Source organism: Pan troglodytes, chromosome X (genome assembly GCF_028858775.2).
Source record: "Pan troglodytes isolate AG18354 chromosome X, NHGRI_mPanTro3-v2.0_pri, whole genome shotgun sequence".
Classification (NCBI taxonomy): domain Eukaryota; kingdom Metazoa; phylum Chordata; class Mammalia; order Primates; family Hominidae; genus Pan; species Pan troglodytes.
Genome location: NC_072421.2, coordinates 63,802,429 through 63,946,607, shown reverse-complemented (window position 1 = coordinate 63,946,607; position 144,179 = coordinate 63,802,429). Strand labels below are relative to the sequence as shown.

Genomic DNA, 144,179 nt, shown 5'->3' with positions numbered 1-144,179 from the left:
CTGGACCACAGAAAAACAGGAGCTTGTTCATTGGAGAGTGAATATGAGTGCTCCAGGCAATCCAACTGTGCTCTGGAGAATTTCAGCTTGGATATGGTGGTATGGAGAGACAAGAGACATGAATGTTTTTTAAAAATGTCAGATTAGCTGTTTATGAAAAGTGCTTCAAATAATTCCTACAGCCCTATGGAACTAGGATTAAAAGTAGATCTATTGAGGGTCTATTCTTTAACAAATGTTAGCACAGTATACAGGACCTGAAATAGTGAAGTCTTGAGAGAGATTTGTTCAGTATATAAGCAGATAATATATTAATGCTTAACACAATGGAAACATTTCCACTACTGAAAGACAGACAAAAATTGAGTGATGAATATATGAAGTCAGAAATTCACCATTACTAGAGGTATGTGAGCCAAGGCTGTGTGTATAATTGCCACAGTGTTGCAGGGCAGATGCAAATATTGGATGGGAGTTGGACTAGAGGGCCTTTAAGGCTCCTTTCAATTGTGAAATTCTATAAGTGTGTGAATGTCTCTGTAATGGTGAGCTATAACAGGCACTTTCAAGGTTATTTGGTTCAGAATGTTCTTACGCATGTTGCCTAAACTCTCCGGGTACGTATCCAAAATATCTGCCTGTAAGTTGGGTTTAGTCTATAATGATGCTGAATCATCATGGTAATAGATTTTTGCCTTTCTATCAAATGGACATCTTGGGTCCTTGAAACTGATCTGCATTTTTCCTCCTCTAAGATTTTGTTCACCTGTTGCTCTCTTTGCCTTGAATAATTGCCTCAGTACTTCCTCATAGACTTCTACAATATCTCAGCAACTAAAGATCCTTAGGGGAAATTTACCCCCAAGATTTTTTGTTGCTCAGATATACACTGGTGGTGCTCAGAAAGGTCTCTTGACTACTAACCCAGTGCTATTGCAGTTCTACTGTATTATGTTCTGGGGTTAAAAATCTTAATGATTCATAAGAAAACCAAATAACTCAAGAATATAAGGAGATGCTCTACCTGATGCATTATAATTTGCACTTAAAACTACATTTATTTTTTACACATCTTATTGACAGGTGCTAAAATGAATGAGAATCCTCTTTATGTACTGAAGTGGAGCAATCTCCAAGCTATATAAATGGAAAAAAGGTTATAGGATATCTTGTATAGTGAGTATACTGTCATTTATATTAAGAAAAAGGGGGGAGAGGCATAAAGATATAAATACATATACATGTATAAATGTTTGCTTGTATATTTGAGGTAGCAGATAAACAAGACTCGTTTTCATGACCCTGCTGATCAAAACAGGTTGTAGCAAATAAATTGGCTAAAACCAGCTAGGACTAGGAATTATAATACATTTTCATAAGACACTCCCACTGGCACTATGCCAGTTTACAAATGCCATGGCAACAACCCAGAATTTACCTTATATTGTTCCAGGAAATTCCCGTCCTTTTTCTAGAAAATTTGTCAATAGCCTGCTCCTTATTTAATATATAATTAGGAGTAGGTATGAATATAGCTAACCGGCACTCCACAAGTGCTACGCTCCCTATGGCATAGCCCTGCTCTGTGTATGGAGAAGCCATCTTGCTGTACACTGTTGGTCTAATAAACTTGCTTTCTTTCACTGTCAGCTCACTCTTGGATACTTTCCTGAGTGAAGCCAACAATAGACATATTGTTGTCTATTTTTCTAAATGTCTTTCCAAATTTATAATATAAATATGATGCAAGTGAACCTTAAAACTGGGGCTCAGACCAAGGGGATTATCTTTTTAGAATTTTAGAATGTAGTACAGGTAAAACCCAACTACTACATTACTATTATAGGACAATTCTACATTTCTGTCCACATATTCAAAAAATATTTAAGCAGTACCTTTCGGTGGAGGCAAAATTACCACTTGGACAATTAAAGGAATTGATTTTGTCTACTTTGGATAAAGCAGTTGATTTCTTAAGTAATTATAAAATATCATTTGGTTTGGAATGTTAAGTAAGCAAATAGAAAATATGTTGTGAAACAAAAAAGATTGACAGGGAGAGAAAGAGGAGTTGGGTGGAGTTGGTGAAAATTAGGAGCATTCTGCTCCCATCATCTAATCTTGAACTTAACTGCAAAGCCAAGATTACCACACCACTGAGAATTGTTGTTACTTGGTGTGTGAACCTTTAAAGTTACAAACCTTGACATAAAGCTGAAAGAAAATGACCACATATATCAACATAAAACAAACTTTCCTGTCTCTTAATCAGTTATTCCCCCCACCCCAAGGTAGAAAAAAATCAATGGAATAGCCATGAGCTTGCTCTCTGGTTGTGGAGGTCAATGGAACTCTGAGTAGTAGATTTGCTAGACATGGCTGGTTGCTACAATGTTCCCAGCAAGTGTAAATGCATCACCACTTCTACCTCCAGACCTTTTCTTATGTCATTTCCCCATTTCTACCAGTGGAGGCCCCTCCCTTCTCCTATCTTATCTGAATTTTCATCATCCTTTAAGGCTGAACTGAAAACTCCTTCATTCCTGGAAGATTTTTATAACAACCTCCTGATTTTGTCCAACTCTAACCACCTCCAGTCCTTACTGTCTGCATTAAGCACTTGATTCTTCTTTCCAGGTGGCATTGTCAGCATCTTAGATTTGCAGACATATTGTATTCCCAAGAAATAAGACAAAGTCACTTGTTAGGGACTATATGTTCCTCCTTGTGGTGAATAAGAAGAGTAGAGACAGTCTGTGTCCTACTCCTAGCCTGGGTATGGAGTGCAGCAGAATTAAGTTAATTCCCAAATAATTAGAAGTTCAAGAACAACAGGAACCATAAGAGAGACAGATAAGACATTGAAGCTTCAGAGGGTACTCTTGCATCAGTAGGTCTAAACACTACAAAATGCCACTTTGCAAGATATTCAGAGCCTTTTAGTGGAGTTATGATCATCATAATGGAAGTAATGTAATGAATGGAGGTGGGGCTTGAAACCAATTAATTAATTCAACAAATATTTATTAAGCCCATATCACGTTCTTGGCACAATTCTCAGCACTAGGGATATATCAATGACCAAAAAGAAGAGACATTGACCCTGTGCTAACAGAACTTACATTCTAGTGGAGGGAAACAGACAATAAACAAGTAAACAAATATAGTAACAGGATTCTATCAGAAGTGATGCAAAATGCTATAAATAATATGACATATGGTAAACGTGATAAGGAGTGGGCTGGTGGTCCAAGAGCTACTTTGGATAATGCTATGGACTGAATGTTCATGTCCCCCCAAAAATTCATGCGTTTAAGCCCTAACCTGCAATTTGATGGTACTTGAAAATAGGACATTTGGGATGCAATTAAGGTTAGATTAAGTCATCAGAGAAAAATCTTAGTACAATGGAGTAAAAGTCCTTGTAACAAGAGACATAAGAGAACTTGCTCTTGTTCTTTCTTTGTGTGAACTCAGAGGAAAGGTAATGTAAACACATGGCAAGAAAGCATCCATCCATCTACAAACTAGTATAGGACCTTCACCAAAAGCCAACCATGCTGGCACCTTGGTCTTCAGCTTCCCAGCCTCCAGATCTGTGAGAAATAAATTTCTGTTCTGCATATCACCCAATATGTGGCATTTTGTTATTTTCAGCCCCAGAAGACTATTACAGATAGAAGGTCAAAGAAGGTTCCTACATGAAGGTGATTTTTGAGCTGATATCTGAAGTGTTCAGAAAAAGCCATGTGAATATTGAGTGAAGACCATTCCAGAAAAAAAGGAGCAAATAATTCAAGAAAAAGGATGTCATGATCTTGGTATGTTAGAGGAATAAAAAGGGCAATGAGACTTAAGAAGAGTGAAGGGAGGAGAGGTAAGAGATAAAGTTGGAGAGATTGACATATATCAGGTCATACAGGGTAATGTAGGCCATGAGAACAAACTCAGTGGAAAGTCACTGGAGCATCTTAAGCAGTAAGATAATATAACCTTATGAAAAGTTTAAGATGACTTTTTGCTACTGTGAAATGGTGACAAAAACAGAAACAAAAGGCAAGATAGATTTATTGCAGTAGTCCAAATGAGAAATAATTGCAGCAGTGCCAGAGATTCAGAGAAGTCTCTGAATATAGGTATGCTTCAGAAATGACCAACTTTAAGTAAGAATGGCAGATTAAATGCCAGAATGGCCCCGAGGTTGCTCGTCTAAGAAACTGAGTGCATGATGGAGACTTCACTGAGATGGGTAATACTGATAGAGGAACACATGTTCTGGTCCTGTTGAGTTTGAGATATCTATTAGAAATTTAAATAAAGATATCAAATAGAGAGTTGCATATAGAAATCTTAGAGTTCATTGGAAAAAATATTTTCTATCCTCTACCATATGTTCTGCTGCTCACTCTATAACCTACATCTCCTCTAGTTTCTCCACAGTAAAGAAAAAATAAAAACCTAGGCCAGGCATGGTGGCTCATGCCTGTAATTCCAGCATTTTGGGGGGCCAAAGTTGGTGGATCACTTGAGCCCAGGAGTTTGAAAACAGCCTAGGAAACATGGCAAAACCCTGTTGTTAGCCAGGCATGGTGGTGCGCACCTGTAGTCCCAGCTATTCAGGAGGCTAAAGTGATAGAATGACCTGAGCCCCAAAATTTGAGTCTGCTGTTAGCTATGATTGTGCCACTGAACTCCAGCTTGGGTGACAGAGGGAGAACCTGTCTCATAAATAAATAAGTAAATGAATAAACATAAATAAAAAATAAAATATACTGTCTAGTCACCAGTATTTCCTAGAATTTGATACTGGCTCAAGTCTCAAAACTAAGACCAAAAGGCAGTGGCCTTCCAAAAAAAAAATGGTGAAGCTGACTTGCTAGTAATAACACTAAGTGCCTGAAAGTACTTATAATACTGCATACCTAATACACTTAGCAGCAGGAAAGCCTTTGGCCTATCATTAATCGGGTGGAGGTGGGGAGGTAACAAAAACTGAGTACAAGACTTGAGCCAGTTCTCATACCTGGACACTCATATCCTTCGGTACGTGGATAATTTACTTTTAGCCGCCTGTTCAGGAACCTTGTGCCATCAAGCCACCCAAGCGCTCTTAAACTTCCTTGCCACCTGTGGCTACAAGGTTTCCAAACCAAAGGCTCAGCTCTGCTCACAGCAGGTTAAATACTTAGGGTTAAAATTATCCAAAGGCACTAGGGCCCTCAGTGAGGAACGTATGCAGTCTATTCTGGCTTATGCTCATCCCAAAATCCTAAAGCAACTAAGAGGGTTCCTTGGCATAACAGGCTTCTGCCGAATATGGATTCCCAAGTATGGTGAAATAACCAGGCCATTATATATACTAATTAAGGAAACTCAGAAAGCCAATGCCCATTTAGTAAGATGGACAGCTGAAGCAGAAGCAGCTTTCCAGGCCTTAAAGAAGGCCCTAACCCAAGCCCCATTGTTAAGCTTGCCAACAGGGCAAGACTTTTCTTTATATGTCACACACAAAAAAAAAAAAAAAAACAGGAATAGCTCTAGGAGTCCTTACACAGGTCCGACGGACCAGCTTGCAACCCATGGCATACCTGAGTAAGAAAATTGATATAGTGGCAAAATGTTGGCCTCATTATTTACATGTAGTGGTGGCAGTAGCAGTCTTAGTATCTGAAGCAGTTAAAATAATACAGGGAAGAGATTTTACTGTGTGGACATCTCATGAGGTAAAACAGCATACTCACTGCCAAAGGAGACTTGTGGCTGTCAGACAACCATTTGCTTAAATATCAGGCTCTATTACTTGAAGGGCCATTGCTGCGACTGCACACTTGTGCAACTCTTAACCCAGCCACATTTCTTCCAGACAATGAAGAAAAGATAGAACATAACTGCCAACAGGTGATTGCTCAAACCTACGCTGCTCGAGGGGACCTTCTAGAGGTTCCCGTGACTGATCCCTACCTCAACTTGTATACTGATGGAAGTTCCTTTGTAGAAAAAGGACTTCAAAAAGTGGGGTATGCAGTGGTCAGTGATAATAGAATACTTGAAAGTAATCCCCACACTCCAGGAACTAGCACTCAACTGGCAGAACTAATAGCCCTCACTCAGGCACTAGAATTAGGAGAAGGAAAAAGGGTAAATATATATACAGACTCTAAGTATGTCTACCTAGTCCTCCATGCCCATGCAGCAATATGGAGAGAAAGGGAATGCCTAACTTCCAAGGGAACACCTATCAAACATCAGGAAGCCATTAGGAGATTATTATTGGCTGTACAGAAACCTAAAGAGGTGGCAGTCTTACACTGCTGGGGTCATCAGAAAGGAAAGGAAAGAGAAACAGAAGGGAACCGCCGAGCGGATATTGAAGCCAAAAGAGCCGCAAGGCAGGACCCTCCATTAGAAACGCTTCTAGAAGGACCCCTAGTATAGGGTAATCCCCTCCAGGAAACCAAGCCCCAGCACTCAGCAGGAGAAATAGAATGGGGAACCTCTCAAGGACACAGTTTCCTCCCCTCAGGATGGCTAGCCACTGAAGAAAGAAAAATACTTTTGCCTACAGCTAACCAATGGAAATTACTTAAAACCCTTCACCAAACCTTTCCCTTAGGCATTGATAGTACCCATCAGATGGCCAAATCATTATTTACTGGACAAGGCCTTTTCAAAACCATCAAGCACATAGTCAGGGCCTGTGAAGTGTGCCAAAGAAATAATCCCCTGTACTGCAGGCCATACATTTCAATCCCTGTATCTTTAACCTCTTTGTTAATTTTGTCTCTTCCAGAATTGAAGCTGTAAAACTACAAATTGTTCTTTAAATGGAGCCTCAGTTGCAGTCCATGACTAAGATCTACTGCAGACCCCTGGACTGGCCTGCTAGCCCATGCTCTGATGTTGATGACATCAAAGGCACCCTTCCGCAGGAAATCTCAACTGCACGACCCCTGCTACACCCCAGTTCAGCAGGAAGCAATTAAAGTGGTCATCAGCCAATCTCCCCAAAAGCAGTTGGGTTTTCCTGTTGAGGGGGGTACTGAGAGATAGGACTAGCTGGATATCCTAGCTGGGAAGGTGACCGCATTCACCTTTAAACATGGGGCTTGCAACTTAGCTCACACCTGACCAACCAGGTAGTAAAGAGAGCTCACTAAAATGCTAATTAGGAAAAAACAGGAGGTAAAGAAATAGCCAATCATCTATTGCCTGAGAGCACAGGGGGAGGGACAATGACTGGGATATAAACCCAGGCATTCAAGCCGCAAAAAAAAAAACAAACAAACAAACAACAACAAAAAAAAACACCTGAGTACACTCTGGGCATTCCAGTCAATTGGATGTTATAATGTGCATGTAACAAGCAGGTCCTTAGGTCAGTTATCAGTATGAATATGAATAATAAAGCATGGGTGAGGTATCTCCTCTGGAATCAGTTTCTGCTTAGGAAACATAACATCAGCTTCTACTTTATGTATCTGTGAAAGATAGAGATATGGGAAAATATATGTAGAGAGTTGGGATGGAAAAATTTCAACTATGATTAATACAAAGGTGAATACATACTCATTCTTAACTCTTTCTCACTATATAGAGGCTAAAAACCTTAATACCTGCTTTCTAAGTCTCCTTTGTGGCTAGAAGTACTATATGATATAGGTCTTGCCAAATAGACCTAAGGGAAAGGGTGCTGGGAATTCTAGGAAAGCTTATATATTTGCTTATTTTAAAAAGACAGATGAAGAGCAAGACAGTGGAATAGAAGGCTCCATCAATCGTCCCTCTCCCAAAGACACAAATTTAACAACTGTCTGCACAGAAAAAAAACACCTTCATAAGAATCAAAAATTAGCTAAGCATGCATAGTACCTGGTTTTAACTTTATATCACTGAAAGAGACATTGAAGAGATAGAAAAAACAGTTCTGAATTACTAACGCCATCCCTTCTCCATCCCTGACAGTGGCAGCCTGGTGCAGAGAGCTTTTCTGGGTGCTGGGGTAGGGAGAACACAGAAATTGTGAGGCACTGAACTCAATGTTATCCTGTTAGAACAGAAAGGAAAACCAGACCAAACTCAGTTGATGCCCACCCACGGAGGGCATTTAAAGAATCCCTAGCCAGAGGGGACTCTCCAATCCCAGAGGTCTAAACATGAGTTCTGGTAAACCTCGCCACTGAGGGCTACAGTGCTCTGTGTCTCCAAGTAAATTTAAAAGGCAGCCTAGGCGATAAGGACAGCAAATCTTAGGTGAGTCCTAGCACTGAATTAGTACCAGAGAAAGTGGACTGAAGGGGCATACAACATACTGAGGCACCAGCTGGGGCAGCCAAGGGAGTGCTGGCATCACCCCTCCCTTAAATCCAGGCTGCACAGCTCATGGCTCCAAAAGAAACCTCTTCCTTCTGCTTGAGTAGAGGAGAGGGGAAAATGAACAGATCTTTGTCTTATGTTTTGGATACCAGATCAGATCAGCCACAGCAAGATAAGTTACTGGTCAGAGTCATGAGGCCTCTGTTCCAGGCCCTAGTTCCTGGAAAACATTTCTAGACATGCCTTGGGCCAGAAAAGAACCCACTGACTTGAAGGGAAGGACCCAGTTCTGGCAGTACTTATCATCTACTAACTGAAGAACTCTCCCATACTGAATAAAGAGCAGTGATATTCAGTTACTACATCAAGGGCTTTGGTTGAGCATCTGTGACTTGCTGGCTTCAAGTGAGACTCAGCACATTACCAGCTGTGGTGGCTATGGGTTAAAACTCCTTCTGCTTGGGAAAAGCAGAGGAAAATGTAAAGGGGACTTTGTCTTGCACCTTAGGTACCAGCACAGACACAGATTGGTAGAACAGCAAGTGGGCTCTTGGGATCCCTGATTCGAGGACTTGACTCCTGAATGGCATTTCTAGACCTGCCCTTGGCCAGAGGGGAGCCCACTTCCTTGAATGGTGAGTCTCAGGCAAGGCAGCATTCACCACAAACTGACTTAAGAGCCCTTGGGCCTTAAGGGAACATCTGAGATAATCTGGCAGTACTCTTCTTGGCCTGGGGTTGCAGTAGCTACAGGGTGAGGGTCATCTGTCTTTGGAAAGGGGAGGGAAGAGTGGAAAGGTCTGCATCTTGTGGTTTTAGTGCCAGCTAAGCCACAGTAAAACACCAGGTATACTTCTAAGGTGTTTGACTCTACTCCCTCACTCATGGATGGTACCTATTGACCTACTCAGGGCCTGAGGGAACTTATCATCCTGAAAGGAAGAACACAGGCCAGACTGGCTTTGCCATGGGTGGCTGTGGAACCCCAGGGGATAGAGTGAACACAGGCAGTTGCCAGTGAGTGATTACAGTGGGCCTTGGGCAAGACCGAGGACTGTGCTGGCTTCAGGTCTGTCTCAGGCCTGAATTCACAGAGAATTCAAAACAGCTGCGATAGGAAACTAAGAAATTCAAGATAACACAGGAATTTTATCAAATAAATTTAACAAAGAGATTGAAATAATTAAAAAGCATCAAGCAGAAATTCTGGAGCTGAAAGATGCAATTGGCATACTGAAGAATGTGTCAGAGTCCTTTAATAGCAGAATTGATAAGGCAGAAGAAACAATTAGTGAGCTCAACAAAAGGCTATTTGAAAATACACAGTAAGAGGAGACAAAAGAAAAAGAATAAAAAACAATGATGCACCCCTACAGGATCTAGCAAATAGCTTCAAAGGGGCAAATCTAAGAGTTATCGGACTAAAAAAGTATGTAGAGAAACAGATAGAGATAAAAAGTTTATTCAGAAAGTAATAGGAGAGAAATTCCCAAACCTAGATAAAAATATCAATATACAAACACAAGATGGTTATAGAACACCAAGCAGATTGAATACAATGAAGACTACTTCAAGGCATTTAGTCATCAAAATCTCAAAGGTCAAGAATAAAATCCTAAAAGCTGCAAGAGAAGAGAAACAAACAGCATACAATGGAGCTCCAATACACTGAACAGCAGACTTTTCAGTGGAAACCTTACAGGCTAGGAGATAGGTCCATGACATGTTTAAAGTGCTGATTGAAAAAAACTTTTACCTTAGAATAGTAGATCTGGCAAAAATATCCTTCAAACGTGCAGGACAAATAAAGGCTTTCCCAGACAAACAAAAGCTGAGGGATTTCATCAATACCAGACCTGTTTTATAAGAAACTCTCAAGGGATTACTTTAATCAGAAAGAAAGGGGCATTAAGGAGCAGTAAGTAAGCACCTACTGGTACAAAACTTACTGGTAATGGTAAATAAACAGAAAAACACAAAACATCATAACAGCGTAACTGTGGTCTGTAAACTACTCTTAAGTAGAAATACTAAACAATGAATTAATAAAGATAATAACTACAACAACTTTTTGGGACACAGATAGTACAATAAGATATAAACAGAACCAACAAAATGTTGAAAAGTAGGGGGATAAAGTTAAGGATTCAAGTCTTTATTAGTTTTCTTCTTGCTTGTTTTTATATGCAAACAGTATTAAAATATCAACTTAAAATATTGGGTTATAAGATAATATTTTCAAGCCTCCCGGTAACCTCAACCCAAAAAGCATACAACAGATGCACACACACAAAAAAGAAAGAAACTAAGTCATGTCATGAGAGAAAAATGACCAATAAAGGAGTGCAGGAAGGAAAGAAAGAAGGAAGGAAAAGAAGACCACAAAACAACTAGAAAACAAATAACAAAATGACATAACCAAGTCCTTACTTATCAATAACAACATAATGATAAAGTGGTCCATTCAGCAAAAGGATACAACAACTTTAAATATCTATGCACCCAACACCAGAGCACCCAGATATATAAATAAACAAAGAAACATTGGACTTAATCTGCACTACGGACCAAATGGATGTAATAAATATTTACAAAACATATCATCCAATGGCTGCAGAATATACATCCTTTTTCTCAGCACACAGATTATTTTCAAAAATAGACCATATGTTAGGTCACAAAACAATTATTAAAACATACAAAAACAATTGAAATAACATCAAGCATATTCTCTGACCACAATGGAATAAAACTAGAAAATAATAAGAAGAGGAATTTTGGAAATTATACAAATACATGGAAATTAAACCATGTGCTCCTGAATGACCAGTGGGTCAATGAAGAAATTAAAAATAAAAGTGAAACATTTATTGACAGAAATGATAATGGAAACACAACATATCAAAGCCAATGGGATATAGCTAAAGCAGTACACAGAGGGAAGTTTATAGCTATAAGCCTACATCAAAGAAGAGGAAAATCTTTCAGTAAACAATCTAATGATGCATCTTAAGGAACTAGAAAAGCAAAAAAAAAAATCAAATTAGTTCTAAAACAAGAAATAATAAAGAGAGCAGTAATACATAAAATTCATATTAAAAAATGCAAAGGACCAATTCAACAAAAAGTTGTGTTTTTAAAAAGTTAAACCAAACTGACAAACTTTTAGCCAGACTAAGAAAAAAGAGAAGATCCAAATAAATAAAATTAGAAATGAAAAGGATACATAACAACTGATATGGCAGAAATTCAAAGGAACATTAGTAGCTACTATGTGGAACTAAATGCCAATAACTTGGAAAATCTAGATGAATTTGACAAATTCCTAGACACATACAACCTACCAGGATGGAACCAGGGAGAAATTTAAAACCTGAACAGACCAATAACAAGTAATGAGATCAAAGTCATAATAAAAAGTCTCTCCATAAAGGAGAGCCTGGGAGTTGATGGCTTCACTCCTGAACTCTACCAAGCATATCAAAAGAATTAATCCCCATCCTACTCAAACTTTCACAAAAAATAAAGGAGGAGGGAGGACTTCCAAACTCATTCTAAGAGGCTGGTATTACCCTGATACCAAAGTGAAAAAAAGACACATGAAAAAAGGAAAACTACGTACGAGTATCTGCTGAGTATTGATGCAAACATTCTCAACAAAATATTAGCCAACCAAACCCTAGAAGAAAACCTAGGCATTACCATTCAGGACATAGGCATGGGCAAGGACTTCATGTCTAAAACACCAAAAGCAATGGCAACAAAAGCCAAAATAGACAAATGCGATCTAATTAAACTAAAGAGCTTCTGCACAGCAAAAGAAACTACCATCAGAGTGAACAGGCAACCTACAGAATGGGAGAAAATTTTCACAACCTACTCACCTGACAAAGGGCTAATATCCAGAATCTACAATGAACTCAAACAAATTTACAAGAAAAAAACAAACAACCCCATCAAAAAGTGGGCAAAGGACACGAACAGACACTTCTCAAAAGAAGACATTTATGCAGCCAAAAAACACATGAAAAAATGTTCATCATCACTGGCCATCAGAGAAATGCAAATCAAAACCACAATGAGATACCATCTCACACCAGTTAGAATGGTGATCATTAAAAAATCAGGAAACAACAGGTGCTGGAGAGGATGTGGAGAAATAGGAACACTTTTACACTGTTGGTGGGACTGTAAACTAGTTCAACCATTGTGGAAGTCAGTGTGGTGATTCCTCAGGGATCTAGAACTAGAAATACCATTTGACCCAGCCATACCAAAGGACTATAAATCATGCTGCTATAAAGACACATGTACACGTATGCTTATTGTGGCACTATTCACAATAGCAAGGACTTGGAACCAACCCAAATGTCCAATAATGATAGACTGGATTGAGAAAATGTGGCACATATACACCATGGAATACTATGCAGCCATAAAAAAAGGATGAGCTCATGTCCTTTGTAGGGACATGGATGAAATTGGAAATCATCATTCTCAGTAAACTATTGCAAGAACAAAAAACCAAACACTGCATATTCTCACTCATAGGTGGGAATTGAACAATGAGAACACATGGACACAGGAAGGGGAACATCACACTCTGGGGACTGCTGTGGGGTAGGGGGAGGGGGGAGGGATAGCATTAGGAGATATACCTAATGCTAAATGACAAGTTAATGGATGCAGCACACCAGCATGGCACATGTATACATATGTAACTAACCCGCACATTGTGCACATGTACCCTAAAACTTAAAGTATAATAGTAATAAATAAAATAAAAAAAATACTAGCCAACCAAATTCAACAGTACATAAAAAATATCATTCATCATGACCAAATGGGATTCATCCCTGACATGCAAGGATGGTTCAAAATATGCAAATTAACCAATGTGATACATCATATCAACAGAATGATAGATTAAATAACATGAAACATACCTCAACATAATAAAAGCCATATGTCACAGTTCCATGGCTAGTATTATACTGAATGGGAGAAAACTGAAAGCCTTTCCTCTAAGATTGGGAACATGACATGGACACCCACTTTCACTCCTGCTCTTTAACATAGTACTGGAAATCCTAGCTAGAGAAATCAGACAAGAGAAAGAAATAAAAGACATCCAAATTGGAATTTAAAAAGTCAAATTATCCTCATTTGCAGATAATAAAATTTTATATTTGGAAAAACCTAAATATTCCACAAAAAACTATTAGAACTGATAAACAGATTCAATAAAGTTTCAGAATAAAAAATCAACATACAAAAACAGTAGTATATCTATATGCCTACAGTGATTAATCTGAAAAACAAATTTTTTAAACTCCACTTATAATAGCCACAAATAAAATTACATATCTAGGAATTAACCAAATAACTAGAAGATTTTTATAATAAAAACTATAAAATGCTGATGAAAGAAATTCAAGAGGACACCAAAAATGGAAAACTATTCCATGTTCATAAATTGAAAAAAAAAATCAGTATTCTTAAAATTGTCATACTACCCAAAGCAATCTACAGATTCAATGTAATCTCTATTGAAATACCGATGACATCCTAGGCAGAAATAGGAAAAAAAATTCTAACGTTTATATGAAACCACAAAAGACGTAGAATAGCCAAAGCTATCCTAAACAAAAAGAACCGAACTGAAAGAATCACATTACCTGACTTCAAATTGTACTACAGAGCTATGGTAAACAAAACAACATGGTACTGGGAAAAAAAAAAAAAAGACATATAAATAGAATAGAACAGAGAACCCAGAAACAAATCTACATACCCACAGTGAACTCATTTTTGACAAATGTGCCAAGAACATACACTGGGAAAAAGACTGTCTCTTCAAGAAATGGTGCTGGGAATACTGGATATTTCTTATGTGGAAGAATAAAGCTACTCCCCTCTCACCATATATAAAAATGAAATCGAAATGGAGTAAAAACTTAAATCCAAGACCTCAAACTACAAAACTACTATAAGAAAGCATTGGAGGAAATCTTCAGGATATTGGTCTGGGCAAAATTTTTCGAGCAATACCCCATAAACACAGGCAGCCAAAGCAAAAATGGACAAATGGGATCACATCAAGTTAACAAGCTTCTGTATAACAAAGAAAACAATCAACAAAGTGAAGAGACATCCCACAAAATTGAAGAAAATATTTGCAAACTACCCATCTGAAAAGGGATTAACAATCGGAATACATAAGGAGTTCAAAGAATTTTATAGAAAGAAATCTAATAATTTGATCAAAAAATGGGCAAAAGATCTGAATAGATATTTTACAAAAGAAGTAATACAGATAACAAACAGGCATATAAAAAGATGCTGAACATCATCGATCATCAGGGAAACATAAATCAAAAAGACAGTGAGCTATTATCTCACTCCAGTTAAAATAGCTTATATCAAAAAGACAGGCAATAACAAATGCTGGCAAGGATGTGGACAACAGGGAACACTTGTATATTGTTGGTGGGAATGTAAATTAGCATAAGCACTATGGAGAACAGTTTGGAGGTTCCTCAAAAAAAACCAAAATATTTACCTACCACACAAGTCAGCAATCTCACTTCTGGGTATATATGCAAAAGAAAGGAAATCAACATATTGAAGATATATCTGCCCTTCTTTTTTTATTGCAACGTCATTTACAATAGCTAATATATGGAAGCAACCTAAGTGTCCATTAACAGATGAATGGATGAAGAAAATGTGGTACATATACACAATGAAGTACTATTCAGTCATTTAAAAGAGTGAGATCCACTTATTTTCAACAAAATGGATGGAACCAAAGATCATTACGTTGAGTGAAATAAGCCAGGCACGGAAAGACCAACATAGTATGTTCTCACTTATTTCTGTGATCTAAAAATCAAAATAATTTAACTCATGGACATAGAGAGCAGAAGGATTGTTACCAGAGGCTAGAAAGGGTAGTGAGAAGCTGAGTGGGGTGATGGGGATGGTTAATGGGTACAAAAAACAATGAGAAAGAATAAACAAGACCTACTGTTTGATAGCACAACAGGGTGAATATAGTCAATAATAACTTAATTGTATATTTTAAAACAACTTAAAGGGTATAATTCCATTGTTCGTAACTCAATGGATAAATGCTTGAGAGGATGGATATGCCATTCTTCATAATATGCTTATTTCACATTGCATGCCAGTATTACAACATCTCATGTATCCCATAAAAATATACACCTACTATGTACTCACAAAAAAAAGACTTAAAATTAAAAAAAACAAATGTGTGAGCACTGCCTCTTCCTCCTTCTTCTTGCCTTAAATACAGTTATGATGGTTGCAGCAACAGTAATCATTTTGTGTTTTTGAGGAAGATACCATAAGTATCTCAGTTACCTCAGCCCTGAAATGATTGAGTTACTGAACCACAGCAACCACTTTATATTTCTTGATATGTGAGAAAATAAAAAACTTCCTTTTTTTAAGCCACTATGGTTGGGTTTCTCGTACTTACAGCCAAATGCAACCCTAAGTTAAACTACTAGTTAGTGTGGGGTAGGAATTTATTACAGGTGTGACTGAATATGTCTCATGTTCTTGATCAGTATCCTATGCCATCTGCCCCACTGGGCACAATTTGTAAACAGCTCACAATACAATAGACTAAGTGATATGTAATGTGGTACAGGTTCTTTGTGGCATGGAAGTGTGGAAGCTCAGGTCACTGAAAGCTGGTGTAATTAGGAAGGGCCTCTTCCAAGGATGGAGAGCTGCTACAGAGACAGAAGGATAAAAAGAGGGCATTCTATGTGGAAGAACGTGCATTAAAAATTGGCATTACTTTTGCTCCTGTCCTCTGGTAACCATCCTTCTGCTCTCTATGACCATGAGTTTAATTATTTTTAATTTTAGATCACAGAAATAAGTGAAAACATACTATGTTTGCCTTTCTGTGCCTGGCTTATTTCAGAAAGGTGCAATGTCTAGCTTCTGTCCTCAGACCAAGATTCCTTCCTAGGTTCCATTTGTTTCCCAAAAGAGTCATTATCCCTTGACTCCATAAAACCGGGCATCTGACTTTTACCTCACAATTATTTATAAATAACATCCCATTCAACGTTAAAGTAACATAAGTGGTAGGTCTGTTATATTCCCTGGGGCAGAGGGCTCTGGAGATGTGGCAGCCCCATCAGCACTGTTCAGATTATCTTGATAGAGATCAAAATCCTGTGTATAGGCAGGCCACAGAAGAGATCAAGGAGAGCTATGGAAACAGTTGCTGTAGAGTCTCTAAAAATCTTCATAGTAAACTTGGAGCAAAAATTCCTTAAACTTCCCACTCTGCCTCCACTGCAATGAAATTGTTGGGCCTAGCCTCACTTCTTTATGATTCTCAGTTTCAGCACCCACACAACCATCCCCATAACGTCATGCCACTCTGGCTCAATCTCAGCTTGTAGATTCAGACTCCAGACATTTGGTCCCTACTATAGGACTTGTCATGGGAGGGAATTAAGAAGGAATGAGGGCCGGGCATGGTGGCTCACGCCTGTAATCCCAGCACTTTGGGAGGCTGAAGTGGGTGGATCACAAGGTCAGGAGTTCAAGACCAGCTTGGCCAACATGGTGAAACCCCATCTCTACTAAAAATACAAAAATTAGCTGGGCATGGTGGCATGTGCCTGTAATCCCAGCTACTCAGGAGGCTGAGGCAAGAGAATTGCTTGAACAGGGACCTGGGAGGTGGAGGTTGCTGTGAGCCGAGATCGTGCCACTGCACTCCAGCCTGGGCTACAGAGGGAAACTGTCTCAAAAAAAAAAAAAAAAAAAAAAAAAAAAAGAAGGAATGAGACAATGGGAACCAAACAAAGTTTTGTTGCCACTTGTCTTTCATTTTTTGAGTTACATCACCTTAGGTTATTGCATTATCCCACCAAGCTTTACTTTTCAAAGTGGAAAATATTTCTAAGTCAGATTATGCCTTCATTTGCTAAAAGTCATTAATTCTAAACTGTGAATTAGTACTGTGAAAGCAATGATAAATGCTCTGAACGAATAAGAATTCTGATGAGAAGAGGGAAGAATACATTTGAAACATGAGACATTATTCTAGGGGAGCATCATCTAGGGCCATTATCGAAAAATTAAGCATGATAATTTTGAGAGAGAGTAGGGAGGATATCAGGGCTTTTCCCATTTTTAAAACTTGGTTGCTTGGTTTTTTATTGTTGGATTTTAAGAGTTTATTGTATACTTTATTTGCGGAAGTTTTTGTTTTTTTAATTTTTTACGAAATCTGAAATGAACAAATTTGTAAATTTTTAATTATATTTATTTTTAGAGACCGGGTCTTATTCTGTTACCCAGGCTGGAGTGTGGTCGCACAATCATAGCTCACTGCAGCTTCAACCTCCTAGGCTCAAGTGATCCTCCCACCTCAGCCTCCCGAGTAGTTAGGGTGACAGGCACATGCTATCATGTCTGGTTAATGTTATATATGTATATTTATATTTATTATATATAAAATAAATATAAACATATATACATATATACATATAATATGTATACACACATATATACATATATACATATATGTGTATATACATAAACACATATATGTGCATACACATATATACACACATATGTATACACATATATATACACACATACGTATACACATATACGTGTACACATATATATACACATATACATGTACACATATATACACATACACGTGTACACATATATACACATATACGTGTACACATATATACACATATACGTGTACACATATACACATATATGTGTATATACATATACATATATGCACATATACACATATATGTGTATATACATATACATATATGCACATATACACATATATGTGTATATACATATACATATATGCACATATATACGTATATACACACATATATGTGTGTATATACGTATATGCATACACGGACACACACATACACACATATATACATATATACATATATACACACATATATACGTATATATGTGTATATATATACACACATATATACGTATATATGTGTATATATATACACACATATATACGTATATATGTGTGTATATATATATACACACACACATACACACACACACATATATGAGATGGGAGTCTCTCTAGGTTGCCCAGGCTGGTCTTGAACTCCTGTTCTCAAGCAATCCTCCGACCTTGGCCTCCCAAAATGCTGAGATTACAGATGTGAGTTGCCATGCCTGGCCTCTTTTTTTTATTTTAGATAACAGTCTTTTATCAGATATGCCTTTTGTGAATATTTTCTCCAATTTTGTAGCTCGACTTATTTATTGACAGTCTTTATTTTAACCATTTAGGAAGAGGCACTATTTACACGTTGTAAGTAGCAAATGTTACACTTGAAAATTATATTAAAATCTTTTTCTATAGCCTGGGAGTTACAGTTTGGTCCTATTTCTATGTTAGTTTAAATGAGACATAGATTTTCTCATTCCTCATTTATAAGAAATCTTGCAGGGTCATCAGATGATTTCATGGGAAGAACTATTTCAGTATTATTAACCTAGGACAGCTGCTGAAACAGCCCCTTGGAACTCCCAAAATTGAGTTTGGAGGCACTTTCACAAGGCGTAGTAGCAACTTCTGAATTTTCGGTGTCATTAAATATAACACTCACAAGGACCAATTCCTGACACAGGATTGTGGCTTCCTTTTAAGTTTTGGAGGAAGAGGAACATTTTCTACTCACCTTGCTGAGATTTCTCTTGACTACCAGTTAGGAACCGGTAGGTTTCAAGGTCAACTATGGGATTCCATTAGCACTTGGTGAGGAATAATTGTGAACATCAAAATGTACAATGTGGAAAGTGAAAGGCCAGAGGAAGATTATTATAATGTAGACTAAGGGCAAGCAGAATTTTGCTTCCTCAGTCCTTCACTAAGGGGCCCTTGTTTGATCCCTCACCTTAGATTTGAATCCTTCTGAGGTGCTTGTTCCTGACCTCAGCATTCCTCCCCCTGCTTCTTTTGTGTCCAGGGGCAGGGTTTGTTATGCAGCATTTAAGGTATAGTTGGGCCTCATTCAATAACCATTCCTGCTGCCTATGAATTAGGGATTCTAGCATTCCTGCAACTCCTTGTATAATTGATTTATCCCCAGAAATGTCCTCAAAGGTCCCCAGCCTGTCTGTCACGTTGTGGCTACTCCTTCCTAACTGAGGCTGATTGACTCTTGGGTGACCTATGTTTTGGCAGGATAAGGTTACTTATTCTTTGCCGGTAAAAGACCCCTCACATTCTTCCTCACTGGCCAAGGTGAAGTTTAAGGCCATGTGGTTCTGATGTCCAAAGTCTTGAATGATCTCCAGTTGATACATTCAATTTGGTTGGTACTGACTTGTCCTAAATGGAATCTAGGCCCTGAGTCCTTAGAGTTTGCAGTCCCCTGGAGTGGTTGTGGTCTCTGCCTGTCTTTGCTTTGGTTATACCATGGGGTCATATTGAAAGATGTGGCATGAAGCGGGAGTGGGCCACCAAGACTGATGATCTATTGGCATATACAGACACAAACTTAACAGTTAAATATTAAAGTATATCCGATATGAGTGGTAAACTAGCACTGCCATTAGCTTACCCAAGTGGGTCCTCTCCAGGCTTTCCCATGATCAGGAGCTATAGGATTCATCCCTGGTTTGGCAGGCATTCTTCAGGATGGTGCACAGCCTCTAGCCAGGGCCTTGTTAAGTATTTTCAACATTGTTCTACATTCAACATTGTGTTCAACATAGTATTGCCTTTACTCCTTTGTCAAAGATCAGTTGACTATACTTATGTGGATCTATTTGTGGCCTCTCTAGCCTGCTGAATTATCTATTTATTTACTCTTTCACCAAGATCACACTGTCTTGATTATTACAATTTTATAATAAGTCTTGAAGTCAAGTGGTGTCAATCTTCTGATTTTGTTCTTTTCTTTTAATATTTTGTTAGCTATTCTGTCCTTTGTCTTTCCATATAAACTATAAAATAAATTTGTTGATATCCACAAAATAACTTGATGGGATTTTAATTGGAATTGTATTGAGTCTATATATCAACTTGGAAAAAGTAACATCTTGACAATATTAAGCCTTCCTATCAACTCTTCATTATTTAGTTCTTTGATTTCTTTCATCAGTTTTGTAGTTTTCCTAATATAGATCTTCTACTTATATTTTTTAGTTTTATACCTAAGCATTTTCTTTTAGGGCATGCTAATGAAAACAGTAATGTGTTTTTAATTCAAAATTTTACTTGTTACTGCTGGTATATAAGAATATGATTTACTTTTGTGTATTAACCTTGTATCCTGCCACCTTGCTATAATTGCCTTCTAGTTCCAGGAGTTTTATTATCTATTCTTTCAAATTTTTTGCACAGACAATCATGTCATTTGTGAACAAAGACTTTTATTTCTTCTTTCCCAATCTGTATAAATTTTCTTTCATTGTCCAGTCTTATTGCATTGGCTAGGACTGTCAGTACAATGTTGAAAAGGAGTGATGAGAGGAGATATCCTTGCCTTCTTCCTGATCTTAGTGGGAAAGTTTTTAGTTCATCATTAAGGGCAACGTTAACTGTAGGTTGTTGTAGATGTTCTTATCAAATTAAGGAAGTTCCTGTATATTCTTAATTTGCTGAGAGTTTTTTATCATGAATGGGTGCTGGAAGTTTTCAAATGCTTTTTTCTTCATCTATTTGTATGATCATGTGATTATTCTTCTTAGTGTGTAGATAAAATTGATTACACTAATTGATTGTTAAACCTTGAACCAGCTTTGCATACATGGAATAAATCCCCCTTCATCAAGGTGTATAATTTTTTAATACATGTTTAGATTTGATTGGCTAATATTTTGCTGAGAATTTTTACATTTATGGTCATGCGAGATAGTAGCCTGTAGTTATTTTTTTCTGCAATGTCTTTGCTTTTTGTACTACAGTAATGCTGCCTGGCCATATAGAATGAGTTAAAAAAAATTCCTTCTTCTGAAAGAGATTATAGAGAATTGGTGTGATTTCTTCCTTAAATATTGATAGACTTCACCAAGTAAATCCACTGGGGTCTAGTGCTTTCTTTTTAAAAATATCATTAATTATTGATTCATCTTCTCTAATAAATATGGGAGTATTCAGATTATTTCTTCTTGTGTGAATTTTGGCAGATTGTGTCTTTAAGAAATGGGTCAATTTCATCTAGGTTTTAATTTATGGACATATAGTTGCTCATAGTATCCATGTGTTTTCCTTTCAAGTCTTCAGAAACTGCAGTAATGACTCCTCTTGAATTTTTGACATTAGTAATTTTCATTTTTTCTTATTTTTTAGTTGGCTTGTCTATTGATATCTTCAAATCATCTACTTTTGGTTTTGTTGATTTTCTCTATTGATTTTCTACTTTTAGTTTCATTACATTCTGCTCCAATTTTTATTATTTTCTTATGTTTATTCTTGATTTAATTTGCTCTTCTGTTTCTAGTTTCCTAAATTAGGAAATTAGATTATTAATTCTAAATCTTTCTCCTTTTCTAATATACTTATTCAGTGCTATAAATTTTCCTCTAAATACTGCTTTAGCTGCATCTCACCAAGCAATACATTTATATGTAACACTTAGAAGCAATATACTGTAGTGGAAAGGGCACTCAACAGTGCCAGCAGACCACCATTTAAGTCCCACCCTGACTTTATGGCCTAATAAAGACTCCTATTCTCCTCTACTCTTAGTTTCCTCATCTGTAAGAATAGAATTTGTTAGAAATTATAGAACAGCTCAAAGCCCTGAGTTGTAAATGATAAATACTGCCCTTTTTTAGATACTTTAAATCACTGTGAAATGGAATGGTAATTAATACTCTATGGAGGGGACAAGGCTTGACCTTTTCTAATGTAAGCAATTTAGTTCTACAAATTCCCTATTTAGTACTGGTATGGCTGCAACCCACAAATTTTGTTATGTTGTATTTTCACTTTCAACCAGTTCTATGTATTTCTTTAATTTCCTTTAAGAATTTGTTTATCCATGGATTATTAAGAAATGTATTTTTAAATTTCTGAGTGTTAAAGATTTTTCCTTTGTCTTTTGGTTAGTGATTTCTAGCTTGGTTCTATTGTGATTGGAGAACACACGCTGTATGATTTCAATTCTTTCAAATTTGCTGATGTTTGTTGTATGGTCCAAGATATGGTATATCCTGATGAATGTTCCATGGTTGTTTGAAAATGTGTATTCTGCTATTCTTGGTAGAGTATTTTATATATATCAGTTAGATCCTGTTGATTGATGGTATTGTTCAAACCTTCTCTGTCCTCATTTATACATATTTTTGCTTTATGTTTCTGTTTTTTTCTTTCCTTCATAATGTTTCAGAATTTTTTACTTTTATTATGTATTTTGTGTTTCAAGAATTTTCTTTTAGCCATTCTTTAAAAGTATGTCTGATATTAAAAATGTATCTTAAATTTTCTTAGTCTGAGAATGTCTTTATTTCTCCTTCATTCTTGATGTATAGTTTCACTGGATATAGACAATATTTTTTATTCATCACTTAAAAAACGGAATACAGGCTGGGTGTGATGGCTCATGCCTGTAATCACAACACTTTGGGAGGCCGAGGTAGGTGGATGACCTGAAGTTAGGAGTTCGAGACCAGCATGACTAACAAGATGAAACCCTGTTTCCACTAAAAATACAAAAAATTAGCCGGGTGTGGTGGTGGGTGCAGGTAATCTCAGCTGCTCAGGAGGCTGAGGCAGGAGAATTGCTTGAACCTGGGAGTTGGAGGTTGCAGTGAACCAAGATTGCACCATTGCACTCCAGCCTCGGTGACAGAGCAAGACTCTGTCAAAAAAAAAAAAAAAAAAAAAGGGCATGCTACTTCCCTCTAGCCTCTAGAACTTCAGATAAATGCCCATTGTTATTCAAATTGATGTTCCACTATACGTAATATGTTGTTTCTCTTTGGATCTTTTAAAGATTTGTTTTGGTCTTTAGTTTTTGGAATTTAAGTATGTTGTGTCTTGGCACAGACTGCTTTGGGATTATCATATTTGGGTAAAACTCAGCTTCTTAAATCTGTAGGAGCATAACTTTTCCTAAATTTGGTAAGTTTTCAACCATTATATCTTCAAATACTCTTTAAATCTCATCCATTTCTTCTCTTCTGAGACTCCTATAATATGAATTATGGATGTACTGTAATATTTATATAAGCCCCTGGGACACTGTTCATTCAGTCTATTTTCTCTGCTGTTTGGATTTCGTAAATTTTGTTGACTTGGTCTCAAGTTCACTAATCCTATCTTCTGTTATCTCCATTCTACTGTTCAGCCCATCCATCTAGTAAGTTTTTTAAATTTCAGTTATAGTTTCCAGATCTGTTTTTTCACTTGTTTTCTTTTTCTAATGTCTGTTGCTTTGTTGAGATTTTATATTTTTCATTTTATATGGTTTGGCTCTGTATTCTCACCCAAATCTCATCTTGAAATGTAATCCCCATAATCTCCATATGTTGAAGGCAGGACCTGGTGGGAGGTTATTAGATAATGGGGAAGTTTTTCCCATGTTGTTCTTGTGATAGTGAGTTCTCACAGTTTTCATAAGATCTGATGATTTTATAAGTGTTTGACAGCGCCTCTTAAACATGCTGACTCTTGCCTGCCACTGTGTAAGTTGTGCCTGCTTTCCCTTCCACCATGATTGTTAGTTTCCTAGGCTTCCTCAGCCATGTGGAACTGTGAGTCAATTAAACTTCTTTTCTTTATAAATTACCAAATCTCAGGTAGTTCTTTATAGCAGTGTGAGAATGAACTAATACAGGATATTGGTAGTAAGAGTGGAGCACCGCTATAAAGATAACCTAAAAATGTGGAAGCGACTTTGAAACTAGATAATAAGCAGATACTGGAACAGTTTGGAGGCCTCAGAAGAAGACAGAAAAATGTGGGAAAGCTTGGAACTTCCTAGAGACTTGTTGAATGGTTTTGACCAGAATGTTGATAATGATGTGGACAATGAAGTCCAGGCTGAGATGGTCTCAGATGGAAATGAGGAACTTATTGGGAACTAGAGTAAAGATCACTCTTACTATGCTTTAGCAAAGAGACTGGTGGGCATTTTTCCCCTGCTGTAGAGTTCTGTGGAACTTTGAACTTGAGAAAGATGATCCGAAATTGGAAGTTATGTTTAAAAGGGAAGAGAAGTACAAAAGTTTGAAAAATTTGCAGCCTGACAATGTGATGAAAAGAAAAACTTATTTTCTGGGGAGAAATACAAGCTGGCTGCAGAAATTTGCATTATTAACAAGGACCCAAATGTTATTTACCAAGACAATGGGGAAAATGTCTCAAGGGCATGTCAGAGATCTTGGCAGCAGCCTCACCCATCACAGGCCTAGAGGCTTAGGAGAAAAAATTGGGTTTTATGGGCTGGGCCCAGGGCCCCAGACCCTACTCCTGAGTGCAGCCTTAGGACTTGCTGCCCTGCATTTTAGCCACTCTAGTTCCAGCTGTGGGTAAAAGAGGTCCAGGTACAGCTCCAGGCTTTGCTTCAGAGGGTGCAAGCCCCAAACCTTGGCAGCTTCCATGTGGCATTGGGAGTGTGGATGCACAGAAGTCAAGAATTGAGGTTTGAGAACATCTGCCTGGATTTCAGAGGATGTATGGAAATGGCTAGATGTACAGGCAAGTCTGCTGCAGGGCCAGAGCCCTGATGAAGAACCTCTGCTAGGATAGTAGAAAAGGGAAATGTGGGGTTGGAGCCCCCACACAGAGTCCCCACTGTGGCACTGCCTAGTAAATCTGCAAGAAGAGGACCACCATCCTCGAGACCCCAGAATGGTAGATCCACCAACAGCTCACACTGTGAACCTGGAAAATCTGCAGGCACTCAACCCCAGCCAATGAGAGCAGCCACAGGGGTTAAACCCTGCAAGGCCACAGAGGAAGAGATGCCCAAGGTGTTGGGAACCCATGTTTTGTTTGCATTTGGATGTAATAGCTGCCCTGTTAGATATTGGACTTGCATGGGGCCTGTAGCACCTTCGTTTTGGCCAATTTCTCCTATTTGGAATGAGTGAATTTATCCAATGCCTGTACCCCCATTGTATCTTGGAAAAAGCTAACTTTTTTTTTTTTTTATTTTACAGGCTCATAGGTGGAAAAGACTTTCCTTGTCTCAGATGAGACTTTGGAATGTAAACTTTTAGGTTAATGATGGAAGGAGTTAAGACTGAGGGACTGTTGGGAAAGCATAATTGGTTTTGAAATGTAAAAAGGACATGAGATCTGGAAGAGCCAGGGGTGAAATAATATGGTTTGGCTATGAGTCCCCACTCAAACCTCATCTCCAATTGTAATCCCCATAATCTCCATGTGTTGAGGGCAGGACCTGGTGGGAGTTGGTTGGATCATGGGGGAAGTTTTCTCCATGCTGTTCTCATGATAGTGAGTGAATTCTCATGAGATCTGATGGCTTTATAAGTGCATGACAGTTCCTCCTACATACTCTCACCTGCCACCATGTAACATGTGCCTGCTTCCCCTTCCATCATGATTGTAATTTTCCTAAGGCCTCCCCAGCCACGTGGAACTATAAGTGATATGATTTGGCTCTTTTTCCCCACCCAAATCTCATCTTGAATTGTTCTCCCATAATTCCCACATGTTGTGGGAAGCACCCAGTGGGAGATAATTGAATTATGGGGGCAGGTTCCCCCATACTGTTCTCATGGTTGTGAATAAGTCTCACAGGATCTGATGGTTTTATCAGGGGTTTCCGCTTTTGCATCTTCTTCATTCTCTCTTTGCCTGCCACCATCCACACGGAATGTAACTTGCTCCTCCTTGCCTTCTGCCATGATTCTCAGGCCTCCCCAACCATGTGGAACTGTAAATCCTTTAAACCTCTTTCATTCATAAATAGCCCAGTCTTGGGCTTGTCTTTATTAGCAGTGTGAAAATGGACTAATACAGTGAGTCAATTCAACCTCTTTTCTTTATAAATTACCCAGTCTTGGGCAGTTCTTTATAGCAGTGTGAAAACAGACTAATACATCATTTGCTTCAGGAGCATTTATAATTGCTCATGGAAGCATTCTTATGATGGCTGCTGCTTTAAAATAATTTTTGGGTAATTCCCACACGTCATTTATATCAGTATTTGTGTCTATTGATTGACTTTTCTGAGTCAAGTTGTAATTTTCCTTGTTCTTCATATGATAAAATTCTGGGCTATATAGAAATTCTCTATTTTAGCAGGCAGTCACTCTGTTTACGTTTAGCAAACAGGTTGTGGCATAATTTTGAGTTCCAATAACAAAATAATTTTCAGAGATTTTTATGTGCTGTATTATTTTGCCTGGATTCTCTGGTGTCATGAGGGCTCTTATTGATCTCTGCCAGAGCCAGTTGGTGTCTCTGGACAGTGAGAAGGATTCTCTAGCTTGAAGGATCAAAGAGTGCTTTCTGGATTGGGCACCTTGCTGGGATGCGATCCCCCCTTGCAAGTGCTGCCTTGTGTCTATTTGGGGGACTGGAGTCACTGGCTAGTGGAGAGGAAGAGCAGCTCCCCTGACTACTTAGTGTTAACAAAGCTTCTCAGTGTCTCCTGCCACTGCTGCCAGGCCCACCTGGAATTGTCAGTAGGACTCTCCTTCAACCTCAGGCTGCATTTTGCTACATTGGGAGAGGCTGGGCCTATATCAACTTCAATTTCTGGGTTGAGGCTTATATGATGTCAAGTTTCTGTATTGCTCTTCCAGGTCTGTGTCCCTAGTCAGTCTGCCTTTCTCTTTTTAACATTTGAATTCTTTCATTGTTGTCTCTCTCACAATTTCCAGTGTCTTTTCATCTTAAAGGAGAGACAAGTCTATGACATTTTGTCCAAAATAGAAGCCTAATTTATTTGCAAAATATTACTTTTCTATGTGAAGAATAAATTGGATGGAGCTAGAGAGAATGTGAGAAAATTAAGCAGAAGACTACTATAATAGTTGAGGTAACATATCATTGTGGGAATTTTTAATTTTTAGCTTTCATGGGTACATAGTAAGTGTGTATATTTATGGAGTACATGAGTGGTTTTGATGCATGCATTTAATGTGTAATAATCACATCGTAGAGGATGGGGTATCCATCTCCTCAAGAATGTATGTTTTGTATTACAAACAATATATTTATGCTCTTTCATTTATTTTTAAATGTACAGTTATATTATTATTGACTATAGTCACCCTGTTTGGCTATTAAATAGGTTTATGCATTTTAAACTTTTTTTTTTTTTTTTACCCATTAACTGTATCTATCTCCCTGCTCCCTACTCTTCTTGGCCTCTGGTAATCATCCTACTCTCTATATCCAAGAGTTCAACTGTTTTGCTTTGTAGATCCTAAAAATAATGAGAACATGTGAAGTTTGTCTTTATGTGTCTGGCTTATTTTGCTTAACATAATGACCTCCAGTTCCATCCACATTGTTGCAAATGACAGGGTCTCATTCTTTTATGGCTGAATAGTACTCTATTGCGTATACTTACCACATTTTCTTCTTCATTCATCTGCTGATGGACATTTAGAGTGCTTTCAAATCTTGGCTGTTAACAGTGCTGCAACAAACATGGAAGTGCAGGTAGCTCTTCAATATACTAATTTATATTCTTTTGGGTATACACCCAGAAGTGAGATTGCTGGATGCTATTGTACCTAAATTTTTAGTTTTTTTTTTCTTTTTATTTTAGGCTTGGGGGGGTACTTGTGAAGGTTTGTTACATATGCAAACACGTGTCACCAGAATTTTTCGTACATATTATTTTATCACCCAAGTATTAAGCCCAGTACCCAATAGTTACCTTTTCTGCTTTTCCTTCTCCCACCCTCCCTCATCAAATAGACCCCAGTGTCTGTCGTTTCCTTGTGTTCATAAGTTCTTATCATTTAGCTCCCACTTATAAATGAGAACACATGGTATTTGGTTTTCTGTTCCTGCCTTAGTTTGCTAAAAATGGTAGCCTCTAGCTCCATCCATGTTCCCCAGAAGACATGATCTTGTTCTTATTTATGGCTGAATAGTATTCCATGGTGTATGTGTACCACATTTTCTTTATCCAATCTGTCATTGATGGGCATTTATGTTCATTGCAGGTCATTGCTATTATAAATAGTGCTGCAGTAAACCTTCACATGCATGTGTCTTTATGGTAGAATGATTGATATTCCTCTGGGTATATAGCCAGTAATGGAATTTCTGGGTTTTACGGTAGTTCTGCTTTAAGCTTTTTGAAGAATCACCATCAGGTGATTCACTATACACTGTTGGTGGGAGTGTAAACATACTGTTTTCTACTATGGTTGAACTAATTTACACTCCCACAGTGTATAAGTGTTCCCATTTCTCCACCACCTCACCACCATCTGTTGTTTTTTGACTTTTTAATAGTAGCCATCTGACTGATGTGAGATGGCATCTCATTGTGGTTTGATTTAAGTACCTCTAATGACCAGTGATACTAAAATTTTTTATATGCTTGCTGGCCACATGTATGTCTTCTTTGGAAAAGTGCCAGTACAAGTCTTTTACCTTCTTTTTAATGGTGCTTTCTCTTGTAAAGTTAAGTTCATATAGATGCTGGATGTTAGACCTTTGTCAGGTGCAGAATTTGCAAATAATTTCTGTAGGCTGTCTGTTTACTCTGTTGATAGTTTCTTTTGCTGTGCTCTTTAGTTTAATTATATCCCACTTGCCAATTTTTGCTTTTGTTGTGACAGGTTTTGGTTTCTTTGTCATGAAATCTTTGCCCATTCTTATGTCCAGAATAATATTGCTGAGGTTGCCATCCAAGGTTTTTATAGGGAAGGGGTCAGCTTCAGTCTTCTGCATATGGCTAGCCAGCTATCACAGCACCATTTATTGAATAGGGAGTCGTTTCCCCATTGCTTGTTTTTGTAAGCTTTGTTGAAGATTAGATGGTCATAGATGTGTGACCTTATTTCTGGGCTCACTATTCTGTTATATTGATTTCTGTTCCTGTTTTTATACCAGTACCATGCTGTTTTGGTTACTGTAGCCTTGTAGTATAGTTTGAAGTAGAGTAACATGAGGCCTCCAGCTTTGTTCTTTTTGCTTAGAACTGCCTTGGCTAGTCAGGCTCTTTTTTGGTTTCATATGAATTTCAAAACAGTTTTTTTCTAGTTATGTAAATAATGTCTATGGTAGTTTCATAGAAACAGCATTAAATCTGTAAATTGCTTTGGGAACTATGACCATTTTAATAATATTTATTTATTTACTCTTCCTATTCATGAGCATGGGATTTTTTTTTCCATTTGTTTGTGTCTTCTCTGATTTCATTGATCAGTGTTTTGTAATTCTCATTGTAGAGGACTTTCACCTCCCTGGTCAGCTGTATTCCTAGGTATTTCATTCTTTTTGTGGCAATTGTGAATAAGATTGTTTTTCCGATTTGGCTCTTGGTTTGGCTGTTGCTGGTGTATAGGAATGCTAGTAATTTTTGTACATTAATTTTGTATCCTGCAACTTTGCTAAAGTTGTTAATCAGCTGGAGGAGCTTTTGGGCTGAGACTATGAGATTTTCTAGATACAGAATCATGTCATCTGCAAATAGATACACTTTGACTTTCTCTCTTCCAATATGGATGCCCTTTATTTTATTCCCTTGCCCGACTGCTCTGGCTTCGGCTTCCACTATGTTGAATAGAAGTGGTGAGAGAGCGCATCCATATCTTATGCTGGTTTTAAGGGAAAATATTTCCAGCTTTTGCCTATTTGCTGTAATACTGGCAGCGCATTTGTCAAAGATGGCTTTTATTACTTTGAGATATGTTCCTTCAATACCTAATTTATTGAGAGTTTTTAATATGAAAGGGTATTGAGATTTATCAAAAGCCTTTTCAGCATCTATTGACATAATCATGTGGTTTTTGTCTTCAGTTCTGTTTATGTGATGAATCACATTTATTGATTTGCTTATGTTGAACCAATCTTACATCCTGGGATGAAGCCTACTTGATCATGTGGATTGGCTTTGTGATGTGATGCTGAATTTGGTTTGCAAGTATTTTGTTGACAATATTTGCATTGATGATCATCAAGAATATTGGCCTGAAATTTTTTTTTGTCTCAGTCAGGTTTTGTTATCAAAATGATACTGCTCTCATAAAATGAGTTTGGGAAGTGTCCCTTCTTCTCAATTTTTAGAAATAGTTTTTGTAGAAATGATACCATCGTTTTTGCAGAATTTGGCTGTGAATCTGTCAGGTTTCAGGCTTTTTTTTTTTTTTGGTGGGTAGACTATTCATTACTGATTCAATTTTGGAGCTCAAGATTAATCTGTTCAGGGAATCAGTTTTTTCCTGGCTCAGTTTTGTGAGGATGTAAGTATCCAGAAATTTATCCATCTCTTCTAGGTTTTCTAGTTTGTGTGCGTAGATGTTTTTGTAGTAGTTTTTGAGTGTTGCTTTTATTTCAGTGCAATCAATAGTAACATTCCCTTTATCATTTCTGTGTTTGTTTGGATCTTCTCTGTTTTATTATTATTCTAGCTAGTGTCCTGTTTTATTAATTTTTTCAAAAAACAACTCCTGGATTCATTGATCTTTTGGATGGCTTTTCGTGTCTTGATTTTGTTCAGTTCAGCTCTAATTTTTTGTTATTGTTTCTCATCTTCTGCTAGCTTTGGGGTTTATTTGTTCTTGCTTGTGCAGTTTTGAGGTTACATTCTTGAGATCTAACTTTTGGTGTGGATATTTAATGCTCTGAATTTCCCTCTTAACACTGCCTTAGCTGTGTCTCAGTGATTGTGGTATGTTTTATCTCATTATTTTAAAAGATCTTCTTGATTTCTGCCTTTATTTCATTATGTACCCCAAAATCATTCAGGAGCATGTTGTTTAATTTCCATTTAATTTCATGGTTTTGAGAAACTTTCATAGTGTTGACTTCTATTGTTATTGTGTTGTGGTTTGAGACTGTGTTTGGTATGAATTTGATTTTTTTTATATTTGCTGATAATTGCTTTATGTCTAATTTTGTGGTTGATTTTAGAGTATGTGCCATGTGGTGATGAGAAGAATGTATATTCTGTTGCTTGGGATGGAGGGTTCTGTAAAGGTCTATCAGATCCATTTGGTCCAATGTTGAGTTTAGATCCTGAATATCTTTATTTTTTACCTCATGATCTAATACTGTCAGTGGAGTGTTGAAACCTCTCAGTATTATTGTGTGGGGATCTATGTCTCTTTGAAGGTCTCTAAGAACTTTCTTTATGAATCTGCATGCTTATGTGTTGAGTGCATATATATTTAGGATAGTTACTTCTTGTTATTGAATTGGACCCTTTACCATTATGTAATGCCCTTCTTTGCCTTTTTTTTTTTATTCTTGTTGGTTTGAAATCTCCTTTGTCTGAATTAAGGATTGCAACACTTGCTCTTTTTTTTTTCCACTTGCTTGGTATATTTTCCTCCATCCCTTTATTTTGAGCCTATGAGTGTCCTCACGTGTTAGATGGATCTCTTGAAGACAGCATACCATAGAGTCTTGCTTCTTTATCCAGCTTGCCACTCTGTGCCTTTTAAGTGAGGCATTTTGACCATTTACATGAAAGATTAGCATTGATATGTGTGGATTTGATCCCGCCATTGTGTTGTTAGCTGGTTATTATGTTGCCTTGTGTGTGCAGTTGCTATACATTAACACTGCTCTGTGTGTTTGAGTGTGTTTTTGTATTAGCTTGTATCAGTCTTTCCTTTCTATATTTAGTGCTCCTTTCAAGATCTCTTGTAAGACAGGTCTAGAGGTAATAAATTCCCTCAAGATTTGCTTGTCTGAAAAGGACATTGTTTCTCCTTCACTTAGGAAGCTTAGTTTGGCTGGATGTGAAATTCTTGGCTGAAGATATTTTTTTCTTTAAGAATGTTGAATGTAGGCCCCAAATGACTTCCGGCTTGTAGGGTTTCAGCTAGCAGGTCCTCTGTTAGCCTGATAGGGTTCCCTTTGTAGGTGACCTGCCCATTTCTCCTGACTTTAACATTCTTTCTTTCATTTCAACCTTAGAATTTCTGACAATTAAGTGTCCTGGAAATAATCTTGTGTAGAATCTTGCAGTTCTCCGTATTTTCTGAATTTGACTGTTGGCATCTCTAGCAAGGTTGGTAAAGTTTTCATGGATGATATTCTGAAATATGTTTTCCAAGTTGTTTGCTATCTCCCCCTCCCTTTTAAGGATGCCAATAATTTGTAGATTTGGCTTTTTTACATAATCCCATACTTCTCAGAAAGATGCAGGTCAGCAATAGCTCAGTGCAATCAGCCCAGTATGGGACCCCTGTGCTGTGGGCCCAAGCTAGGGGTTCTCTGGTCATGAGCAGTAGCTGTGTGTGGGGGACTCATGGGGGACAGACTTGCCTCCTCTCCTTGGGTCCACTGCAGCTTGTTGGAGGTGTGGATAGGGCACTTAGAGTCTTTGTTCCTTCATCAGTCTGTAAGTGACAAAAGCAATTCCACTGCAGAGGCAGTGGCAGAAAGGCTTTCAGTTGCTCCTGGAGGCTCTGTCCAGAGAGTTGCTGAGTTGTTACTGGCTCAGTAGCTCTGTCAGGAAGTGGCTGGAATCCCAGGTCTGGAGGACCTATCTGGTGAGGAGAAATGGGAACAGGCAGTTATGTAACACTCTGGCCACTTTCCCACAGGGCTGCTGCAGTATGCTTGGAAACTGCTCCAGCCCTGAGTTACCTCAGATTTTCCAGTACCTGGTATCACCAGTGAAGGCTGTAAAACAGCAAAGATGGCAGTCTGTTCCTCCCTCTGGGAGCTCTGCGTCAGGGAGATATGGGCCAGTTGCTGGTACAAACACACCTGTAGGAGGTGGCTGAAGATCCCAGTTGGGGGTTCCCACCCAGTGAGTTGGAACAGGATCCGTGACCCACTTTAAAAAGCAGTCTGGCCACGTATTGGTAGAGCAGCTGTGCTGTGCTGGGAATCTGCTTCAGCGCACCAGTTGCCTCAGACACTCTGAAGCCTGAAGGCTGGAAAGGATATGTCGCCCAGACAGAAAGGATAGTGGCCCACCCCTCCCTCTGAGAGCTCCATCCCAGGGAGGTTACAAATCTCTGTTTGCTGTAGAATGCCAACAGCAATGGTTGGAGGCCCCAGTTGGAAGTTCCCACCCAGTGAGGAGAAATGAGATCAGGCACCTGATTAAAGTAGCAGTCTGGCCACGTTTTGGTAGAGCAGCTGGGCTGTGTTGAGGGATCCCTTCTGCCACCCATCAGCTTGGACTCTACAAAGCCTGAAGGCTGGAATGACTAAGGCACCCAAACAGCAAAGATGGCAGTCCACCCCTCCTCCCAGGACCTCCTTCTTAGGGGGTGCAATGCAGTTACTGGAGGCTGGCTGAAATTCCAAGCCAGTGGATCTTATCTTGTGACGTGCCATGTGCCATGGAAGTTGGGACTGCAGGCTGTTGCTGCTCAGCCTTGTAAATTTAGCCTCTTTCCTATGGGTATGTATGGGGGTCTAACCTCCCACTTTGCCCAAGTTACAGCTATTTTTGCCAAAAAACCCAAATAGCTAAGGCTCCAGGGTCTCCAATCATACCTGAGCAGATGCCCTGCCAAGACTCCACATAGCCCTGCATGTTCAGACTGAAGGCTGCAGTGGAGTGGCTTCACCAGGTGATCTCCTGACCTAAGGGCTGTAAAGATACTTGGGAGAACCATGGTACCGTGGTTCGCCTGGCTCTGTGTTGCCCGCAGGTGAGCCACTGTTCTGTCTTGCTTTTCTTCATTCTCCATGGGTCAAGTGGTTTACTTGATTAGTCCCAATGTGAGTACCTGGATATTTCAGTTTAAAGTACCATATGTACTCACCCCTTCCCTTCCTCTCCATGAGAGATAGAGCCATACACACTAGCTGCTTCTAGTCAGCCGTCTTGGCCACTCCCTAATTTTTTTTTTGTAACGTCCAAACTGTTCTCTATAATGGTTGTACTAATTTACATTCCTACCAACAGTTTGTGAGGGTTCCCTTTTCTCCACATCCTTGCCAGCATGTTATTGCTTATCTTTGGATATAAGACATTTTAACTGGGGTGAGATGATATCTCATTGTAGTTTTGATTTGCATTTCTCTGATGATTGATGATGTTGAGCACCTTTTCATATGACTGTTTGCCATTTGTATGTCTTCTTTTGAGGCATGTCTATTCAAATATTTTGCCAATTTTTGATTAGATTACTAGATTTTTTCCTGTAGATTTGTTTGAGCTCCTTATATATTCTAGTTATTAATCCCTTGTCAGATGGGTAGTTTGCAAATATTTTCTCCCGTTCTGTTTGGTGTCTCTTCACTTTGTTGATTATTTCCTTTGCTTTGCAGTGGCTTTTTAACTTGATGTGATCTCATTTGTCCATTTTGGCTTTGGTTGCCTGTGCTTGTGGGGTATTCCTTGAGGTATTTCTGCCCAGACCAATGTCCTGGAGGTGTTCCCTAATTTTTTCTTGTCTTAAATTTAAGTATTTAATCCATTTTCATTTGATTTTTGTATATGGCGAGTGATAGTGGAACTAGTTTCATTCTTCCACATAGGGATATCCAGTTTCCCCAGCACCATTTATTGAAGAGACTTTCTTTTTCCCAGTGTGTGTTCTGGCACCTTTGTTGAAAATGAGTTCACCGTAGGTGTGTGGATTTATTTCTGAGTTCTCTATTCTTTTCCAATGGTCTATGTGACTACTTTTATTCCAGTACTGTGCTGTTTTTGTTACTATAACTCTGCAGTATAATTTGAAATCAGGTAATGTAATTCCCCCAGTTTTCTTTTTCCTCAGGATATCTGTGGGTATTCTGTGTCTTTTGTGGTTCTGTATGAATTTTAGGATTTTTTTTAAATTTCTGTGAGGAATGTCATTAGTATTTTGATAGGGATTGTACTGAATCTATAGATTGCTTTGGGTCAGATGGTTGTGTTTTAAACTTAGGTGGTAGCAATGGAGATGGAAACGAATAGCAATGGAGCTAGAAACAAATGAATAGGATAAATACATTTTGGAGGTAAAACCGAGACTCACTGATGTGTTGACACTGATAATTTCCAGCTTGAGCAACTGAATAGATGGCAGTCACTTGATTGTCAAAAATAGATACTTGTATCCCTACTTGGAGCAAACTTACCACAAAAATACATTTCTTTCTTAAATACATGGGCTCTGAGTTTCTATTCCTTGACCTGGAACAGGATTACAAAATAAGAAGAAATGCATTCCATCTTATCTACCTCTCCTAGTCTCTTAGAGTTATAACTGAGACCAAGCTAAGAACCTCCTAGTTGCATGTAAATTATAACCATTAATTGACTGGAATTCCTAGCATGTACTTGGTCTTCATTAACATTCATGTTAACTGCAGGCCAAAACAGTTCTGCTGCTGTTAAATCATTGATTCTGCAATGGCCTAAACACTAACTCTTGGATAACTAGCCATCTAAATCCCCCTTCCACCCACACTGTATTTCTGAGATTCTCAGTAAAGCTCTCCAGAAACCCATTGACCATGGAAAAACAAGAGGAATCATAGCCTCTGGATTGTGTTTTCTCCTCCACCAGCTCTGTGGGTTTCTACATTTTATCTTCAAGAGATTGCTACCTAGACAGACAGATGCTGGACAGACAGCAAAGTTGGCATCAATATGGGTAAGGTGGATGGAGATTAGTGGATGTTTCCATGATATATGAGGATGAAATAGGTATTTGGAGTCAAACAGATGAATACATGAATCCCTGCTCAACTTCTAGCTGAGGGATCTTGGATGAAGTTACTTAATGTCCATAAGCTTTTGTTCACTCAAATGTATAAATGGATAACATTACTCAAATGTAAAATGACTTGCCCTGAGGTAATCCAAATGCAATCAAGAATTAAAATGCTTTTTAAAGTGTAAAACAGTACATAGTTATCATCTTTTCTCTCCTTGATACCTCTTCTGTTCTCCACTTGCCATGTGGTACAATATTATGGATATTGCAGTGGGGTGGGCCATCTTACCCAATCTAAAATTTATCACTTATCTGTGCTCTCTAACCAATATTTGGCTCAAATTTGCATGTAACAAAGGAATATTGCTGTAAAATACCAGAAAGAATGACTCCATCCTATAAGGAAGCCCCCAAAGTTGCAGCTAGACCTTTCACACTACCACTGCCAAAAAGGCCCCATAAGATATGGTCCTACTTCCCCTGGCCCACTGGACAGGTTTGAGTCTCGTCTCAGACTTCTATTTCCCTCCGGCAAATTTTCTTGACACTCAGAAAATTTTTGTCATTTATGCGACAGCTCCTTTTCTAGGGTGGTACCCAGCACTCTTTGATGCTTCCTCTGGAACAGCTTCCTTGTCTCTAAAACAAAAACTTGTAGGTTCTACAAAGGCTAGACAAATACATACTATACTCACTCACCCCCTAAGTATTTTCTGTTTCAATCACAGTGACAGAAGCCACAGAGACTGTCAAAAATCACCAAATTCAGTCTTTCAGTGTTCTAACAAGTATTTTAATGGATAGGGTTTGCTGTCTAAAACATGAAGAGGTAACTCAACATTCCTTTCAGTGCCACAGTTTAAGAACTTGGAGAACTGGCTTTCCTGAGGAGCTTCTAGCTCCAGAGGTTGTACATGCTCATGGCAGCAACAACCCATTGACCACTTCTTCAAAGTAGTTCACTGCCAAGGAGAATCAAAATTCAATTTGGATTCCCAATACTCAGCCTACCTTCAATTTCCCATCAAGCCTATATTCTTAGCCTTTAGTTTAAGTGTGGGTTATCTTAACAGCTCACTTGGCCTCAGTTCAAAGTGAAATTTCTTGAGTTCTTGAAAGAAGTAGAAACCCAATCAATGAGTTTTTCTCTTGGTCTCTACTTTGTGAGAAGGATACATTTCTAGAAATTTCAATACCTTCCAAGTGTCAGAAGGAAATATAATGTAGCTGTTGAAATTTGCGATGTAGGATAATAAGGTACTCCCTTAGTGCCAGGTGCCCACGTAGAGCAAAGAAACTAAAGAAAAAGTGAAATCATATTATTTCCATGTAAAATAAATAAAGAAAGAAATATCCAGATAAGCTTGATTCCTCCTTCTGCTTCTCCACCACCCATGCCCCTTTGAGTGTGGGGTTAGTGACTAGTCCATGGCCTGCTGGGAGTGCACTACAGATGTGCTTCCTGAGGATATCTCCAGGCTCCAGATGTTACTGTTTGAAAGACAGAAGCTTGAAGCTGTCATCCAGGATGGACCTCCTATTGCGTCGTAGCTTTCTCTGTCGATGTTGGTACCAAACCACTCCACCAAGAGCCAGAACAACGAGCAGAAGGGTGACACTAATGGCAACCAAAACAGAGGCCAGCATCTCAACATTCTTTATGGGGATCTGCATGCCCAGCATCTTCACATTGCCTTCTTCAATGTCTCTGGGGGGCACTGCTGAAATGGAGAAAAAAAAAATGGGCATCCTGGAATGGGGAGTACTCTAAAAGGTAACTATCTATAGTCATCACTTGAAAAAAACAAGTCAATCCAAATAGGACAGGAGACCTGTCCTTATCCTTCACAAAACCAGCTGATGAAGACAGATTTAGAGGTTAGAGAGTCAAGAAAACATGATGTAACAGCTATAAGGGTCCTTGAGAATCACTGAGGCCCCAGTCCATTCATGGAAAGAGCTAAGACTCAGATTGGGAAGGCCCTTGATACATTTTCTCAAATATCTAAAGGACTGTGATATAAAAAAAGATGAATTTGACTTGTTCTGTATGGTTTCAGAGGGTAGAATTGGAGGCAACAAGGGAAACTTCAGAAAGAAATTTGACTCAGTCATCCAGCTTATCAATAGCAATTTTGACAATTAAACCATGACAAGAACCTGCTACTAGGCTGTCCAGTCTTACCTCTTTGGGTCATGTTAACGCTGATGTCACATAGACCTTTCCAAGAGAAATATCTGATTGTTAGTTCTTGGCATACACACTTTTGATGATTCCCAATTAGCCTACAGAGAAAAGCTCAGACTTTTAAACCAGACATTCCAACTCTCAGTATCAGGCTCTAATTTATCCTTCTAGTCCTATCTACTAGTTTGCAGCCATAGCAACACATTCTTTCCTCCTCATAAAAAGTGATCCCCTTTCAGGCTTCTAAGACTTTGCTCATGCTAATCCCTTTGTCTGAACACACTTTACTCCTTATCTTTCTAGCCCTACCTTAAATTTTACATGTCTCTGCAAAGTTTTCTTTGATTTCATTAGACAATTGTTCTTTCCTCTATGTTTTCCAAGCGCCTGTACCTTGTACCCCCACAATTTACTTATTGTGTGACCTTGGGCCAAGAGACCTAATCCCTCACTTCCCATCTAAACCTCAGTTTCCTCTTTTATAAAATCAGAATAACAACCATACCTAACACAGAGGCATATTGTAAAATTTAAGTGAATTAATACTTATATCTAGTATAGCACCTAGCAGACAGGAAGTACCCAATAAATGTTAACTGATATTATTGCTTGCCCTTTTTGTACAGCACACAGCATCCAGCATTATTATTTCTGTGCCTCATTCCATTTATAGACGCTGAAAAATAGCGGCTATGTCTTACTTATTTTGATATCCCTGGTACCTGACACTTGTTTGATGATTGTATAACTGGTTGAATTAATGTTCTAACACAACTGAGAGAAGACAGAATATAATGAGTTCAAATAGAAGCTCAAAACTTTCTGGTTCTGAGTTTACATTCTACCACATACTCCTTTTGTGACATTGAACAAATCATTTTCAATTTCTCAGCTTCTCATGTAGAAAATTATTGAGTTTTATTAGAACAACCGTTTCAAAGGCTTTTTTCCCCAGTGTGGAAACTTTTTAACAAATGAGAGCTTATGAGGAATGTATATATGTACACAAAATATGTATGTATATATACAAATATACACACAAAGTATGTGTGAACACAAATATATATATAATATTTAAAATATATAAAATATTTAAATATTAAAAAATATATTTAAATATATAAAATATTTAAATATTTAAAAATATATATATTTAAATATATAAAATATTTAAATATTTAAAAATATATATATTTAAATATATAAAATATTTAAATATTTAAAAATATATATATTTAAATATATAAAATATTTAAATATTTAAAAATATATATATTTAAATATATAAAATATTTAAATATTTAAAATATATATAAAAATATATATATATATTATATATATATAAAATAATTTAGTTGCTCAGGTTGAAAGAGACATGGCCTGAAAGCCCACCCACACAATCACACCTTACCTTTCCCCATCCCCTCCAGGACATATCCTGGTCCCCTGGTTAACAGTTCATGAGATACTTAGGCAGATCATTAAGACTTCTCCAAACAGCTGTAAAACCTCAGACTAAACTACTAATTATCTCTAATGTTCCTTTTAGCTCTCATACCTTTCTGGATCTTTCCTAGTCCAGAGACAAATGAGGTGGAGAATAACAACACTATTTGGACCTGGGCTGCACAGAAAAATAATCTCTACAGTATTCAAGGTCAGAAATGGCTGGTTCCAAAGGTTTAACTCCTTGGTATTCCATAGATGAAAGGGAAAGAGGCAAGAATAAAAACAGCCGTTGAAGAATATATGGTGTTTGAACTAGTCTCATACTGTCCCTAGGGGGGATTCATATTTGTGCTATAACTTTTCCATGTCCAACCCAGCAGGACCTAGATTTAATATATATATATATTAAATATATATATAATATATATATTTAATATATATATATTAAATATATATATAATATATATATTTAATATATATATATTATATATTTATATATATATTTCAACAGCTTCAGGAGTACAAGTGGTTTTTGGTTACATGGATGAATTGTGTAGAGGTAAAGTCTGGGATTTTAGGGCACCCATCACCCAAGTAGTGTACGTTGTACTTAATAGGTAGTTTTTTATTCCTCACTGCCCTTCTACTCTCCTTGCTTCTGAGTCTCCAATGTCCATTATGCCATTCTGTATACCTTTGCATATTCATAGCTTAACTCCCACTTATAAGTGAGAACATGCAGTATTTGGTTTTCGACTAGTATCTAGAATTTACTTCCCCCCTCACACATTAGATGAGAGGCTAAGACAGCAGCCTTTAAATGGGGAGGAGGCTGTTTTCCCCAACTCAGGAGGTTTGGGGTGGAAGCCAGAGAGAATAAACCTGCTGAGGGAAGCTAAACATTGGTTCTTTGGCTTCTGAAGTCTCGCAGAAGTCTCAGGATACTTTCTGCTGATGTATTCTAACTCTCAGTCACATAAGTCCCATACCCTAAAGGTACTTCACCCAACCTCATACACAGACACACTACGTATAAGTACCCAGTCTGTGCATCATTTTACGTACCTTTTTCAGTCTCTTTGGTGATGATGGTGAGAGGGCTTAAGTGTTCTGGTTGGGGGGAAAAAAGACAAGAGGTTAGCCTTGTTGTTCTTCCTACCAATCCATAGGCCCCCTATGAAAAGTCAACATTGGTTGCAGAAATTTCTCTGTGATAAAGTAAGCAAAATAAAGGCAGAATTTACTACTTTATAGTCAAAGTCAATATTGGTATGTTGATTTGATTTTGAACAGTGACATGAAATATGGGCAAGAGAACAGGCTTGGAGTCCAAAATGTAAATCACCCCTCTGCTATTATTTAAATATTTCTTGGCACTTCCTCTATCCCCATTATTGCTCTATTTCCAACCATTTGCCACACTTCCTTCAGGAAATCCCTGCTCCTTGTGAAACATACTTCTCTACACATTCAACATCTTCTCAGAACACTTCTTCCTCTCCTTGATTTAATAAAGCTGAGTTCTTCTCTGAGGACCATACTTCATTTACATCCTCTCAATACTTCTTTGAGATCATTGTTCCTCCTCTTTTTGTAAAAATATATCTCTTTTGAGGCTCATATTATTTGGCTAGAACTACAATCGTTTCTTGTTATTGTTAGCTAGCAGTTCTCTTCATTTATGGAAGTATTTAGTACCTGGCTCAGTCTTCCTCTCCCTCAATTCCAACCATGGGTGCTGACCCATCAAATACTCAAGCCTCACAGTTTCTAGCCCTTTTAACTCCAATAACTTTGATGTCTACTCCAATTCTACCAACCACTCCCATGGTCACATTAACCTTGTTATCAAGAATTGTTACATCTCAGAAATCTAAAATCTAACAACAACCTCCCATCCTTTCAGTGCTCTAATACACTTTATTTCAAAAACCTGTTATCCTCCCCTGCCATGAGACCTCTAGCTTTCAAAACCTTCAGTTTTTTTCCTCAACCTAGTAGCTTCATCCTGTCTTTTCTTCCATTCCTGACCAAGTGAGACTCCAAGGTCTATCACTTCAACTACTAATCTACCAAGAGTGTTGCAATAATCTACCAAAACTCCAGTAACTGTAATTACCCTGTATTTTGTCTGGTATGCTTAATTGCTGTTAGAGAAAATCACACAATTGTAAAGATTATTATCCTTTGTGTCCAATTTCAACTAAGCCCTCAATGCTGGCTGGTGATAATTATTTATTTCCCATCCCCCAGAGTGGCTATTTCAAACTTTCATCCACTTTTCTCAAGCCCTGTACCCTATCACCTGCCTTTCATTCTCAGCAGATGACTCTATTTGCTCCATCAGAGAGAAGAGAAAGACCATAGGCTGAAATTATCTGTCAGTCTGTCAAACCCCCTGGTCAAACCTACACATTGATCCTTATATTTTCTGTCTTCTTTCTTAGAGTAGAAAGATGACTTTCCTCCACTCTTGCACTAATCTTTCATGTTAGCTCTGATTCTCATTCCCTGCTGCCTTATCAGAAACCTTGTTCCAAAAATTAGTCTTTTCCCTCTGTCTTTTCAACTCTTCCTTCCTGTTGGCCTGTTAACACACATGGAGTTGAAACAATATGAAATTAGGCCACAGTGGGTTATAAAAAAACAAAAGGGCAAATAGAAAAGATTTATGGGCTGGCTCATTGTCATAGAGAGATATGAGCTATCCTTCCTCATGGAAGTACCCTGGCAATATGTATTGAAATGGTCTCATATATTGGATGGTTCATATTTGGGATAACCCATTACTACATATAGAGAAAACCTGTTGTCTTGGATCTATATCACCCTGATGATGTATCAATTGATCACTTGACTTTTGTTCTATGTACTTACAACACAACAAAGAAGTTTCTGTAAATCTGGGTGCTAGGGAATAGCTCCTGAGTAGTTAAGTGGAAGCTGCATTCTAGCAGTATTAGTTGATAGAGAATAAATATTTTAAATTATATAGGAAGTCATAATGTGCAATCATTCATCTCCCTCTCTGAGGGTAAACAGAAGAGTTGTATTCTCTACCCACATTTGCTATGTCTGTATGAATATTCAAAGACATTTTCCCCTTCACTATTCTTATTGATAGAATGCCAATGATTGACAACCCCAGAAAACCATTTTTGTTTAAATGGTGGCTATATATTATTTAAAAGCATAGAAAAAAAAAAAAAAACACAGCCTCGATTTGTATGGGTCCCAAAAGGCTCTACAGGGCTTCTTGGAAGGCAAATAGTGTTGGGGACTGGACTCAGGTCAAGAACCTTAAGAAGTAAGACATTTGACCCTTTAATTACTCAAAGACACAAAAGCCAACACAGCCTACCCATCTACATTTTTTGGTGAGGAACAAAGAGTGGCTGGTAAAGAAATTGTCCCAGCTGCTCCCTCTCCATATAAAATATAAAGAAAAAGTTGTTTCCACCCTTGGTAGTAACTCAGATAAGCTGTAACTGAAGGACAATCTCTCTTTCTAGCCTTAGATGAAGATATTCAAAAACCAAAAAGAACTGTCTTGCTAGATGTGGTGGCTCATTCCTGTAATCCCAGCGATTTGGGAGGCTGATGTAGAAGGATGGTTTGAGCCCAGAAATTTGAAACCAGCCTAGGCAAAACCCTGCCTAAAAAATAAAAACTAGGCCAGGTTCAGTGTCTTATGCCTGCAATCCCAGCACTTTGGGAGACCAAGGCAGGAGGATTGCTGCTGCAGAAGGAGGCCAAGAGTTTAGAACCAGCCTGTGCAACATAGGTAGACCCCCTTCTCTACAAAAAGTATAAAAATTAGCCTTATGAGGTGGCACATTCCTGCAGTCCCAGCTACTTGGGAGGCTGATGTGGGAGGACTGCTTGAGTCTAAGAACCTTGACTCTAAGAAAAAAAAAAGAAAAAAGGAAAGAATTGCCTTTCACAACCCCATAGAACAAATCAACTTAATGGGTGACTATTAGAATTATTTTTATTCTCTTTTTAAAAAGACTAATCAGCAATATTCCTTGAAATAATCAGTTACTCTAATGAAGTCAAGTAATACATTTGTATATAAGTTAAATTTATTTCAAAAGAAGCAGGCCTTCACTAGGCTTCAATGCATAGAGCCAAACCGGTTTCAGGCTGGGTCAACTCATGTGAGCTCAACAGGTTTTGAAGTAATTCGGAGAGGGACAGGTGTCAGGGGATTAGAAATATCAGTTGGGGCAATGGAGGGACAGGTGCAATGGAGGATTAGAAATACTGGTTGGGGCAATACCTAGAGGGAGGCTATGCTCTGCCTTAAGACCTGCTTACTGTGGGATGAGAAGGAGACAATCAAGAGGCTTTTTGGTATTACCTGCTTCCTATAGGCTAGATAAAGTGTTAGAAGATGATCATTTTGGGGAAGTTAGGACTTACCTGTTCGAGAAAAAACAGTGAAGAGGGTCTCCATGCCAGCATGGACATGGTCAGTCACATGGCAGTGCATCAGCCATGTCCCAGGGTTGCTGGCCACCATCTCCACAACCTCAAAAGTCCCTGGGAACAGATCCACCACATCTGCCCGGTAGTTCTCGCCATTCTGCAAGAGAGATTGGGAATGAGGGAGAGGAAGTGAAGGGTATAAAAATCATCTTAGAGCTTTCAGGAACCAAAAAATTGTGATGTCCACATTAGGGAGCTGAGACTTCAAGGTTCCTAGACCAGTGAGTGGTTTTAAAAGTCCACTTTATCAAGACCATCCTGGCTAACATGGTGAAACCCCGTCTCTACTAAAAAAAAAAAAAAAAAAAAATTGCCGGGCATGGTAGCAGGCGCTTGTAGTCCCAGCTACTCGGGAGGCTGAGGCAAAGAATGGTGTGAACCCAGGAGCCGTAGCTTGCAGTGAGCTGAGATCACACCACTGCACTCCAGCCTGGATGACAGAGTGAGACTCCATCTCAAAAAAAAAAAAGTCCACTTTATTCATATCTCCAATGAACCCACCCATCGAAACTAAATCAACAGAGGTGACTTTCTCCTCTTAAAATGTCCCAAAGTAAAAGAATTTCTAGGTTACTTTAGAAGGTTCAAAACAAGTATCTTTATAATTTTCAGCAGGCTAAAATATGGGGAATTTGGCTTAAGCTTTGACCCCTATGAATGAGGCATATATTTCCTTTAGAAATTGATTCAAATAAAGTTATCTTTGCCATTGTCTTTTTCAGCACTTCTAAATCTCGAAGTCTGTATCAATGCCCCCAACTCTTCCTCCTTTACCTAAGACTAAACTGTTTTCAAAATCTACATATTGTTCCATGTACCCCCTAAGTTGAAGCTCTTCTTATAATAGATTAAGGACTTTCAGCAATTCTGAGATGCCACTCTGAAATTCCTTGTTCTTAAAAATCACTGCTCATTGAGTCTCAAGTCCTTGACTGAGACTTGATATTGATTCCTTCAGTCTCCTTACTGATAAATGGGCCTTTTTTTGTCTTCCACATCAGAAGGGAAAGCTAGGGCCTAGCGGGAAGTTATTGAGTCTAGGATATACAGCCAGACTAGAATTTCCAGCTCAGTGCTCCATGTACTAGACCTCTGCTCTTTTAACTAATTGTTACCTGTTCCACACTGTTACCTTTTTTCTCAATTGCTGTTAAACCACTGTTCTAATCATCCTTGAGGGACTCAGCCCACTTTCCAGCTCACCCGATAGAGGAAGCTCTCTGCATGAAAGTGGATGGTGTGTAGATCCACATCTTGGCCCATGGCCAGCATGTACCAGGCCACTCGTTCTCCTTGGTACATGGTAAGACCCCTAAGGTTTGCATAGAGTTTCCCATTGATTGCTGTCAAAAAAAAAAAAAAGAAAAGAAAAGAAAAGAAAAAGCTTCTTACATCTCTCCTTTGGACTTCCCATTTCCACTATCCTAGGCCTAATCTTTTTTACCAAAGATAGCAATGGGCTTCTAATTTGTCTCATCTTTTTTCCATCTGTCCCTCTTCAAGGTATCTTCTTACATTGATATTATCAAAATTATCTCTCTAAGTGACTGAATCTGATGACATCATTCTGCTGCTTAAAATATTTTAATTACTCTCTCCTGCTCCAAAGAGCAAGTCCATGGATCCTTACTTCACCCAACAAGATCCTTCAAAATATAACTCCAAACCACCTTCCTAGACTCATCTCCCACTACCCAACACATTTATTCCAGTTGGGGTGATTTCTTCACCATCCCTCAAATGGTCCATGCATGTTCTTTGTGTCCTTGTGTTTCTAAGATTCCCTACTAGAAATCCTGCCTTCTTTTACCCATTTTTTAAAGCCCAGTCAAATCTTCACTCCCCCAGAAAGACTTTCCTGATCTCCTAGTTCCTCTCCATACCTCTCATTCCCTGCATCCCCTTCCACCTGTGAACTCCTCCAGTACTGTCTGCATGACTCACTGAAACTCATAAGAAATTGTCTTCTACATTTACCTGTCTTTTCATGCGTGAAAGCTTACATCCCCAATTAGACTATAGGTTCCTAATATGCAGGAAAGAATGTATGTATACACTGCATTACTATAGCTTCCTTGTATTTTTTCAGAACACCCAGTAGACAGCTGAGCCTACAATAAATGTTAAAAAAAAAGACCTGCCACATTCATGGAATTAATAACATTAATGCATAGAATTAATAATGATATTAATGCATGGAATTAATAATGATATTAATGCATGGGTCTCTTCCCAGGCCACATCCTATGCTCCAAGGACATCAAACTACTCATTGTTACAATAATTCACACTTCCAGGACTTTTCCCTGGACAATTTTCCCCCACTTCTCATGTTCTTACAGAGAGAAGATAATTTCCACTTTATCACCCAAGAGAGGAAGCAATCATTTATAATCTGTCTCTATGTCTACCTCTACCAAATTGTGGATTTCAGAGAGGAAACTAAACATGATCAACTCAGCCTCTTATTGATCTTTTCTCTCCCTCATCAATCAGGCCACAGAAATGGGCAATAGCCGATTCATTATTTCACTGTGGGGTATGATTCTCCCTCTGCCAAAGAGGTGAGTATTGCTGCCCATCTATGTCAATGACAAGGTGGAAATGTCTATCTGTTGCCAGAGAAGTGTTAGTAAGCCCATTTAGTTGTAGAACTGAAATCAGTTTTTCAATTAGCCTTCTTAGTAATAAGGTTCACATTTGATCTTAAGCATCTCTCTTTCTCAGTTGGTTCAGGAACCTGAAAAGGAAGAGAGGGATGTTATTTATTTACCCCTCAGGTGCAAATATCTCCAGGGCTAGCACTCAGAAACTGCTTAATAAATACCTGCTCGATCGATAGATAGGTAGACTTATACCTGAAGAGTGTGGATAGACACATAAACAAACAGAAGAAAGTAAGCATTAGCCAAACCCCTGCATTAACAGGACCTAACTGTGTCCTCTTTCCCTTTTTATCCTGGACCATTTCTCTGATTTGACAGGCGCTAAAATGTCTGCCTTGTGAAGTCTGTGAATCATCTGTTCTAATGTGAATCATTCATCACTCCATCAAGGTGAAATAGCTAAAATCTGTGGGATAATAATATACGACTTTTTAGTTCCATTAGAATCACTATCAAAGATGCTCCTTATTCTCAGATCAAAGAAATCTTGGGCTAGAAGGAATAGTGAGAGATCACTTCATTCTACTGCACTTATGCTCTCCCCTCCTTCTCTTGTTTTTGAAAAGCTACACAGATCTCTCAAACAAAGGAAGGCTTTGATGCACAATTTCTCTCCAAAATCCATTCAAGTACCAAAAAGTTCTTCCTTGTATCTGACATAAATCCAGTATGCTTCTCACTGAGGATCTCTTCAATTCTTCCATCTATAAATTGAAACTCTTTTAAAAAGAGACTAAAATACAAGCTTTCATCTGGCTGTATTGGAATCCATTGAGAAAACAGATCCCAAATTTAGAGTGGTAAATAAATAAGATGATATTGGCAGACTAAACTCAGGGTTTTAAAATAGAGGGGCACTAAGCAGCCAGCTTGACAAGTACATTGAAGGTCATACATGTCCATTTTGCCTTCTCTAATATGTTAAAATTTTCTGGTATCGCCATGGCAATTTACAGAGTCAACTTCCTGCTTTCTGGGCACCCAATCTAACCTGGACCACATATCTGCCTTTGTATATGTAAATGTACAATAATAGGAAATGCTTCTTCTAACTCATCCCCATTTCACCTTCCCATGTTCGTGTCCTCTCTGGGATTATGTTCCCTTAGGTAGCAATAGGGCTATTAAATATCCCCATGTAATCAGTAGGGACTGCTTTGGAACAAGAGTAGGTTTTTTACTACTGACCATGCATTTTATTGCTCTCCAAGAAAGTTTCATCCTGTAGGTTAATACTGCCTGGATCCTGGGACCCATGGGTTGCCACATTTTCCTCCAAATACCAAGACTTATTTTCATCAAAAATCAAGAACAACAATGCAAATTCCCGGTCCATGTCACTCCGTCCTCCATGGGGCTCCAGGATGCCCTTTTGGCAGATAGCCAAGGGCCCCACCAGGCCACTATACATGTCCTGAGGAAGGGAGGAAGTGGGAGAGAGAGAAAGAGATGGAGTTGTTTCTGGGTAGCAGTACTCCGCAGGGAGCCAGCTTCTCATACAAGCCCACTGTGCCTCTTAGCATTTCCTCATGATATCTTACATTTATAATTACCCCACTATGTTATTTGAATTCATTCTAACAATTATCTTGGGACTCAGTTAAGATGCACTATCTGACCTATGCTTTATCTAGGCTAAATTATTTATTGATCTCTTAGCCTACCAAGCATTTTTACAACCTAGTGTCTTTTTTGTGCTGTTTCCTCTGCCTGCAATGCCCTCCCCATCATCATATCCCTTATCTGATGGCATAATGTGACTCAGCTTTTAAGGCCAAGAGTACATGCACCTCCCATTGTGATGCCTTCTCCAGGTTCCCTCTTGCTCAACTAGACCATACTCTTTGAAGGTGGGAAATGTATCTTAAATTTATATCATCCAAAGCACCAAGTAAAATGCCTAAAATGTGGTAGGCACTCAATAAATGATTACTAATGGCTGGCTGTAGATGGATGGCTAGATCGATAAATCCATTTTCCAGATGAGAAAACAGAGGCAGAATGACTTATTTAAGGTCACTCTAAAAGCATGCTATAACCAAATTTGGGACTAGAACCTCAATCTCTGTACAACCAATCCCAGGTTTCTTTTGTGTTTTTTGTTTGTTTGTGTGTTTGTTTTTTTTATAATGAGAACATGTTGCTTTATAGGATCCAAAATGAAAAGATAAGGAAGAAAATCTTCATGACAAATATCTGGTGCTACCCATTCCCTTCGTCCCTCCTCCTGTCTATTAAAATAAGTCCAGCTTTTGAAGAATGTTCCCCAAATTCTAGGCTCTAGAATCTCAGGAGTAAGCTTCTTACTACACCTGGTTAATAGCTTCTTTTTGCCAGGGAGTTTGACCCACCTCCAGGTAGCCAATCTTGTATTTACCTTGATGGGATCCACTGCAGAATAATAGATCCAGGAAACACAAGCAGAGTCATTGGGCCCAGGGCCAGACCTCTCTGGGATGTTCCACTGATAAGTGAGCACCTCACCTAGAAGTGTAACAAGGAACCTCCAGTTGCACCGGGTCAGAAATTTCTCTCAACTCCCAGGTCTCCCCAAGAGGCAGTGGTGGGTGAATCCCATCTTCTTTAAGATCTTTCTTCATCATTCCTCCATCATTTTATTTTTGTGACCTTGCTCTTCTCCCTCCTGGGACACCCTCAACCTTTCTTTTCTACTTTTCCTATCCTCAAAGGCCCAGGTCCAATCCTCTAGTAAGGCAGCCTTGCTACTTTTTTTTCTCTGCTTTTAATATCATCTTTTTCTTTGCGGGGCGGGGGTGGGGTGGGGTGCTCTGCTTTGGTTTATTTTTTCCAGCTGCTATATCCTAAATGCAGTTGTTTGCACAAAGTTCTGTCTCAGTTCTCTTCTCTCTTTCCATACTCTCTCCTTGGAACCTTTAGTCACCTTTCTGACCTCAACTATGATCTGTGCATCGATGACTCTTAAATACTTAGTTCCAGCCAGACTCCCCTTGTTACTAAGCTCCAACTCCAAATATTCAATTAGATGCTGAATATCTTTTAAAGATTGTCCTGACAGCACCAGGAAAACAGATTGTATGAACTCACCTCCCTCCTTTGAAAAACCACCGTTTCCCAATCTGTGCTCTCAGTGTCTATCTAGAAATAACATTATCACTCTTTTACTTACTCAGACTCAAAACTTTAATCTTTACTTCTTCACTTTCGTAATTCAACATCTAACCAAATGGCAGGTCTTATTGATTATACCTCTACCCTATATTTTAGAACCATCCTCTTCTCCTTTCAATTATCATTACTCTTGCCCTAGTTTAGACCCTTGTTTTCTTAACTCAACCATTACAAAGCCTCCTCACATGTTTCTCTGCCTCCAGCCTTGCCCCCTCCAATTCATCTTCCAAATAATGCTATATTAATCTTTTCTAACAACTTTATTGAGATGTAATTTGCATGCCATACAATTCACCCTTTTAAAATGTTCAATTCAATGTTTTTAGTATATTACCAGAACTTTGTAACCACCACGATTCATTTTCCATTTCATTACCACCAAAAAAACTCCTGTACTGCCCTCATCCCCTAATCCACCCATCCATTCCTGCCCCACCCCACCCAAGGTAATCAATATTCTACTTTCTGTCTCTATAGACTTGTCCATTAGGGGCATTCCATAGATATTGAATTATATCATACATTTTATTTTGTGACTGAATTTTTTTATTTAATATGTTTTCATTGTCCACCCACTTTGTAGCACATATCAATACTTAGTTGTGTTTATTGCCAAATAATAGTCCATTGAATAGATACACCATATTTTATTCATTCATTCTTCAGTTGATGAACATTTGGGTCATTTCCACTTTTTAGTTATTATGAATAGTGCTGCTATCAGCATTTGTGTACAAGTTTTTATGTGGATATATGTTTTCATTTATTCCTGAGTTATATGGTAATGCTATGTTTAACCACTTAAAGAATTGCCAAACTGCTTTCCAAAGCACGTGCGCCATTTTGCATTCTCACCAGCAACATATTAGGGTTCCAATTTCTCAACATCTGCATGAAAATTAGTTATTGTCTGCTTTTAAAAATCTTTTATTTTAGTTATCCTAGCATGTGAAAAGTGTTATCTCACTATAGTTTTGATTTCCATTTCTCTGATGGTTAACCATGTTGAGCATCTTCTCTTGTGCTTAATATCCATTTTAACATCTTCTTGGGAGCAATGTTTATTCAAATCCTTTGCCCATTTTAAATTGGGTTATGGGTTTTTTGATAATAGCATTGTCAAATAACAATGACATCAAGCAATAGTTCCTTATGGATTCTGGATACAAGTCCCTTATCAGATATATGATTGTCAAATTGTTTCACATCCTGTGGATTGTCTTTTCACTTTTTTATGGTGTCCTTTAAAGCATATTTTAAATTTTAAGGTATTTCAATTTATTTGTTCACTTGTGCTTTTAGTGTTGTATATAAGAAACCATTGCCTAATCCATGGTTATGAAGGTTTGCTCCTTTGTTTTCTTCTAAAAGTTTTATAGCTTTAGCTTTTATATTTAGGTCTTTGACCCATTTTGAGTTGATTTTTCTGTATGTTGTGAGTTAGAGGTCCAATTTCATAGTTTTGCATGTGGATATCCAATTGCCTCAGCACAATTTATTGAAAAGACTATTTTTTTCCATTGAAAGGTCTTGGCACCTTTGTTGAAAATCAATTGACCAAAAACGAGAGGGTTTATTTCTGGATCTTCAATTCTATTCTATTGATCTATCTGTCTATCCTTATGCCAATGCCACACAATCTTGAATTCTATGCTTTGTAGTAAGTTTAGAAACCAGTAAGTATGAGTTCTCCAACTTTGTTCTTCTTTTTTAACATTGTTTTGGCTATGCCATATTAATCTTTCCAAAATCTCTCTTTGTTCATGTCATACCTTTTATCAAAGTCCTGTAATGGCTCCCTAATATTCAAATAATAAATTTCAAAAATTTCCCCATCAGCTAAGCACTCTCTAACTCAGCCCTGGCCTGCCTTTTCAGCCATATCTCTTACTCTTTCTAGCTCTGCAAAATATATACTGGTCGAACCTAACTACATGCTCACCTCTGGGCATACCTCATACTTTCACAGCTCTGTATCTTTTGTCATGTTGTTCTGTTTACATGAACTTCTCTCCAACCTCTCCATCGAGTTCAAGACTTATTCAACTGCATTCTTGGCACCTCCATTTGTCTAATTTTTATCTCAGACTCAACATATTAAAAATAAATATTTGATTTTCCCCCAAACCTTCTCCTCTTCAGTCTTCCTTATCTCAATAGACAGTGCCACCAGTTATGTAAGCCAAAAACACAAGAGTTATCTTTGATTATTATCACTCCTCACATCTCATATCCATCATCAAAATTCTGAGGGATCTACCTGAAACGTATATCTCATATTATCCACTTCTACCCATCTCCACTGCTATCACCATAGTCTGTGCTATTATCTTCTGGCATCTGAAAAACTACAATAGCCACCTCTCTTGTTCCTCTCATAACATATGCTTCACATAACAACAAATGTAATCTTTTAAAATACAAAGTAAACCATGCCACATCTCTGCAACAGCTCCTCACTGTGAGTAAAACTAAACAAAAATTCCCTACCATGGCTTGCGAGACTCTACATGATCTTACTTATCATTCTTTATATCTACAAACTCATTTCTTATTATTCTTCATCATTCTCAGTATGCTACAGCCACACTGTCTTCTTATTATTCCTTAAATACATTGAGATCATTCCTGTCTCAAGGTATTTACACTTGCAGTTGAAGCTGTCCTGTAACTTTCTTAATATGGCTGATTTCTATGCTACATTCAAATATCAGCCTAAATATAATTTTCTCAGAGAGCCCTGGACTGACCATAGTAGTCAAGGCTTCACTCTTGTATCCAAAATACATAAAGAACTCTTAAATTTTAACAAAATAAAAACAGCCCAATTAAAAATAGGCAAAACAAATTGAACGGACATTTCACAACACAAGATATAAGAATGACAAATAAACATGTGATAGATGTTAAACATTATTAGCCATTTGGAAAACGCAAATCAAAATTACAATGAGATATCATTACATACCTGTCACAATGGCCTTTAAAAATCAGTGATAACACCAAATGCTGGCAAGGATGTGGAACAACTGAATCACTCACACTTTGCTGATGGGAATGTAAAATGGTTCAGACACTCTGGAAAAAAGTTTGGCAGTTCCTTATAAAGTTAAATATCCCCTTACTATATGATCCAGAAATCCTAGTTCTAGGTATCCACCAAAGAGAAATGTGAATGATGTTCACACAAAAGCTTCTACACAGCACCTGTAATCCCAGCACACTGGGAGGCCAAGGTGGGTGGATCACTTGAGGTCAGGAGTTTGAGACCAGCCTGGCTAACATGGCAAAACCTATCTCTGCTAAAATTACAAAAATTAGCTTAATGTGGTTGTGGGCACCTGTAATCCCAGCTACTCGGGAGGCTGATGTATGAGAGTCATTTGAACCTGGGGGGCAGAGGTTGCAGTTAGCCAAGATTGTGCCACTAAACTCCAGCCTAAGTGACAGAGCGAGACTCTGCCTCAATCAATCAATGCCTCTATACAGATAGTCATAGTAATTTTATTAACAAGAGCTAATAACTGGATAAAATCTAAATTCCCTTTAACAGTGAAAAGTTGTACAAAATGTGGTACATTCATACCATGGAATACTACCCAGCAATAACAAATAGTAAACTATTGACACATACAACAACTTAGATGAATCTCCAGAGAATTATGCTGAGTGAAAAAGGTTAATCCTGAAGTATTGCATACTGCATTATTCCATTTATATACATAAATATATTCCATTTATATGTAGATATCACTTATGTAAATCAAAGAATATATATACATATATATGCATATTTTTTCTAGGAAAGATGTAACAATAGGAATTGAGACCAGATCAGTGGTTCAAAGAGGGCGGGGATAGCAAGAAAGTAACTGCTCTAATTCCTGATTGCTGTGGTGATTATACTAATCTATACATGTGCTAAAATTCATACAACTGTACATCAAAAAAGTCAATTATACTGTAAGACTTAAACAACTACAGGAGTTTAGAGGTATTAATCACCAGAGAAAGTGTTATAGAAGAGTTTAGGCTTGGTCTGAATCTCAAGGAATGAGGAGAGCTTAAAGAAGAGTCAGAGGTGAAAGCATGCAATTTTTTTTCACTCATACAATCAACAAAGCTGTATTGAACACATACTATATGTTGAGTGTTGGAAAGAGTCATCAACAAAACAACATAGTGCCTGTCCTCTTAGAATCTAGTCAGGAGAGGAAACAATATACAAGTAAACCAACAAAAAAAAAACATGTAGAATTACAAGGTGGGATAAGTGCTATGTCCTTGAGAAGATCCCTACTCTCCTCTACCTTTTTTAATCAGGTCCCTCCTGACTCCATTCTTTTCCCTATCTGGTCCAAATTCCCTCACTGCCATGGTCAGCATTTGAACTACTCTTTTACAAATATCCTGCACTCTCATGTCTTCTTGCCTGTTACTCTATTCTACACAATGCATCCCCTTCACCACTCCCACCCCATAATAACTTCCTGTAAATCAGTGGTCCTCAAAGTTTATTTCTTCCACCAGCAGCATCAGAATCCACTTAGCAATTTGTAGAAATGCAAATTGTTGGGAATCTCTCCACACCTGAAGATTCAGAAACTCTGGGCATGGGCTCAGCAGCCTATGGGCAATTTAACAATCCCTCTAAGTGATTGTCATGTCCACTAAAGTTGGGTACCACTAACCTCCCTAGGTGTATCTTACAATCTGCCTTCTCTGATCTTAGACTGTGATGTGCTGAACACAGCTGGAGAAAACTCTACAGCCTTCTGTAGTGCTGCTTCTTCAAATTTTTATTTTCCAGTCTCAATTGTGTCCTCAGTGCTGTTTGGTTCAATAGCTTCCAATCCTGTTCCTCTGGGTGACAAGTACAAACTTTCAATACACTCCTCAAGCCTAATTTCTTCCTTACCTCCTCACTCTCAACAACTGAATTCAACTCAAACTTCACAGAATAAGAATAATATTGGCAAAAACTTGCATAGCACTTAAAATACATTAATTCAAAATCCCTATGAGACAGATATTACTATTAATTCCATTGTATATATGAAATAAGTAAGGCTTCAGCTCATAGATATTATATCACTTTCTGAAGATCACACATCATAGCTGAAATTTGAGCCCATGCAGTCTATCTTGAAAATTCCTTTTACCACTACTCTACAAAAGCTCTCATCCTTTAAAATTCCATTCCTTATCCATGTCTACCAAGCCCTTGAGCCTCAGAGGGGGAAGTGTTTCTACTCACGTGGGTCCTCTATACTGTTCATCAGTCTTATTCCATTTCTCAGAAAAGTTTGTTTTTCTACCCTTTGAATCAACAATTTCATACATTTTTTCCTTTTCTTCAAACCTCCTACACCAGCACACCCACCTCCACAACACTGATGGCCTTTACTTAGATATGAATAAGAAAATTGAAACCATCAGAAAAAACTCTCATGATACTATTGTAAAATCCGCAAACTTCTCTCACTATACAGTAGTCCCCTCTATCCATGGAGGATACATTCCAAAACCAGTGGAAACCTGAAAGCACAGATAGTACTGAAGCCGATTACTGTCAATTGAAACACATTTCTGTTTATATCTTCCACCCACAAATGTAATGCCTTTTTCATCTTAACTAAGCACTTATCATACATTGTGGCCATAGCTTTTGTAGTTTGAAGTGCTACAGAAAAACTTGCATGAATTTATTTTTCCTTCTTCACAATTGCATAGATAGAATATTCATTCTTACCATCAATCTTAGCAACCTCAGCATACAAGTTTTTTCATTATTAATTCAAAAACTTTCACCCTTTCACTAAAAGAAGCATTTTACGGCTTCTCTTTGGCACATACAAATTGCCAGCATCATTACTCTACCACTTAGGGGCCTTTATTAAGTAAAATAAAAGCTACTTTAATGCAAGAATTGCAAAACTGTGACAGTTGATCTGGTAACTGAGACAGCTAAGTGCCGAATGGGCAGGTGGCATATCCAGTGTGGATATGCTGGACAAAGGAAACATTCTCATCCCAGGTGGGATAGTATGAGATGTTATCACAACACTTATACAAAATTGAAAACTTAAAAATTGTTTATTTCTGGAAGTTTTCATTTAATATTATCAGATTATGATTGAACATGAATAATTGAAAGCATAGAAAATGAAACCAGGAATGAGGTGGTACTACAGTACTAGAGCATGTTGATCTAGCAAAGAGGGAGAGACTGATAATTAGGTGGGAGAGAGAGAGAGAAATAATAACCATAGGACTTAGGTAAGTAAAAAAATGGAGAGGGAATGGGACCCAGAGTATGAATGATAGGAATTAATATTTAATGAGAGAAAAGATGCCTTATTATTTGTAACTGGATAAAAGAAAGGGAAGATGGTGCAAATCAGAGGAGTTTTCAGTGCTGTCCAATACAGTAGTCACATGTGGCTAATATAACTGAGGAACTTAATTTATAATTTAGTTTAATTATAATGAATTTAAGTTCATATAGCCATATGTAACTGGTGGCTATGGTATTGGACAGTTAGCCCAAACTATGCCATTTAAAAAACCTTCCTTAGTCACACATTTCTATCGAACTACAACATCCCATTTTTCAATACCCTTTAAAACAAGCCTTGAGAAAAGTTGTTGATACTCCCTATTTTCATTCCCACAACTCCTTTTTACTTTTTGGTTCATGTAACTTGACTTTTGTTCCCACTGTATCACTGACGTAATTACTTATAAGAGCTGCTTAAGTATGCTTAAAGAACTGAAAACATAAATAAAAAATAAAGAAAAACTTAAAACCATATCTGAACAAAATTCAAATATAAATAAAGATATGGAAATAAAAAGGAACCAAACAAATTCTGGAATAGAAAAGGAGAATTGAAATTTTAATTCACTAGAAGAGTTAAACAGCAGATTTGAGCAGGCAGAAGGCAGAATCAGATAACTTGATGATAGGACAATGGAAAATATCTAGTATGAGGAGCAGAAGGAAAGAATAATGAAGAAAAGTGAACAGAGCATAAGGGACCTGTAGGACAACATCAAGCGGATTAATATATGTATTATGGAAGTCAAAGAAGGAGGAGAGAGAAAGGAGAAAAAACATCTGAAACAATAATGGCTAAAAATGTCTCACATTTGACAAAACATGTAAATCTACACACCCGAGAAGCTCAGCTGACTAAAAGTAGGATTAGCAAAACTCTACCCACACCAAGGCACATTGTAATTAAACTATTTTAAAAAAGACAAAGAGAACCTGAAAAGATGCAAAACAAGATTTGTCACAGAAAAGAAATTCTCAATAAGATTAATAGCCAATTTCTTCTCTGAGACCATGGAGGTTAGAAATAAGTTAACTGACATATTTAAAGTGCTGAAAGAAAAAAATACTCGTCAACAAAGAATTCTATATTTGACAAAATGACCCTTCAAAAACGAGAGGGTGGGAGGGGCCAATATGGCAGAATAGAAGCAGCTCATGTACTCCACTCTCACAGAGAAGAAACAAAAAGTTTAATAAACACTGGCCCTGAAGGCCAATCAACAGAGAAACCATGTCAGGATTCATCAAGGTAGCAGGGCTACAGAAATCAGAGAAGAGGGAAGCTGAGCACCAGCCTGTATGGGCACAGCAAAGAGCCAGAAGAACCTCTCCAACAGGGGAAAGGGTGAGTAAGTGAGAATCTTCTGGGATACTCACATCCTCCACAGGAGCCTATGCAAGACTGGGAACAGCAGAATCACCCTGGCCCCCACACACTGCCCCCACCATGCTTCTAGACTGAGGCAGAGGACCACCTGGATGCTTTGCAGGGGAAACTCTTGACTCCAGGGGAAACTCTACAAGTCTTAGGCCACAGAATAGGCCAGCACTGACACCACAGCCCCAGTAAAGACTAAAGTCATGGTGCCTAGAAGGAGTAAGATTGCTCTACTGCCCCTCATCAGACAGGGCTCAGCACCAGCTTCTGGCACAATGGTCTCACTTCTACCTAAACTCAGCCAACATCTGTAGCCCCCTGCTGTCTTAAAAAGCACCCAGATGGCAGAAAGGGCAATCCCACCCACTCCTGCCACTGGTAGCCAGGCAGGTAATGCCTGCTAGATTTTCTAACCCAACAGTCTCACTTCTGTCTGAACTCAGTCCTATTCAGCTTCCTGTTTTCCCAGGAAACACCCAGACAACAGGGCAATCAATTCCATCCACCTCCACCTCTCATGGACAGACAGGCTACACCTGCTAGAGCTTCCAACCCAGCAGTCCCACTTCTGCTGGGACTCTGTGGGCAGGCACAACCCCATGTTCCCCCAGGAAACACTCTGACAGCAGATTACAGCTGACCCGGCAAGGACATGGCCTGTCTGCAACTGCAGCCTCTGCCTGAGGGAGCTTCATGGACAAGAACACCCAACAAAAGAAACATAGGCACAGAGACAGTAATCAGAGGGAGTTATTTAAACACCAAGGAGTAGACTAGAATCAAAACCATTCTACTCAGTTTCCATGTAGTTGAGCGGTTTTGAGTGAGTTTCTTAATCCTGAGTTCTAGTTTGATTGCACTGTGGTCTGAGTGAAAGTTTGTTATAATTTCTGTTCTTTTACATTTGCTGAGGAGTGCTTTACTTCCAACTATGTGGTCAATTTTGGAATAGGTGTGGTGTGGTGCTGAAAAGAATGTATATTCTGTTGATTTGGAGTGGAGAGCTCTGTAGATGTCTATTAGGTCCACTTGGTGCAGAGCTGAGTTCAGTTCCTGGATATCCTTGTTAACTTCCTGTCTCGTTGATCTGTCTAATGTTGACAGTGGGGTGTTAAAGTCTCCCATTATTATTGTGTGGGTATCTAAGTCTCTTTGTAGGTCTCTAAGGACTTGCTTTATGAATCTGGGTGCTCCTGTATTGGGTGCACATATATTTAGGATAGTTAGCTCTTCTTGTTGACTTGATCCCTTTACCATTATGTAATGGCCTTCTTTTTCTCTTTTGATCTTTGTTGGTTGAAAGTCTGTTTTATCAGAGACTAGGATTGCAACCCCTGCCTTTTTTTGTTTTCCATTTGCTTGGTAGATCTTCCTCCATCCCTTTATTTTGAGCCTATGTGTGTCTCTGCACATGAGATGGGTTTCCTGAATACAGCACACTGATGGGTCTTGACTCTTTATCCAATTTGCCAGTCAGTGTCTTTTAATTGGAGCATTTAGCCCATTTACATTTAAGGTGAATATTGCTATGTGTGAATTTGATCCTGTCTTTATGATGTTAGCTGGTTATTTTGCTCATTAGTTGATGCGGTTTCTTCCTAGCCTTGATGGTCTTTACAATTGGTCCTCAGTTGGCCTATTTTTCACATAAATGGAAGTTTTCTACACATAATGTTTCATAATTTGCTTTAATAATATGTATAAATGACTTTCTATGTACTTAAATATTTTTAAGAGGATCACTTAAAAAAAAACCATTCTACTGAACCCACCTTGCACCACAATCAAATCCCCAAGGGCATCAAAGAATATAAAAGCAAGAAAAACTTATCTGAAGGACAGCAACTTCAAAGACTGAAGGAACATCAGCCTACACAGATGAAAAAGAATCAGCACACAAACTCTGAAAACTCAAAAATCTAGAGTGTCCTCTTACCTCCAAATGACCACACTAGTTATCCAGCCATGGTTCTTAATCAGGCTGAGATGGGTAAAATGTCAGAAATAAAATTCAGAGTATGGATAGGAATGAAGATCAACATTCAGGAGAAAGTAGAAACCCAATTTAAAAAAATCTAAGGGATACAATAAAATGATATAGGAGATAAAAGAAAATAGGCATTTTAAGAAAGAACCAAGCTAATCTGATAGAGCTGAATAATTCACCTCAATAATTTCATAATAAAATTGCAAGTATTAACAGCAGAATCAACCAAGCTGAGGAAAGAACCTCAAAGCTCGGAGACTAGTTCTCTGAAATAACCCATTAAGACAAAAATAAAAATAAAAGAATGAACAAAATCTCTGAGAAATATCAGATTATGTAAAGATACCAAATCTATGACTCATTGACAACCCTGAAAAAGAGAGAGAGCAAACAACTTGAAAAACACACTTGAAAATATCCATGAAAATTTCACCTAGCTCACTTGAGAAGCCAGTATTCAAATCCAGGAATTGCATAGCACACCTGAAAGATACTATACAAGATGACTATTCCTAGTGTGCATAGTCTTCAGTTTTCTTCAAGGTCAAAATGGAGGAAAAAATGTTAAAGGCAGATAGAGGAAAGGGGCAGGTCACCTACAAAGGAACCCCATTGGGCTAACAGTGTACTTCTCAGCAGAAACTCTACAAGGCAGAAGAGACTGGGGGCCTATATAAAGCATCTTTAAAGAAAATAAATTCAAACCAACAATTTCATAACCAGTGAAACTAAGCTTTATACAAGAAGGAGAAATAAGATCCTAAGATCCATTTCAGGCAAGCAAATGCTAAGGGAATTAGTTATCATCACACCTGGCTTACAAGAGGTCATTAAGGAAGTGCCAAACCTGGAAAAGGAAAGACCCTTACCAATGACCACAAAAACATGATTAAATACGTAGACCATTGACACTATAAAGAAAGCACACAATCAAGTCTGCATAATAACCAGGTAACAACACAATGACAGGATCAAACCTACATGTATCAATATTAACCGAATGTAAACTGGCTAAATGCCCCAATTCAAAGGCATGAAGTGCCAAGTTGGATAAACAAGCAAGATTCAACTGCATGCTGTTTAAAAGAGATCCATATCATATGCAATGACACCCATAGGGTCAAAGTATAGAGATGGATAAAAATCCACCAAGCAAATGGAAAACAGAAGAAAGCAGGAGTTGCTATTCCAATTTCAGACAAAACAGACTTTAAACCAACAATGATCAAAAAAAGACAAAGAAGAGCATTCCATAATGGTAAAGGGTTCAATTCAACAAGAAGACCTAACTAGCTTTTTGATCCTTAGCCTCCTGGCATCCTCCACCCTCAAGTACACCCTGGTGTCTATTGTTACCCATAACTTTGAGTACACGTTTGCTTGTACTCTAAGTTTAGCTCCCACTTATAAGTGAAAACATGCAGTATTTGGTTTTCTGTTTCTGCATTAGATCACTTAGGATTATGGCCTCTAGTTCCATCTATGTTTCTGCAAAAATATGTCATTCTTTTTCATGGATGCCTAGTACACCATAATGAATAGTACCACTTTTTATTATTCAATACACTGTTCATGCTATCATGAAAAGTGCTGTGATGAATATGCACGTCAGGTGTCTTTATGATAGAATTATTTGTATTTCCTTGGTTATATACCCATTAATGAGACTGCTGGGTCAAATAGTAGTTCCGTTTTAAGTTCCTGGAGAAATCTTCAAACTGCTTTCCACAGTGACTAAACTAATTTACATTTCTGCCAGCAGTGTATGAGCATTCCCTTTTATCCACAATCTCATTGGCATTTGTTGGTTTTTGACTATTTAATAACAGCTACTCTGACAGGTGTGAGATGGCATCTCATTGCGGTTTCAATCTGCATTTCTCTAATAATTAGTGTTGTTGAGAATTTTTTCATATGCTCGTTGGCCACAGAATATAACGTCTATGTCTTCAAGGAGTATCTGTTCATGTCTTTTGTCCATAGGGTTGTTTGATTCTTGCTTGTTGATTTGTTTAAGTTCTTTATAGATTCTGGATATTAGACCTTTGTTGGATGCATAGTTTGAAAATATTTTCTTCCATTCTGTAGGTTGTCTGTTTCCTTTGTTGGTAGTTTATTTGGTACACAAGCTTTTTAGTTTAATTAGATTCTACTTGACAATGTTTGTTTTTGCTACAATTGATTTTGGAGTATTTCTCATAAAATCTTGCCAAGGCCTATGTGCATAATGATATGTCCTAGGTTTCTTCTAGGTTCTTTATAGTTTTAGGTTTTACATTTAAGTCTTTAATCAATTTTGAGTTGATTTTTGTATATGATTAAAGAAAGGGTCCAGTTTCAATCTTCTGCATATTGCTAGTCATTTATCCCAGCATCATTTATTGAATAGGGACTTTTCCCATTCCTTGCTTTTGTCATATTTAAAAAAGATCAGATGGTTCTACATGTGCAGCTTTATTTCTTCATTCTCTAACCTGTTATATTGGTCTATGTGTCTGCTTTTGTACCAATACACCACTGTTTTGGTTAATATAGCCTTGTAGTATAAAGTTGGGTAATGTGATGCCTTCAGTTTTTTTTTTTTTTTTTTTCTGCTTAGGATTGTCTTGCCTACTCAAGCTATTTTTTGGCTCATATATATTTTAAAATAGTTTTTTTTCTAATTCTGTGAAGAATGTCCTTAGTGGTTTGATAGGAATACCATTGAATCTACAAATTGTTTTGGGTGGTATGGTCATTTTAACAATAGTGATTCTTTCTACCCATGAGCATGGAATCCTCTTCCATTTGTTTATGTCATCTCTGATTTCTTTGAGTGGTGTTTTGTAATTCTGTTACAGACATCTTCCACCTCCCTGAATTGCTCTGTTCCTAAGTATTTTATTCTTTTTGTGGCTATTGTGAATGAAATTGCATTCTTGATTTGGCTCTCAGCTTAGATGCTACTGGTGTATAGAAATACTACTAATTTTTGCACATTGATTTTGTATCATGAAACTTTACTAAAGTGGTTTATCAGTTCTAGGAGTGTTTGGGCAGAGACTACATGATATTTTAGGTATGGAATTATATCATCTATATGATAGCTTGACTTCTCTTCCAAAGTGAATGTCTTTTATTTATTTCTCTTTCTTAATTCCTCTAGCTAGGATTTCCAGTAATATGTTTAATAGGAGTAGTGAGAGTGGGCTTCCTTGTCTTGTTCCAATACTCAAGGGGAATGCTTCCAGCTTTTGCTCATTCAGTACGATGTTGGCTGTGGGTTTATTATACGTGGCTGTTATTTTTAGGTATAATCTTTCAAAGCCTAGTTGTTTAGGATTTTTAATATGAAGGGATACTAAATTTTATCAAAAAACCTTTTCTGTATCTACTAAAATAATCATGTGGTTTTGGTTTTAGTTCTCTTTGTGTGGTAAATCACATTTATTGATTTGCACATGTTGAATCAGCCTTACATACCAGGAATAAAGCCTACTTGATCATGGTGGATTAGCTTTTTGATGTGCTGCTAGATTCTATTTGCTAGGATTCTGTTGAGTATTTTTGTGTCTAAGTTCATCAGGCATATTAGCCTGAAGTTTTCTCTTTTGTTGTGTTTCTGCCGGGTTTTTACTAAAACCCTCACAGAGTTATTGCCTCATAGAGTGAGTTAGAGAGGTTTCCCTCCCTTTTCATTTTTTTGAATAGTGTCAGTAGGATTGGTACTAGCTCTTCTTTGTACATCTCTTAGACTAGGGCTGTAAATCTGTCTATTCCAGGGCTTTTTCTGCTTCGTAGTTTTTTTTTTTTTAATTTCTAATTCAATTTCAGAACTCATTATTGGTCTGTTCTCACTTTCCATTTATTTCTGATTCAATTTGGGAGTTTGTATCTTTCCAGGAATTTACCCATTTCTTGTAGGTTTTCTAGTTTGTGTGCAAAGAGGTGATTGTAATAGCCTTTACATTTTTGTGAAGCTAGTGGTAATATCCCCTTGGCCTTTTCTGTTTGCATTTATTTGGAACTTCTCTCTTTTTGATTAATCTAGGTAGCAATCTATCCATTTTATTTGTTATTTCACAGACCCGCTTTTTGGTTTTATTGATCTTTTTATGGTTTTACTCACCTCCATTTCATTCTGTTCAGCTCTGATTTTGGTTATTGCTTTTCTTCTGCTAGCTTTGTTGTTAGTTTGCTGTTGTTACTCTAGTTCTTCTAGGTGTGATATTTGGTTGTTACCTTGAGATCTTTCTTTTTAATGTGGGCATTTAGTGCCATAAACTGTCCTTTTAACACTGCCTTAGTGGTGTCCCAGAGATTATAGTATGTTGTACTTTTGTTTTCATTCATTTCAAAGAATTTCTTGATTTCTGCCTTAATTTCATTGCTTACTCAAAAGTCCTTCAGGAGCAAGTTGTTTAATTTTCATGTAATTGTATGGTTTTGAGAGATCTTCTTGGTATTGATTCCTCGTTTTATTTTGCTATGATCCAAGAATGTGGTTGGTATAATTTTGGTTTCAATTTGTTGAGAATTGCTGTATGACTGAGTATGTGGTCGATCTTAGAGTACGTGCCATGTGCAGATGAGAAACATGTATATTCTGTTGTCGTTGGGTGGAGTGTTCTGTAGATTTCTGTTAGGTACATTTGGTTGAATGTCAAGTTTATGTCCCAAATATCTTTGTTAATATTATCTCTTGATAATCTGTCCAACATTGTCATTGGGGTGTTGCAGTCTCCCACTATTATTGTTTGGTTATCTAAGTATCTTCATAGGTCTCTAAGAACTTGTTTTATCGATCTGGGTGCTCCAATGTTGAATGCATTTATGTTTAGGATAGTTATGTCTTCCTGTTGAATTAAACCCTTTATCATTATGTAGTACCCCTGTTTGGCCTTTTTGATTGTTGTTGGTTTAAAGTCTGTTTTATCTTGAATAATAATAGCTACCTCAGCATTTTTTGTTTTCTGTTTTCTTGATAGATCTTCCTCCATCACTTTACTTTGATCCTACGGGTGTCATTGCATGTGAGTTGGGTTTCTTGAAGACAGCATAGAATTGGGTATTGCTTCTTTATCCAACTTGCCACTCCATGCCTTTTAATTGAGGTGTTTAGCCCATTTTCATTCAAGGCCAATACTGATATGTGGAGATTTGATCCTATCATCATGATGTTAGCTGGTTTTTATTTAGGCATGATCCTATAGTTGCTTAATAGTGTCCATGGACTATTCATGTAAGTTGGTGTTTGTCGTGGATGGTAGTGGTTTTTTATTTCCATGTTTAGCACTTCCTTAAGGACCTCTTGTGAGACAGATGTGGTGGTAATGAATTCCCTTAACAAATGCTAAGTGCTTGTCTATATTTTTAGTAGAGATGGGGTTTCTCCAAGTTGGCCAGGCTTATTGCAAACTCCTGACCTCAAGCAATCTGCCTGCCTTGGCCTCCCAAAATGCTGGGATTACAGGCATGATCCACTGTGCCTGGTGTAATATTTTTTCTTTTATGTTGACCTTGCAGGATCTGATGACTATGTGTATTGGGGATGTTCATCCTGAAGTAATTTATTTAACATTTTTTGTAGTATAGGTATGTAGGGAATGAATCCTCATAGACTTTTCTTTCTGAAAATGTTGTTTGTGTTTTCTTTTTATTTTCAGTGTACAGAATTCTGAGTAAACTATTTTTTCTTTCAGCACGTAAAAGATTTTTGTAACATTAACTTCTGGCTTCTGTGGCTTCTGATGAAAAAATTGCTATAACTTTTCTTTCTATATTTCATTTTATTTTCTCTGTTTTTTAAGATTTTCTGAATGTCTTTGGTTTTCAGTACATTTTACATTGTATGTCTGGGGTGGGTGCATTTTTTTTTTTAATAATTAGCCAAGTTGTGGTGCTTTGAGTTTTTTGAGTCTGTGGTTTAATATCTGTAAACAATTTTGGAAAATTATCAGCCATTTTATTTGAAGTCTTTCTTCTGTCACATATTTCTTTTCCTTATACAATTAGAATTGCATTTATATTAGGGAGTTTGATATTATCCCACAGATCCTGGATGATATATTTCATTTTCTTCCTTTTCTTTTTCCTAGTGTTTCAGTTTGGACGAGTTTTATCGACATATCTTTAAGGTCACTAATGATTTTCTCAGCTGTGTCAAGTCTCCTGATAAGGCCAATAAAGAGACTATATCTATTATTGTGTTTTTAATTTCTAGCATTTCCATTTTATTCTTAGAGTTTTAATCTCTCTAATGAAATTACCCATCTTATTTTGCAGGTGGTTCACCTTTTCCATTAGAGCCTTTAACATTTTAATCATAGTTATTTTTAATTCCCTTTCAGGCATTTCCAACATCTATATCATTATCAGAATCTGGTTTGTTTGATGTGTTTGTTTCTCAGAAGTATGGACTGTATTATTCTATTTATATGCCATTGTGAAGAAGATAAAGCTTAGAAACGTAGAAAATAGTGGCAGTGTTTACCAAGGGTGACGAAGGTGGGAGAAGGGCTTGACAACAAAGGGACAGCATAAGGGATAATTGTGAGGTGATTTAATTTTTATCTTGATTGTTATGGTAGATATATGACTCATTTTGTAAACTCATAAAAACACTACATTATGAGAGAATTTTACTAAATATAAAGTTTTAATTTAAATTTTAAAAATCTTAGAAGAGTGTGTCCTTTCTGCTCTGGAACCATAGGATTTGGCCAGGCCATGCTCTATGAGGTCAGGGTCTAGATCCTGCTTGGTTTCACATTTTTCTCTGGCTGAGAATCATGCATATCTTCACATGATGAAGTAGAACAACAATTAAAATATCTGGGACCCCAAAATGATTATGTGAAAGTAATTATCACATAGAGGATGGTCTGTTCCATTTATGAACAAGAAATCTTAACCATTTATAAACACTTGTTAAGTAAAGTGGCTGACCAGACACAGCCAGGTGGAACAGATGCCACTGAGGTACTGACACAAATGGCATGCTCCTAAAAAGTATTCAAAGGGAAGATACTGAGAATGGATGGAAGGAAGACACAAAAGCTGGGTTGAAGGGGGAAGACTCTGGGGACTCTACAAGGGGCTACCATGCACCCGGACTTATTCCTGGTCCCCAACAAATTAAGGGGAATGGGTGAGTTGAACCGACAAGGAGCAACCTCCTGTCACCACGGGCCTCTGAAATTCCAACAGAAAGAGACCCTTCAACCACCAGGGATACTGGATGTTGGGAACAGGCCCCAAAAATCTGGCCATAAACTGGCCCCAAAACTGGCCATAAACAAAATATCTGCAGCACTGTGATGTTCATGATGGCCATAAAGCCCACACTGGAAGGTTGTGGGTTTACTGGAATGAGGGCAAGGAACACCTGGCCCACGCAGGGCAGAAAACCACTTAAAGGCATTCTTAAACCACAAACAATAGCATGAGAGATCTGTGCCTAAAGAACATGCTCCTGCTGCAGATAACTAGCCCAACCCATCCCTTTATTTTGGCCCATTCCTTCATTTCCCATAAGGGATACTTTTAGTTAATCTAATATCTATAGAAACAATGCTAATGACTGGCTTGTTGTTAATAAATACGTGGGTAAATCTCTGTTTGGGGCTCTCAGCTCTGAAGGCTGTGAGACCCCTGATTTCCCATTTCACAGCTCTATATTTCTGTGTCATCAGTTTCTCCAAGGTCAAAATAAAAGAAAAAAATGTTAAATGCAGCTAGACAGAAAGGGTAGGTCACCTACAAAAGGACACCCATCAGACTAACAGTGGACCTCTCAGCAGAAACCCTACAAGCCCGGCAATGTTCAACATTCTTTTGTTTATTTGTTTGTTTGTTTTGACAGGGTCTCACTTTGTCATGCAGGCTGGAGTGCAGTGGCATGATCATAGCTACATGCAACCTTGAATTCCTGGGCTCAAGGGATCCTTGCACTTCAGCCACCCAAGTTCAACATTCTTAAAGAAAATAAATTGCAACTCAGAATTCCATATCTGGCCAAGCTAAGCTTCATAAGCAAAGGAAAAATAAGATCCTTTTCAGATAAGCAAATGTCAAAGGAATTTGCTCCCACCAGAACTGCCTTACAAAAGCTCCTGAAGGAAACACTAAATATGGAAAGGAAAGACCATTACCAGCCACTCCAGAAAAATACTGAAGTACACAGACTAATGACACCATAAAGCAACCACACTAACGAGTCTGCATAATAACCAGCTAATATGATGACAGATTCAAATCCACACATACCTATACTAACCTTGAATGTAAATGGGCTAAAGGCCCCCATTTAAAAGACACAAAGTAGCAAGCTGCATAAGGAACCAAGACCCTGTTGGCATGCTGTCCTCAAGAAATCTATCTCACATGCAGTGACACCTACAGGCTTAAAATAAAGGGATGAAAAAAATCTACCAAGCAAATGGAAACACAAAGAAGCAGGGGTTGCAATCCAAGTTTCTGACAAAACAGACTTTAAACCAACAAAGATCAAGAAAGAAAAGGTATTACATAATAGCAAAGGGTTCACTTCAACAAGAGCACCTAACTATCCCAAATATATATGCATCCAACACAAGAGCACACAGATTCATAAAGCAAATTCTTAGAGACCTTCAAAGATATTTAGACTCCCACACTATAACAGTGGAATACTTCAACATCCCACTTACAGTATTAGACTGATCACTGAGGCAGAAAATGAACAAAGATATTCAACATGTGAACTCAGCACTGGATAAAATGGACTTGATAGAAATCTACATAACTATCCACCCAAAACAACAGAATATACATCCTTCTCATCACCACATGGTACATCAAAATCAACCACATAATCGAACACAGAATACTGCTAAGCAAATGCAAAAAAACTGAAATCATAACAGTCTCTCAGAACAAAGTCCAATCATATTAGAAATCAAGACTAAGAAATTCACTCAAAACCATACAATTACATGGAAACTGAATAACCTGCTTCTGAATGACTTTTTGGTAAATAATGAAATTAAGGCATAAATCAAGGCCTTCTTTGAAACCAGTGAGAACAAAGGTGCAGCATTACAGAATCTCTGGGACACAGCTAAGGCAGTATGAAGAGGGAAAAGGAAAGTTTACAGCACAAAATGCCCACATCACAAAGTTGGAAAGATCTCCATTTAACAACCTAACATCACAACTAAAAGAACTAAAGAAGCACAAGAAAAAAACAATCCCAAAGCTAGTAGAAGAAAAAAAAAAATCAGAGCTGAACTGAAGGAGACTGAGAAACACAAACACACACAAAAAAAATTCAAAAGATTAATGAAACAAGGGGTTTGTTTTTTGAAGTAACTAATAAAATAGACTTCTAGTTAGATTAATAAAGAAGAAAGAAAGAATATCCAAATAAACACAATTAGAAATGACAAAGGGGATATTACCATTGACCCTACAGAAATACAGATAGCCAACAAAGAATATTATTAACACCTCTATGCACATAAACTAGACAATCTAGAAGAAATTGATAAATTTCTGGACATATACGCCCTCCCAAGACAGAGCCAGGAAAAAATTAAATTTCTGAGCAGGCCAATAAAAAGCCCTGAAGTTGAATCAGTAATAGCCTACCAGCCACATCCCCCATAAAAAAAGAGCACAGGACCAGACAGATTCACAACCCAATTCTACAAGGTGTACAAAGATCTGCTACCATTCCTACTAAACCTATTGCAAAAAAATGAGAAGGAGGGACTCCTCCCTAACTCATACTACGAGGCCAGCATCATTCTGATACCAAAACCCGACAGAGACACAACAAAAGTAGAAAACTTCAGGCCATATCCTTGATGAACACTGATGAAAATATCATCAACAAAATACTGGCAAACCAAATTCCACAGCACATCAAAAGGCTTATCCACCATGATAAAATTGGCTTTATCCCTGGGATGCAAGATCAGTTCAACATATGCACATCAATAAATGGGATTCATCTCATAAACAGAACTAAAGACAAAAACCACATGATTATCACAATAGATGCAGGAAAGGCTTTCAATGAAATTCAACACTCCTTCATGTTAAAAACTCTCAATAAACTAGGTAATGAGGTAACATATCTCAAAATAATAAGAGCCATCTATGACAAACACACAGCCAACATCATACTGAATGGGCAAAAACTGGAAACCACCTTTTGTCCCTTGAAAACCAGCACAAGAAGAGGATGCACTCTCCCACAACTCCCAATCAACATAGTATTGGAAGTTCTGGCCAGAGCATTCAGGCAAGAGAAATAAAAAAAGGGAATATGAATAGGAAGAGAGGAAGTCAAACTATCCCTGTGTGCAGGCAACATGATCCTATATCTAGAAAACCACACAGTGTCAGCCCAAAAGCTCTTAAGCTGATAAGCAACTTCAGCAGTCTCAGGAAAATCACTAGCATTCCTATACACCAACAACAGTTAAGCAACGAGCTAAATCAGGAATGCTATTCCATTCCATTCCATTCCATTCCTAAAACACTGCCAAAGAAATCAGAGATGATACAAATGCAAATATGGGATCATGAATAGACAGAATCAATAACATTAAAATGGCCATACAGTCCAAAGCAATGTATAGATTCAATGCTATTCCTATCAAACTACAGATGCCATTTTTCAAATAAATAGAAAATACTATTTTAAAATTCATGTGGAACCAAAAAGAGCCCAAATAGTTCACCAAAGCAAAAAGAGCAAAGCTGGAGGCATCACAATACCTGATTTCAAACTATACTACCAAGCTACAGTAACCAAAACAGCATGGTACTGGTACAAAAATAGACACATAGACCAATATAACAGGATAATGAGCCCAAAAAGAAGGCCACATACCTACAACTATCTGATCTTCAACAAAGCTAAAAATGAAACAAGCAGTGGGGAAACAAACAATCCCCTAATTGAATAAATGGTGCTAGGATAACTCACTAGCCATATGCAGAAGACTGAAACTGGACCCCTTCCTTACACCTTATTCAAAAATCAACTCAATATGGATTAAAGACTTAAATGTGAAATCCAAAAGTATAAAAACACTGGAAGAAAACTTAGGCAATACCATCCTGGATCTACAAAAAGGCAATGATTTCATGACGAGGACACAGGAAGCAATTGCAACAAAAGCAAAAATTGACAAAAGGCATCTAGTTAAACTAAAGAGTTTCTACATGGTGAAAGAAACTATCAATTGAGTGAACTGAAAACCTACAGAATTGAAAAAAAGTTTTGCAAACTATGCATCCAAGAAGGGTCTAATATTCAATATCTATAAGGAACTTAAACAAATTTACAAGGTAAAAACAACCCCATTTAAAAGTGGGCAAAGGACATGAACAGACCCTTCTCAAAAGAAGACATACATGCAGCCAACAAGCATATAGGAAAAAAAAAAAAACTGCTCAATGGCCAGGTGTGGTGGTTCACGCCTGTAATCCCAGCTTTTTAGGAGGCTGAGGTGGGCAGATCACTTGAGGTCAGGAGTTCAAGACCAACCTGCCCAACATGGTGAAACCCCGTCTCTACTAAAAATACAAAACAAAACAAAAAAGATAGCCAGGTGTGGTGGCATGTGCCTGCAATCCCAGCTACCCGCAAGGCTGAGGCATGAGAATTGCTTGAACCCAGGAGGCGGAGGTTGCAGTGAGCTGAGATTATGCAACTGCAGTCTAGCATGGGCAACAGAGCAAGACTACCTCTAAAAAAATAAAATAAAAACCACATGAGATAACATCTCATACCCATACAGCTATTATTAAAATGTCAAAAAAAAAAAAAACAGATGGTGGCAAGATTGCAGAGAAAAGGGAATGCTTATACACTGTTGGTGGGAGTGTAAATTAATTCAACCATGGTGGAAAACAGTATGGCGATTCCTCACAGACATAAAAACAGAACTACCATTCAACTCAGCAATCCCATTACTGGGTATATACTCAAATAATATGAATTGTTCTATCATAAAGACATGAATGAATATGTTCATTGCAGCACTATTCGCAATAGGAAAGACACAGAGTCATCTGAAATGCCCATCAATAGTAGATTGGATTTTTTTTTTTTTAAAAAGAAGCATTATAAGTACACTGTAGATTACGCAGCCATAAAAAAGAATGAGATCATGTCCTTGGCAGAAACATAGATGGAGCTGGAGGCCATTATCCTTAGCAAACAAATGCAGGAACAGAAAACCAAATACTGCATGTTCTCACTTATAAGTGGGAGCTAAATGATAAGAACACATGGACACATATCAGGGAACAACAGACACTGGAGCCTACTCGAATGTGAGGGGTGGGAAGAGGGAAAGGATCAGAAAAAATAACTATTGGGTACTAGGCTTAGTACCTCAGTGAGATAATAGTCTGTACAACAAATGTCCATGACACAAGTTTACCTATATAACAAACGTGAACATGTACCCCTGAACTTAAAATAAAAAATTAAAAATTAAATAAACTAAATAAATAAATACATAAAAATAAAAACATGTTTTGACAGCCTTGGTCTAGAATCATGACTGACCAGTGAATTCTGAAAATCAAGACTTTGGTTCAGTACATAAATTTGATGGATGCCTTGATTTCCATGTTATGCTTTTTAGAAATGTATATATTCAATTTAATTTTAATATATAGTATAGTCACTAATAATGTTTCCTTGAGAAAGACAAAAATCTAATACTAGATGCACAGATTAGCCATTGTTGAAGAAGATTTTCTTCACTGAGTTACTTAAATTTTTTTATGTTAATGGTTTTAATGTTTAATGTTGGCAGTGAAGTAGTTAAAAGTTTAACATTGGGCAAAAGAAAATGTTCTGTCCAAACAAACTGCTTAGTAAGCCCAGTGCTCATAAATCCACTCTAGGAAAGCTCCTCACAAATAGCTGGCAATTAAGGCAGACACAAAGAGCAACCCTCTCAGCCAAAGCACTACAAAGCCTCCTCACAGACCCAGAATTGTTGTCATTACCAGACATGAACAAAGCATCTAATTTGACAACTGCTCTCTGGGGCCTCAAAACAGGCTTGAGGTTTGGTAAGGCAGTGATGGATGCCTTTCAGGAGGCTGGTGAATCATACCTGGTGGGATTTTGCAGCATGCTCACATATGTACCATCCTTTCTCAATAATTAGTTCATCATACACATATATATCCAGTTGGCCAATTGGTTATATACAGAGGCAGTTTGTATGGTGTTTTGTAATTAATTGTGTAAACTATGTTAATTTTAATGTGTGACATATTTGTAAAAAGTTGTTTATAATATGCTGCATTTTTACTTAAGCCCATTTTTTGCTTAGATCATAATCATGCTTCTGTAGGTTAATGATTTTTTGGTTAGCTCTTAAGGTACTATAATTGATATACTTGTATACAGGGTCCTTATAAAATACAACTTATAACTAAATCCAGATATTTAATAATTGGGCCCATTAAGTCCAATCACACATCACTATGACAGAGCAAAAGCTTTACAAAGGGTATAATTTTTCTATGTAATAATTTACAGTACCCTAAAAAAAGTAAATCTGGCATCAGATTTACTGATAGAATATACCATATGCATTTATCATAACGATTTTATGTATTTTGGTGCTATTTATGTATTTTTTATGTATTTTAAAATTAAATATTGTACATTGATACATAGGAGAGCTTATCATTAAGGTGGGTGTACAGGTAGTTTTCTCCTGACTAGACTATAATTGTTTTCGTAAAAATAAGATGTTATGCTCCATTATAACTTGCATATGTCCCCACTGCACCACATATTAACCAACCTTATAACTGACAATACTAATATTACACTAGGATTTCATACGGACATTATATTAAAACATAAAAATTACTCATGTCAGCATTCTGAAGCAGATATTGCATATTTTCAATAGTGGTATGGTTGATGTCATAACTAGGTTGGATTTTTATTCTCTATTAAGAGAAAACTAAATACAGGAGAAGCTGTATGCCTTCTGCAGTATTATTGTAACAACACTTAGAGTAAATTTTCTATTCCAATCAACAGAAAAAGAGGGAATCCTCCCTAACTCATTTTATGAGGCCAGCATCACTCTGATACCAAAGCCGGGCAGAGACACAACCAAAAAAGAGAATTTTAGACCAATATCCTTGATGAACATTGATGCAAAAATCCTCAATAAAATACTGGCAAACGGAATCCAGCAGCACATCAAAAAGCTTATCCACCATGATCAAGTGGGCTTCATCCCTGGGATGCAAGGCTGGTTCAATATATGCAAATCAATAAATGTAATCCAGCATATAAACAGAGCCAAAGACAAAAACCACATGATTATCTCAATAGATGCAGAAAAAGCCTTTGACAAAATTCAACAACCCTTCATGCTAAAAACTCTCAATAAATTAGGTATTCATGGGACTTACTTCAAAATAATAAGAGCTATCTATGACAAACCCACAGCCAATATCATACTGAATGGGCAAAAACTGGAAGCATTCCCTTTGAAAACTGGCACAAGACAGGGATGCCCTCTCTCACCACTCCTATTCAACATAGTGTTGGAAGTTCTGGCCAGGGTAATTAGGCAGGAGAAGGAAATAAAGGGTATTCAATTAGGAAAAGAGGAAGTCAAATTGTCCCTGTTTGCAGACGACATGATTGTATATCTAGAAAACCCCATTGTCTCAGCCCAAAATCTCCTTAAGCTGATAAGCAACTTCAGCAAAGTCTCAGGATACAAAATCAATGTACAAAAATCACAAACATTCTTATACATCAACAACAGACAAACAGAGAGCCAAATCATGAGTGAACTCCCATTCACAATTGCTTCAAAGAGAATAAAATACCTAGGAATCCAACTTACAAGGGATGTGAAGGACCTCTTCAAGGAGAACTACAAACCACTGCTCAAGGAAATAAAAGAGGATACAAACAAATGGAAGAATATTCCATGCTCATGGGTAGGAAGAATCAATATCGTGAAAATGGCCATACTGCCCAAGGTAATTTACAGATTCAATGCCATCCCCATCAAGCTACCAATGACTTTCTTCACAGAATTGGAAAAAACTACTTTAAAGTTCATATGGAACCAAAAAAGAGCCCGCATCGCCAAGTCAATCCTAAGCCAAAAGAACAAAGCTGGAGGCATCACACTACCTGACTTCAAACTATACTACAAGGCTACAGTAACCAAAACAGCATGGTACTTGTACCAAAACAGAGATATAGATCAATGGAACAGAACAGAGCCCTCAGAAATGACACCGCATACCTACAACTATCTGATCTTTGACAAACCTGAGAAAAACAAGCAATGGGGAAAGGATTCCCTATTTAATAAATGGTGCTGGGAAAACTGGCTAGCCATATGTAGAAAGCTGAAACTGGATCCCTTCCTTACACCTTATACAAAAATCAATTCAAGATGGATTAAGATTTAAACGTTAGACCTAAAACCATAAAAACCCTAGAAGAAAACCTAGGCATTACCATTCAGGACATAGGCATGGGCAAGGACTTCATGTCCAAAACACCAAAAGCAATGGCAACAAAAGACAAAATTGACAAGTGGGATCTAACTAAACTAAAGAGCTTCTGCACAGCAAAAGAAACTACCATCAGAGTGAACAGGCAACCTACAAAATGGGAGAAAATTTTCGCAACCTACTCATCTGACAAAGGGCTAATATCCAGAATCTACAATGAACTCAAACAAATTTACAAGAAAAAAACAAACAACCCCATCAAAAAGTGGGCGAAGGACATGAACAGACACTTCTCAAAAGAAGACATTTATGCAGCCAAAAAACACATGAAAAAATGCTCACCATCAGTGGCCATCAGAGAAATGCAAATCAAAACCACTATGAGATACCATCTCACACCAGTTAGAATGGCAATCATTCAAAAGTCAGGAAACAACAGGTGCTGGAGAGGATGTGGAGAAATAGGAACACTTTTACACTGTTGGTGGGACTGTAAACTAGTTCAACCATTGTGGAAGTCAGTGTGGCGATTCCTCAGGGATCTAGAACTAGAAATGCCATTTGACCCAGCCATCCCATTACTGGGTATATACCCAAATGACTATAAATCATGCTGCTATAAAGACACATGCACACGTATGTTTATTGTGGCATTATTCACAATGGCAAAGACTTGGAACCAACCCAAATGTCCAACAATGATAGTCTGGATTAAGAAAATGTGGCACATATACACCATGGAATACTATGCAGCCATAAAAAATGATGAGTTCATGTCCTTTGTAGGGACATGGATGAAATTGGAAATCATCATTCTCAGCAAACTATCACAAGAACAAAAAACCAAACACCGCATATTCTCACTCATAGGTGGGAATTGAACAATGAGATCACATGGACACAGGAAGGGGAATATCACACTCTGGGGACTGTGGTGGGGTGGGGGGAGTGGGGAGGGATAGCATTGGGAGATATACCTAATGCAAGATGACGAGTTAGTGGATGCAGCGCACCAGCATGGCACATGTATATATATGTAACTAACCTACACAATGTGCACATGTACCCTAAAACTTAAAGTATAATAAAACAAAACAAAAAAAAGAGTAAATTTTCTTTGGAGAGTAGGATGAAAGGAACAAATTCCAAGCTTATCAAAGCTTATTAGAATCTGTGCCATCTAATACAATTTAAAGATTAAGATATATCTGGTATAAACATCTTGGAAAAGGTACTTTATAGAGGTAGTCTTCAAAATGTTTTATTTTTATTTCAATAGGTTTTTGGGGAACAGGTGGTATTTGGTTACATGAATGAGTTCTTTAGTGGTGATTTCTGATACTTTTGTGCACCCATCACCTGAGCAGTGTATACTGTATTCAATGTGTAGTCTTTTATCCCTCACCTCCCTCCCACCCTTTCCCCTGAATCCCCAACGTTCATTGTATCATTCTTATGCATTTGCATTCTCATAGCTCAGCTCTCACTTATGAGTGAGAATATACGATGTTTGGTTTTCCATTCCTGAGTTACTTCACTTAGAATAACAGTTTCCAATTCCATCCAGGTTGCTGCAAATGCTACTATTTCATTACTTTTTCTGTCTGAGTAGTATTCCATGGCACATATATATCTACATCTATATCTATATATCTATATCTATGTCTATGTCTATATCTATGTCTATGTCTGTGTCTATGTCTATATCTATATCTATATCTATCTCACATTTTATTTTTCCACTCTGATTGATGGGCATTTAAGCTGGTTCCATATTTTTGCAATTGCAAATCGTGCTGCTATAAACATGCATGTGCAAGTATCTTTTTTCGTATAATGAACTTCTTTTCACTGGGTAGATACGCAGAAGTGGAATTGCTGGATCAAATGGTAGTTCTACTTCTAGTTCTTTAAGGAATCTTCACACTGTTTTCCATAGAGGCTGTACTAGTTTACATTTCCGCCAACAGTTTAAAAGTGTGCCCTTTTCACCATATCCATGCCAACACCCATTTTTTTTTAATTTTTTTGACTATGGCCATTCTTGCAGAAGTAATGTGATATCACACTGTGGTTTTGATTTGAATTTCCCTGATCATTAGTGCTGTTGAGCATTTTTTTCCATATGTTTTTGGCCATTTGTATATCTTCTTTTGAGAATTGTCTATTCATGTCCTTAGCCCACATTTTGATGGGATTTTTTTTCTTGCTGATTTGTTTGAGTTCCTTGTAGATTCCAGATATTAATACTTTGTCAGATGTATAGATTATGAAGATTTTATCTCACTCTCTGGGATGTCTGTTTATTCTACTGATTATTTCTTTTGCTGTGCAGAAACTTTAGTTTATTTAAGTCCCATCTATTTATCTTTGATTTTGATACATTTGTTTTTGGGTTCTTGATCATAAAATCTTGGCATAAGCCAATATCTAGAAGGATTTTTCCAATGTTATCTTCTAGAATTTTTATGGTTTCAGGTCTTAGATTTAAGACTTTGATCCATCTTGAGTTGATTTTTATATAAGGTGAGCAATATGATTTTGCTGTGTTCCACACGAATCTCATCTTGAATTGTAGCTCCTATAATTCATGTTGTGGGAGAAACCCAGTGGGAGATCATTGAATCATGGGCGTGGTTTCCTCCATACTGTCTCATAGTAGTAAATAAGTCTCACAGTAACTGATGGTTTTATAAGAGGAAACCCCTTTTGCTTGATTTTCATTCTCTTCTCTTTTCTGCTGCCATGTGGGATGTGACTTTCACCTTCTGCTCTGATTGTGAGGTCTTCCCAGCTGCATGGAACTGTCAGTCCATTAAACCTCTTTCTTTTGTAAATTGTCCAGTCTCAGGTATGTATTTATCAGCAGCATGAAAATGGACCAATACAGTGAGAGGTGAGGATTCAGTTTCATTTTTTTACATTCAATGCAATTTCCATCAAAATACCAACATTATTCTTCACAGAACTAGAAAAAAAATCCTAAAATTCATATGGAACCAAAAAAGATCCCACATAGCCAAAGCAAGGTGAAGCAAAAAGAAGAAATCTGGAGGAATCACATTACTCAACTTTAAACTATACTATAAGGCCATAGTCACCCAAACAGCATGGTACTAGTATAAAAAAAAGGCACATAGAGCAATGGAACAGAATAGAGAACCAGAAATAAAGCCAAATGTTTACAGTCAACTAATCTTCAAGAAAGCAAACAAAAACATAAAGTGTAGAAAGAATACCCTATTCAACAGAAGGTGTTGGGTACTAGTATGACAAATGGTACTGATTTGTGTATATTAATTTTGTATTCTGAAACTTTGCTGAATTCATTTACCAGTTCTAGGAGCTTTCCAGATGTGTCTTTAGGGTTTTGTAGGTATACAATCATGTCATCAGCAAACAGTGACAGTTTGACTTCCTCTTTACCAATTTGGATGCCCTTGATTTCTTTCCCTTGTGTGATTTCCAGTAATATGTTGAATAGAAGTGGTGAAAGTGGGCATCCTTGTCTTGTTTCAGTTCTCAGGGGGAATGCTTTCAACTTTTCCCCATTCAATATAATGTTGGTTGTGGGTTTGTCATAGATGGCTTGACATATCTTAAGGTATGGCCTCTCATACCTTAAGGTATGTGCCTTCTATGCCGATTTTACTGAGGGATGCTAGATTTTGTCAAATGCTTTTTCTGCATCTATTGAAATGACCATGTAATTTTTGTTTTTAATTCTGTTTATGTGGTGTATCACATTTATTTACTGTTGGGTGTTAAAACATCCCTGCATACTTTGTATGAAACCCACCTGATCATGGTAGATTATTTTTGATATGCTGTTGGATTCCATTCACCAGTATTTCATAGAGGATTTCTGCATCTATGTTCATCAGGGATATTGGTCTGTAGTTCTCTTTTTTTGTTGTGTCCTTTCCTGGTTTTGGTATTAGGGTGACACTGGCTTCATAAAATGATTTGAGGAGGATTCCATCTTTCTCTGTATTTTGGAATAGTGTCAATAACATGGGTACCAAATCTTCTTTGCATGTCTGATAGAATTCAGCTGTGTACCCTGGGTTTTTTGTTGTTGTTGGCAATTTTTTTATTACCATTTCAATCTCGTTGCTTGCTGTTGGTCTGTACAGGTTTCTATTTCTTTCTGCTTTAAACTAGGAGCATTGTATATTTCCAGGAATTTATCAATCTCCTCTAGGTTTTCTAGTTTATGCATGTAAAGGTGTTCATAGTAGCCTTGAGTGATCTTTTGAATTTCTATGGTATCAGTTGTAATATCTCCTGTTCCTTTTCTAGTTGAGCTTATTTGGATTCTCTTATTTTCTTGGTTAATCTCCCTAACGGTCTATCAATTTTATTTGTCTTTTCAAAGAACCAGCTTTTTATTTCATTTATCTTTTGTATATTTTTGTTTCAGTTGTATTTAGTTCTGCTCTGATCTTGGTTATTTCCTTTCTTCTGCTGAGTTTGGGCTTGATTTGTTCTTGTTTCTCCAGTTCCTTGAGGCATGACCATAGATTGTCTATATATGCTTTTTCAGAATTCCTGATGTAGGCATTTAAATGTTTAAACTTTCCTCTTAGTAAGGGAGGAGACCACCCCTCATATTGTCTTATGCCCAATTTCTGCCTCCAAAGAAAGAAGAAGTAAAAACTAAAAGGCAGAAATGAATTCCATAAGCAGACAGCCCGGCACCACACCCTGGGCCTGGTAGTTAAAGATCGACCCCAACCTAATCGGTTATGTTATCTGTAGATTACAGACACTGTATAGAAAAGCACTGTAAAAATCCCTGTCCTGTTCTGTTCCATTCTAATTACCAGTGAATGCAGCCCCCAGTCACATACCCCCTGCTTTCTCAATAGATCACAACCCTCTCACACAGACCCCCTTAAAGTTGTGAGCCCTTAAAAGGGACAGGAATTGCTCACTCAGGGAGCTCAGTTGTTGGAGACATTAGTCTTGCCGAAGCTCCCGGCCGAATAAAGCCCTTCCTTCTTTAACTCAGTGTCTGAGGGGTTTTATCTGTGGCTTTTCCTGCTACATTTCTTGGTTCCTTGATCAGGAAGCAAGGTGATTAACAGACAGTCGAGGCAGCCCCTTAGGCGGCTTAGGCCTGCCCTGTGGAGCATCCCTGCGGGGGACTCTGGCCAGCTTGAGTGACACAGATCCTGAGAGTGCTCCCAAGTAGGCAATTGCCCCAGTGGAATGCCTTGCCAGAGCAGCGCATGGCAGGCCCCTGTGGAGGATCAACGCAGTGGCTGAACACCGGGAAGGAACTGGTACCTGGAGTCCAGACATCTGAAAGTTGGTAAGACTAGTCTTTGGAACTTGCCTACTTCATTTGAGTGGAAGCGTGGCCTGATCACCCATGGTGTGCCTGTACCAGCACTTTAGTTCTTTTTTTTTTGACTTGACTTGGATTGCTTGATACTTTGGTTTTAGTTTTGACCTGGCTTGGATTTCTTGATACTCTGATTTTGGTTTTGATTCTGCTTTGGTGTAAACTGTAAAAGTGTTTGTGTGCCCTTTTTACCCATTCTTTGTTTTGTGGTGTGCGTGTGATGTAAGCGTGGTGTTTTGTCTTGAAGAAGCATGGGTCAGGCACAAAGTAAGCCCACTCCACTAGGAACTATGTTGAAAAATTTCAAGAAAGGATTTAAGGGAGACGATGGAGTACTATTACACCAGGAAAAGTTAAAACTTTTTGTAAGATAGACTGGCCAGCATTAGAGGTGGGTTGGCCATCAGAAGGAAGCCTGGACAGGTCCCTTGTTTCAAAGGTATGGCACAAGGTAACCTGTAAGCCAAGGTACTCAGACCAGTTCCCATATATAGACACTTGGTTACAGCTGGTTTTAGACCCCTCCACCACCACCCCCCACCACAGTAGTTGAGAGAACAGCAGCATAAGCAGCTGGCAGAGGTAAGGAAAGATCAGCAGAGAGAGAGAGAGAGAGAGAGAGAGACAGAGAGAGAGAAAGAGACAGAGGTAAAAGGAAAGTCAAAGAGAAAAAGAGACAGAAAATCAGAGACAGAGAGAGAGAAAGAAAGAGAAAGAAAGAGAGAGAGAGAGAGATACAAGTAGTTAAGAAAAAAAAACAGTGTACCCTATTCCTTTAAAAGCCAAGGTAAATTAAAAACCTATAATTGGTAATTGAAGGTATTCTCTGTAACCCTATAACACTCCAATACCACTTTGTTGTCAGTGTAAACAAGGGCATATCCAGAAAGCACTGAAGCCTTCCTATCAAAAATCCTTAATCCAGTAAACCCCGGATGGCCCAAATGCATTCAATCTATAGCAGCAAGAGCTTTGCTAACAGAAAAAAGTAAAAAAATAACTTTTAGAGGAAACCTCATTGTGAGCACACCTCACCAGTTGAGAAGTATCCTAAGGCAATAAAAGAAAAGGATGATTTAACATTAACCACTGAAAATTCCCTTAACCCAGCAGGTTTCCTAACAGGGGATCTAAATCTTAATTACCATACAAAGATCCAACCAGACCTAGGAGGAACTCCCTTCAGGACAGGACAATCAATGATTCCTCCCAGGTAATTGAAGGGAAAAAAAAAAAAGCCATCTATACCAATTCTAAGTTAATTTGGACAAAACAAGGTCTGATTAATAGCAAAGGATAATTAAAATCCCAAACTTACAAGGTTTTCAACAAAAGTAAAGTTTGCTAAAAGTTAACAATATAACATATATTATAGTAATTTCTAATCTTGTGGCCTTAGACAGTCTAGTCCACAGACATAAAAGAAGTTCACTTTGGAAAAGAATGGTTATCATCCTCAAAAAAAAAAAAGTGGGGGAAAGAGGGGCCGCAGAATTTAGTAAAAAGAGTGTTATATGGTAAATTCTTATCCTGAAATAAATTAACTGGTTGTTTAAAGAAAGAAATGTTTGTAATAAGTCAGAAAGTTAAGGCACGTCGAAGAATTGTCTGTGAAAGTCGTGAAAGAGAAAAATGTTATAAAAAAGAATTTATGCAAGAAATGTTGTATAATTTAAAACTAACTAGGCTTCCTAAATGTAAAACTATTGGGGAAAGAAAGTTTATGTGCAAGGTGTATAAGGAATGTAAAATATGCCTTTGGTAAAAAGATTAGAAGGAAGCATAAGAATGTAAATTTTTACCTACATTAAAAGGTTAAAAAAATTTGTTTTGAAGGTTTTAGCAAGTTTTAAAATGTTAATTATAAAAAAAATCTGTGTGTAAACATATTAGCTAATGTTAAAGGGGTATCATCCAGTTTTTCTGTGAACTGGACATTAAAGTAAAAACACAATGGGTTTTTCTTAAAGCACTAACCTGCTCTTTAACAAAGATTATAAAAGGTTAAAAAGAGTCTATAAAAATCTTACCTTATGGTCCGACATTAAAAACTGAATAAATACGTATACAAAGTTTTACTAAAACTAAGTTTAACATTAATAGCATACTAATATAAAGGTGAAATTTAGCTTATCTGGCATAAAAATCATACAAGAAGCATTATTAAATATAAAATGGCGTTTGGGTTTCTTTGGTCTAAAAACTAATAAAAATAGGTGCTAAAGGAAATTTCTCAGTAAGAAGGCACCAAAGACTATAAAGTCCACTGTTGATGTCCCCACATTTAAAACAAAAAGTCAATTTCTTAGAAATTATATACTTGGTTTATCTTCCACTTTCCTTTCCCTCAAAACTAAAAGTCTTTTAGCACAGGTACCACCCCTAGAACTTCCAGTAAATCAGCCCCAGCCTGAAGATCACCTTCTTATCAAAGGGCAGAAAGAAGAAAAACTCTAGCCAGCCTAGGAAGGACCCTACCTTGTGCTGCTAACCTCCGAGACTGCTGTTCGTACAGCAGAAAAGGGATGGACTCATCACACCCGAGTTAAAGCGCCACCCCCTCCAGACTCCTAGACTGCAGTCTCAGGGGAAAACCCTACCAAACTAAAGCTAAGAAAAATTTAACTCTTTCATCTATTCTATTGCTCTTTCTTCTTTCCTCGTTCTATTGCTGACCGTCTGGTTATTAACATAACCAAGTCAATTTTGCCTCAAACTATTGTATTTAATGCTTGCCTTGTTATACCCTGTGGGGACTTGCCAAGTCAAAGACAGCTCTCTACTTCAGAAAAGTACCTCTGTCCCTCCTGACTCTCCTCAGACTGGGTATTAGTAAATTAGGACCATTTAATCTGGGGAAATTTCAATAAAGACTCCAATGTCAACCAGGAGTCTTGCTCCCCAAATGTAGAGCTTTTATGCCATAGTTGGCCCAACATTCTGTGGACCACTAGAGAGCAAGGATGGACTGCCCCAACCAGTTTTTGTAATTTCCCAAAATCATACATTCATTTTACTAGAGGATCATAGAAGTTAAAGACTTAAAACAAACTTTGGCAATTAAGACAGCATACCAAGATGCAAATGCCCGGTTGGAATGGATCAAATATTCCATCCACACGTTAAACAAAAGCAATTGTTATGCTTGTGCACATGGCAAGCCAGAGGCCCAGATTGTCCCCTTTCCACTAAGGTGGTCCTCCAGTCGACCAGGTGTGGGCTGCATGGTAACCCTTTTCCAGGATTCTACAGCCTGGAGTAATAAGTCATGCCAAGCTCTCTCTGCTGCATCCCAAAGTCTGGCACCCTGCGGGTCAGCCCCCAAGGGCCATCCAACCTCCGTCTCCCAACATAAGTTCACTTTGTGTCTCTCATGACAGGGAGGAAACTTAGCATTCCTTGGAGACCTGAAAGGATGCAGTGAGCTTAAACATTTTCAAGAGCTTACTAATCAGTCAGCCCTTGTTCATCCCTGAGCAGATGTGTGGTGGTATTGTGGTAGACCTTCACTGGGCACTCTGCCAAATAACTGGAGTGGCACTTGTACATTAGTCCAATTGGCTATCCCTTTCACCCTGGCATTTCATCAACCATAGGGAGGAAAAATAAGACATCGTAACACAAGATAAGCCCCTTATGGGTCTTTTGACTCTCACATCCATTTAGACGCAATTGGAGTCCCACAGAGAATACCAGATTAATTAAAAGCTTGAAATCAAATAGCTGCAGGATTTGAGTCAATATTTTGGTAGGTGACAGTTAATAAAAATGTAAATTGGATAAACTACATCTATTACAACCAACAGCAATGACCTTTTCACGAATTAAAAGAAAAACTCATGTCAGCCCGAGCCCTGGGGCTATTTGACCCGACAAAACCCTTTACACCCTATGTATCAGAAAGAGAAAAAAATGGCAGTTGGACTTTTAACCCAGACTGTGGGGCCCTGGCCAAGGCCAGTGGCCTAGCTTTCAAAACAACTAGGCAGGGTTTCCAAAGTCTGGCCCCCATGTCTAAGGGCCCTGGCAGCAATGGCCCTGTTAGCACAAGAAGCAGACAAAATAACCCTTGGGCAAAATCTGAATATAAAGGCCCCCCATGCTGTGGTAACTTTAATGACAACCAAAGGACATTATTGGTTAACAAATGCTAGATTAACCAAGTACCAAAGCTTGCTATGTGAAAATCTCCACATAACCATTGAAGTTTGCAACACCCTAAATCCCGCCACCTTGCTCCCGGTATCAGAGAGCCCAGTCAAGCATAACTGTGTAGAGGTGTTGGACTCAGTTTATGCTAGCAGGCCCAACCTCTGAAACCATCCTTGAACATCAGTAGACTGTGAGTGGTACGCGGACAGGAGCAGCTGTGCCAACCCCTGCAAAGTGACTCTGAAGAAGACGACAAGCCCTGTTCCAGTCACACCCGGAAGCTGACTGGTCCACGCACAGCCGAAGCATGAGAAAACTCATCGCGGGGACTCATTTTCCTTAAAATTCAGACTTGTACAGTAAGGACTTTAACTGACCTTCCTCAGAATGAGGACTGTTCCCAGTGTATACATCAAGTTACTGAGGTAGGACAAAAATGTGCTACAGTCCTATTATTTTATGATTATTATAAGTGTACCGGGAATCTAAAAAAAAACTTGTTTGTATCATGCTATCCTATGCAAGGTATGTAGCCCAGGAAATGACCAACCTGATGTGTGTTATGATCCATCTGAGCCTCCCATGACCACAGTTTTTGAAGTAAGATTAAGGTCTGAGGACTGGTTGGGGCTCATAAATGATATGAGTAATGTGTTAGCCAAAACAAAAGAAAAAGGGGTGCCCAAACGAGTCACCTGGAAGTTTGATGCCTGTGCTGTTATTAATAGTAATAAGTTAGGAATAAGATGTGGTTCTTTTAATTAGGAAAGAGGCTACATGGCAGAAAATAAGTACATTTGTCATGAGTTAGGACTGTGTGGAAATGAATGTGGATGCTGGTCTTGTGTCATTTAGGCTACTTGGATAAAAAATAAAAAGGATGCTGTCCACCTTCAGAAAAGGAAAAGTGGCCCTTCCTGTACCAGTGGTCAGTGTAACCCCTTAAAGCTAGTAATAACCAACCCCCTTGATCCTTGCTGGAAAAAAGGGGAGTGTGTAGACCTAGGAATCGATGGGGCTGGACTGGATCCTTGAGTAAATATCGTGGTTTGAGGAGAAGTTTATAAACACGCTCCTGAGCCAGTATTTCAAACCTTCTATGATAAACTGAATGTGCCAGTACCAGAAATTTCAGGAAAAACAAGAAATTTGTTTTTGCAATTAGCTGAGCATGTAGCCCAGTCTCTCAATGTCACTTCATGTTATGTATGTACAGGAACTGTAATGGGAGATCAATGGCCATAGGAAGCCCAATAATTAGTACCTACAGACCCAGTTCCTGATGAATTCCTGGCACAAAAGAATCACCCTGATAACTTTTGGGTCCTAAAAGCCTCAATCATTAGACAATACTGTATAGCAAGAGTCGGAAAGGACTTCACCTTTCCTGTGGGAAGACTCAGCTGCCTCGGGCAAAAACTGTATAATAATACTACAAAAACAGCCACCTAGTGGAGTTCAAACCACACTAAGAAAAATCCATTTAGTAAATTCCCAAAGTTGCAAACTCTGTGAACCCATCCAGAGTCCCACCGGGACTGGACAGCCCCCACTGGATTATACTGGATTTGTGGGCATAGAGCTTACACCAAAATACCCGACCAGTGGGCAGGTAGTTGTGTTATTGGCACTATTAAACCATCTTTCTTCCTACTGCCTATAAAGACAGGTGAACTCCTGGGCTTCCCTGTCTGTGCTTCCCACAAAAAGAGAAGCATAGCTATAGAAAATTAAAAAGATGATACATGGCCCCCTGAGAGAATCATACAATACTATGATCCTGGTACTTTGGCACAAGACAGCTCGTGGGGATACCCGACCCCCATTTACATGCTCAACTGAATCATATGGTTACAAGCTGTCTTAGAAATAATCACTAATAAGACCAGCAGAGCCTTGACTATTCTGGCCTGGCAAGAAACTCAGATGAGAAATGCTATCTATCAAAATAGATTGGCTCTCGACTACTTGCTAGCAACTGAAGGAGGGGTCTGTAGAAAATTTAACCTAATTGCTGTCTACACATAGACGATCAAAGGCAAGTAGTTGAAGACATAGTTAGAAATATGACAAAACTGGCACATGTGCCCGTGCAAGTGTGGCATGGATTCGATCCTGGGGCCATGTTTGGAAAGTGGTTCCCAGTGCTAAAAAGATTTAAAACTCTTATAATAGGAGTTATAATAGTAATAGAAACCTGCTTACTGCTTCCTTGCTACCTGCACTTCTTCAAACGATAAAAAGCTTCATCGCTACCTTAGGTCACCAAAATACTTCGGCACAAGTGTACTATATGAATCACTATCGATCTGTCTTGCAAGAAGACATAGGTAGTGAGAATGAAAGTGAGAACTCCCACTATTGAGTGAGATTCTCAAAGTGGGGGAATAAGGGAGGAGACCACCCATCATATTGTCTTATGCCCAACTTCTGCCTCCAAAGAAAGAGGAAGTAAAAACTAAAAGGCAGAAATGAAATCCACAAACAGACAGCCCGGTGCCACACCCTAGGCCTGGTAGTTAAAGATTGACCCCTGACCTAATCAGTTAAGTTATCTATAGATTACAGACATTGTATAGAAAAGCACTGTAAAAATCCCTGTCCTGTTCTGTTCCATTCTAATTACCGGTGCATGCAGCCCCCAGTCACGTAACCCCTGCTTGCTCAATCGATCACGACCCTCTCATGTGGACCCCCTTAAAGTTGTGAGCCCTTAAAAGGGACAGGAATTGCTCACTCAGGGAGCTTGGTTGTTGGAAACATGAGTCTTGCTGAAGCTCTCAGTCGAATAAAGCCCTTCCTTCTTTAACTCAGTGTCTAAAGGGTTTTGTCTGTAGCTTGTCCTGCTACATTTGCACCACTATTGTATCCCAGAGGTTTCGATAGGTTGTGTCACTATTATTGCTCATGTCAAAAGGTTTTTTAAATTTCTATCTTGATGTCATTGTTGATCCAATGATCATTCAAGAGCAGGTTATTTAATATCTAGGTATTTGAGTGGTTCTGAGGGTTCCTTTTGGAGTTGAATTCCCATTTTATTCCACTGTGGTCAGAGAGAGTACTTTATATAATTTCAGTTTTCTTAAATTTGTTGAGACTTGTTTTGTCTATCTTGGACTTTGTCTATCATATAGTCTATCTTGGAGAACATTCTATGTGCTGATGAATAGAATGCATATTCTGCAGTTGTTGGTAAAATGTTCTGTAAATATCTGTTAAGTCCAATTGTTCTAGGTATAGTTTAAGTCCATTGTTCCTTTGTTGACTTTCTGTCTTGATGACCTATCTAGTGCTGTCAGTGGAATATTAAAGTCCCCCACTATTATTCTGTTGCTGTCTGCCTCATTTCTTAGGTCTTGTTTTATAAATTTGGGGGCTCCAGTGTTAGGTGCATATATATTTAAGATTGTTATATTTTCCTGTTGGATTAGTCCTTTTATTATTATATAATGTTTGTTCCTCTTTGCCTTTTTTAACTGCTGTTGCTTTAAAGTTTGTTTTGTCTGATATAAGAATAGCTACTCCTGCTCACTTTTGGTGTCCCTTTGCATGGAATATCTTTTTCCCCCCTTTTACCTAAAGTTTATGTGAGTCCTTATGTATCAGGTGAGTCTCTTGAAGACAGTAGATACTTGGTTGGTGAATTCATATCTATTCTGCTATTCTGTATCTTTTAAATGGAGCATTTAGGCCATTTACATTAAATGTTAGTAGTGAGATGTAAGGTATTGTTCTATTCATTGTGCTGTTTGTTGCCTGAATACCTTGGCTTTTTTAATTGTTGCTGTTTTATAGGTCCTGTGAGGTTTATGCTTTAAGGAGGTTCTATTTTGGTGTAGTTTGAGGATTGGTTTCAAGTTTTAGAGTTCCTTTTAGCAGTTCTTGTAGTGCTGACTTGGTAGTGGCAAATTCTTTTCAGCATTTCTTTGTCTGAAAAACACAGTATCTTTCCTTCATTTACGAAGCTTAGTTTTGCTGGTTAAAAAATTCTTGGCTGATAATTGTTTAGTTTGAGGAGGCTGATGATAGGACCCAAAACCCTTCTACTTTGTAGGGTTTCTGCTGAGAAATCTTCTGTTAATCTGATAGGTTTTCCTTTATATGTTACCTGGTGCTTTTGCCTCCCAACTTTTTACAATTCTTTCCTTAGTTTTGACTTTAGATAACCTGATAGCTATGTACCTAGGCAACGATCTGTTTGAGAGGAATTTCCCAAGTGTTCTTTGAGCTTCCTGTTTTGGGATGTCTAGATCTCTAGCAAGGCCAGGGAAATGTTCCTCTATTATTCCCTCAAATATGTTTTCCAAACTTTTAGATTTCTCTTCTTCCTCCCGAACACCAATTATTCTTAGGTTTGGTCATTTAACATAATCCCAAACTTCTTGGAGGCTTTTCTTTAAAATTATTTTTTCTTTGTCTTTGTTGGATTGAGTTAATTTAAAAGCCTTGTCTTTGAATTCTGAAGCTATTCTACTTCTTCAATTCTACTGCTGTGACTTTTCAGTGCATTTTGTCGTACCGTAACTATGTACTTATGCTGTCTATTTCACTGGATATTTTTTCATTTATATCCTGTATCATGTTTTTAATTTCTTTAAGTTGTTATTCACCTTTCTCTGGTGCCTCCTTGATTAGCTTAATAGTCTACCTTCTGATTTTTTCTTCTGGCCATTCAGAGATTTTTATCTTGATTTGGATCCATTGCTGGTAAGGTAGTTTGATCTTTGGGGATTGTTAAATAATTTGTTTTGTCATATTACCAGAATTGGTGTTCCAGTTCCTTCTTATTTGGGTAGACTATGTTAGAGGGAAGATCTGGGACTCAGAGGCTGCTGTTCAAATTATTTTGTCCCACAGGGTGCTCCCTGGATGTGGTGCTCTCCCCTTTCCCTAGGGAGAAACTGCAGTGATTGTTATTTCTCTTCTGGATCCAGCCACCCAGCAGAGCTACTGGGCTCCAGACTGGCAATGGGGAGTGTCTGCAAAGAATCTTGTGATATAATCCGTCTTCATGTCTCTCAGCCATGGATATCAGCACCTGCTCCAGTGGAGGTAGCAGGGGAGTGAAGTGGACTATGTAAGAGTCCTTGGTTGTATTTTTATTAAGTGCATTGGTTTTGTGTTGTTTGGCCTCCAATCAGGAGGTGGTGCTTTCAAGAACACATCAGCTGCAGGTGTGTAGGGAGGATACATGCTTCTCATAGGGTCGCCTTTGGATAAGTGTTCAGTTTTGTCAGGTTGTACGCAGGGTCATAGAGCCTCTAAGAGATTGTGTTCGTTGTCTTTGGCTACCAGGAGTGCAGAATTAGGTGTGCCTGAACTCAGACTCTCCTTGGGCAGGGCTTGCTGTGGCTGCTTTGGGGGATGCAAGTGTGGTTCCCAGGCCAATGGAGTTATGTTCCTAGGGGGATTATGGCTGCCTCTGCTGCATCACACAGGTCACCAGGGAAGTGAAAGAAAGATGACAGCCCACAGCCGAAAGGCTGGTCTCAATTGCACCATGCCTCCCCAACAGCACTGAGTTTATTTCCAGGTAGTTGGTGAGCAGGGCTGAGAACTTTCCCCAGGCTACAAGCCTCCCAACTGAGAAAGCAAGACAACTCACAGTCCCTTGGCTGTCCCATGGAGCTTGCAGCGGCAATGCACCTCCATCAAAGGGTCTGTGGATTCTCTCAGTGGTATGTTTCTGCTGTAGTTCCTGGAGCAAAGATTCATGATATGGCTCTTCACATGCTGCTCTGTCCATCCCAGTGGGAGCTGCAAGTTAGTCTTCCTATCCACCATTTTCTCCTCCACCCCAAAAATGGTTTTAAAATTATTCTTCTACTGAAGGTTTTAGGTCAGTTATCTTGATTAAAATTTTAAATAAATTTTTGTTCATTTGGAAATTTAAATAAATTTCCAAAAAGAAATCATAGCAAAGAGAGAGAAACTTTACATGCATTCTCTTGAGATTGGGAGAAAGTTGAAGATGACCACTACCATCACTAGTATTAGTGATCCTGGCAAACATATATGGAAATGGAAAGGAATAAGAGATAGAAGAATAAAACTCTCAATATTTCTGGAATCAACAAACTAGTAAAACTAATAAGGGAGTTCAAGAAGACTACTAGATACAGGTTCAACTTACACAAATGAATAGCATTTCTCTACATTATAAATAATCTATTAGAAATATAATTTAAAAGTAGTAAGAAAAACTAAGAAGCATTAATGGATTAGCTTAACCAAGCATATGTACAACCTTTATGACAATATTTTTACAAAACTATAAAGTCATAGAAGACCATCTGAATAAATGGAAATCCATTCCAACAAATAATATAAAGATGTAAATTCTCTCCAAATTAATCTATAAATTTAATGCGATGTCAATCAAAATTTTAGCTGTATTTGAGAAACTTGAAACTTACTCTAAAATCTATATGGAAAAATAACATACACCTAAGTAAATCCTCAATAAAAGAGGTTTGTTCTTCAAATAGTAAGACAAATTTCAAACCCATAATAATAAAAATAATATGATATTGCTGCAAGAACTGAATTGACAAATATAACAGAATAGATTGGAGACTGATTAATATATTTACAGAAACTAAACATGAAATAATGGTGGCAAAGCAACTCAAAGGGGGGAAAGTTGAATGGTTTAGAAGATGTTATTAAGAAAATTTTCTTTCTATATAAAGAAAAATTAAAAATGGATCTATAGCTAATAGCATATAAAAATGCAAACTCTGGTCTGATTACAGATTTGAATGTGAAAAAAGAAACTTATAAAGTTAACAGAAGATAATGCAGCAGAACGTCTTTGTGACCAAGGGCTGGGAAGGACTTGATAAACAAAATTTCAAAAGCACAAACTATGAGGCCAAAATTCCATTGATTTGATCACATCACATCAAGGATTTCTGTTCAACAAATGATATCACAAACAAAGTTAACAAGTAGATGACAAATCGGGAAAAGATATCTGCCATGTTTAAAACCTAGAAGGGATTAATGACTAAAATATAGCAACTACCGAAAATAAAAAAGAATATCTAGAAACCCCAATTCACCAGCTAATTGTCTTAACCAACAAAATATATCCAGAATTATAAAACTTCTCACCCTTTCTACTTTATCAGGCTGGTCCAAGCTGCCATCATCTCTTACCTGAATTAATCCAGCCACCTTGGTCACTATTTACTGTATAACTCACTCCTTGAGTGATCTCATCCATATTATCACTTTAAATATCATCTACATGCTGATGACTCTCAAATTTCATTAAATTAAGATAGCTAGATCTACAGCACAGACCCTGTACTAATTCACATATCCAGTTTACCCAGTTGCAGGCATAGGTCAACTTACCACATGGAAGGGGGCAGTGCAATAGGGAGTGCTGAGATAAAAGAAACTGTAATCCTGCCCACTGGTAAGACATTTCCAGCAAACATTTTAGATTCTGACTAATCAAATTAACATCTTTCTTGTCTGAAGCTGATGGAGTTCTAGAAGGCAGATTTGTGCAGTTAGTAATAGACTAGTATTATCTGTATTCCCATTGCTATTGACAAAGGCAGAAGCTTGGGTCTGCTTCAGGAATGTTTGTTTTGTCCTATTGATTTTTATTTACAGTATTATGTCACTTTAATTATTGTATCTTCATCTTTATAATATGCTATACTATTGGGTTACGCTAGTGTGATTTCATTAGTATTTTTTTTTTAATGTTTTGGCTCTTCTTGCCCAGGTATTCTTTATTTTTCCAAATGAACTTTGCATACAAGAATTTCATTGCAATACAAAAATATATCCAGTTGTAGTTATACAAAATAACAAAATACCTAGGAATAATAAAAATACATAGTAAAAATTTTAACCAAAGAGGTGAAAGAGCTTTACAATAAAAACTACAAACACTCATCATTTTTATGGCTGCATAGTATTCCATGGTGTATATGTGCCACATTTTCTTAATCCAGTCTATCATTGTTGGACATTTGGGTTGGTTCCAAGTCTTTGCTATTGTGAATAGTGCCACAATAAACATGTCCTTTGTAGGGACATGGATGAAATTGGAAATCATCATTCTCAGTAAACTATCGCAAGAACAAAAAACCAAACACCGCATATTCTCACTCATAGGTGGGAACTGAACAATGAGAACACATGGACACAGGAAGGGGAACATCACACTCTGGGGACTGTTGTGGGGTGGGGGAAGGGGGGAGGGATAGCATTGGGAGATAGACCTAATGCTAGATGATGAGTTAGTGGGTACAGCGCACCAGCATGTCACATGTATACATATGTAACTAACCTGCATTTTGTGCACATGTACCCTAAAACTTAAAGTATAATAATTAAAATAAATAAAATAAATAAATAAATTTAAAAAAACTACAAACACTGATGAAAGAAATTGAAGAGGATAAAAACAAATGAAAAAAATCAAAAGAATTAATATCATTAAAATGACCATATTGTCCAAAGCAATCTGCAGAATCAATGCAATTCCTCTCAAAATATCAATGTCATTCTTCACAAAACTTTTTAAAAATTTGAAAATTTATATGACACCAAAAAAAGAGCCCAAATAGCCAAAGCAGTCCTGAGCCATAAACAAATAAATAAATAAATAAACCACTGGAGGCATTACATTACCTGACTTCAAAATATATTAAAAGGCTATGGTAATCAAAACAGCATGGTATAAAAATAGACACATAGACCAATGAAACAGAATAGAAAATCCAAAAATATTGCCACATATTTACAGTCAACTGATCATTGACAAAACTGACAAAAACTTACATTGGAGAAAGAACATCCTCTTTAATAAATAGTGCTGAGAAAACTGCACAGCCACGTGCAGAAGAATAAAACTGGACCTATATCTCTCACCATATACAAAATTATCTCATGATGGATATGTGAAGCTATAAAAATACTAGAAGAAAATTGGAGGGAAACTCTCCTGAACATTGGTTGAGGCAAAGAATTTATGACCTCAAAAATACAGTTAATAAAACCAAAAATAGGCACATGGGACTATATTTAACTAAATAGCTATTGCACAGCAAAGGAAATAATCAACAGAGTGAAAAGACAACCTGCTGAATGGGAAAAAAAAAATTACAAAGTATTCATTTGACAGGAGACTAATACTAGAATACCAAGAAACTCAAGCAAGTTAAGAGGGAAAAAAAACACATTAAAAAGTGGGTAAAGGACATGAATAGACATTTCTCAAAATAAGACATACAAATGGCCAACAGGTATATGAAAAAATGCTCAACATTACTAATTATCAGGGAAATGCACATTAAAACCACAATGACAGATCATATTACCCTAGTCAGAATGGCTATTACTAAAAAGAAAAAAATAATAATAATGACAGATGCTGGCAAGGATGCAGAGAAAAGGGAACTCTTACACACTATTGGTGGAAATGTAAACTAGTGGAGCCACTCTAAAACATGGTATGAAAATTTCTAAAAAAACTAAAAAATTACTATTCAATCCAGCAATGTCACTACTAGGTATTTACCCAAATGAAAAGAAAACAATATATCAATGGAATACCTGCACTTATATATTTCTTGTAGCACTATTCACAATAATAAAGATATGAAATCAACCTGTGTTCATCAAGGGATGAATGGATAAAGAAAATGTGGTATATATACACAATGGAATACTATTCAGCCATAAAAAAGAATGAAATCATATAATCTGCAGCAACATGGATGGAAATGGAGGTCATTATCTTAAGTAAAATAAACCAGACACAAAAAGACAAACATTGCATTTTCTCACTTATATGTAGGAGCTAAAAAATTTGATCATATGGAAGTGAAGAGTGGAAAGGTAGATAACAGAGACTGGGAAGGGTGGTGAGTGTGAAAGAAAGGGAAAGATGAAGAAAACTCATTTAAAGGGTACAAATATGCAGTAAAATGGAATGAATTCAATGTTTGATAGCAGATTAAGATTACTATACTTAACAAAAATATATTATACTTGGATGATGGACACTGTACATATTCTGACTTGATCACTATACATAATATACATGTAACAAAATTTCTCATATACTCCTTACATTTGTACAAATAAAATAAAATATCGAACTGTAATTTCAGTTAGAACTACTTTAAACCTATACATTATTTAAGATAGAGTACCTCCTCTTAAATAATAGTATGTTCCAAAGTTTCATTCTCAGCTGATGTCATTGTCACTTTACACACTATCTCACTGGGTGATTACATGCATATCATGATTTCAACTATCATCCATTGTAATTACTTATGACTGTTAAATTTCTATGCTATCCCAGGTGTCTCTTCCAAGTTACAGATCCATATCTCAAACTGATGATAATCTTCTATCCGTACAGCTCTCTCATTTCCACCTCGATGTTTTATGGCATCTCATATTAAGATTTTGAAAAATAAAGTCAATATCTCCCCACTCTAAACAAACAAACAAACAAAAAACTGCCCCCTGCTTCCTGCATTTATTTTCTTTGTGAGTGGTACCAACACCCAGGTGCTTAATCCAAAAACTTGGTTATGAACCTTGATTCCACCATCTCCCTAATCTTCTCAACACCCATTCAATCAAAATATCCTATTTATTCTGCCTTAACATCTCTCAAATTTATCTAGTTGTCTCCATTCTCATTTTCTATTACCTTTGTTTAAGCCATTATCATCACTTGTAGATCACTACAACCTTCTAACTGGTTTCCCAACTTCCAATGTATCCCTTCTCTCTTAATGGTCATTTATTGTTTATTTTGGTACCTGGATCACCATCCTCTTTTCCATCCCAATCCCCACCATTTTTCTGAGTGACTTCAAGGTGCATGTGGATGATTTATCCAACACTCTAGCCTATTAGTCCCTAGATCTCCTCAACTGTAGTGTCCTTTGCCTCCACTTTACTTTAGCCTTTGGGCACAACCCTGACCTTCTCATTAACTAAAATTGTTCTGCCTAAGTCTTAAAATTAAGCCATACTCACTGTTTTCAATCTCTTATCTCCCGATTACTCTCTAATACATTCTAATATAGCTTCTTTCCCCAATTTATCAAAATCATCAGCCATTTCCCTATTGCTATAAGCAATGGAAAATTTTCTGCTCTTATTTTATTTGAACTCTTTGAAGCAGCTGAAGCTGTTGACTACTTCATCCTTGACATGACCTTTCTTAACATCTGTAATCTCATTTTGGTTTTCCTCCTATTTTGCTAACTTTTTCTCAGGCTCACATTTCAATCGGTACCTCCCTTAAAAATTGGCCTTCCTCGGGGTCTCATCTGAGTATTTTTACTTTCTCATTCAATATAGTCTTCTGGGGTAACTGTGTTCACTCTTATGCTTTTAACCACTACCTAGATGTTGATGCTTCCCACATCTATTCCTTCAGAGCATACTTTCCTCCTGGGCTCCAGATCTGTAAGTCTATCTTTATGTCTAGATACCTATATTTGATCAACTTACAAATATACCAAATCCAACAAATTCAAAAGGGAACTCATCATCATCCAATACTCCAATCCTCCCACTCCATCTCAAGTCACCTTTCTCTTATGTTCCCTATCTTGATGAATGGCATCACTATTTTCCTGGTTGTCCAAATCAAAAACTGGGTATTATTTAAGAATCTTTCTCCAAAAACACCGATATCATTCAATAATACTTATCTTTCTCACCTTCAAAATCCAATTAATCACCATATCTTGCTTATTTTACTTCATTGATCTTTTTAGAACCTATTCTTTTTCCTTTACACCAACTTCAATCTCTTTGCCTTTGCACACTGCATTCTTTAAATCTGGAACTTCCTTTTCCCTGCTTTTCTTCCATACTGTACTTTACCTTCACCCATATGTCCCTTTTTTCATCCTTTAGGTCAGCTGTTTCCAAAGTGTAGTTTCTGAACTAGCAGCATGAGAACTTATTTGAATGAGCAAATTCCTGAGCTCCATCACACACCTACTGAATCAGAGACTTTCAAAGTTGATTTCAGCGATCTGTGTTTTAGCAAGCCTCTAGGTGATCCTGATACATGCTAAGGTTTGAAAACTACTGATTTAGGTCTCAGCTGAGATATCATCTAATCTGGAAAACCATTCCTGACTATTCAAACATTAGATTAAATACCTTTTTCTTCACATGCCTATCACACTGTAAAAACTCCTATTAACACTTAACACACTGGATTATAGTTACCAGTTTACCTGTTTCTATCATAACAGCTCAAGTTTCTTCAAGACAGGAGCAAGTGTTCACTACTGCATCGATAGATTCTAAAGTTGTTCTTGTCACCCAGTAGGCCTCCAGTAAGTGTTTATTCAATGAATGAATTAATAAAAGAGAATGTTGACAAGATTATGATTATTCTATATTTAGTATTAGGAGCTTAGTATGTGACTGGGGTTAGAATTTAGTCTGCAAGAAGGGTACAAGAACTTTATTTACTGGGCTAAGGGCTGAATGATCAGCTTGTGGCCTAGGTCACATCACTCTCTAGTCAAGATTAGGAGCTCATACTGTATCCAAGGGTATTTTCTTAGAGATCTGAAACAGGAATATTAGCCAAGTCTAAGCCATAGCCTATTCGGGGATTGAGAAAATGAGTATTTGATAGAGAAAAACTCAGGCTGTGGCTTAGTTTTGGCTATATTCCTATTTCAGGTCTCTAAGCTCATATATATATATATATATATATATATATATGTATATATGTATATATGTATATATGTATATATTTGAGATGGAGTCTTACTTGTCACCCAGGCTGGAGTGCAGTGGCATGATCTTGGCTCACTGCAGCCTCCACCTCCTGGGTTCAAGAGATTCTCCTGCCTAAACCTCCCGAGTAGCTGAGACTACAGGTGCACACCACTGCACCCAGCTAATTTTTGTATTTTTGGTAGAGATGAGGGTTCACCATGTTGGCCAGGCTAGTCTTGAACTCCTAACCTCAAGTGATCCACCCGCCTCAGCCTCTCAAAATGCTGGGATTACAGGAATGAGCTACCACTCCAGTCTGAAGTACATTAATTTTTTAAGGAAAAATCCAGAAGCCTGAAGCAGAGGTGATGCATGTCCTTTGTTCTTTCACTAAGTGTCCCCACTCACCAGGCTCAGCAGCCAGTGGCCAGCCAGTAGTAGATTCTAGCACTCCATGAGCATGCACAGAGTAGGGGCGGCTGGCATTATTCTTGAATACCACAGTCAGGATATCACCAACTTCACCTTTGATAAGTGGACCTAATGTAAACAAAAATAATTAAATAAAGTTTCATTAATGCAGGAGCACAGGGAGCATTAAAGAAAGGGACATATATGAGCACTTCATAGAATTAGGGGTTTACCCTGACAAAACATCCTTCTAAGACCTAGAAGGCATGGCTGGCTCCATTTTAAGATTCAGAAGTCCTTAAACTGTTACTACTACCCACAGGATGAAGGTACTTCAATGACAAGATTATACTTCCAATTACCTCCACTTTTCCCACCCCTACCCTCTATCTATAACAGCCCAAGGGTCTAAAGAATCAAGGTGCTGTGGAATCATTGACGATAAGGAGTGATAAGTTTGGCAGACAATAAAGAATTGAGAGGATCTCTTCAGGAGTCAGTGGGTCCCTTCTGTACCATAACTAGAATAAGGGGGAAAACACCTAAAGCAATAATTAAACAGTGGTACAATGAAAAAACTGATTCCTTGTGTATATATATAGTTTTTTCACTTTTTGATGTTCCTAAGTTATTCTGCCCCTAGCATTTATTACAACTTACCATCCTCAGAGACTCATACCTTGAAGATATAGAAAACCCAGTAAAATCTGGTTCATGAATTCATGATTTCCTTCCTCCCCCTTCACTGTTTATTGTCATGGTTGTTTCATAAAATATTCCATAATTCCAGTATGTCATATGAAAACATTGAGAATGGGGAATAGTGAGGCCATCCTGGTATAACATAGCTTCCCTAGGTGGAGTTCAGGCTGCTAAACACTAGGAGGGAAGTAGAATTCCCTTACCCAAGATTCCCAAGTGTTCTTCTGGTCCAGTCCTTGGCCGAGGGATCCTGAATGTACCATCAGTGTATTCCCTGAATACAGCTTTCTTGTATCTGGAACCCAGGAGCCCATCCTTGTTGCTCAGGAAAATGTAACCGTAACTAGAGGAATCCAAAGAGTACTATCAGCACCTGGCCATCAACCCCTCATTTTCATTTGAATATTTATGGGGAAGCTAAGTCAGAACCAGCTTCATGTCACAGACAGAAAAAAAAAAGGGGGGGGACCTATTTCTTTTTTTTTCTTTTTTTTAAATTTATTTATTATTATTATTATTTTAGACGGAGTTTCGCTCTTGTTGCCCAGGCTGGAGTGCAATGGCATGATCTCGGCTCACCACAACCTCCGCCTTCCGAGTTCAAGCGATTATCCTGCCTCAGCCTCCAGAGTAGCTGGGATTACAGGCATGCGCCACCACGCCCAGCTAATTTTTGTATTTTTTAGTAGAGACAGGGTTTCTCCATGTTGGTCAGGCTGGTTTTGAACTCCTGACCTCAGATGATTCACCCACCTTGGCCTCCCAAAGTGCTGGGATTACAGGCATGAGCCACCACACCTGGCCCCTATTTCTTCTAATGTCAGACTTCTCACCACATTGGCTGCATAACCACAATTAAAGTTGGCAGGTATGCCATACACAGTGGCTCACACCTGTAATCTCAGCACTTTGGGATGCTCAGGCCGGTAGATTGCTTAAGCTCAGGAGTTTGAGACCAGCCTGCCCAACATGGCAAAACCCTATCTCTACCAAAAATTAAAAAAAAAATCAGCTGGGTGTAGTGGCTTGTGCCTGTAATCCCAGCTACTTGGGTGGCTGAGGCACAAGAATCACTTGAACCTGGGAGGCAGAGGTTGCTGTGAGCCAAGATCATGCCACTGCACTCCAGCCTGGGCAACAGAGTGAGGCTTTGTCAAAAAAAAAAAAAAAAAAAGATGGCAGGTTTCCTTGTTTGCCATCATCCAAATACAAATTTGGTATATAATTCATACTATAAGAGCACTGGGCTAAGAATCAGAAGCCACAGGCTTTAGCTCCAGCCCTAATGATGTCTTGATGAAATTAGTTTTACAAAAGGCAAGATACAAGGTGGCAGGAAAGTATTAACTACTGCTGCAATCAGAGGGCAAAGGATGGTGAGACGTAGGGAGGGAATGAAATCTTACAGATTTTCTCCTTATAGGATTCTGTCTAGTTTACAAACAGATTTATCATTTGATATTTCTAATAGGCCTATGGGGTAGGTAGGTGCCAGAGGTGCAATCAATTGCACAGAGATGACAGGACTTATTCTACAAGTGACATTGTTAGCCAGAAAGTGAGCCAGGATTTAGATTCAAGTCTGCTGCTCCTTTCCTCCCTCATTTTCTAGTCCTGTTCTTTCATCTTATACTGCATCATTTTCAAGATGAGTATACCCAGGCTCAGAGACAAGAAGTCACTTTTTAAAATTTCCAAAAACTGAAACAATTCAGCAAGCAAAAAACAAATCACCCCATTAAAAATGGGCAATAAATGGGTGTGGCAGCGTGCACCTGTAGTCCCAGCTACTTGGGAGGCTGAGGCAGGAGAATTGCTTGAACCTGGGAGGTGGTGGTTGCAGTGAGCCAAGATCACACCACTGCACTCCAGCCTGGGTGACAGACTGAGACTCTATCTCAAAAAAAAAAAAAAAAGCATGAAAAATAGATCATTCTATCAAAAAGACGCATGCATTCATATGTTCATCACAGCACTATTCACAATAGCAAAGACATAGAATCAACCTAGGTGCCCATCAGTGGTGGACTGGATAAAGAAAATGTGGTATGTATAAACAATGGAATTCTATGCAGACTTGAAAAAGAATGAAATTATGTCCTTTTCAGCAACGTGGATGTACCTGGAGGCCATTAATTTCTCAGCAAATGAATGCAGGAACAGAAAACAAAAAAGTTCTCACTTATAAGTGGTAGCTATGCATTGGGTACATATCGACATAAAGATGGCAACAATAGAAATTGGGGTGGAGGGCAAGGGTTGAAAAACTATTGGGTACTATGCTTACTACCTATGTGATGGGATCTGTACCCCAAACCTCAGCATCACATAATATGCCCATGTAACAAACCTGCACATGTACCCCCATTCCTAAAATAAAAGTTGAAATTAATTAAAAGAAAGATTTAACAAGAGACACTGGGGATTACTAAAGGGGGAGGAGGGATGGGGAAAACGGTTGAAAAACTAACTATTGGATACTATGCTCACTACCTGGATGACAGGATCATTTATATTCTAAAACGTAGCATCGCACAATATACCCATGTAAGAAACCTGCACATGTACTGCCTGAATCTATAATAAAAGTCCAAATTATCAAAAAAAACCATTCTCACGTGGGCCCTACCTGAATGCTAGCAACTAATATTATATTTTTAAAAAACTGATGTAAATATCTCTTTTCCTTTTTCTTTTTTTTAAATTATAAGATCTTGTTAGATGTATCTCACTGGGTTCTGATCAGAAACAAGTGAGAGGAACTAAATAAATAACTGATTTCTACATAAAGTCAAATTTTATTCTCAGTAGTTGCTGATAATTCAATTGCGGCTTAAATTAGTGTTTTCAAAGTCAGTATCAATTAGTAATATGTTTTCCTTTTAGCATGTATATAGACAGAGGTGATAGATGGAATCTTCAAAAAAATGTCCAGCCCAGTAATCTGCTTCTGTTTACAGAAAACTTAGCATACATTCCATGGATTTTTGTTTTCATAATTGTATGTCTATCTGAACATCAAAAATCAAGAATTAAAAATAAAGTAAAATTTTTAGATGTTTAGCAGGAAGACTTCAACCTTCAATGAACAACGTAAAGAGTAAAAATTGCTAAAGTGTAGTGACAGCACCAAAAACAAAGTAGTGGAGACTGCTAATTTGTATCTCCATTTCCGTTCTCTCCTTCTTTTTTAGTAATAGAATCACCTAACTTTTAGCTGAGCACATGGCTGACTAATTAGAGATTACATCTTTTAGACTCTTTTTGCAGCCAATTATGGCCATAAGAATTAGTTCAGAACAACAGAGTATAAGAAAAAGTGATATATACAATTTCCATGCTGTGTCCTTATAGACAATGCTGCTTGCCCTGGACTTCTTTCTTTCTTCATGATAGCTGGGAATAGCTACAACTGGAACAGACATCTTGGCCCCAGAAAGGAAAGCAAGTGCTGAGGATGATAGGGTTCATCTGCCAGCCCTGAATTGCTCATATTTGTATTATTATGTGAATAAGAAATAAAATTCTATCATATTTAAATCACTCTGTTTTAGACATTTTCTGCTACATAGCTTAGTCTGTACCTTAATAAATGCAATGCCATTTTGTCAAGGGACAGCTGAGCTTGAGACATTCAATCCCTTGAGTAAATCCTGTAAAATTTAAGTCCCAGGGTAAATATTTCCAGCTAACTGAAAAAAGAGAGACAAAGATTAAGAGGGTGAAGGTGTGGGCAAGCTTTATTCCCTCCCTATATCAATATGGAAGCAGCAGTGAGCTAGAATTCATAAGAGCTGCATTATAGCCCCATCTCCCAAATCTGTTGGTATCATATTAGGAGACCTGAGATAAGAGTCTCCTCATCTCAGAATTTCAGTATTCTCATTTGCAAAATGCTTTTCTAAAAGTGTCATCTCTCCATTTCTGAAGCCTTACCTGTCCTTCTCAGACTGGTTGTGCCATTCCCGTTCCCAGCTCCGGTCAGGGCAATAGTCCCACTCTACTTCTTCTGCCATGATATAGTAGATTCTTGCAGCTTGGTAGCGTTGGCGAGGGGTGGCTTGGTGGCCAGGACACTGGGAGACATTATAGATTGCCCTCATCCCTGCTTCTCGATGGCTGCCTGCCTGGCAATAAATCTCAAATGTCCCTGAGGGAGGATCAGAGAGAAAAATCTGACTCAGAACATCCCTGGGTGGTGCCTGGGGGATTTCCTGCCTTTCCCTAGGCATACTGCAGAAAAGAGTTAGTTTCCGATAGTCTCAGATAAGGCTCTTGCCTTAACTACACATAGATAAAAGAGTATTTAAAGTTTATTGAGAGTAATGGGCTCAAAGGTTAAGAGCTCCGGCTCCAAAGCTACATACACTGGGTTTATTAAAACTAAACTCTGCCGCTAGAATAACCAACTTCTTCCAGGGTGTTTCTAGTTTTAGCACTGTAAGTCCCATATTCCTAGAAACCCCTCAGTACTAGGCAAACTGCCATGGTTGGTAACCGTATCTTTCATTTATTATATATAAATCATATATATATACATATATAAAAATATATTATGTGTGTGTGTGTGTATATATATATATATGCACACATAAAACCTTGTGGCAATTGCTAAACCTCTGTGTTTTTCAGTTCCCTCATCAGTAAAATGAGGATTATTTTACTTTATTTGGTTGTTTTACAATTAAACACAATAATTTGTGAACAGTGCTTAGTATAGAACATATTCAATGTTCAGTTAAGTGATGCTATAAATAAGTAAATATAGCTGTAATAATTCTTATTCCAAGAAAAACATTGATGAGTTGTCTCCTATCAAGTACCAAAGAAATAAAGTAGACTTCAATAGTTAGGTAAAAAGAAAGAGAATGTCTTGATTGCAGAGGGATGCTTACCTAAGACAGCTTTAGAAGGTCCTTCACTCGTTTTTTACAATGGAATGCGCAGGTAACAGTCTTAAATGTCTGTGTTGTGAAGTTGCCTGGACCAGATCTTAAGCTCCAAATTTCTACCTCAAGGATACTCAAACTCAATGTCAATCAAAAGAAGCTAAATTTCTTAGAACATTACTCTCATTGTTTCCTTACTTTGCTGCTCAGTGCTTATCCCATCACTACAAACTCTTCTTCCTGGCTTTCAAAGCCTTCTATGAGTTGGCACCAAACTACCAATCCAGTACCACCTCCCACACATTGTCTCAAACTCAACTAGCACTCCAACTACATGGAACTCTGACTGTTTCACACATCTCATTCATTCCTACCTTGAAATCTTCATTCATTTTGTTACCCTCTTTCTGGAACTTACCTGCCCACCCCACCCCCAAGTATCTATGAGAGTCCACTCATTATCCAAGACTCAATTCATGTTTCTTTTCCAGAAAGCCCTCCCTGACTATTTTGGCCCAAATAGAGTTCTACATTCTTCACTTCTCCACCTCTAATGCACTTTATATCTAAACCACATGTTAAAGGGCTAAGTGCCCCTCTCTTTTAAAATGATCCCTTCTACTAGTTTATAAACACGTGGAAAGAAAGGGTCTACTCATTTCTTTCCACATCTATTTCTTCTATTTCCCTTACCACCGTTATCTATTGCATCAGTAAATCCTATCAGCAATTCCTTCAAAATTATTTTTTCGTTTAAACTGCCACTTCCCGAGTCCAAGCCACAAGCTTCTCTCACAGAGAAAACTGCAATAGCCTCCAAATTGTCCTTTCTATTTCTGAGGACACCAGCTTTATGTCAAGTGTTTGTCAAACTCAGGACTAGGTTAATATTATTAAAGCGTTGAAGACACTTGTTCAAGGATGTTTTTCCCCCCAGATATGAATGGAATTTACAGGAGTAAAACAAAAGTTTAATAGGAACTGCGTGGAGCTGACAGGTTGTTCTTACAAACATTATTGCCATCTAATGGCTGGAAAAAAAAATACACCATAGGGACTAAAGAAAAGATAACTGCTCCATTATGAAATTCTAGAAATACATAGAATCTGAAGAAATATTATACTCAAATATATTCATAAAAGGAAGAAAAAGGATATAGAGGGAAGGAGAGATGGAGGGAGGACAAAAGGACAGAAGGAAGGAAGGCAGAAAGGAAAGAATCAAGGGAGGAAATCTAGCTAGAGAGAAGGGAAGTAATTAGACCAAAGTTACGCAGCAAGTTAATGAAAGAACCTGAACTAGGGCTCCTGTGTTCTGATTTCCAGGCTGAAATTGTTACATCACCACACACACACACAAACACACACACGGGGTGGCAGGGGGCAGAGGGTGGGGCGCATCATGGGTAGAAAGAGAAAGAGAGAGGGAGAGATCAGAAATGAGAGAGTCTGTAGAAAGCCTCACAGAATATCAATTTGATAGCACTTATAAGTGCATTTTATTGACCTTCCTCCCAATAAAAGTACTGTACCTATAAAATCTCTGTGTTGTCAAGTCCACTCCCTGCCATATAAGAACTTCACTAAAGCTGAGCAACATCCCAACTTCCCTTCTGTTGTTCCAGAAAAGAGCTTCCTCCACCTTCTACTAACTATTCTGCCTGCAGCTGGGTAGGGAATCCAAGTAACCAGAACATGGAGAGCACATTGAAGAAGAAAAAGACAAGTGTTTTTAAAAACTTCCTAGAACCCTTAACATGCCTATTATTTTCTTTTCACCATCCCTCCCTCTTCCCGACCCCATTCCTGGCCCTATACCCAACAAAGCCTCTAGGGCCAGCCGCTAAGGCACTTACCAAGGTTGTCAGGCTGCATGATGGCCATGACAAAGGTATGAGGAAAGAGCATAGCTGCACCCTTCCTCATGCCCTGAAGCTGCACAGTGTTGCCCTGGAACATGACTCCATGCACATCAGTCTCTGTGCCCAGGCCGAGCAGGTGCCAGGCCACTGTGTCACCCTTGCACATGTCCAGCCTGGGCAGGTTAGAGAACAGAAACCCATTAATGGCTGGAAAACAAAAACACAAGACAAGGTGGGGAGATGAGACCAGACTACTCCAGCACTGGCCAGGAGCATGGCATCAGCTATGTACTATGGTTTCACACAACTTGAAACTGCTGAGTCATCCTCAACACCTCTGCCTTCCTCTCTATGCCACTTTAACTCTACTCGTGAGTATCTCTGTCTTTGGGATGAGTGCTCAACTGTCCTTTCCGGCCTCACCTCCACCATGATCCACATCCTGACAACATTGAACTATTCTCCACTACAACACACACACACACACACACACACACACACACACACACACCAATCTCTCCTATTCCCTATTTCTTGAAACTCTCCTTCCTTGGTTTCTGTGGCAACATACTTTCTGGTCCTTTTACAACCACTCTGATTGTTCCTTTTCCATATTGATCTCATTTTCCACCCCCCCATACGTGTTGGGTACTGAAAATTCCATCTTCAGCTCTCAACCTGTTTCCTCCTCTTCATCTTCACTGCTACTGCCCTGGTTCTGGCCCTCATCCTCCCTGGCCTGAACTAAAATAGCCTCCTCTCTGGTACCCTTACCTGCAGTCTGTCCTCCCATCCTCTTCCATACACACACACACACAGACACACACACACACCATTGTCCTGTGAGCTCTATTTTTCTCTGCATTACCAAAGCTTTAAATATTGTAGGTGCTTTGATAATACCTGTTGACTTTTCACGTGATTTCCTCTTTCTGGAATAAACTTCCCTTATGGTCTCTTTCTATGGCATCCTACCACTTACCTGTCGTATCTTCGTTCAGATATACTCTGTAAAGCAGTTATTACTCTCTCTTCGATCCATGAAAATTTTATCCCACAAAATTCTGCAGTATCAGTTGCCATGGATTGTAACTGATATACTTTCTGGTGATTTACTTACAAATCTATTTCCTGCACTGGATTGACATAACAGGAAGCATATCATTTTTTTTCTATATCTATGTGACTGCCTGAGCACCTAGCACATTACCTAGTACCAATTAGGTGCTCAGTAAATTCTAACTGGAATGAACTTTGCTCATGAGATGGTTTTACTTTTTCCAAATGATGAAACTAACTAGTAACGGGAACCAAGAGATGGAGCATTTCAAGTGAAGGGAACAGCACTGCAAAAGCATGAAATCAGCATGTTCACAAAGAAAAATAGCCCCAGTTGGCTGGAGTATGGGGTAGGGGACCCAAGGTACTAAAATATAAGGAAGAGGGGAGATAAGATTGGAAAGGTATCATCTGGCTTATTCTTCACAATCTCTTGTAGATTTCTTGTGCACACCCTCATTTTGCAGTACTTTCTTCCAGTTTCCCCCATACTGTGTAACACAGGACACAGCACCCAAAGGTACTAAGTATAAGATCTGTTGTGTTCGGTTGAATCTCTCAATCTAGCTCGCCTCTTGGACAGAGATGACCAATAAAATCAGTGTTTTCAGGATTGGTCATGACTACGGTTAAAGTTAGATTTTACTTGGGACCCTCAATTTAGCCCAGGGCAAAAGTACTCCCCATACCATGCATCCGATTGGAGTCTTGGAAGCCCTCAATATCCTCTGAAAGCAGTCGGAAATCCAACATAGCAGCTGCTTGATTGGCATTGCTGTACCAGCTCTTGTTCTCATCCAACACAGTGAAGAGAAGAAAGAATTCTTTATCCACCCCTTTCTGCAGGCCCAATAGAAGAAAGTAGAGGGAATAATGACAAGAGTTTCAGCAGTTGTGGACTGTGTCATTACAGATCAAGGGATGCCAGATTCTTTCCCATTTCCTTTTCCCATTTTGAGACCACACCTCCTATCCAGAGCTGCAGCAGTTTTTCCTTAGGTAACCTCAAATTGCAGATGAGAGAAGAAGGTCACAATAAAAGTACAAGCCTGACAGGGAAGACTGTATGAAAGTGGGCAGGGAAGGAGCATAGGATAAGAAATAAGAGGTATAGAGTGTAAAAGAAGAGAGATGGTAATCACCTGGGGAGAGGAATGAGGGGAGGTGGCTAGAAAAGCAGGGGAGGGTCTTGGGGGGAAACTAGAAAATAAAAGATAAGTAATATCAGTGATAATTATTGTTACCACTAACATTTACTGAGTGCTTAATATGTGCCAGACACTGTGCTAGGCACTTTATATGGCTTATTTTAATTAATCTTCACAGAAATCCAAGGTGTCTTCTTCCATCGTTATCCCATTTTTACAAATGAGGAAACGGAGTCAAAGAGAAGTTAAGTAGCTCACCCAATGTTACACAGCTAGAAATCGTGGGCTGAATACAAAAGAAGACAAGCAAATATTAAAGCAGATTTATGGATCAGGAGCAAGGTTTAGGGGCCACCGAGGTGAGGGAGAGGGAAAGGGAGAGCGGGAGAGGGAAAGGGAGAGGGAGGGAGGGAGGGAAGGAGGGAGGAAAGAAGAAGATGTTGAAAGGATATCATGAATTATCTGCAAGGCTAAGGAAGATATATATTTGTCAGTACAAAAAATAACATGCAAGATAGCATGAGGTCACCAACTATTAATTTCTGATGGACCAGCTTGATTATTTTTCTTCTATTCCCTAAACTTTAGAACCCAGTTCCATGCTTAACTCCTGTCCAGCAACCCAGCTTCATCCTTCTCCCAGCAGGCTTTCCAGCCAGATAACCCTGACAATACCTGCTTGCCATCTGCACCCAAGGCACCAGCCCTGCACACCAGCAGCGGGCCCACCAGGCCAGAATTTGTGTCTCTTATGGGATCTGCAGCAGAGAAGTACATCCAAGTGAGACAAGCAGGATCCTGAGCAGTGGGACCGGCATGAGGGGGGACTGTCCAGCGGTATGTTACTTTCTCAAAGGGCTTGGCAACCAAGCCAGGGTAAGATGAGCCTGTAGTGAAAATATGGGACTCATTACTTAGATTGACTAGAATGAGAATCATCAGCTCCAAACAGTGAAATAAAGATTATGAACTACAAAGGCATTTTGGAGCAGCAGTAGCAGCAACATGGAATATTGAATAATGAGGAGAACTCTGGTCAAGGAGTCAAGAGATGAGTTTATTTTCTCGTTCTTCCATTACTTGCTATATGAAATGCAGCAATTTAATCTTCCCTATGTTTCGGTTTTCCAAAATCATAGGACCTTGGGACTAAAAATGGACTTTAAGACTTATTTGGAACATCTCTCACTTGAAAACATACATTAATCTGCTCTTACATCCCTACTTCTGCTTAAAACTCTCCAGTGATGAGGGACTCACTACCTGCCATTATAGTCCATGTCATCTTTGAACAGCTCTGATTATTTAATTTTTTTCTTTTAATATGTATTATGTACATGTGGGTGTGTATATGTTATGTATGTATGTATATATATACATAAATATATATAAAACACTAAGGCTGTAATTTCTAAAATGGACACAAGACATGGTCAAGCAATGCACAGACCTTTTTCAAATTTTCATGCCATCAGTAATCAAAGAAGTACAATTGAAAATAGCTAGATAACTTTTTTACAAATTAATTTAGCAAAGATTTTACAAATTGTAATAATGCATGATGGTAAGAAGTGGTTTAGATGGCACCTACCCTACTCACTCACCTATAAAGAGTGTAAATGTAAAAGGGAATAACACTTGAAAAAAAATATAGACAAAATTTGAAAAAAAAGTACACAAAAATGTAGACAAAGCTATTTCTTTAAAAGGTTCATATGCACAAGTAGAATAATATATGCAATAAATACTGAATGTTCAACATGAAATAATCAAACAAATGTAAATCAAAACAACAGTGAGTTTTGTTGATGCTGTCATTTGCCTACAAGACTGCCATTTTGACAAGATTAAAAAGATTTCCCCAGTGCTGATGAGGTTGTAAGAAAAGGAGTCCTCCTCAGGTACTGCTAATGGAACTCTAAACTGATAGGACTGCAAATCTTTCCAGAGAGTAATTTGGGTGTAGGTACCAAAGATTTTAATGTACATAGCCTCTGATATAGCAATTCCCCAACTTAAAAATATATTCTGAAGAAAGGTTTATAAAAACATTCAAAGAAACATATGGAAGGATATTTCTAGTATAGCTTATAACAAGGGGCTATAATTTAGGATGGTTTTAACCTATCTTTCCTTATTCATTCATTATTTCTTACTTTTCAAATTTTCAAATATACAGAAAACTTTAAAAAATAGTGCAATGATCAACCTATCACCTAGAGTCTATTGCTAACATTTTGCCATCTTTATTTATCTACTCTATGTGTATATACATCTACACACACATACATACAGTTTTTGTTTGTTTGCTTTTGTTGAATCATTTGGAAGTAGAATACAAACATCATGATATTAGCATGCATCTCCTATGTTGCTATAATGCCATTATTCCACCTAAGAAAATTCCCTAATAACATCTAATATCCAGTCTATATCAAGAATTTTGCAATTATCTCCAAAATGTCTCCTAAAGCTATTTTTACAAGCAGAATCAATCAAAATGTGCACATTTCATTTGTTATGTCTCTAATCCCCTTATTGATGGTATTGACTTCTTGAAGAGACTAGACCAGTTGCCTTATAGAATGTTCATTCTAGATTTGTCTGCAACTTTGCTCTTTATGCTTTCAGTTTTTCTTTTATAGTTTGGCTAGAATTAGCATGCATTAATATTCTTAGATAAAGTAAAAAATCAATTACACAATACTCTCACTTCTAAGATTCTCTCCTGATACAGTAATCCAAAATGCAAGCTAGGATATATGCATTCATTCATTGCAACCTGACTTACAATATTCAAAAATACTGAAAAAACCTACATGTCCAAGCAACAGAGGAAAAAGTAAATAAATTTCGACAAATCCTTGAGATAAAGTGTTTTATAGTCATTAAAATGTTTGTAGCATTTTAATGGCATAGAAAAACAAACACAATACAATGGTAACTGAGAATAGTAGGATGCAAAACTGTACAAACCATATGATCACATATCTCTATATATAGACTTGTATAAGCACATAAAAATATTTAAAGGTATATCAAAATTTATATGACAATCTATAAATGATGCTTATTTACTTTGTAATTGTCTGCTTTTCAGAGTTCTATAATAAACTTATTTTTAAAATTAGGATATATTTAAATATATTTAAAAGAAATTTTCTCTTATTATTGAAGCCCAGCTCTGTTTTACTATTATATTATTCATTCATTCAACAGCATCCACATATGGCAACTAATTCTGCCTACTTCATCCTCTCCATCTCCCATTTATTTGTTTTCTAGAGACACATGGTACCACCTAGAGCCCACATTTACTAGAAACCCTGTTGGCTCACCATCATTGTACACAGTGCCTTCATAGTCTTTCTCATAAAAGACCCCATGGGGCTGCATGCTGAATGGCTGGGAGGCACGGTTATAGAAGACCACCTGAATGGTGTCACCCACCTCAGCCCGGATCACTGGCCCTGGAAAATGGGAAGGAGAGACAATGAGAATGATGAAAGGGATAAACAGGGAGGAAGGAAATGGAAGAAGAGGGAGGGAAAGAAAAGGAAAGTGAAAGTGAAGAAGAAAATAAAAAACTTTTCTTTGTAATAATAAGAACAATTCCTTTCAAGTATATTGCAATTTACAATTACAGAAAACACTGGGAAATCCATTATCTTATTTTGATTCTCAAACATCATTTTAAGGCATATAGGGCAGAAATTATTAACTCCAATTTACAGATGAGAAAATTTCAGCTGAGAGAGGTGGAATTTACCTATGCAAATTTAAATGGTTGATTAGCCATTCAGCCAGGACCAGAGGCCAGCAATTTCTCTCATCCCATTGTCAGCCCCCATCTCATTTTCACTTACTTTATTGTCCCAGATCCCATAGCTACATGTCTTTGTGGACCTATCTAAGATCTGTGCTTGCCTCAATCTGAAACCAATTCTGAGCAAAGAGAATTATGATATCTTCTATCCAGGCACTGGACTAGGTAATCTAGCCACAACTCCTGGACTCTTCTGAACTTCATTACCCACCACATGTAATCTAGCTTAGGTCATCTTTGAAGCAGACAAAAAGTACCAAAACTGGGCACTTATTCCGGCTCTAACTCTTGGTCAGAGTTTCTAGCTTGGTTTCCTATTCAATTTCCACATCTAATGTTTCACCTCATCTCAAAGACTGGGCACTCATACTGAAGTCCAGCCAATGATAATTCCTTCAGGCTCACCACCATCTCTCTTTCCTATGGTGGATTTCCCCTCATTGTATCTCCCTATCCAGCTGATGTAAGATCTATTGTCCATTATCAGATCTAGAATCAACTGGCACACACCTATCCCGAGTATGGTCCATTATATTAATTTCCAAAGTTTTTTTTCCATCTGGCCTATTTTATTTTCTGGTTCCATCATGCTACTAAACCACATCTAACCTTGGTTTAGCCCTTCTAGATACCTTCTTCAAGTTCAGACTCTAAGCCTATTCTGCATTCCTCCTATTTCAAGTATGTCTGCATGTCATGCCAATCTGCTACTGGCCCCAGATTGCTGAGAACCTATACAGTCTTACTGCCTTATGTAGCCCTTTAGGAATACTTCTAGAGAAGGAATTCTAAAAATGTGTACTGTACATCAGTGGTATTGGAAGATATTCACTGAAAAAAAGTGGAGATCCATGATAAACAAAAATAAATCTAAGGCTCCTAGAAATCCTGTAGCATAAAAAGCACTACTTAACTGCTTAACTTAGTGGTTTTACAAACACATTCAGACTCATAACTCTTTCACAAAACAATCATCTCATAAGACTCACTTTGGGAGATGCTGGTCTACAATGTGCTCCTAAGTGATGTCCAGGCCTCAGTTTCAAAGTCTTCCTCAATTCTCTGGCTCTAGTAAATGAATTTCATAATTTAAAAATTCCTCACCCAGGATTCCAAGATGCCTATCTTCCTCCAAATGCATCTTCTCTTGGAATGTCTCATCTTGAAAGGCTTCATATCGCACTTTCCAGTAAGTGCCCCCAATTCGGCTGGAGCTCTTCTGGAAAAACTTATCTGAGATACTGATGTATAAAAAGGAAAATATGATATTATTTCATTAGGTATCAAATAGACTCCCATCTCACCCTTAGTCTCACCAAGTTATGAATCTTTATATTTAGGAAGGACCTCAGAGCTCATCTAAGTTAACTCCCACCAGTGAAGATATCTCCTTTGGTGGCACCACTAGAAAGTTATATACAGCTTCTGCTTGAGCCTTTCCAAAAATAGGAAACTCATATCCAGAGGAGACAATCTCCCTTACTGTTGGATATTTTAAATTATTGGAATTCTATTTTAGTGTAAGTTGGAATATTCTTGCTTATAATTTCCAGGCACTGGGACCAGTTCTGCCCTCCAGAGATTCATAGTCTACATCTGTCCTTAATCATCCTTAGGTATTAATAATCCTTTCTCTCACTCCAAAATGAAAGCCCACTATGTTAATAAGCCCAGCTGGAAATCGTAGAATCCATGCTGAGATTCAAACACCAACTTTCCTAAGTTTTCTCCAGATTTACTCTATTATTTCCTGCTAGAAGTATAACCATGAAGGATCTTCCCCCAACCCCTCTCTTAGTTACCTATCAAGTGCCTCCTCTGTGGAAGACCTGTCATCATCGATTGCCCAGTGAGTGGTATGACTTAAGACCCAGCAACTGAGTAGGGCACTAACCTCCTACTCTATCTTGCCCATATCTGGGTCATGGATGAGGCAGGAGAACTTGGAGAAATTCCTTCAAAAGAATGGGCATGTGATAGCCAAAAAGCAGGCTGCCTCTCTTCCTACATTTCTCAGAGTGCTTTTTATACCCCTGCTCAAATGCCTCATTCAGACTATAGAAAAGAAATGAAGGAGCAAGGAGGTAAATAATGGGTAAAGTGAAGAAACCTGGAATAAAAGCTATTTCAACTGATACAAGAACTGGTCCCACCTGGGCTTTCCTTTATGAAAATCGCCAGGAATTCTAGTAGGACCAACTTCAAACTCTGTTTGGACCCTTTGTGGGGATATGGAATAACCCCACAAAAAGCTTTGCTACCTGTATCTCCCCAAGAGCAAGCTCTCCAGGGGGACACAAGAACTTGGCTAACAGTTGGTTCATGTAACCCCAGCCAGACAATGATTTGGATCCCTGAGTAAAGTGAGAGATTTCGGGAAGAAAGATAATAAATGTTTGGAGCTGGACCCAGAATTAAAGAGAGGGATCCCACTGCCTCTTACCTGCCTGGCTCTCTCAAATTCTTCCCAGTACTCCCATCATGCCCCATTGGGCCATAGTCCCATTGAATCTCATGGGCCTCAATGAAGTACTGTCGAACTTTGCCTGTGAGCAGGTCCACAGGAGGGGCCATGGAGCAAGACTTGACCTTGTAGAGTGCCTGCATGCCATCTGAAGGAAGAACATTATGGCTGACCCCATTCTATCCAATAGGATTTTAACCCAGAGGACTCACCTTCCTCCTTCTGTTAGTGTTTCCTCCACCCACCCTCCACTACTCTCTTTACTCCTGTTCCAAAATGGGCCGCTTTCTCTCACTCTTAAAGTGCATGGCTGAGAGAGAGAGTCCAGGGTAGAATTCATGTACCTCCACTTGCTTATACCACCACTGATGCATTTACTAGATCCTCATTCCTGCCTCTGCATAAAGGCTCACATTGTAGCAACATCACAGAGACAGAAGTAAGGAAACTCGAGTTCAAGCCCAAGCTTTAAGCACTATCTGTAGGACCTTAGGCAAGTCACTTCCTGAATCTGAGCTTCCCTCTTTTGCCAAAGGAGAGAATAGGAAAATCCACCTCATGGGGCTGGTAGGAGCATCAAATTTAAAATAGGGGTTAATTATTTGTAAACTGGGAAGCTCCCAAAATAATAGAACATCTTCTATCAGTGAAGATAAAGCTTCAGACTTGGGACCGTAAGGAAAATGTAGATTCTAAGTAGTGTTTTCAAATGTGGAATATACTACATTGCGTCATAATGGCAATGGATGGTACTGTCTTATATTGGCTTAGCAACTTATAGAGGTCACTCAGCTATATTATTTTATTAGCATCCCACAGCATCCCAGGGAGATTTGAAATTTGTAAATTAGAAACTTGAGGTATGATGAAGGGAGAGGAAAAAATATTTATTTTCTTCAACATGTATTATGTTAGGTAGGTTCTGTGTCAGGTGCTTTACATCTTTTTTAAAATTTCAGTCCCAGGGAGTACATATGTTATCTCTATCAATCCTTACAACCATTGTATGAAATAGACTTTTAATGTCCCCTTTTGCGGATGAAGAAAACTAAAGGTCAGACAGGTTAAATAACTTGCCCAAGGTTGCACAGCTAGTCAGAGCTGGAGTGGAGACTTAAACTCTCATCTTTCAACTACAGATCTTAATTGTTCATTTTATTTTCTTATATCTACTATCTTTATATCTTCCCCCATTCTCTAAGATCCAAAATCACATTTTTACTCTAAAACCTCATTACAATTTTATGAGGTATACATCACTACTTCTATTAAGAGGCTCAGAGAAGTGAAATGATTTATCAAAGGTGGCTAAACAAGTGATGGAACCAGGATTTGAATCCAAGCACGTCGGTCTCTAAGGTCCATGCTTATTCCACTATCATGCTGCATCTCTAATCCCAATCCATATTTATACTCTCTTACCTAGGAAGCTTTGGGGCTAAGACATACCCTGGATAATGGAGTACATGTAACTGTCCCCTATTGTGTCAAACCTAACACCCAAGATTTATTATCCTATTAGTCTACAACTCCTAACCTACTAAAATCCACTTCAAGTACTCACATATCACTTTTCTGACACCCTTCTAATTTACCATAAATCAAATAATTCTAGAAAATGACAGCTGAAGAGGATTTAAGAGACGATTTAGACCAACTTTCCCATTTTACAGATGTGGCAAATGTGACCTAGAAATGGAAAGGCACCTGTCTAAAGTCATATAAAGTTTTTCACAAACCTAAGACTACCATTCAAACCTAACCACTTATCTACTATTCTTTCCATTGCTTCATACGCTCTTCCTCCCCTCTGATGCATCTGATGCTCCTCAATACATTGCTCTGCAATGACATTAATGTTTCTCCCTTTGAAAATAAAACCTTCCACTCCTACTGCTATTGAGTTCCAACCAGAGTGTAACTATGTACCCACAATACACCATGATCTCCTACAGAAATGTTACTCTCTTTTAATTAATCTCTCCTTCACTCCCTGTTCAATATGTTGAAAATGTCTCCAGGTATTAATTGTTTAGAATTCTAAGCAAATAATAAAAAGCTGATTAAAAGTCTACTTATCCATCCCCAGGCTGTCTTATGTTCAAGATGGGGAAGATTAAACACAGAGAGATGTGCCCAAAGTTATCCAGCAAGTTTCCCAGCAGATTCAGGAAAAAACCTGGGTCCCCTGACTTCTAATCTAGTGTGCTATCCTTTATCCCAAGATGCCTCAACTGGAGGACTTATTTATGGCTTCAGGCCAGAAACCCAGCCTCCTTTGACCATTATCATACCTCTCTCTTACAACCCAACGGTCAGAAATGCTGGATCTCACCTCGAAAGTGACTGTTCACTTGGCAGCTAATTAACCAGGTACCAGGTTCCCAGGGCACCATCTCAGCAGTCACAAAGGTGGCTGGAAAGATGTTAGCCACATCAGTGTGGTGTCCACGGGTAGTCAGCATCTGTCCATGGAAAAATGCTGTGTGGACATCAATTTCATTGCCCATGCCAAACAAGTGCCAGGCCACACGTTTCTGTGCACACATGTTCAGCTCCGGTAAATTCCCAAAAACAAAGCCATTGATTGCTGCAAAAGAAAACCCAAAGAAAATATCAGGATTAGGAAAGGACAGCCAAATGGAAGAAGCCTTACCATTTGACAATAATAGATAACATTTAAATGAGGTTATAAACAGCACACTGTGTTGACCTATGTATTATCTTCTTTAAATCTCAAAAACATCCCTGAGAAATAGGCAGATATCATTAGTCTCATTAAAAAAGAGAGAGAGAGAGAAAACCAAGACTTCTTTCCCAATGCCATAGAGCTAATAAATGCTTACAGCCAATATTCCAAACCAGAAATGTGAAGAAGCTCTCTAAGGAATTTAGTTATTTTGCAGGCTATTCTTTCAGGGTGGTTTCATTCTAAAAATTTCCACAGGACAAATGTCAAATTGGCTGAATAATTAACATGGCTTTTATAATCAATTGGTATAAGATTCAAGAAAAAGTTGAGCTATCCAAGCCATCCTTTACATCTTCCTTCTGAATTTCCACCTCCTTTGGGGACTGTATGGTTTTTAGCCCACCCCTGTCATGAATGGCCAGTAAATGACTTCCTTAATGAAACAAAAACAAAACTGACTTGTTTATATTCCTAAAATCAGTTCAATATTCATGCCTCGGGTCTTCTGTGCCTTTAGTTTCTTTTTCAATTTAATTAATATGGTCAATGTCCTTATAGACATAAGCACAGAGTACGATGGGAGATATAAGCAAGGTAGCTTGAAAGAAACCATTTTTCTCCACAAAGTGGATAATTCTGCTAACTTCTTCCTTTTTAAAACAAATCAATATTAATTAATTGTATCAGTGGGCAACCCACAGCAAAGTAATTGACCATATACTATATAACTTTAGACTGTGTGCTATTCCACATTATGAGGCAGAATGCCTAATGGCAAGAGCACAATCTATGCAGTCAGAGAGACCAAGGTTGGAATTTTAGCTGTGCCATTTATCTGCTGCATAACTTTAGGAGCCTCAGTGTCCTCACATGTAAAACAGGGAAGAGCCATCTACTACTCCTTGTCCTCGTGATGACTAAAAAGGACTATGTATGTGAAAGCATCCACCAAATACTAGGCCCAGTGGATACCCTCCAACAATGTTCCCTGTCACAATGTGGCCACCTTTTCCCAACTCACCATGCATCCTATTGCTCTCCTGAAATGTCTCATCTTCTTTGTCCACTGAAGCAGGATCTGAGCAGTAAGTGGCAATGTTCTCATTGAGATGCCAGCTGAGGTTCTCATCTACCACACTGAAGAGGAGGAAGAAATCATGGTCTACATCCTGGCGTTGAGGAGGGGAGTTCCCATCCAGGGCTCCTAGGGCAAGTAAGACAGTTTCCCTTGAGAAGATCCTTTCCTTAGCAATAGTAAGCTGAAAGGGGTACTCATAAGAAAGGAATAGAAAGAGAGGGGTCTTAAGAATCTGTAAGCAACAGAAAAGCAGAAATAACCCTCTTAGATTAATTTCCATTTCCAAACTCCCCATTTAAAACCACCAATTCAGTTGAACCTAGGACTTGATGTTAGGACACATAGGATCTACAATAATTCCCTCCTACCATCCCTGCCTATGTCTTCAACCCAGGGCCTGAACCTGACCACATTCCTGCCACCCTCTGGTCTTCAAGTCTGACATATCCTATTATCAGCAAAATCCTCCAAAACCCTGATGACCACACTTTCACTCTTATCCATATCTAAACTCTTACTACATATCTGATTTCAATGCAACTTGACTCCTATAATGACTAATTTGAGATTTAAAAGTGAAGCAAGAAAAAAATAAAAAGGAGAAAAGTTTGGTGTTTTGTTGTTTTTAATAACAATAATTTTAAAAAAGGTTCGTAGGATCATCATGGTGGACAAGAGTCAGGAGTAATTGCAGCTCAGACTTGGATGGACAGAGCAGCATGTGGAGGCTTGCATCATGAATTTTAGCTCCAGCACCCTTCATGAACACACCAGGAATCCCAAGAGGACCCACAGACCCTCTGAAGGAAATGGACTGCTCCTGCAGGACCCGGGAGACACCCCAAATACTGTGCTGGTATTCACAGCAGAGAGACCCATACACAGTTCACATCACAGGACTCTGTGCAGACAACCTCCAGTATCAGCCCAGAGCCAGGTAGACTTGCTGGGTGGCTAGACCCAAAAGAGAGATAACAATCACTGCAGCTCAGCTCACAGGAAGCCACATCCATAAAAAAGGAGGGAGAGATGGGGGAACACCCTTTGAGACAAAAGAATCTGAAGAACAGCCTTCAGCCCTAGAGTTTCCCTCTGACAGAGCCCACTCAAATGAGAAGGAACCAGAAACCCAACTCAGGTAATATGACAAAACAAGGTTCTTTAACACCCCAAAAAAATCACACTAGCTCACCAGCAATGGATCCAAACCAAGATAAAAAAAAAATCCCTGATTTACCTGAAAAAGAATTCAGGAGGTTAGTTATTAAGCTAATCAGGGAGGCACCAGAGAAAGGTGAAGCCCAGTGAAAGGAAATAATAAAAACAACAACAACAACAACAAAAATAAGAAGTGAAGGGATAAATATTCAAGGAAATAGATAGCATAAAGGAAAAACAATCAAAACTTCAGGAAACACTGGACACACTTATAGAAATGCAAAATCCTCTGGAAAGTCTCATCAATAGAATTGAACAAGTAGAAGAAAAAAATTCGGAGCCTGAAGACAAGGTCTTCAAATTAACCCAATCCAACAAAGACAAAGAAAAAAGAATAAGAAAAAATGAACAAAGCCCCTAAGAAGTCTGAGATTATGTTAAATGACCAAACCTAAAGAATAATTGGTATTCCTAAGGAAGAAGGGAATTCTAAAAGTTTTGAAAACATATTTGGAGGAGTAATAGGGGAAAACTTCCCTGGCCTTGATAGAGACCTAGACATCCAAATACAAGAAGCACAAAGAACACCTGGGAAATTCATTACAAAAAGATTATCACCTAGGCACATTGCCATCAGGTTATCTAAAGTTAAGACAAAGAAGGAAAGAATCTTAAGAGCTGTGAGACAAAAACACCAGGTCACCTATAAAGGAAAACCTATCAGATAAACAGCATATTTCTCAGCAGAAACCCTACAAGCTAGAAGGGATTGGGGCCCTATCTTCAGCTTCCACAAACAAAACAATTATCAGCCGAGAACTCTGTATCCAGCAAAACTAAGCATCATATATGAAGGAAAGATGCAGTCATTTTCAGACAAACATACGCTGAGAGAATTTGCCACTACCAAGCCACCACTACAAGAACTGCTAAAAGGAGCTCTAAATCTTGAAACAAATCCAGGAAATACATAAAAATGGAACCTCTTGAAAGCATAAATCAATCACACAGGATCTATGAAACAAAAATAAAATTTAAAAAGCAAAAACAAAAAAATAAAAAAAAAAACAAGGTACACAGGCAACAAATAGCATGATGAATGCTATGGTACCTCATATCTCAATACTAACATTGAATGTAAATGGCCTAAATGCCCCACTTAAAAAATACAAAAATGCAGAATGGAAAAGAAGTCACCAACCATCTCCTGCTTCAGGAGACTCACCTAACACATAAGGACTCACATAAACTTAAAGTCAAGGGGTGGAAATAGGCATTTCGTGCAAAAGGAAACCAAAAGTGAGTAGGAGAAGCTATTCTTATATCAGACAAAACAGACATGAAAGCAACAACAGTTAAAAGAGACAAAGAGGGCCATTATATAATGATAAAAGGCCTTGTCCAACAGAAAAATATTACAATCCTAAACATATACGCACCTAACACTGGAGCTCCCAAATTTATAAAAAAATTACAATAGACCTAAGAAATGCCATAGATAGAAACACAATAATAGTGGGAGACTTCAATACTCCACTGACAGCACTAGACAGGTCACCAAGACAGAAAGTCAACAAAGAAACAGTGGATTTAAACTATACCTTGGAACAAATAGGCTTAACAGATACATACAGAATATTTCATCCAATACTGCCCAAGGTACTTTATAGATTCAATGTCATCTCCATCAAGGTACCAATGACTTTCTTCACAGAATTGGAAAAAACTACTTTAAAGTTCATAAGGAACCAAAAAAGAGCCCGCATTGCCAAGTCAATCCTAAGCAAAAAGAACAAAGCTGGAGGCATGACGCTACCTGACTTCAAACTATACTACAAGGCTACAGTAACCAAAACAGCATGGTACTGGTACCAAAACAGAGATATAGACCAATGAAAAACAACAGAGCCCTCAGAAATAATACCACATATCTACAACCATCTGATCTTTGACAAACCTGACAAAAACAAGAAATGGGGAAAGGATTCCCTGTTTAATAAATGGTGCTGGGAAAACTGGCTAGCCATATGTAGAAAGATGAAACTGGATCCCTTCCTTACACCTTATACAAAAATTAATTCAAGATGAATTAAAGACTTAAATGTTAGACCTAAAACCATAAAAACCCTAGAAGAAAACCTAGGCATTACCATTCAGGACATAGGCATGGGCAAGGACTTCATGTCTAAAATACCAAAAGTAATGGTAACAAAAGCCAAAATTGACAAATGGGATGTAATTAAACTAAAGAGCTTCTACACAGCAAAAGAAACTACCACCAGAGTGAACATGCAACCTACAGAATGGGAAAAAATTTTTGCAATCTACTCATCTGACAAAGAGATAATATCCAGAATCTACAAATAATTCAAACAAATTTACGAGAAAAAAATAAACAACCCCATCAAAAAGTGGGCGAAGGATATGAACAGACACTTCTCAAAAGAAGACATTTATGCGGCCAAAAGACACATGAAAAAATGCTCATCATCACTGGCCATCAGAGAAATGCAAATCAAAACCACAATGAGATACCATCTCACACCAGTTAGAATGGCAATCATTCAAAAGTCAGGAAACAACAGGTGCTGGAGAGGATGTGGAGAAATAGGAACACTTTTACACTGTTGGTGGGACTACAAACTAGTTCATCCATTGTGGAAGACAGTGTGGCGATTCCTCAAGGATCTAGAACTAGAAATGCCATTTGACCCAGCCATCCCATTACTGGGTATATACCCAAAGGATTATAAATCATGCTGCTATAAAGACACATGCACACGCATGTTTATTGAGGCATTATTCACAATAGCAAAGACTTGGAACCAACCTAAATGTCCATCAGTGATAGACTGGATTAAGAAAATGTGGCACATATACACCATGGAACACTATGCAGCCATAAAAAAGGATGAGTTCATGTCCTTTGTAGGGACATAGATGAAGCTGGAAACCATCATTCTTAGCAAACTATTGCAAGGACAAAAAACCAAACACTGCATGTTCTCACTCATAGGTGGGAATTGAACAATGAGAACACTTGGACACAGCAAGGGGAACATCACACACTGGGGCCTGTCATGGGGTGGGGGGATGTGGGAGGGATAGCATTAGGAGATATACCTAATGTAAATGACAAGTTAATGGGTGCAGCACACCAACATGGCACATGTATACATATGTAACAAACCTGCACGTTGTGCACATGTACCCTAGAACTTAAAGTATAATAAAAAAAAATTCTTCAATCTGATTGACAATAATAACACAACCTATAGAAACCAAACCTCTGGGATACAGCAAAAGTGGTGCTAAAAGGGAAGTTCATAGCTCTAAACGCCTACATCAAAAAGATTGAAAGAGTGCAAACTGACGTTCTAAGGTCACACCTCAAGGAACTAGAGAAACAAGAACAAACCAAACCCAAACCCTAGAGATGAAAGGAAATAACCAATATCAGAGAAAAACTAAATGAAATTGAAACAAAAAAAACTACAAGATAAATGAAACAAAAAGCTGGTTCTTTGAAAAAAATAAATAAAATTGATAGATCATTAGCAAGATTAACCAAGAAAAGAAGAGAGAAAATCCAAATGACCTCATTAAGAAATGAAACGTTGAGATATTACAACTGACACCACAGAAATACAAAAGATTCAAGGCTACTATGAACACCTTTCTGCACATAAACTAGAAACCTAAATGAGATGGATAAATTCCTGTAAAAATACAATCCTCCTAGATTAAACCAGGAAGAATTAGATACCTTGAATACACCAGTAACAGGCAGCAAGATTAAAATGGCAGTTAAAAAACTTACCAACCAAAAAAGTCAGGACTAGATGGATTCACCATGGAATCCTACCAGACATTCAAAGAAGAATTGGTACCAATCCTTTTGACACTATTTCACAAGAGAGAGAAAGAGGAAACCCTCCTTAATTCATTCTATGAAGCCAGCATCACCCTAATACCAAAACCAGGAAAGAACATAACCAGAAAAGAAAACTACAGACCATCTGTTCATATCCTTTGCCCACTTTTTGATGGGGTTGTTTGTTTTTTTCTTGTAAATTTGTTTGAGTTCATTGTAGATTCTGGATATTAGCCCTTCGTCAGATGAGTAGGTTGCAAAAATTTTCTTCCACTCTGTAGGTTGCCTGTTCACTCTGATGGTAGTTTCTTTTGCTGTGCAGAAGCTCTTTAGTTTAATTAGATCCCATTTGTCAATTTTGGCTTTTGTTGCCATTGCTTTTGGTGTTTTAGACATGAAGTCCTTGCCCATGCCTATGTCCTGAATGGTATTGCCTAGGTCACATATACACCATGGAATACTACGCAGCCATAAAAAATGATGAGTTCATGTCCTTTGTACGGACATGGATGAAGCTGGAAACCATCATTCTCAGCAAACTATCACAAGGACAAAAAAACCAAACACTGCATGTTCTCAATCATAGGTGGGAATTGAACAATGAGAACACATGGACACAGGAATGGGAACATCACACACCAGGGACTGTTTTGGGGTGGGGGGAGGGGGGAGGGATAGCATTAGGAGATATACCTAATGCTAAATGATGAGGTAATGGGTGCAGCACACCAACATGGCACATGTATACATATGTAACAAACCTGTACATTGTGCACATGTACCCTAAAACTTAAAGTATAATAATAATAAAAATAAAAAAAGAAAACTACAGACCGATATCCCTGATGAACATAGGTCCTAAAATCCTTAGCAAAATACAAGTTAATGGAATCCAACAACATAACAAAAAGATGATCCACTGTGATCAAGTGGGTTTCATACTCACTTGATGCATATGAAAGGAATGCAAGGATGGTTTAACATATGCAAGTCAATATGTGTGATGCACCACATGAACAGAATTTTTAAAAAATTACATGATCATCACAATAGATGCAGAAAATGCATTCAACAAAATCCAACATTACATTATGATTAAAACTCTCAGCAAAATTGGTATACAAGGGACATACTCCAATGTAATAAAAGCCATATATGACAAACCCACAGCCAACATTATACTGAATGTGGAAAAGTTGAAAGCATTCCCTTTGAGAACTGGAATAAGACAAGGATGCCCACTCTCACCACTCCTCTTCAACTTAGTACAGGAAATGCTAGCCAGAGCAATCAGACAAGAGAAAGAAATAAAGGGCCTCTAAATATGTAAAGAGGAAGTCAAACTGTCACTGTTTGCTGACAATATGATAGTTTACCTTGAAAACCCTAAAGACTCCTCCAGAAAGCTTCTAGAACTGATAAAAGAATTCAGTAAAATTTCTGGATATAAGATTAATGTACAAAATCAGTAGCTCTTCTATACACTACCATTGACCAAGCAGGGAATCAAATCAAGAACTCAACCCCTTTTACAATAGCTGAAAAAATAAATAAACAAATACATACATACATACATACATACATACTTAGGAATATACCTAACTGAGGAGGTGAAAGACCTCTACAAGGAGAACTACAAAACACTGCAGAAAAAAATCATGGATGACACAAACAAATGGAAACACATCTCCTGCTCATGGATGGGTAGGATCAATATTGTGAAAATAACCACACTGCCAAAAGCAATCTACAAATTCAATGCAATTCCCATCAAAATACCACCATCATTCTTCACAGAATTGGAAAAAACAATTCTAAAATTCAGATGGAACCAAAAAAGCGCCTGCATAGCCAAAGCAAGACTAAGCAAAAAAAAAAACAAATCTGGAGGCATCACACTACCTGATTTCAAACTATACTATAATGCCATTTCACCAAAACAGCATGGTACTGGTATAAAAATAGGCACTTGGACCAGTGGAACAGAATAGAGAACTCAGAAATAAACCCAAACACTTAGAGCCAACTGATCTTTGACAAATCAAACAAAAACATAAAGTGTAGAAAGGACACCATTTTCGACAAATGGTACTGAGATAATTGGCTAGCCACATGTAAGAGAAACTGGATCCTTATCGCTCACCTTATACAAAAATCAAATGAAGATGAATTAAGGACTTAAATCTAAAACCTGAAACTATAAAAATTCTAGAAGAAAACATTAGATAAACCCTTGTAGACATTGGCTTAGGCAAGGATTTCATGACCAAGAACCCAAAGGCAAATGCAATCAAAACAAACAGTTGGGACTTAATTAAACTAAAGAGTTTTTGCACGCCAACAGGAACAGTCAACAGAGTAAACAGACAACCCATAGAGTGGGAAAAAATCTTCACAATCCATACGTCTGACAAAGGACTAATATCCAGAATCTACAATGAACTCAAACAAATCAACAATAAAAAAATAAACAATCCCATCAAAAAGTGGGCTAAGAACATGAATAGACAATTCTCACAAGAAGATATACAAATGGCCAACAAACATATGAAAAAATCCTCAACATCACTAATGATTAGGGAAATGCAAGTCAAAACCACAATGCGCTACTACCTTACTCTTGCAAGAATGACCATAATAAAAAAAAAATCAAAAAACAGTAGATGTTGGCTTGGATGTGGTGAACAGGGAACAGTTACTTCTACACTGCTGGTGGGAATGTAAACTAGTAGAGCCACAAGGAAAACAGTGTGGAGATTGCTTAATGAATTAAAAGTAGAATTACCATTTGATCCAGCAATCCCACTATTGGGCATCTACCCAGAGGAAAAGAAGTCATTATACAAAAAAGATACTTGCACATGCATGTTTATAGTGGCACAATTCACAATTGCAAAATCATGGAACCAACTCACATACCCATCAATCAACAAGTGAATCAAGAAACCGTGGTACATATATACGATGGACTACTACTCAGCAATAAAAAGGAATGAATTAACGGCATCTGCAGCGACCTGAATGAGATTGGAGACTATTATTCTAAGTGAAGTAACTCAGGAATGGAAAACTAAACATTGTATGTTCTCACTAACATGTGGAAGCTAAACTGTGAGGGTGCAAAAGAATAAGAATGATACAATGGACTTTGGGGATTTGGGGAAAAGGCTGGGGGGGCACGAGGGATAAAAGACTACAAACAGGGTGTAGTGTATAGTGCTCAGGAGATAGGTGCACCAAAATCTCACAAATCACCACTAAAGAACTTATTCATGTAACCAAATACCACCTGTACCACAATAACCTATTGAAAAAAAAATTGTTCCTAACCCACAAACAAAGAAAAAAAGTAATGAAATTGCAAAAAAAAAAAAAATAGTGCAAAGTGAGTTTAGCAGAGATTTTTCTTGCTAATAAACAAGAGTGCTGAATTAGCACTCCTCAGGCTGCTGTCCAATATGTAGGTGGTTCAACCATATCACTGCTACCCCTAGATGTCCCAAACTACACCTCATAGCTTATCCTTGGGACCTGTACCTCTTTTACAGGTGATGAGAGGCCCAATTAGGCCAGTTGCAATGTCTCGTGGAGCATCTACATGAGAATGGTAGATCCAGGTGAGGCATGCTGGGTCAGCATCGGTGGGTGCATGGCCTTCTGGAATGGTCCAGTTGTAGATATGGCTGCCCCCCGGGGGAACAGAGTCATCAGCTTTCAGTGGCCCAGAGGAGCCATCTGGGTATAGGGAACCTAGAAATGAAATTGTACATGCGCAGGCCCAGAATAAGTGAGGGACCGTGGCAAATACATAAATTAAGACAGAGCTGACATGTAGAACCCTAGGTCCAGTCTTATAAAATGTAGCACGCTAATGACCTACATAATATTCCTCACAACCTAAGGAGAGCACAGATTTAGGTAACATTTAACCTAAAAAATCCAGTCCTCACATTAACAATGGGTGGAAAGCTTGTAGCCACTGGAAAAGTTCTGTGGCTAGGAAAAGTACAGCTTGGCCTGATCTGGTAATGCCATAGCATAAAGCTGGTGGCATAGAAGCAAGAAGACAGAATTCCCTCCCTTCAAACACTCACTTAAAATAAAAAAGCAGGCAATCACAGAATTTCAGTCTGCAGTCAACTTAATGATTAATTGGTTCACTTCTCCATTGTAAAACTAAGGAAAAGTAACTTGTCCAGGATCATACAGGGATTTAGTGGCCCAGCCAGAGTCTTCTGACTTCCCTTTCTATTCCTCTTACTCACTGTTGTCAGTATTATAAATTACTGGGCCAGGAATAAGGGAGGTAGAGATAAATAAGCTGAACTCCCCTTTAGGGAAAAACAAAATGGAACTTTCAGAAGACTGTGACACTAGGATGACAATCCTTCACATTTATAGCATTCTCTTTTCTTTTCATAGAATATTCAAATATTCTATGGAGATGCCATTCAAATAGTTCCTTGTGTTAAGAGGTAGACTGTGTCTTCACATTTCTGAGAAGGAATCTGAGACCCAGAGAGAGACAATGACTCGTCCAAGTCACACAGTATATGAATGGCAGAACTGATACCAGTGCCCACCCTTGTTTACTCTGAGGAGAGTCTTTGCCACCTCAGATAAATAGGAAGAAAAGAAAATCTTCACTACCAATTCTTCTCCTTCATCTGGCAATAAAGGAAAAGTGATATTTGTTGGGCATGGGGGAAAGAAACGGTGGAATGGTTTACCTTCGGAGTCCTTCTCGTAGAAGACACCATGAGGGTGGATGGTATAGGGACGAGTGGCAAAATTCTTCAGGTGAATAAGAATGACATCCCCCACTTCAGCCTGCAACACTGGCCCCAGGAAGCCCAACCAGGCAGGCTGGGCCACTTCATCTGTGTATGAGTCATCCTTGTATTCTTTATAGATGGTCTTCTTGTAGGTTCCCCCTATCCGGTTCTTGTCAGACTTTAAGAAGCTGGAAGCCACTCTGGGAAAGAAGAAAGAGAGTCATAATTTTGCCCCCCATCTTCAAGCCTTGAGAGGTTCCTTTTCCAGAGCATACTGACCAAAAAGTGACTATCTTTGTTTAGGACAAAACAAGAGGAAATGGCATTGTACTGATCAAAACATGAAAGTTTTAGATTTAACTATTAAAAATTTCAAATATCAGCATATGAAATTGCTCATATTTGACCACTTTAAACCCACATAAAAGGCAATTTCACATAGCTTGACACAATATGCAGTAACAAAGAGACAACCAACTGTGGACTGACTCTTTAAGTGATCGACTCCTCGTCAATGTAGCCTGACTTAGCATCATTCTGATACATATGGGAGGCCTTAGGGCATAGTGCTTATAACTCCAAGCTTTGGAGCCAAGCCACTTGGATTGATTGCTGACTCTGCCACTTCCAAATTAGTGGGATGTTGAACAAGTTACTTAACTTCTCCGAACACAATTTGCCCATCTGTAAAATGGAATGGAAATAATCATAGTTCCTAACTCAGACAGCTTTTACTGGTGACTAAAAAAAAAAAATTCAAATACACAAAGAGCTTAGGACAGTGGCAAATAGTAAAAGTTCAATAAATGTGGAATATTACTACAAAGTATTAGGGATGAAGGATAATGAATTTATTCCCTCAAAAAAATTAATACAAGGACTCTGACTCTGAAACTAGATGAATATTTTGTGTCAAAAAAGACAGAGTTGTTATTCCTACTATACTCTAATTCTTCTCAGAGAACTCAGAGATATTACAATCAGCTTTGGAGAGAAAAAAATGAGTCATGGTCACAAAATATTTTTTCGTACATTCATTTATTCTTTAACAGATATTTGTGGAGCACTTGCTATTTTCTAAGATCAGGAAAGGTTAATCCTGTGGGATCTATGAGGGACAGAGTGGTGAGAAGAGTATTAGTTTACATTCTCATTATCGAGGTTCAAATCCTATCTTTTTCATTTACTAGTTATAGGACTTGGATAAGTCACTTGACCTCTCTGAGCCTCAGTTTTCTCATCTATAAAATAACTACACACATACTTACCTTCTAGAGTTTTTGTGAGAGTTGAGACAAAGTATGTAAATTTCTAGTATGGTCTGTGTCACAGAGTATTACATAAGTGAGAATTATTACCATTAATTCCTTGATTCTAAGGCTTACTTTCTTTTTTCACATTTTCACATATCTGAAATAAATATACAGTAGCTTCACCAAACTATAGAAGCATAGCTCCCACCCATACATCTTACAAACACTGTATATATTTCATTATTCTTTTTTAAAGTCAAACAGTTGATATTAAATAAGTAAGCATTGTGGGTATGAGATTAGAAAACAGCAAATATGGAATTCTCTTTAGGACTCTAAAAATGTTACGGCAAACTCCAGATGAAATGCTGGCTTCTGACTCAACTAGCCTTCTTCCCAGGAAATCTGCCACTGAGTATGTACAGCTTGGAGCGATCAGGAGCTGGCTGCTACCACACCCTGGGAAAGGGGCCTCAAGAGGCTACTTCCTGACCTCAAGAGTGCTCCCATAACTTCCCCTCAAATACCACAAGAAATTAAACCTACATGTCACTGTCCAGAGGCTGGTTCGTGATGACATTTCTTCCCTTGGGAGCATAGTTCCACTGCACATCCCGGATGCCCAGGTAGTAGACTCGAGTGGCTCCATCAGTCAGTTGAGGCCACAAGGACTGCATGAACAGCAGAGCCCAGAGGAGGTGGCCTGACTCCATGGCCCACATTACTCTGGGAAACAGGCAAATAAAAACTGCTGGTGTAGAAGAAAGAGAACAAAGGGGCTTTCTACGTGTCCAGAAAACTGAAGAGGCAAGAGCCAGGTTGAATGACTGAGAAAGCAAAACCCATTTAGCCCAGTTTCTTTAACTTACCTGATTCCTTTTAATTCAATAAGTTTTCAATGATTGGATTTTGAAGGGCATAGTTAAAAAGTCACCCGTGCTGCTAATCATGTATTACTAGCTCCTTCAGAAGAGAGATCTGGATCCAGTTTTTTCAATGGTGTAGCAGGAAGAATGTGCTCTGTCCCAAGAATCAGGAAACAGGCACCAGAAGCCTTATTGGGCCACTAACACTAATTCTCCCTTTGCCTCTCTTTTCCCATAGGCAAAAGGGGAACACTCATTGTTGTTGCCACTTCCTATCCTCTATAAATTGTACTTAACAACAAGTGAGAATTTACCAAAAAATATTTACTAGAATATTCATAAACCCAAAATAGAAACAGTCAAAATGTTCGTGAACACTATAATGAATGAATACATTGCATTTTATTCATAAAATGAAATTTTTTATAGCAATAATAATGAACAAACTACAACTACACACAACAATATGAATGATTATGACAAATGTAATGTTTAAAAAAATAGACACAAAAGAGTACATATTGTATGATTTCATTTAAATACAGTACAAAATCAGGCCAATGTAATCTATGCTGGTAGAAGTAAGGATAACGTTTGCCTTGAAGTAGGATTCTGTGACTGGGAAGGGAAGAGGAGGGCTTCTAAGTAATGCTCTGTTTCGTGATCTACATGCTGGTTGTAAAAGCCTGTTCAGTTTGTGAAAATACATTGAGCTATAAACAAGATTTGTGCACTTTATGTGTATTATACTTCAAAAGTTAACAATGAACCAAAAATAAATGACAGTATGTGAGGGAAGTATTTTGAACTTCTCAGAAGAAATGTTGTCTGCTGATTCCCAAGGCTATTCATAAATTTATTTCATAGGTCTAATCCTGAGTCAGAATCAGACCCAAGATTCTAACCTCTCACTTCAATGCATAAGACAGGACGTTAGACTTCCTGGGACTAGGACGAAGCACTCAGTGATACCATACACAGTTACAGTCAAACACAGAAACACAGACAACATCACATAAATACATAAACTTGCACACACAGGTACATGTAGTCTTACCTAAAAGCAGAGATGCACACACTTCCATTTACACATAAAATCACTCTGTTATATAAAAACTTAGTCAACTTCAGAATAATAATAATAAAGCTATATTTATCATATGTGCATGGTACATCTGTTCCAAATGTTTTACACAGATTAAATCATTTATTCCTCACAACCACCCTATGAAGTAGACACCATTATTATCCCCATATTACAATGGAGAAACTTCAGAAGAGAGGTGTAAAGCAGTTTGCCCAAGGCCATCTAGATAAAAATCGGTAGAGTTGGGATTTGAGCCCAGGAAGTGTGGCTCCAGCATAATCACCATGCTGTACTACCTTCCACAAAAATATACTTGCACACTCACATGTATATACACAGAGAACATACATATGCCTATAGCAACAGCCATATCTATGAAAAAACACATACATTCTGAAACAAGCAATTACATGCAGTTATAATCACTTTACAAACAGACATACATACTCATGTAGGCAGAGATATAACTAATAGATTGTATTAATGATAATGATGATAATGGCTACTATTCACTGAGAGATCATTACATAGTAGCACCATGTCCAGTGCTTTATATAAATTATTTCGCTAAATCTTCAACCCAAGCACATGAAATAGGCATTGTTAATAAAAAATAGAGAATCAAATATATGCACAGATTCACATATGGATAGAAAATCCCCAGATATTTACCCTTTTTAAGAAATAAACTTATAGACTACTTCACAAACTCTCAGTCCTCTCCATACGCAGCAGTGACCCAAGTGTTAATCCCTAGATTCCATATTATATTTGGCAGAAAGCCCTTGATGTAAGAGAGGATCTGTTTTGGGGTCCTTTTTTCCAAAACCTGGCTCTCCCACTGACCAGCTGTGTAGCCTTGGGGATTACTTAACCACTCAGAACCAGTTTTCTCATCTGTAAAATGGGTATAATAATATCAGCCCTGGAGAAATAAATCAGAAAGCTTACATGAAACAGACAAGTATAATCCATGTTTGGAACATAGTAGGCAGTAGTAACTACTGGTTGCCTTCCTCTTCCTTTTCCCTCCTGGCTGCAGTTTGTTCATTAATCTCTACAGTCTCACATCCATCATACTTTCTATATTCCTACTCCAAGGGTTAATTTGAATACTAACTGCTCCAGAAGGCCACCTTTAGCCTCTTCATATCACTGTCCTCTGCAGGGCTACTTACTGTCTATAGCACCCAATTAGATTAAGTCAGACTCTGTATTATTGTTACCTTTCCATCTCATGACCTGCCTCATGAACTGTCTTCATTTCCCAGATTGGACTACACACTCCTTGAGAGAGAATGTCATTTTTTAGAGGTCGCTGTGTATCTATTATGACATGGCGATGGAGGCCAAGTAGATGGGCAATAACAGCTATTGTTAAAGTGACATAAAGAAGCACAAGCATACATTTTTCCATCAGTTGGGTCTGGTTCAAGTTCTAATACTTGTTCAGGGTGAACTTAGGCAAGTTTCTTCACCTCATTTTTCCCATCTATAAAATAATTGACTATATAAAGCTGGACTATATAGTTCTTACCTTTTGAGGGAGTCACAGAAGTGTGATAATCTAAGTGCAGAACCATAAAAATGTGGTATGTAATGAGCTCTCAAAGAGTCCTTCCAGCTTTCACATGCTGCCAATACTTACATTCACTGATGAAACACAGGCGTACTCACATACACCTACACATAGCTCTATATATGGTCACACAAATAGTCATGCCTTGGAATCCTCAACAGGGAGGGAGTGTCCTTGGTTCATTCCAAGTCTGAATGCAACATGGACCCCTTTCAATCTTCTTTCTCAGAGAGGTGTCAACAAAGCAGTTGTGCCTTGAACTCATTTACCTAGACAGAAAACTGTCCCAGGCAAGAGCTCCACAACTGGAGAAACACATGATAAAATTGAAAATATTCCTGGGAGAGACTAGTACAGGCCATCAGCATACAGTGAACAAGCATTCAACAGTGGTGACTTATGATCCAAATGGCTTAAACAATAGAATCTGGGGAGTGATGGGAAATGCCACCTAACATACCCCTAGCAGTTTCCAGATTACAATGTGTTTTTCATATCTGCCATCTTATATAATTCTCAAGATCTTGAGAGATAAGGAATACTTACTCGATTTTGCATCCAGGGCACAGGCTTTGGTATCAGGCTACCTAAGTGAATCTTGGCTCCATTTTTCCTAGCTGTATGACTTGGGAAACTTCTTCATTTATTTAGCCACAGTGTCTTTATTTTTCAAATGGTATTAATACTATTAGCTACCTCATAGAGTTTTGTGGGGATTAACTTAATTAAGATCTGTAAGTACTTTAAGGGCACATGTAAGTGATCAAAAGGTATTAGTGGCTATTACTATTGCAAGTAAGGAAATAGTTTGGAAATGAAACTTGCCAGGGCCATAAAGATTTTCCATTTTATGAATAGCAATAAATATGTGCACACTCATAAATTCCCATATATGGTAACACATTCTAAGCATACAGGAATATATACATAGGTATGAAAATGCACACAGCCCAAGCTGAACTCTCTTCTTGGAAACAACATGGTATAATGTAAAGAACTAGAACTTTTGAGTCAGACAAACTTAGGTTTAAGTACTGTTTTACTCTATATCTAAATAAGATAAATTTTTGCAGCAGCTGGGACTTAGTAGGCACCTGATAAGTATTTTTCTTCCTTCTAATTATTGACATCCTTTCTTTCCTCCTCAAATTTGAATTTGTCATTGTTATTGCTGCTGTTTAATTTGGTTTTATCATATACTAAAAGAGCAGAAAAAATGAAAAACCCATAAAATCCTTTATAACCACTTAGATGTTAGGCCAGGCACAGTGGCTCACGCCTGTAATGCCAGCACTTTGGGAGGCCAAGGTGGGTGGATCACCTAAGATCGGGAGTTCAAGACCAGCCTGACCAACATGGAGAAACCCTATCTCTATTAAAAATACAAAAAATTAGCTGGGCATGGTGGCGCATGCCTGTAATCCCAGCTACTCGGGAGGCTGAGGCAGGAGAATCGCTTGAACCTGGGAGGCGGAGGTTGTGGTGAGCCGAAATCGCACCATTGCACTCCAGCCTGGGCAACAAGAGTGAAACACGGGTCTCAAAAAATAAATAAATAAAATAAAATATAACCACTTAGATATTTCATGGTACAGTGGAAAGCGTTCAGGCACCAGAAAATAGTAAGTTCTAGCTCTGGATTCATCATTTATTGGTTATATAACCTTGAACAAGTCCCTAACTTCCTGAGCCTCAGTTTCCTCATGTCTTAAATGAGGATTGTCTCTACTTTGGGCCCCTCATTAGTTTGTAATAAAGGTCAAATAATATGAAAGATGTGAAAGCCCTGTGTAAGCTTTTCACTTGGGCAAGGATATTTTTTTTTTCTCAGCTAAGCCCATAGAGAAGAACCAGACTGATGAGGAAAAAGAACAGGAAGAAATAAAAGGAGAAATGAAATAAGTAAGTTGAGAAAGAATCCTGGAAAAAAGTAAAAAATACAAAATAAAAAGGAAGGCAGAAGGAATAGGCATTCAAAGGAAGGAAAAGAGAAAGAAAAATTCTAGGCTATTTGGATAGTTTAGTTAAGATATACTGAAACCTTGTGCCAACCTGGAGAGAAGATCAGCCAATATAAAGTTAAGCCTCCCTTACCTTTACCTTACCTTCCTGCCATCCCAGTGTCACCTGGGTCTGGTCCCTATTATTCATAACAATTTGCATTGCTGTGTTCCCTAGAATTTGCAAACTGTTCCTTTATTGCGACAATGCTCTTTTCTCTCCCTCCATTTCCCTTTCTCAGTTATACTACTTTGGGCTAGACAGGCTCATCCTAAACAAAGGATTACTCAACTGAATAAAGGAATGCTGAGCCATCTTTGGGGCCCTGTCTTCAATCTCTCAGCAGCCTTCCTAATAAACCCTCCATCAAAATTCACCTTTTGGTCCTCTGCTTTCTTAACTCTGTGATAGAAAACATACCGATTTGAAGTTAAAGACTTGATTCAAATCCTATCTCTTGTCTGTGATAGCTGTGTGACCTTTCAATAAATTATTTTAGCCTTAGTCATCTCATCCAAAAAATGGGATGATATTTATTTCACAGGATTGTCTTGAGGCCCAAATAAAACCATGGATATTTGAGTCCCTAGCAAAAGGATTGCTTGTCATATAATAGATGCTGAGTAATGAAAAACTGAATGTGTTATAGATTCACACATGCATGAAACCTTTAGAAACCATCTTTTTCAATCACCCTCATTTGATGTATAAAAAACTGAGACCAGAGAGGTGCAAGGATTTGCTCAAAGTCACGCAGCCAGTTGTTAAAAATAGCCAGAATTTGAACCAATGATTTCTAAAAGATTTTTGCTATGTAGAAACTAAGACTACTCAAATGCAGATGTTTAGCTTAGTTAGGCTATCATTTATTGGCTTACTCTGTGCCAATCTGGTCTCAAAATATGAAACCAAACATGGTTATTTTTAAGTAATTGAGTTCCCACTTACATAATCCTCAGATCCATCACCTCAATAAATTCCTCAACCTGTGAAACAGAAGATGAGCAAGCTGTTTTGACAGGAAAATGAACTATTCTGTATGGCTCCAGGATTGGCCCTGAAACAGACAAGCCAGTGTAGTCCTGGCTATTTTGGCGAGAGGAACAAAAGGAGCCTATTGTCTCCTTTAACTTTCCTGCACATCAGCCAAACCTCCTCCAACTTTTTGGCCACTGACTTTTTCTCCTAGTGGCCAGGACTCCCTTAAACCCAGCTAAATAAACGTTTTTGCACAGGAAGGCAGGTGAGGTAGAGTTTGAAAAGAGAGAAAAGAAAGCTTACCTTTGCTAGAGAAAACTACTCCATATTCATGTCAGCGGCCCATTAATGCTGCACTGCAGACCCCAGCCTGAGTCCGCCAGCCATGTTCAGGCAGTATCTTGGTTACAGGGCCTTTCTCCTAAATTAAGTCCAGGATTCCAATTTGGCAGGGTTTACTGGGTTGGGAGGATGAGGGAGGGGGAAGGGCTGGGTGCCCTCTTTTCCAGAAACAAAACTACTGGAATGTCCTGTTCCTCTGGGGCCTGGTTTGATACAAAACCCGGGATGGTTCTTTACCCATATCCGGGTGTTTTACAAATCCTGGTTAGGATCTCAGGAGGAATTACAAGGGGGTGGGTTGTACTTCTGTTATCAGGACTTGCTAATTGGTCTTTGCTGAGAGGAGAACACTGTCAGTGTGGCCAGCCAAAGCTCATGGGTAGATTTCAACAGCTCCATTTAAGAAATGAGGTAGAAATGGAAACAGCCTCCATCTCACCAGCTCTTTCCCTTCTTGCTTTGAAGCACAATTGTCAGCCCTGACTATTATTCTGAGGTCATGGCTGCTTAGTCATAAGTAAAAATAAAATTGGCAATAAAACAAAGGACTTTTTTTCTACATTCTAAGCCCTATGTTAACCATTTTACATGCATTCTCTTATTTAAGTCTCACAATTATCCTGTGAGATGAATACTCTAATTCTCTCTATTTTACAACTGAGGAAAATTCAGCTCTGAGAGGGAAGTAACTCGTCCAAGGTCACACACTTAGGAAGTAAAAGAGAAGAGAGATTTGCTGGGTCTGTCTAAACTTTTAACCATGAAACCACCACACACAATGTGCTGCTTAGGGGAGAAACACAGTACTTTCAAGGGGGTAGAAGGGACTTCACAATTATTGAAAGCCTACTGGCCACCAGTCACTGGTGGATTTTTTTATATATACATTAACTTTGCCTCCGTCATTTCTAGCAGATTCTAGAGTGAAATTTTATATTAATTATATTTAACATTTTCCACCTGAGGAAACCAGATATAGCTAGAAGATAGCCTGGATTAACACAGGTCAACACCCTAAAAACTAAGACATGGAAGAATTGAAAATACTAAAAAGAAAAAAAAAACAAAATGTTCCCCCAACAATTCAGGGTAAAACTGGAGTCTGGATTTGTTTAAAGTCAAAGGTCATTCCCATTCCTGGTGGAAAGAGAGAAGAGTGAAAAGTCACTGTCCTGAGTCAAGTGACCAAGGTTCTCGCCCCACTTGCTCTAGGAGTAATCAGCTATGTGGATTTTGTGGATTTGGCCCACTCCCTTCTCTTCTCTGGGCCTCTTTCTATTTCTACAATGAGGGTCTTAAACTAGATATGGACCCTCCCAGCCCTGTAAATTTACACATCTAGAATTCCATGAAGAAAGTATAGTCTAGATATTAAACATAGAAGATAAAGAGGTTTCAAAGACACAAAGTATAGGGAAAGAATGAGTGGGGAGCAATTTGTGGCGACAGGTCTGAGAATACTATGCCTCTCTAAAAAGGACTGCATCTACCCAACAGATCCAGGTATAGGAAGGGGACAGGTATGATGGGGGTTCCACCACCTGATATTCTTACTTTGTGATGAGGAGATCTTGGCTAGGAGCAGATGCTTTTCTCCAGGCAGGCTGGGCACATTTTCCTCTTCTGAATTTAAAGTGCCTGGAGCAGGGTCCAGGGAAGAGAACATTCAGAAGACTGAGGTGGTAGGGCAAAGTCTGGGTCATAAACCACTAGAGATTCTTAAGTGTGCTCAGACACTTAGGCGCTGCCCCATGGACTGCAACTCAGACCAAGGCAGGTGGAAGCACCAGTAGGAAGGAAGGAGGAGCCACCAGCCTCAACTCCCTTAGAAATGCTCAGTGGTCAAGGGAAGCTTAGCCAAGCCATGGCAGCCCCTAGAATTATCTGCCTCGCACACATGTGAACCTTGAAGCAATAAAGGGGAAGTGGAGACAAAACTGATTAAGCTGAGATCCAAGTCCAAGCTCTAAGGCATTTATGACAGGGAGGGGAAGGGATAAGGCCTCTGCTCTGACTCATGAAAGACAACAAGAACAGGTCATAATAGACTTGAATCAACACAGCGAAGACTGCAGGAGGCCAGGTAGGCCAGGTTTCCAGGTTTGTATTATTCATTCACCAATTTCACTGAGAGTACAAGCAGCACCCACCTTTTCTGCAAATCCGGGGTACATTTCTGGTTCCTTCTCCTGGAGGTCACTTGAAAAACATTTTAAAGTTGGTGTCTACAGACCAGAGGTTGGCAGATTTTTTCTATAAAGGGCTAGCTACTAAATCATTTATTTCCAGAGCATACAGTTTCTGTTTGCCATAACTACACAAATTTGTCTTTGTAGCTCTCAAGGTATATCATTGTGCCAATAAAAATTAATTTACAAAACAAGCAGCAGGCTAAATAGACTTTTTTTTCAATATAGACATTTGCAATATGGCATCACTGTTAAGAGCATGAAAACTGAAATCAGATATTCTGAACTGAAATCCCAACTCTGCCATTTCCTGATTCTATGATTAAAGTAATTTAATCCCCCTAAACCTCAGTTTTCAAATGGAGATAATAATATTACCTATTTTATAAGACTGTTATAAGAACTTAAATAAGGCTATACGTATTAACTATTTAGCACAATAACTGGAACATAGTAAAGGCAAAAATTAGAGTTATAATTTTTAATTTTTCAATTCTAAATAATTGTTGAAATCTAAATAATTATTTCCTCATTAGGATACAAACTGTATTAACTTGTGTCAAAAAAGAAGAATGTTTCAAGAATCCTGGCTTCACATTCTAGTTATGCTACTAAAGAGCACACAGTGACCCTGGACAAGTCTTTTTGCCTTTCTATCACTCAGTTTCTTCACCTATAACATGAAAAAGGTGGTCTAGATTTGGGTTTCTCAAAATTAATTTTGGCAGCAGAACCCTTTCCCCAAACAGAATCTTAGTAAACACCCACTACTTATGGAAGATGAAAGTGATTTGTTCTAGGTAAGGCAAGGAAGGAGATAGAAATGGGCAAGGGTGAAGAGACAGAGGAACCTGTCCACTGGGTATGACTGGTTTCCTAGACAATGTGATTGTGTCTGGAGCACCAGTAAGAAATGTCTAGGACACTAAAAACAGATTGGAAAACCGTAAGACCAGAATATCCTTAAGGGTCCTTCATGTGTTAAACTCTGTCACTAGAACATCTTTTCGTTTATTCATTCAACCAATATTTCCAGGTTACTCATCTATGGGCCATCAATAACACATGGCCCTGGGGTGGCTACAAAGAGGAGAGGACCCCAGGGACCTTCACATTAGAGTCAACATGGTCTAGGGTGAGAAGCATGGCATTTGGAGTCAGAAAGACTAAGGATTGTATCTTGGCTGCCTTTTTCTGAGCTATGTGACCTCGGGCAAATCACTTAACTTTTTCGAGCCTCTGGTCCCTCATCTGCAGAACAGGAATAATAACACTTCCATGACTGAAATATTGTGAGGATTAAATCAGCTGGCATTTGTGTGAACCCTTAGCACAGTGCTCAGCATGTTCAGACCCCCAGTAAATGTTGTTTTCCTTCCTATATTTTCCACAGTTAAATTTTGTGACAGTATCAGGTACCAGGATAAAATTAAAAGCCATGGGCAGTGCCTTGGCACAGACAGTCTAACCCCTTTACCTCAGGATCCTCTGATGAGCTTGCCCTTAGCAGTTTCTTAAAAAGAAGACCTCTGGGGAAAGGTGGAGGGGTGCAGGGAAGAGGGGTTTGTCCCCCAGAAACCACATCTCTGAAGCCACTCCCCACCACCACTTCTGACCAGCAGACTCTGTTATGCTTTGGAAAGGTTGCTCTGCATTGCTGTGATGTGTGACAGCCCTAGGCTTGCTCTGGGTACACTGTTTGGTTCTTGTACTCTGGCTCTTGAACTCCACTTGCTGCTTTCCCTAGTCCTCCAAGGCTGTAGGCCTCAAACTTGAACATGTACCAGAATCCCTTATAGGGTTTGTTAAGGCATTGAGTTTTTGCTTCAGTAAGTCTTGGGTGAGGCCCAGGAACTTGCATTTCTGGCAAGTTCCCAGGGGATGCTGATGCTGCTGGTTTGAGGACCACTGCTGGTTTGAGGACCACTGCTGTAAGGGATGCTTGCTCTGAAGCTCACCCACCAACCTCCCACCACCACCAGCTTACTTGCATCTGCAGACTGATTCTTTAGCTCCAGACTCACCTGGTCTTTGAGTATTCACTCTTTGGCCCTAGGTCAAAAATATATTTTATTCAGCTTCCTGGTACCTCATTCATGTGGCGTCTCCCTGAGAGTCCTCCCAACACCTATTTCCCCACTCCTTTTGCCCAAGAATCTTTCTGCTTGCCTGGGTGAAGCTTCCTCTCCTCTCCCTGTGCAATTAACATGTTTTCCTCTCTGTTGCCTGCCTGGAGCAGCTCTATACATGGCATCAGCTGTTCCTCCCAACTCTTCTATACTTTCTCATTTGGCTTCCTGATGGTGGGCCCTGGGCATGGACAAACCTGGTTTGAATCTTAGCTCTGTCTCTCCCTAAAATGTATGATCTTGGGGAAGTCACTTGAGTGCTCTGAGCCTCCATTTTGTTATTTGTAAAATCAGGCTGTGAAAATAAAATGCAATGTCTGAAAAATGGCCCTGTGCAACACCTGTTACTTAGTAAATGATCAGTAAATGTTAGTCTTTTTTTTTCTTCCTCTATTTTCCTCATACCTGCCTACTTCCAGCCACACTACTATGGAGTACATAGCATGTAAGAAGGCTAAAACAATGTACAAATAAAGTGTTTCATTACTATAAATAGACATAGTAAGTAAGAGAATAGAGGTCTCTACAATGTGATATAACATTTTAGAGTAGGGAGAGGATATTTTCAATGGGTGAATGTCATTCAGAATAAGCCTCCTGAACGACTGTATGACATAATTAGCATTCTCATTCCTATATACCAAGCCAGAGACTTGAATGTCATCTGAGATTACTCTCTTCTCTCTCACTCTCTACAACCATTTCATTGATATGTCCTGTCATATTTATATTTTACATCTTTTTCTCAATGTACCCACTTCTCTCTATCTCCACCGCCATGGACTTGGTCTAAGTCACCATAATCTTTTAATTGGACCAGCGTAATAGCCTCCTTATAATTCTTTATGACTCCACTCTTGACCCCCCATAATCTGGTCTTCAAATAACAGTCAAAGCTATTTTTCCCATAACACAAAAGTGGTTGTAAATCCTTATTGCTTAAAATCCCCCAGCAATGCCTCCCTTATTGACTAAAGTTGGAATAATAATGATATTAGTAAGACTCCCTAGTAAGGATGACACTCAAACTGATGAAATATTTAGTATGTGTGTGTGTGTGTGTGTGTGTGTGTGTGAATGCACATATGAAAATATTTTCAATATATCTCATTAAATAAAAAGCAAGGTGCAAAAGAGTGAGCATATTGTGATTGGTCATACATAGAGATATAGATATCTACACACACACACACACACACACACACACACACACATACATACTTACATGAGGGGACAATGAATATTTCTTCTGAAATAACACAAAATATTCTTAATGGTGGTTTTCCTTGGGGAGAGTAACTTGGTTGGGGGAAGCGTGACTTTCATTTTTCATTTTGAACTGTTTAGATTTTCAAGCCTTATATATTAGTTACTTTTGTTTAAAAAAAAAAGGTCACTTGGAAAGTGAATATGAAGCCACTTTTGTTGTCTTCTTTGTATTTCTATTCTCTCAAGAAACTCATATCTGTTACATTAAGAAAATTAATTCCTTACTATTTCACTAGGATAAAGATCAAACTTCTTAACATGGCCTATATGGCATTTTTATGGCCCAGCCCTTCCTAATCTTTCTAGGTCACTGCTTGCCCTTCCTCTCCTCACACTCAATGCGTCCCACCCATGCCAGAGGTCTGTCAGTTTGTCAGTTTCCAATGTGCATGGGGCTCTCTCTTCCCTCCAACAGATTCTGATATGTTGTTTCATCTGCCTCAATCACTTTTTCACCTATTCATTCACCCACTCATTTTTTGGGTCTCAGTTTAGAAGTCCCTTCCTCTAAGAGGTTTTCCCTGACTTTCTATGCTTCTGGGTGAGGTCCTCCTGTGATGTGCTCCCAAGTCACCCCGTACATCTAACAACAATTTGTTGAAATTGTTTGCTTAACTCTCTCCTCACCGTATAATGGAAGCTCTGTGGGGTCAGGGATTACATTTTTCTTGCTCCCTACTGTAGCCTCAATGCCTAGCACAGCACTTGATACAGAGTTGGTGCTCAATAAATATTTGCTGGATGAATGAATACATGAATGATTAGTGAAAGAATAAGACAGCAGCCTTAGAGCTGACCTTCAAGGTCAGCAAGATCCTACTAGAAAAAAAAAGTGTGTGTTAACTTCACATTTCAGAAGATGACTTCAGGCTTTTCTAGTTAAAAGGTTGACTTGATTGTACCTGACAGTTTCATTGTTTGACCAAGTTTGTTTCTAAAAGGACTGTGTGTATGTCACTACCAACCCCTGTACTATTCCAATCAATCCATCCACTGGCCCAGTCCTATTCCTCTAAGCACCTAACCCCCAAATTATCTTTGGTTACCTTGGGTTAGAAGAATAGTGAACAAAATGAAGCCTCAGAAGGCATGGTTGTCATTTGCTTTCAAATTATGTTGCCTCATAGGGCTCTTCAGAAGGCTTCATTTATCCATTTAATAGAATGGATACACATTAAATGGGTAAATGCAGCCACATAGCCTTTCATTTGAAGGAATAAATTTTGGTAAAATTAACTTGAAAACTCCCAAATATATCCACAGCATCATTTCCAAATGGCTATATGAACTCTTGCTTGGATACATGTAATAACTGAGAACTCACTCAATTATCTCTCAAGGCAACTCTAGATTATCTTTTCCCATATTAAATAGCCAAATATATGCTGCCTTCTACCTTCTGTTCATTGGTTCCTTTTTCTAGTGAATTTAGAACTCCTCAGCAAAAATGCCAGTTAGTGCCGTCTCACCCTCCTCTCACAGCAAAAGAAGTAGCTGTCTTTTGGAGAGTGTTTTTTTTCCTTGGGCACCTACAATGCAGTTCTGACTTTCGAACCCCATTTTTCTTTGTTGTCATGCCCAATGCTTTCTTCATCCCCACAGAACCGTGTTAGAAAATGCTTCTATGATGACTGGCCTAATCACTGGTTGAAGGAAGTGATCATGTTCATGATATTATTTAAGGGACTAAAAAAATCCCATGCCTCCTCTCCAAAATGACAACTTAGTTTGATATAATTGGGCACAATAGTGAGGACTTCATTCCAGTCCTCTCTGCCACAAACCTATGTGTTACCTGGAGTAGGCTATTTCCCTTCTTTGGACTTCAGTCCTCTCACATGGAAAATAAGAGCCTTGTGTTAGCTGGCCTTTGAGGTCCCTTTCAGCTCTCATATTTCAAGGTTCTGTGACTCAGACTTTTGGATTAGAACCCACAGACATCCAGAAGGCATGCATAAGTGTCTGAACACAACTTACAGACTCTGTGTTTGCGTGAGAGACTCTATGGAAAGTTCACCATTATGAAAAAATGAATTGTGTGCAATTTCAAACCCTGACTCTGTTCATATACAGAACACCCAGACATTCTTAAAATATAACTGCTCTTCTAAGAAATGTGAACACAATAAAAGGTATATCCTAGGTAGTGGCAGTTGTGTCCCTTCTCAACCCTACTTTCCAAACCTATTGATCTTAGCCCTACTACTCCTCTGGCTACTTGTTAGTCTGTTAAGTGAAAAAGACAGTGGATTGAGGGTTGAGGTAGACAGAATAATGCCTCTCCCAAAAATGTTCATGTTCCAATCCCTGGAACATGTGAATGTGTTATATTACATAGCAAAGGGAAATTAACATTAATAATCAGCTGTTCTTAAAATGGAAAGAGTATCCTGGATTGTCTGGGTAGGTCCAGTATCATTACAAAGGTTATTTAAAGTGGAAGAGAGAAATAGGAGAGAAGGTTGGAGTAATGAAGTATGAGAAGTACTCAATTCACTGTTGCTAGCTTTGAAGATAGAGGAAGAGGGCCATGAAGTGGGGAATTTAGGTCTCTAGAAGCTAGAAAAGTCAAGTAAATAGACTGTCCCTGGATACTCCAGAAGTAACCACAGTGAGACCCATTTTAGACTTCTAACCTATTAAAACTATAAGATAAAAAATACATGCTGTTACATGGACACATGGGAGGGAAACAACACATACTGGGGCCTGTTGGAGGAGGTAGGGTTGGGTAGGGGGAGGAAGAGCATCAGGAAGAATAGTCAATGGATTCTGGGCTTAATACCTAAGTGATTGGATGATCTGTGCAGCAGACCACCATGTACCAATGTAACAAACCTGCACATCCTGCATATGTACCCCTGAACTTAAAATAAAGTTGAAGAAAAAACCCAAATAAATAAATATATGTTATTTTAAGAAACCAGGTTTTTACTAATTTATTATAGTAGCAATAGGAAACTAACACAGGGGTCAACAGACCTAACTCTGAGTCCTGCTATTGACACACACTAGCTGCTTGTTATTGGACA

At 38.2% G+C, this 144,179-nt stretch overlaps 1 protein-coding gene across 6 annotated transcripts; it reads right to left on the bottom strand.

The window, feature by feature from the left end:
* Positions 1-36,888: 36,888 nt before the first annotated feature.
* Positions 36,889-135,804, bottom strand: HEPH (hephaestin). 6 transcript variants are annotated; one of them, XM_016943874.4, is made up of 21 exons: positions 135,522-135,804; positions 129,254-129,433; positions 127,410-127,654; positions 126,217-126,429; positions 117,591-117,773; positions 116,213-116,467; positions 113,857-114,025; positions 112,518-112,654; positions 110,926-111,057; positions 108,263-108,474; positions 107,129-107,279; positions 105,375-105,587; positions 102,566-102,779; positions 98,833-98,972; positions 97,925-98,056; positions 49,289-49,395; positions 48,100-48,325; positions 45,449-45,588; positions 44,180-44,342; positions 40,820-40,864; positions 36,889-37,838 (listed from the first exon to the last, which is right to left on the bottom strand). In XM_016943874.4, exons 2-21 carry the CDS (start codon positions 129,427-129,429, stop codon positions 37,606-37,608), a joined length of 3,486 nt encoding a protein of 1,161 aa, XP_016799363.1. In that variant the 5' UTR covers positions 129,430-129,433; positions 135,522-135,804; the 3' UTR covers positions 36,889-37,605. The 6 variants fall into 6 exon arrangements, 5 of the variants coding, with proteins under 5 accessions (XP_016799363.1, XP_054533024.1, XP_016799364.1 ...); XM_054677049.2 differs by having other exon boundaries at positions 129,254-129,458; positions 135,522-135,745; XM_016943875.4 differs by having other exon boundaries at positions 36,889-37,835; positions 135,522-135,745.
* Positions 135,805-144,179: the final 8,375 nt, after the last annotated feature.

What these genes read in the sequence shown, in the direction of transcription:
- HEPH (XM_016943874.4), bottom strand. Translation starts at nt 129,429, where the DNA reads ATGTGGGCCATGGAGTCAGGCCACCTCCTCTGGGCTCTGCTGTTCATG. An exon ending in GGAGAGCAATAAAATGCATG is followed by an intron (nt 45,589 to 48,099) that starts GTCAGTAGTAAA and finishes TTTTTTTGACAG; the next exon opens with CAATCAATGGGAAACTCTAT. An exon ending in CACCAAAGAGACTGAAAAAG is followed by an intron (nt 37,839 to 40,819) that starts GTACGTAAAATG and finishes TCTCCATTTCAG; the next exon opens with CAGTGCCCCCCAGAGACATT.